This window comes from Lynx rufus, unplaced genomic scaffold (assembly GCF_022079265.1).
Source record: "Lynx rufus isolate CCGP_SWC_20201006 ecotype Redwood Valley unplaced genomic scaffold, mLynRuf1.p SCAF_7, whole genome shotgun sequence".
NCBI classification, from domain to species: domain Eukaryota; kingdom Metazoa; phylum Chordata; class Mammalia; order Carnivora; family Felidae; genus Lynx; species Lynx rufus.
The window spans coordinates 48,747,909-48,877,169 of NW_025814889.1; the positions used below are offsets into that span (position 1 = coordinate 48,747,909).

The 129,261-nt window shown below is 38.2% G+C and overlaps 1 protein-coding gene and 1 pseudogene across 1 annotated transcript; one reads left to right on the forward strand and one right to left on the reverse strand.

Annotated features, from left to right (window-relative positions):
* The first annotated feature begins 18,710 nt into the window (after nucleotides 1-18,710).
* Nucleotides 18,711-22,442, forward strand: PDE6H (phosphodiesterase 6H). Its single transcript, XM_047067352.1, has 3 exons — nucleotides 18,711-18,874; nucleotides 19,908-19,948; nucleotides 22,146-22,442. The coding sequence occupies exons 1-3, from the start codon at nucleotides 18,741-18,743 to the stop codon at nucleotides 22,220-22,222; spliced, it is 252 nt and encodes an 83-aa protein (XP_046923308.1). The 5' UTR covers nucleotides 18,711-18,740; the 3' UTR covers nucleotides 22,223-22,442.
* Nucleotides 22,443-26,041: 3,599 nt separating this feature from the next.
* LOC124501860 (sterol-4-alpha-carboxylate 3-dehydrogenase, decarboxylating-like) lies at nucleotides 26,042-72,879 on the reverse strand (annotated as a pseudogene).
* Nucleotides 72,880-129,261: the final 56,382 nt, after the last annotated feature.

Genomic DNA, 129,261 nt, shown 5'->3' on the forward strand with positions numbered 1-129,261 from the left:
CTGGCTGTGAATACAGAGTGCTAAGGAATTATGAATGTTAACTGCATATACTTGGCCCTAAACTTAAAAAATTGTCCTCAAACAGATTTTGGGGGTTTTGTTGGTATAATTTCAAAATGCAGCTCTGTACTGCAGCACAATCAAATGTTGCTTGTCGTTTTGGCCAAATGTTTTAAGTAAAAAATGTAAAGCACTGCTTTTGATTAAACCTAGGAATGAAGATCACAAAATAGCATCTAACTTCATTAGTTCGTTGTATTCTACCTCAGAATTTGTGATAATTTAACAAGTACTGAAATTGACTTTGTACCATATCTAGGGAATTGGTCTGTGAAGTAATTTAAATGGGAACGAGTTGCAGAGGCCATATTGAAACCATTTAAAGGAACACTTTTTAGGCATTCAAACCACATTTATTCCATACACTTCCATAGCTGCTGCCAATAAACAATGCTTATTTATACTAACATTTCAATATTCACTATTTATATCATTTCAGTACATTTAGAGCTGACTAATCAAGCAAATATATTTGAAGAAATGGACATCTATTTTGCTGTCATTTAAGCGTACTGCATTTTGCTCCCTTTAATTTGTAAACGGATGCCGCCAAACATACGTTACCTTTAGTCACTGGAACTGAAACAATCGAGATGGTGGTCATTTGGTGGGAGAAAAGAGGTTAATCTAGAAAAATAGAAAAAGGACAGCAGTGTATGATTAAAATTGGCAAAAGTGCTGAATACCAAATACAGACTTAGTGTGTAAATTTCAAAATGATGTAGAGAGAAGATAGCCCTTGAAACAAAGCATCTGACTGCATCATAAATCAAAGCAAATATTAGTCTGCAGGGAAGAGATTTTGTAGCTTAGTATTCTCAAGAGGGGACACATTTCTTCTTTCAATAGCATTTGTCGAGCACCTTTTTTCTGCCAGTTATTGTTCTAGGCACCACTGAAACATCAGTAGACAGCAGACAAAAATCTCTGCTCTCTTGTGGAAATTATGTTCCAGGGGAGACAGACAATTAAAAAATAACATAGGTAGAATAAATTATTTAGAACAAGAAAGATTTAAAAATTGGGAATGGTAGATTCATAGTCTCCATGCCATACCCATTTCTCATGCTATTTGGGAAGACGTCACGAGTCAAACAGGGCTTTTTTTTTTTTTTCCTGCCAAGTCCAATGTGACTCCACAATTTTTCTTAATGCACTGCTCTAGGTATGGACATTAGAAGGTATAGACACCACTAGAAATTGTCTGTAAAATCAGTTTGTACGTGTGCAGTGTGTATGTATTTATTGGGGGAGGAGAGAGCATTCATAATTTTCATCAAATTCTCAAAAGAGTCCATGACCTCAAAAGGATTAAGAATTGCCAACTTAAAGCCTCTCTTTCTTTTTAATTTTAGAGAGAGAGAGAATGAGCAGGGGAGACAGGCAGAGGGAGAGAGAGAATCTTAAGCAGGCTCCGTGCTGAGCGTGGAGCCTGAGGAAGGAGCTAGATTCCACGACCCCAGGGTCATGACCTGAGCCAAAATCAAGAGTTGGATGTTCAACGGACTGAGTCACCCAGGCACCCCCAAAGCCTCTTCTTGATGATATAGCAGTGGACTTTCAGTAACTTGGGGGACAACTGTGATGTTCTCCTAAAATATCCTTTGGTATCGCAGTCAGGGCAGGGATCTATCCAAAATTCCCATTTCTCATTTTTCTTCCGTCATAGTTCATTGTTCACCTGTATTTATCGGATGGGAAAACCGATGAAGAGACTTTTCAAAGAAGTCTACGATGGGAGACACTGCTTCTAGCCCATGCTGACGAAGGTGTGTTATGCATCGAAACTTCCTTCCCCATATCTAAGCTTCCTCAGATGTAAGACGAGGCCCGTCGTGGCAGTAAGGATGCTCTCAGTCTAAGGACCTTAGCTCTGTGCTGCCAAACGAAATCAGCAGAACTTGGAAAACCGCCTAAGAATTTCTAGAGAAATGATGGAAACTTTGAGGTATTTTCCAGCTTTCCTTTGTTGTTATAAGCACCGCCTGAAAGGTAAATTCTAGGCAGATTTTCCAAGGGGCGGTGCCTTTGCCACGGGCCTAAAAAAAGCAACAAAGGACTGCAGACTTAAAACTTCCCCTTTTTGCACAGACGTATTTCTCTGAGGCTACAAGTAGAGACAATAGACTCTCAGAGAAGACTTTCTGCCCTGAGAGCTATCCATTTTCAAATGTGCCCAGGAGGCACCAACAGCAGGCTGGGGGTAGAGCTGCAGTTCAGACAGAGGTCCTGGCTCTGTGTCTTCCCATCAGTGGATCCTTGGGCCACGGTTTTCATTTCTCTGAGCCTCAGTTTTCTCATCTGTGAAAGAGGAATGATGTCAACCTTCAGCATTGCTAGAAGGGTTGGAAATAACGTGTGAGAAAGCATCCAGCAAGGTTTCCACCTCAGAAAAGTGCTCAATACTCAACAAATGGTGGAGGCTAGGAAAATCATCACCATCATCATTTCCACATTAATTTTTTATTTTTATTTTTATTTTTAGAAAGAATCCGATGCAGACTCCACGCCCGGCGCGGAGGCTGATGCGGGGCTCGATCCCATGACCCTGGGATCATGACCTGAGCTGAAATCAAGAGTCAGGCGCTTAATGACTGAGCCACCCAGGCGCCCCCCCACTTTACATTTTGATCCTTATTTTTGCATAACACATATTAGAATAAGTAGGAAAGAGGCATTTTCATCTAAGTACTCACAATCAGCATCCATAAATCTCAAATATAAATATCTTATATAGTAACTCCTTCTTCTTTGAAGCTTTCCAGCACCGATCCAGGACAAGTGTGTTGTATTTTTTTTCCCTAGAGTGTGCACTGTTTATACAATTATAATTTAGACCTTTAGTGAGCACTGCTTTGTGTTAAGCGATTCTTTTCTGAGCATTAGACTTATCTCTCCACCCAAATATAAAATGTGTGAGGAAAGGCCGGTGTCGTTCGTATCGTGTAATGCTTGGAGTGGCTCGCATAATGCTTGTCAGACTCATGCAAGACATTGAGTAAAATTCTTTAGTAGATATGTATATGTCTAAATTAGACAGGAATGCCTACACTATGCACCCCACTCCATCTCTTTCCTCTGGTGAGAGCGTTGCCTTGGCGAAGAAAGAATACAAATATAAGCAAGGTCGTGTGTCCACAGGGAATCACTGAAACCAAATTCTCTGTTTCTTCCTTTCTTCTATATATGTGACACAGCGAACTACATTCTGCAGGGGTTCAGAGCCTTGACGTAAAGGCTTATTTCCGAATTCGACAAGCCCTTAAGAATTCCCGACTACATCCCAGGACCTGTGCACAGGAGCAGAGATAAACACAGTCCTGAGGCACAATCCTAGACCTCATGTTACTAACAATGTAATGAGGAAGATAGAAATAAACAAATGAAATTTTTTATGTATGCTTAGGAAAAGAAATGCACATGGGGTAGTATGAGAGAAGTAGTAAGGACATCAAAGAAGGCTTCTTGGAGGAAGTGACTGCAACGCTAAATCTCAAAGGGTAGTACACATTGGTACATTGGGGAGGGTTGGAAGTGGAGGGCAAGGCAATTGAGGAAAGGGAGACCATGAGCAGTGGCATGGCAACCTAAAATGGTGTGGTATGTCCAGGAAATTATAAAGAAGAAGCTCAAGGTTGCTGGACTTCCAAAGTGAACATTATATAAGGATAAGAAATGTGTCTAGAGGAGGGCAGGCACAGGGTTCACATCACAGTAGATCTCTTATGCTACGCAAATAAGGAACGTAGTCTTGATCCTGTCAGTGACTATAGAGCTATTGAGACTAAAAGAGGCGCATGAACAGTTTTGTATTTTATTCTATAGTTTATTCTGGTAGCTGTGTTGATGGATTGGATGGGAACAAAACCAGTTTAGAGACTGTTTAGGTCTGAACTAGAGCGTTCACAGGAGGGATGGACAGAGGCTGTCGGATACAAGAAATACTTAGGTAAAATTGGCACGACCTTGTAATTGGAGGGGTGTCAAGGATGAAGGTGAGGAGGAGTGAGGACTTACGGGTTTCTTGCAACAATGTCCTTGGGGGTACCATCAACTGAGATAGAAAATACAAAAGAAAGAATAAATGTTTTGGGGGAGATTATGGCCTGAATTTGGACATATCGAGTGTTGAGTTTGAAAAACCTGTGCTATTTCTAGGAGGCGATTTTTTGACAGACAGATATATATATCTATGCCAGGATTTCAACTCTAAACTAATGATTTATACTTCATCAGGCTAGGGATAGTAGTTTAAACCAAGTTACCCAAAGTGTGGTCCGTGGATCAGGAAATTGGCATCACCCAGGAATTTGTTAGAAATGCAAATTATTAGGTCAACTGCAGGCCTATGATATCAGAATGTCTAGTGTTGGAGTCAGGAATCTATTTTAAAAAACTCTGCAGGTAAATTGTGAAGTTTGAGAAACAGTGGTTTAAACCATAGACCCTGGATAGACCCTCAGGATGAGATCATCCTGAAAGAGTATAAAAAGAGAAGTTGGCCACGCATAGGAAAATCCTGTTTTATGAAAGCTCTACTTTCAATATATAAGCTGCTGACTACTTCTCATCTCCTCCTCTGCTAGAAGCCTAGTCCTCCTCTCACCGTGCCGGCAGTGCAAGGAAGCAACAGCTTCCTTGTAGGCATTATTGTCTTCAAAGTAGTCAGAGTACGAAGCATTCTTATGACCAGATCATTCCTTCTTTCTGAAACTTCTAGGCACATTTTACCCATTTACACTAACATTGAAGCATTTACCATGGCCAGCAGGTTTTCTCATTGTGGTAACCACCCTCCAGGATGGCCCCGTTGATCCTGATATCAGCCCTGATCACACTGTATCAGGGTTGGTCTGTGTGACCAATGCAGCATGGCGGAAGTGATGCTATATCAGTTCTGAAGCTGTTATAAAAGACACTGTGCCTCTCTATCTCTTAGATCACCTGTTCTGTGGGAAGCTAGGTGACATGTCGTAAGGACACTGAAGCGACGTAGGAAAGACATGGTGAGAAGCTGAGGATTTCTGCTAACAGCCATGCGTGTGAGCTCTGTTGGAAGTGAACCCTCCAGCTCCAGATGACCGCAGCCCCGGCTGAAAGCTTGCCTGCCACCTCATGAAAGACTGAGCAGGAGCCAGCCAGCTCCACTCCTCCCAGATAGACCCTCAGAAACCGTGGGATATTAACAAAGGTTTATTGCTATGAGTTGCCAAATTTTGAGGCAATTTTTATGTTATTAGATAACTAATGCACTCATGATCGGGCCCCTTGCACCACTCCAGACTGCTTTCCCTACTGTTTTATTCTCTCCATTCCAGTCCCTGCTCTCTTGCTAATCCTTACATCAGAAGGAGATTCCTATTTCAGCAATTACTCTCCCTGTAGGAATCCTCTTCTCCCAGATGTCCATACCTGATTCATTTCCTCATTGTGGTTTTTTTTTTTTTAATGTTTATTTATTTTTGCATGACAGAGGGAGAAAGAGAGAGAGAGAGAGACAGAGCACAAGCAAGGGAGGGGCAGAGAGAGAGGGAGACACAGAATCTGAAATGGGTTCCAGGCTCTGAGCTGTCAGCATAGAGCCCGATGTGGGACTTAAACTCACAGACCGTGAGATTATGACCTGAGCTGAAGTCGGACACTGGACGCTTAACCTACTGAGCCACCCAGGTACTCCTCCTCATTGAGGTACTCCTCCTCATTGTGGTTTTAATTTGCATTTCCCGGGGCGCCTGGGTGGCGCAGTCGGTTAAGCGTCCGACTTCAGCCAGGTCACGATCTCACGGTCCGTGAGTTCGAGCCCCGCGTCAGGCTCTGGGCTGATGGCTCGGAGCCTGGAGCGTTTCCGATTCTGTGTCTCCCTCTCTCTCTGCCCCTCCCCCGTTCATGCTCTGTCTCTCTCTGTCCCAAAAATAAATAAACGTTGAAAAAAAAAATTAAAAAAAAAATTTGCATTTCCCTTAGGGGTGATTATGGTGAACATCTTTTTATGTGCTTATTGCCATTTGTATATTCTCTTCAGTGAAATGTTTATTTGTATTCTTTGTCCATTTTCTTTTTTTTTTTTTAATTTTTTTTTCAAAGTTTATTTATTTTTGGGACAGAGAGAGACAGAGCATGAACGGGGGAGCGGCAGAGAGAGAGGGAGACACAGAATCGGAAACAGGCTCCAGGCTTTGAGCCATCAGCCCAGAGCCTGACGCGGGGCTCGAACTCCCGGACCGCGAGATCGTGACCTGGCTGAGGTCGGACGCTTAACCAACTGCGCCACCCAGGCGCCCCTTTGTCCATTTTCTAATGGGAATGTTTGCCTTTTGTTTTTTTTTTTTTTGTTTTGTTTTGTTTTTTTAACGTTTATTTATTTTTGAGACAGAGACAGAGCATGAACAGGGGAGGGTCAGAGAGAGGGAGACACAGAATCTGAAACAGGCTCCAGGCTCTGGGCTCTGGGCTGTCAGCACAGAGCCCGACGCGGGGCTCGAACTCACGGACTGTGAGATCATGACTTGAGCCGAAGTCGGCCGCTTAACCGACTCAACCACCCAGGCGCCCCGAAGTTTGCCTTTTGAATATTGAACTTTGAGAGTTCTTTGTGTATTCTAGATGCAAATCCTTTGTTGGGTATGTAATTTGCAAATATTTTCTCCCAGCATGTAATTTGTCTTTTTATCCTCCTATCAGAGTTTTTCACGGAGCAAAAGTTTTAAATTTTGATGATGTCACATCTATCAGTTTTTCCCGCCAAGTACTTTTGCTGGCAACTCTAAGACCTCTTTGCTTAGTCCAAGGCCCTGAAGATTTTCTTCTATTTTTTTTCCTAAATGTTCATAGATTTACATTGTACATTTAAGTCTGTGATACATTTTGAGATGGTTTTTAGACAAGGTGTGTGGGTTGGGTGTGGAATTTTAGGTGCATAAGGTGTGAGGTTTAGATTAAGATTCACTTTTTTTTTGTTTCTTTATGGATGTCCATGGACAAAATATCCATGCTTAGCACCATTTGCCCAAGCTTTAGCTACTCATTCTCCAGAACCATTTGTTGGGCAGGCTATCCCTTCTCCATTTAATTGCTTTTGCACCTTTGTCAAGAAGTACCTGGGCATATTTGTGTGGGTCTACACCTGGGTTCTTTACTTGGTTTCACTGATGTGTGTGTCTATCACTCTGTCAATAGCATACTATCTTGACTACTGTAGCAATACAGCAAGCCTTAACATCAGGAAGACTGATTCCTTCCCACCCTACTTCCTTCTTTTTCAAACTTGTTTTGGCCATACATTTTGGAATAAACTTATCTATGTCTCCAGAAAACCTTGCTAAAAGTTTGATAAGAACTGCAATAAATATAGATCAATTTAGTGAGGATTGACATCTTTACTACGTTGAGTCTTCTAATCCATAAGCGTGGTATGTTTTTTCAACTATTTAGGTCTGCTTTGGTTTCTTTTTAATTCGATTTCGTAGTTTCTAATTATACAAATCTTGTGCATCCTTTGTTAGATTTACACCTAAGTATTTCATTGTCTTTAGAGCAGTGACAAATGACACTACTGTTTAAGTTTCAGTTTCCATTTGTTCATTGTTAAATATAAATGCAACTGATTTTTTCTGCATTAACCTAGTATGTTTCAACCTTGCTGAACTCACTTATTAATTATAGAATAGCTTTAAAATACAGATTCCTTAAGATTTTCTATGTAGATAGTCATGTCATCTGTAAATAGAAAGTTCTGTTTCTTTATTTCCAAGCTGTATGCTTTCTATTTTTCTGATGCCTAATTGCATTGGCCAGAACTTTCAGTATCATGTTAAATAAGAATCATGAAAGCAGACATTCTTGACTTGTTCTTGATCTTAGAGAAAAAGCATTCAGTCTTTCACAATTAAGTATGAGGTTAACTGTAGGGGTTTTTTGGTAGATGCTCTTTATGAGTTCCTATTTCTAGTTTGCAGAGAGTTGTCATAAATGGGCACAGGGTTTTGCCAAATGCATTTTCTGTGTCAATTGATATGATCATATAATTTTTCTTCTTTAGCCTGTTGATACAGTGCATTATGTTAGTTGGGTTTTAAATAGTCTTGCATACGTGGAATAAATCCACTTGATCATGGGGTGCTATTTTTATGTACTTCTGTATCTGATTTGATAATATTTTGTTAAGGATTTTTACATCTAAATTCATGAGAGAGATTGATCAGTATTTTTCCTTTTTGCTATCTTTGGTTTTTGTGTTAAAAAAGTTTATGAAGATCAAACTGGCTTCATGCAATGAGTTGATAACTGTTCCCTCTTCTCCATTTTCTGAAAGAGAGTATTGTATTTTTATTTAATAAGTTATTTTTTTAAGATTTGCACTGTTGGTCTGGAAAATGCATAATATGATGAGATATTAAGATATTAAGAGAAGGTAACTTCTTCCTTCACATTTAGGGTGTTCCTCTCTGGAGTCCACTATGTATTGACTAGAGATGGAATCTCAGACTAGAAAAATCCAAATGTGGAAGGAATGTGTCTCTGATGTCTGTCTTCCTACTCAAAGGTATTTTAAGCAACACTAAAGAAGGATTAGAGATTAGCACCTGTGTAAGGAGCTTATCAGACAGCTAAAATTTTAATCACTTTCTAATTACTTAGTACCTGCCCTTTGAGTCTTTTCCTGTATATGATTAATAATATTTTCCCATCTGTCAGAAAGTATCAAGAACCAAGGATTACAGAGCTATGAAACATAATTTTTAAAAAGTATTTTATGATATGTAAGTTTTAAATTTGCATATAGCAAAACTCATTTTCTGTGGTATGGACTTCTATGGGTTTAGACAAATGCATAGACTTATAGATCCACCACTATAATCAAGATGCCAAATAACTTCATCACCCTTTAAAATCCCTTGCATCGTCCCTTTACATGCAGTCAGCTTCTCTCAACCCTTGGCAGCCACGGATTTGTTCTTCAACATTATTGTTTTGTCTTTTCTGAATGTCATTAATTAAATCAGACAGTATAGAGCCTTCCAGTTCTGGGTTCTTTCACTTAGTGAAATGTGCTTACTATTTATCTATGTTATTACATCTATCAATAATAATTCCTTTTCTTTTCCCAGCATGGTTCTTGTTGGTTTTATTTCTTATGTCTTGGAAATCTTAGTGTCCAGCACAACCAAAGTTCGTCTAGAGAAATTTCTTGGTCATCAGTCAGCTTGCTTAGTGCCATGTGACTCCATTACCTGAATGATAAGATCTTGAGATAGGCAACCAATTAAAAGTCAGTCATCACTAACCTAGCCAATGACCAAAGAAGTGATCTGGTAGAATTGTTCTGACAGAGGCAGTGTGTATTTACTGCTGATAGGCCAGGCTACTCAAATCCTCTAAGACTCAGTGGCAACAGGAGGAATAGTTAGAAAGAACAGCCCCTTGGAACAGGGAACAATGGATACATTTCCTAAATGTACAAAATGACCAGATCTTTAGAACTTCACAGAGTCTGGAACACTGTTTCATTCTCCACAAGACCTTGCTGAATGTGGTTGAGGGTCCTATCTTCCACACTTCCCTTGTATCCCATACTATCTCTTTTTGTTGTTGTTCTTTTTTTCTAGATGTTCAAAATTCTTTTTCTTTCTTTCTTTCTCTTTCTTCTTTCATATAATGTCCATTCTGTTTTGAGACTTCCTTTATCATTTATTTTAGTATAAGTCTTCTGGGGATAGATTGCCTTAGCCTTTCTTTATTATGATGTCTTTATTTCCTTTCATTCCTGAAGGATAAATTTCTGGACAGAGGTGACAGGTTTTTTGTTTTTGTTTTTTGTGTTTTTTGGGGGTCAGATCTAGGAAAGTGTTGTGCTTCTTTCGTTTTGACCCATGGTTTCTTTTTTTTTTTTTTTATGTATATGAAATTTATTGACAAATTGGTTTCCATACAACACCCAGTGCTCATCCCAAAAGGTGCCCTCCTCAATACCCATCACCCACCCTCCCCTCCCTCCCACCCCCCATCAACCCTCAGTTTGTTCTCAGTTTTTAAATTTTTTTTTTTCAACGTTTATTTATTTTTGGGACAGAGAGAGACAGAGCATGAACGGGGGAGGGGCAGAGAGAGAGGGAGACACAGAATCGGAAACAGGCTCCAGGCTCTGAGCCATCAGCCCAGGGCCTGACGCGGGGCTCGAACTCCCGGACTGCGAGATCGTGACCTGGCTGAAGTCGGACGCTTAACCGACTGCGCCACCCAGGCGCCCCTGTTCTCAGTTTTTAACAGTCTCTTATGCTTTGGCTCTCTCCCACTCTAACCTCTTTTTTTTTTTTTTTCCTTCCCCTCCCCCATGGGTTCCTGTTAAGTTTCTCAGGATCCACATAAGAGTGAAACCATATGGTATCTGTCTTTCTCTGTATGGCTTATTTCACTTAGCATCACACTCTCCAGTTCCATCCACGTTGCTACAAAAGGCCATATTTCATTCTTTCTCATGGCCATGTAGTACTCCATTGTGTATATAAACCACAATTTCTTTATCCATTCATCAGTTGATGGACATTTAGGCTCTTTCCATAATTTGGCTATTGTTGAGAGTGCTGCTATGAACATTGGGGTACAAGTGCCCCTATGCATCAGTACTCCTGTATCCCTTGGATAAATTCCTAGCAGTGAGTGCTATTGCTGGGTCATAGGGTAGGTCTATTTTTAATTTTCTGAGGAACTTCCACACTGCTTTCCAGAGCGGCTGCACCAAGACCCATGGTTTCTGATGAGAAATCCTCTGTCATTCTATTTTTTTTTCACGTCTAGGTAAGGTGGCATATATATACATATATATATTTATATATATATACACACACACACACGTATACATATATACATATGTATACACATATACATACATATATACATATATATATACATATATATATTTAAGTTGCTTTCAAAAGCAAATATATATAAATATATATATTTTTAATTGCTTTCAAAATTTGTTTTGTCTTTAGTTTCTTGAAGTTTGATTATGATGTGCTTTGGCATACATTTCTTTGGGGTTATCTCATTGGGGTTTGCTAGCTTCTTGATTCCATAGACTTATGTCTTTCACCAGATTTGGGAAATTTTTAGTCATTATTTCTTCAAGTACTTTTTTAGCCTTATCCTTTTCTCCTCTCCCAGAACTCTGATGACAAGAATATTAGATCTTTTAGTTTCCCAGGTCCCAGGCTGTCCTCCTCCTCCACCTCCACCTCCCCCTTCCTCCTCTCTTTCTTCTTCTTCTTCTTCTTCTTCTTCTTCTTCTTCTTTTCTGTTGTCAAGCCCATGCCCATCCATTGAGTTTTTTATGCTGGTTGTTTTATTTTTCAGTTGTAAATTTTCATTTTGTTCTTCTTTAGATACCTTGCTATTGCTGAATAGTGATGAAAATTAAGATTCCTCATTTGGCCTCCTCTGATACCATTCTGGTAGAAAGGAAGAGGGTGCCTCGTTATCACTGGTGGGAGATGAAAGTTTAATATCCCCATATGGCCTTCTCTGATACTACCCAGGTAGGGATGGAGTAGGATTACCTAATTATAGCTGGGCCAGGATGGAAGTCTCTTTACTCTGCTTGTGCTGAGGGGGTTGATGTTGGCCTTTTTTTCTTCCCATGATATTGGATTTGTTGATGTTGGATTTGTTTCCACGGCATCGAGATTTTGTTCTACTTATTTTCTGCCTTACTAGATTCTCTTTCCTGGTTATTTGTCTAGAGAGAGTAGGCTTTTTGAGAGGAGATATATATATATATATATATATATATATATATATAATTTTTTTTGTCTGCTCCTGTTTGTGTTTCCCTAGATGCTTCCCTTGCATCTAGGTCAGGATATACAAGGCAAAAAGAGAACTCAAAGAATTTGCTGCCACATTGTTCCTTGAGTCCCAAGTTGCCTATTTGATCTATCTTCTTTTGAACGTTTAAAATATTCTTATGTTTGTTCCATATGTAATATCCAGGAGTTTTAGCTGTACTTAGCAGGAGAAATGGAAAGAAGTATATTTACCCCATTCTTGTCCAGAACTGGATACGATAGAAGCTTTTAAATCTTTAAAGCAATTTAAGATTTTTCTAATCATAAACCATCGAGAGCTATATTAGAATCATTTTAGGAGAGTTTTTTCCAACTATAGACTTTGCCTTGCCCCACACATCCCACTCTTCACTCTCCATTCTCCTGGGTCTCCCTGGGAGGGAGAAGAGTCATGGCACAACAGCCCTCATCCTCCTTCTAACATTGGGAAATCACTGGTTGCAAATCCTGCTACTGATCAGTATGGTTTATCTCTCTCAGATGTTGTTGGGATGGCAGAAACTGAGAACCTTGGCACATTATGGAATATGACATATGAGGAAACTGAGACCTGAAGAGGTGGTGATCTTGTCACATAGCAGAGATGTGGTAAAACGGGTCTGCATATGGGTCTATAATAGTACTTTTCAGACATTAATATGCAAACAAATCATCTTGATACCTTGTAACAATGCGGCTTCTGGTTCAGGCAGTCTGGAGCGGGGCCTGAGGTCCTGCATTTCTAACAAATGCCCAGGTGGTGTGCATGCCATTACACTTTGAGTAGCAACACTCGAGAACATTCCGCTTATTGTTCTATTCACCGCCTGTATGAATTGCAGTCCTTCAACAAAGAAACAGAGAATGGGTGAGGGTTTGACAGATAAGAATCTCAGTTTCCATGTGCCCAGTGTGTAAGAGTAGAGGAAGATCTCAATGGTAATGGAGACACAGAGGTGGGAGTGGAAAGACTCATCCAGACACCAAACACTCTGCCAGCTCTGTGAGGTGTCTGCTGCTTCAGAACTCCTCTAAGTTTGGTAAAGACCAGAGGAAAGCTCATCAAAATACCCTGTGAGCTGTTCAGCTGCCCCTTTAATCTGCTCGGGGCCCCTGGTTGAGAAGCTTTCCCTGCCCGAGAAGGATGAATTGACCTTCTTTCTCTATCATCTTACGGAGTGCAATTCTCTAACAAGTAAGGATTTAGGGAAGGCACGTCACAATCCGCTGGTAAGGTTTTAGAGAGACCAGCAACAGATACATCTTGGTCTATGTCTGCTTCGCTCTACTACAGTAGACAGATGGCTGAAATATGTAAGGTGTGCTCAGATTTTTTCTCCTGGATTTACTACTAACTTCATCGGCAGTTTTGAATCAATCACTTTATTTCTCTATGCTAAGTATGTCAAAAGAGCCTGATGATATTAACATTAGGCTAAGATCTATACAAACTGATGTCCAAACTAACACCAGTGGTTCAATGTAATTGAAAGACTGAAGCCAAGTGTACCAATGAATTGAATTGCAGCCTGGGTCTTGCTCCTGAAGCCTTTGGGTACGAAGATCCAGCAATCATTTCAAATAAATGCCATCAGTTAGCAGTTATTCTGTGTCTTTTTTGATTTGTGGTTCTGTCTTACTGAGGAAATATATACAGTACCTGTTAGGGAGAGATGCTGAATACTTTTCAGTGTCATGGCTCACACAATCAGCATCCCAGTGTCCCCATGGGGCGTAGGGGGACACGATGGTTGACACTCTTCTTTCCAGTTATCTAGAGTCCCAGGAGAATTATGACACGATGTGCATATGGTGGGGATTGATTTATGATTGGGGATGTGTGTGTCAGGGAAAGGGCAGGAATGGGAGGATAACAAGGACTTACAGTGGGAATGGAGGAGGCACAAACTGGAAATATACTCCTGGATATCAACACTTTGTGTGTGTGTTTGTGGATTCAATACCTATTTACTGACAGGAGAGAGCCCAAGTAAGTTTTGTGAGAGTATTCAATTGTCAGAAAACTCCTAAGCCTGTCCCAGTCTCACCCCTTGTTCTTCCAACTTCTTTGCACCTGGGTTGGTTCTCTAAGCTCCTAACAGTGGGATTAAGAAGCATGTGGGTATTATAGGGAGATAAATCGGGGTGCAAAGATCCTTTATTCATCTCCTGTGAAGAAGGCAACTGGACAGTTTATGAGAGCAACATTCAACTCTGTGAGTATTTCTCAACTTGTGGTGTTTAGGCAGATTATAACTGAAGGGCTTTTGGTGGGGGGGGGGGCGGGGGTAGGGGTTGATCTGGCTCTAAAATAAAGAAATGGAAGAAGAGGACACACTGAACCTGTGGGCCTGGACTGGGGCTGGGAATGAAACTAGGAGAAAACATGAAAGAAATACACCCAAATAGCCTTATAATGTCATGTAGCAAGCTTATAAGTAAAACTTGATCGTTACAAGGTCATTGCAAAACTTGATTACTAAATTCATTTGGAAAGAACTCCAAACTGACCCTCCTTTTTTCTGTGGTTCCATGGCAAACAGTTTTCTGGGAAAGGAGGGATTTGGGGCACTAAATGACCACAGAGAAAACAGTTATTTATTCCTAGGATGTGCTTAAAAAGACCAAGGCACAAGACGGGGGACATGAGAGTGTGAGGATAAGGAGGAAGAAAGCCAAGAGCCAGCACAGGCATGACCTCGGTGCAGTGTGGGTGGCTTAGCCTTCTCTTTCTGAGGTCAAAGTGTTTGTTTGTTCCAGTTTGAAGGAAGGCATTTGTTGGATTTTTGTTTTTATCTTTTCGTGACTTTGGTTTGGGTCTTCCTTGGCTCTCCAAATTATTTGATTCTCTCTGCTTCAGCAGAATCCTTATGGGTTCCACCCCATCAGTGCAGAGAGAACACCCCTGCATCTATCTCCTCCCCAACCCTTCTCTTATAGCCCCTCAGCCTATATCTTTGCTGAGGAGAGACCGGAAGTCTGGGGTGATAGCAGCAGCATCAGAGATCCTGACTCAAGAACCTTCTGAAACTGCTCTTCCTTAGCTGGAATTTATAAACGATGATCCTCTGTAGCTTCCTACAGCTGAGCTCCATTGCCTTGGCTCTAAGGCGACACCAACCCTGGTTTCCTACCAAACTGCGCCTTGATGTATTACTCTGTGGCATCCACTTCTTCCTGAAGAACAACGCTTCATAACCTTCAAAAGGAGAAGACCTAGCATCACCTTAAAAATAGAAAGCCATTCTGCCTCACAAAGGAATGGATTGCTTGACACTTTGGGGAGGCAAAAATGTGAAATGTCCTTTTTAGGTAAAATCGAGTCTGACTCTAGATTCAGGATTATTTAGCCCGGGAGATACCCTTTTAATTCCTAGGAAAGCATGGCCAGGATAAGTTTAGCTATGGTGATATCTATGGCAGACAACACTAACTTCCACCCAGGAAAGGGTCATATTTGTCTGCTCCTCCCAAAGGTTGAACAGGGAGAACTACAGGGCATATCTATGACAGAAACACTCTAGGGGTTAGTACTCAACCTATGTACTCCTATGTACTCAAAAATGAAATATCGTACATGAAATGCACACGAAACATAAACTTATTTTCCACAGTGCAAACCCTGAGGGTTATCTTCATGATCCAGGGATTAACCAGGCAACTGTTATGTAACTCTTTCTGAAGAGAATTCTTTTACATAATGCATCACACCTAGCATAGACAGGAAGTCTGTGCAAGCTCAGAGGTGCAACTTCAAAATTATACGTGAAAACATGCAAAAGAAACTTATAAGAAAAAAGGGGAAGTATAATCAGGGAAAGATGGAAATCAAGTGTAATTTTTACGTTCTTTGGGACTGCTGTTAGGGATGTCAAAGGAATCCAAGGAAGGTTTAAGGCAGAATTTCAAGACGAGGCATAAATTAATAGTCAGGGTTTTTGAGGGATGCAGCAAGTGCTGAATGACGGTCACCTCTCTGGTACATGACAGGGGATCTTCATCAGTTGGCCCAGGAGAATGAGTGTAGGAGTGCAGGTGAACCTGTGTCATAATTATAGATTTACTTGCCTGGTTTCCACTACTTATAGAAGGTCTATTGCATAGTTACTCTTTTTCTTATTTCTTATTTACTTTATGCCCTTTAATTTTCCCTGTAACTCTAAAAAAGAAGTTATATTTGATTGACTCTATAGATGGAATGAGGAACAGAGAAGTTACACAACTTATCCAAGGTCACATAGACAGTTTTGTGGAGCAGGGATTTGAAACTATGTCTATTTGATTCTAAAACACATTCTCTGTTTTTTAAATTAATTTATTTAGTTTTGAGAGAGAGAGAGAGAGAGAGAGAGAGAGTACAAGCAGGGGAGGGGCAGAGAGGAGCGACAGAATACCAAGCAGACTCCATACCATCAGGGCAGAGCCTGATGTGGGGCTTGAACCCATGAACTATGAGATCATGACCTGAGCCAAGATCAAGAGTAGGACTCTTAATCGACTGTGCCACCCAGGAACCCCAAGCACATACCTTTTACATTGCACTGCCCTCAAAGTGTAATTTGACTGATTAGTTTACCTTAGGCCCTCATATTGTAGACTCTAGATCTCACATGGTGGGATCCTAATTAGACTTGCTAGATAAAATAAAATATTTCCAGTAAAATTAGAACTTCAGATAAACAATGAATAATTCTCTTAGTATAAGTATATACCATACAATATTTGGGATATACTTATACTAAAAATATTTGTTATTTATCTGAAATTCAAATTTAACTGGGTGCCCTGTATTTTTATTTGCTAAATCTGGTAATCCTAGTCCTAGTAAACTCTCCAGATGAGAGAAAGGAAAGTTTGTGGTATGTTAACATTTTGAAAGAATTGAGAAGTCACAAAAACTTGATCTGGGAGAAATTGTCTAGTTTTCCTCTATGACTTTGTCAGAGTTGGGATGTGTCAGTTAGCGGTGGTAAACTCTGACAATAATGTGTCTCTTGGCTGCCTACTAGCAAGTTACATGGTCCCAACCACATTCGGATGAGGCACAAACTTTGGCTGTTTACTAGGGCAGAAGAGGGACCATAGCACAAGGACTGGATTCAGTGAGCAAAGGAGCTGGCAGCCTATTTCCAAAAGCCACTGAGAGCTTTGTGAGATGAAGGCCAAATGATGCCTTCTCTATGGTTTGACGGCGAAGTCACAGGGTCAGGATCTTGCAACCCAATATCCCAAGTATTAGTTCAATTTTTTCACTTATTTATTCACCCATTGACAAATATATATGGCACACCTGCTATGCTCCAGGCACTGTTGTAGGTTCTAAGGTCACAGAAATGAATGAAAACTGAAAAAAAACCAACAGGCTTATGGAACACATTCCAGTGGGGAACTTAGATAAAATCCATGGCATAAGCAAGTGATCCAGAGCCCTAGCCAGGTGCATCACCCCTGGTACCCACTCACAGATTAGTCAACGTGTTTCTATTGAAGAACTTGAGAATCAGCAGGAGAAAATGAAAATAGTAAGTGGGGAAAAGAAGATAAGGAAAAAATATCTTTTGGCAAAGATAGTAATTTAACCTTATTTGAAAGTAATCGGAAAAAGTTGATGAACTCAAAGTCATACAATATAAGATTTGAGGGATGTTCAGTGTGGCAGAAAAAGAGAAAGATGGTTAGCACGGGCCAAAGAGTGTCAGGGAGAGTTGAAGCTGATAATATTAGCATAGGTCTATAATTTACAGATTATATAAATCTTCCAGGTAGCAGAGTATGAGATGGTTTTGCTCAGAGTAAGTGATTAAGGCTACTGAGAAGTTGTTCAGCACTTTCTAGAATCTTCCTTCTGAGGATAGGTGTTATCAACTTTTGTGATAGAAAAGGAGAAAGAAAAAAAGTCATCCTTTGGCCTAGCATATGTATTTTTTAATTTTATCTTTTTAACACACCTCTGTTTTTACTTGAAGAATGACAATGTACATTTCTGTAGCTAAAATCAAAGTCTGTGAAAGTCACATTGGATAAGTTCCATGATTTGGATAGAAGAAAATATTGGACATTTCAGAGAAATGGGTGACTTAAGAACCTCACGTCTGAATATGGAGCTAAAGCACAAATTTACTACTTAATCACCCTCCATTGATGTGTGTGTGTGTGTGTGTGTGTGTGTGCGCGCACGCGCACACATGTGTACTGGAATGGATCGAATACTATGTGGGTGTTAGTATCCCTGGTGCAGAGCTTCCCCAAGTGCTATCCCCCAGAACTAGAGAAGTAGAGAAGTAGAGAACTAGAGAAGTATCTTGATCACACGAGGATTAGACAAAATAAGGATTATAAAGAAAGAAGCCCATAAAATGTGAGTCAATAAACATTCAGAGTCGGGTTATTTTGCAGTTGGATGGAAAAATATATAAAGTTTAAAGAACATACCAATGCTGTAAAGACTATAGTTAGCATTTAGTCCATTTCCTTGGCTTTACAGATGGTGGAACTGGTGATCATGGAGAAGTACATATCATAATAAATCAGAAAACTAGTGACACATGGAAAGCTAGGGACAATTTATTGAAACAACATATCTATTTAGATTTTGGGGGATTATTTTAGATTAAAATAGACTTTTAATCTATTCATTGTCAGTCTATGTTAAGTGCCTCCATTGATATTTTCTTGAAAATCTCTTTAAAAGATGATAAATTCTTCCCTTTTATGTCAACACAAAATCCTAAGTTTTTCTGGAGTGTCCAATGAGGGTTTAAGAAGCAATGGTTCCTGTACCCTGAAGGGCTTTCTTTTTTTTTCTCTCACTGCCTAAGGAGACTGAAAGAGAACCACCAGACTTCCAAGGACATCAGAATGAGTGACAACACTGCTTTGGCTCCTCCAGCTTCAAACCAGGGTCCCACTACCCCACGCAAAGGGCCCCCCAAGTTCAAGCAGAGGCAGACTCGCCAATTCAAGAGCAAACCTCCTAAGAAAGGGGTGAAAGGGTAAGACCAAATTAAAAAGAAGACTCTATTTTTTCCCCACAACCCTGCTTTGGTTTTGAGAAATTAGTGCTCATAAATGTAAACAGACTTACAAAGACTTTCACCCTCTGCTCTATTTTCCTCTCTACCACAATCTTCGCTGAATTGTGTCCTTAGCCCTGGAATCCTTTCTCCCTCACCAACCAGGTCTGTGGTGACATTTAGCATGGCAAATGGGGCCTATCACAGCAAACTTCGACTTGACCTTCCAGGCTCTTCTTGACCACTCCTCCTCACCAGCACACCCTGTGATTTAATCTGGAATACTAAAACACTGGCCATTGCCAGAACACAGAGTTTATTCAGTTTATTTGTATGGCAACAAATGTTATGCCTTCAGTTCTTTGCTTTTTTCTGGCCAAATTCTATTTATTCTTTAACATATGCTCATTTGTTAATTTCCTTTTGGACGCCATTACTGACTCTCTTATTAGACAAGTGTGATCATTACTTCTATGTTTGCATTTCATACATTCAGCTATCACAACTCGTATTATTTTACACTACATTTGTTTACTTACATCTGTTCTCAGGGATTGAAGTCCCTCAAAGAAAATTTATTATTTTTTCCCTAATTCCCTATGCTCAATACGATGCCTGACATATAGTAAATGCTTTGATAAATGCTTTTGGATAACTGATCAAATGGATAAATTGATCACTTTAATGCCTTTCATACTGTGTTTTCATTCCAATTTCTATTTTTAAAAGTGGAACTTGACTAAATTGCCCCCATGATGGTGCTATTTGGTTCTCAGTTGTCATAGGCTATATTCTTACAAGGGAAAAAAAAATCTCTCTCCAAGGGGACACGCTGTCTGAAAACAGCCTGAGTGACATCGCCTTTGCCCTGGGTCAATGCAAATTAAAGGTGTTTCACAAAGACAAAAACCTAAACCTCTTCTTCCCCTTTCATCAGGAAACTCTCTATATGAGTAATTCCAAGATCTTTTCACTCTTTCAGCTAATTTTTAATTTTTCTTTTTCCCCCCAGGTTTGGAGATGACATTCCAGGCATGGAGGGGCTAGGAACAGGTGAGCCACCAAAAGATGTGGACTTTCACTCGGAATTTCACTACTATACACACTTTAGGCCTCAAAGGGCTGTGAAAAGTTAAAAGAAATACCTGAGGCAGCAGATCCTTGAAGGCATAGAAATGTGGGGTTTAATTTTACCTCCTAAGTGCACGTGTGCCCAGAGGAAACACACCAGAGGAATCAAGCTAAGGCCCAGAGTTACTAAACCCTCTTCTGTTAAGCAACTCTTGAGGACATATAATGGTTGAGTCGTAGACTTTCAATGTAGAAAGATTCTCAGGGTTAGTCCATCCCAACTTCATTATTTCTTCAGAAGAGAAACCTGAAGCAGAGAGAAATTAAGGGACAATCTGAGGCCCCCGAGTGAGATATTGGAAAAAAGGGTGGGGCCTGGCAAACCACTCTGTAACCAACTTCCTCTTTTTACACATCCTCCAGCACCCAGAGCAGGGCCTGCACCCTGAATGTATCCAATACAAAATTTTGGTTGACTAGAATAACTTGATTTGTTGGCTAATGAACACAAATTACCAGATATTCCTTTTAATAATATTAAACTTTATTTTTTAGAGCAGTTTTAGGCTGACAGAAAATTTAAGCAGAAAGTATGGAGCTCCTACATGCCCCCTCTGCCACCTTCCTCCTGCACATAGTTTCCCCTACTATTAGCATCCTGCATGAGTGTGGCACATTTGTTACGATTGGTGAACCAGTATTGGTAACATTATTATCAACTAACACTCATAGTTTACATTAGGATTCATTCTTTGTGTTGTCCAGTTCTATGGGTTTTGACAAATGCGCAACTTTTTGTATCCATAATTACAGGTATATACAGAATATATGCTCTAAAAATCCCCTGTGTTCCATCTGTTCATCCCTCCTCCCACCTCCACAAACTCTTAACAACCACAAATCTTTTTACTCTCAAGGGTTTTGCCTTTTCCAGATTGTCATATGGTTGGAATCACACAATATACAGATTTTCCAGACTGATTTCTTTCACTTAGCAATGTTTATTCATTTAAGGTTCCTCCATGTCCTATGTGACTTGACAGCTCATTTCTTTTTACCACTGAATAATATTTCATTGAATGGCTGTATCAGAGTTTGCTTATTTGATTGAAAGACATTTTGTTGCCTCCAAGTTTTCACAATTATGAATAATACTGCTATGAACACAATTGTGCATGTTTTTGTGTGAAAATGCCTTAAACTCATCCAATATTCTTTTGACAAATGATGTAATTGGCAATCAGTGTCCTTACCAGGCAATTCTCAGTGTACTTGCTTTTTGCAGTCAAGTGCCACCCCTGGGATCTCAAATTCATTTTCTAGCTCCTTTATAGAGCTCATTTCGCTGTTCTCCTAAATCAACTGCTTCTGTATTTTGGCCAGGTGTATAGAAGACCAGTAGGTTGGCTTTGGGCTTATGTTTAACTCTGCCAACATATTTGGAATACTAGAAAGAGCTTTACACTGAAGGGAAATCTGAGATCTTTGGCTTGGTTCTAGTCCCATCCTTGTAACTCCGATTTTTTTTTTATAGGTTTTTAATCTCTTTAGGTTCCAGTCAGCTTCTGTGTAATCCAGGGATAATAATATTTTATTGCCTGAAGCGAAAAATTGGATTAGTAGATGTCTTGAGATTATTTCTCAGTACGTGATTGGGCATTGTAGGCATTTCAAAATGTAAAGGAACAAAAGAGTGCATCAGAGAAGCCCAAGGAATGCATCTGAATTGGTAGGGGGCAAGAAGGCAGTGGATTTCCGGATTGTGGGGATTTAAAGTGCTTCTATTTCCCATTTTAACCCTTGGCCTGACTAGAATTCCACTTGTGTTCCTTCCATAGTGGTTGTGCTGTGGGGAGACCCCGTTTGATCAGTGATATGCACCCCCTCAGGCTAGCTCCAGTCAAAAGCCTTGGGCAATCTCTTCAAAGAGGTACAGAATGAAACCAGTGAAGATGCCTACTAAGTGGAGTCTGTTCTGGGGGCATCAGAACCCAATTGGTCTGATCCTTTCTGGGCTGCAGGGCCATTCTAGATAACTTCCTGGTTGCTGAGACAACAAGTAGGAGAGAGGAGTGCGGTGTCTCTGCCCAAAGGATGTCTTTCTGAGCAGAAGAGGCTCTGAAGGGTTGGGGTGGTGGTGGTGAGGCAGACTTACAAGTTCTTCTTCCCTCTTCTGCAGATATCACGGTGATTTGCCCCTGGGAGGCGTTCAGCCACCTGGAATTGCATGAGCTTGCTCAGTTTGGGATCATCTGATGCACCTGAGGTTCTGCCACTTTCAACAGCATCTGCTCTAATTTTGCTTACTTTTGCCCTATTGATCTGCCAGAGTCTTGAAATTCAGCTGTTCGGAAGTGGTTTCTTCAGCTTACACAGTCATTTCCCCCTAAATTGCTATGAAGAGTTCTCTTGGTGTGAGATTCTCTCTTGCCCTATATAGTTCAGCTCAGAACAGTGGATACAAATAGACTTTTGTTAGGACATTTCAAATTTCCTATCAGCTGGTTAGAATTCAGTGATAGTTCTTGAAATTTTGTTTATCTGTTAAGTCCTTCAAATTTAGTTTTTACCAGGCAGTCCCTACAATTAATAGTAGCTTTTAAGATAACATTTTTGTCACCCCCCTTCCCCTTCTCATTTAATAAAGGAGATACTTACCTTGAATCTTATGATGAAGTTGTATTAAATGCTATATGCAAGTATCTGATGCCCTCTTCTGAAAGTCAGTTCAGCAAAGAGGGCACAGTCGTACAGGAAATAAACACAATGCATGCAAAAGAGCATAGGAATAAAGTCAAGTTCTGATTCCACTTTGTAACTTGTAAATCGTACATTTTCTGTGTCTAAATTTGGAGACGGAAACTCAGGAATCTGTTAGCGTGAACCTTCCTTTTAGTGTCCTGGCTCAGTTGATTGAAAATATTTATATGCTACGGAATTTAGACTCAGATGGGACAGGTAGTTGAACCCTCTGAATAAATGATGGTTTGCTTCATCTCTGAGGTTGTGTCAAATGTAATGTGCACATAGCCATCTTTCCCCAATACTTTCACGACAATTGTGCAATTCAATTGCTGCCCCTACGTGACCTGGATGCCTTGGGTACTAGCAGTATTGATTTCTTCATTTCAGTTTCGTAATCTGTGGTAAAAGAATGGGGAAAATTAACTGAAAAGAAAGACAGGGTCACAGAGACAAAAGAGATCTGGGTTCTAATCCTGGCTTGACCAGTACATTACTCTGCAATTTTGGACAAAAATCTTTCGCCTTGGATCTTCTGGTTTGCCTGAATTAGGCCATCTAGGTTCACGGTATTGATAATTCCACAACTTTGAGGTCTGCAGAGTGTGAGTGTGAAAATCAAAGAAGCTCAGCACTCAAGAAAATGTCTTGTGCTACAGGCTCTGCACTGTTTTGCACAAATGACCTAGTTACCTCTGGCCAAAACATTTGAAGCCCAGGGGAGGAATCTGGATTGGTTGGGGGTAAGGAGATGTCCAGACCATGGGAATTTAAAGCACTCCTATGTTTCATTTTAATTCTTGGCCAGGCTAGAAGTCCATTGCTGTTCTTCCTTAGTAGAAAAGAGGGGAACCTGGGTGGCTCAGTTGGTTGGACATCCATCTTAGGTCATGATCTCATGGTTCATGAGTTTGAGCCCCATGTTGGGGTCTATGCTGACAGCTAGGAGTCTGGAGCCTGCTTCGGATTCTGTGTCTCCCTCTCTCCCTGCTACTCTCCAGCTCATGCTCTGTCTCTCTCTGTCTCTCAGAAATAAACATTAAAAATTTAAAAAAAAAGAAAAGAAAAAGTATAGAAGAAAAAGTAAAGCATAAAATCTAAGAGTTGGAACTGTGACATGCAGGAAGTATAGTGATGATGTGTAGGCACTTCCCCTCCAGCAGGAAGTCCTGCTTCCACTCATGCTCCTATTTTCAAGTCAGACACTCCACTTGATGGCCAGAGCCTCTGGGTGTGCTTGTTCATTCCCGTGCCTTTCAGGTAGGGAGGTCTGGGTTCTTCTCCAGTTCAGTGAGATTTCTCCATTGGATTACTTTGCAAATGTTTCTCTAAACATTTTAAGAATGCACCCAGAGGAACATATTCAATGGTCAGGCTAGAGAAAGATCTAGAAACCATGCTGCATGAAAAATTGTTGAAGGAACTGATAATATTTAGACTAGATGAGAAAACCATAATTGCCAGCAAATATTTGAAAAGTTGTAATGAGTGGGATGAAGCAGGTCTATTTTATGAAGTATAGCATTTAGTGGTAAGCTAGATCAGATATAATTGAAAGCCATTCAAATTCTAGAATTCTGTCCTTTCCATTTCTAATTCTATGTCTACCATTTCTATTATTCCTAATAAGAAACAAGAAAACCTTTCTCATATAAATAGCACACATATGAAAGAGAATAAAGGTAAATCAATGTCTCTGTCAAAATCCTGGCAGCAGAAATGCCATACTCAGAGTAACTGAGGAAATTTTAACAAAGGAACTATTTAAAGCTTGGGGGTGGGGAGAGTGCCTGGGTGGCTCAGTGGTCGGACTTCAGCTCATTCATGATCTCGTAGTTCATGAGTTCAAGTCCAGTGTTGGGCTCTGTGCCGACAGCTTGGAGCCTGGAGCCTGCTTTGGATTCTGTGTCTCCCCCTCTCTCTACCCCTTCCCTGATCACGCTCTGTTGTCTCTCTCTCTCAAAAATAAATAAACATTAAAAAAAATTTTTTAAACACTTGGAAAAGGCCTGGCTGGCTCAGTGGGTAGAACATGTGACTCTTGAGCTTGAGTTCATTAGTTCAAATCCCACATTGGGTGTAGAGCTACCTTAAAAAAAAAAAAAAAAAGAAAAAAGGAGAGAGTAAGGTAAGAAGGCTTGGGAAGGGTTAAGGAATATCCAAAAAAGGTAGGACAGTAACTTGGGGCTGGCTACAGTGTTGAAACTACGATATTTCAAACCCTAGGCCTGAAGGAATCCCAGTAGGTCTTCTCTCTAAGAAAGGCCACTGAGGGGGCTGTAGAAGGACACAGCCACCTCACAGGGATCCTGTGAGTAATCGGGAGGGAGTGGGGATGAGGCTGATAAATAACCCAATGTTATTCTTCTCTCATTCTCTACTCTTCTGCGGATGCCTCCCATTAGATAAACCCAATTGGAAGTCAAAGGACAAAGGAGCCCATTGACATTGTCTAAAGTTGATTCCAACAACAGGGATCAGGTGGACAAGGGTAGAGAGTGGAGGGGCAAATGGGAATTTTCCAGCTGGGCACAGTATCAAAGAACAGAAACCATTCGTCCACCAGAGCTTGTTGGAGTTGGGAAATAAGCCTGTGTATGCGCAAAACCTAAGGTATGTGTAAACCAAAGGTGAAGGAAGGATAATGTCAGGCAGAACACAACAGAAAAAAGAGAACAATCCCAGAAGGAAGTTATCATAGCATTCCATGATTTGGAGGATTTTTTGAAATGTTCTAACACTTTCTTGATAATAAAAACCATTGAGGATTTCTTGTTAAAAACACAAAATTTGGGCCACATTTTGGATTTTCTGAAGAAAAGCCTCCAAGGGTGAGATCTAAACATCTTTTGTTTTCAAGAAGGACTCCAGGTGATTCTCACATTTGTACCACCTTGAAAACACTGATGCCGTCCAAGCCTACGTTAGGAAATGTTAGGAATTAGAGAATTCTAATAACATCCAGGTGACTGATTTCACTGGGCCTACTTGCCATAAAAACATATGTAATATATGTGAGAACAGGGGCTACCATTCATGTGTTCTGACTCTTTTAGACTTATAAAATAGACATGCCTCATGACTTCAGACCTAACCCAGTTAAATGCTTCTCAAATTGTACAGAATGTCAGACGGTTAGACTGAGGCAGTTCCAAGAAATATCGGGCCAAATAGGCACCATTACTCCTGGGGTGGACCTCTTACCATTGTCTCACATGGCCGCCCTCTGTCTGTAGTCAATGTCACTTTCTATCCTCATTTGTCCCCTCTGACTGGAGTAGTGGGGACCAGGGAGGGAGAGAGCTTTGTCTCAGCAGGTGGAGGCCGTGACCTTCACTTATCCGTCACCCCTTTTGTATTTGTTCCCATCAATGGGTGGAAGTTGGGGTTGATGGTGCTGGTGATGTAGGCAGCAACTCCCATGCTAGAGCTCAGGAGCGTTAGAGCAGAAAAAAAGTGTGTAAGGAGGAAATGCTCTTCTGGAGGGCCCCACTGTGGGCAAATATACACAGTTGTTACTAAACAATTGAGACTGTGCAGTTGACCTCTAATATTTTTCTTTGCACCATGAGAAAAACAAGAATCGCTATAAACTGAGAAAAGGAGGGAGAGTATTTTCTCAACAACTAAAGAAGTGAAGGGAAAACACACATAGATAAGACTAATCAATAAGACTAATATCTTGCACAAGAGGAAAACCAATAACATAAGACTGGCAACACAACAACTAATATTATGAGAACAGAGATAATATGACACTGAATTTTTTTTTAAAAGACGTATTTTATAAAAGGCTAGAGGGAAAGGCTTATTTACACAAGCCACAAAAATTATGTACGTGTATAAACTAGCACAGTGCTTTCTGCAACTCAAAATGAAGTATTTGACTTTCTTCTTTTTCAAGGGCAGAGCCAGACTGATGAAAACTGAAATTTAAAACCAGATTCATAAACCGATTGTGCGCATCAGTCACACCATGTCCTTATGATAAAATAATTATGAGGCTCGGGTTCTGCCTGGCTGAGCTGCACAGGATCCGCTAGACATCTTCTTGGTCTCAGTGTTTGAGAATAAAGCAAAGATATTGGATTAAATAATTGCTAAGGTCCCTTGCAGCTCAAAATTCTAAAAATCAAGTAATAAATCTAAGCATATTTCAAACATGAAGAAACCGTTCTCTTTCTGGCCAGAAGTCCTAAGGCGCTGTTTCCAGCTCTTTTCATGTATAACACTGCCACCTGCTGTGATGAATGAACACTTCATGAACTTGAAGACCATTTGCAATGGAAAACTTTTAAGTCCATTGAGCTAGTTCTGAATTTGTTCCCACTCATTGGCCAATTTAAAATGGACCACTTGGTTATTCATGTGTATCAAGTGCATGTTTATTCAGGCATAAGATAAACATTAAAGGAGTATACATGCGAATGAGGTAAGTTTCATTTACCCCATGCTTTCTGTCTCCCTCCTGTTCTTAGTCAATCCTTGTTATTAGTTTGTTGTACATCCAGAGACAATGTTATGTGTATACATTGTTTTCTTTGCATGATGATAGCATACTATATTCACTATTCTATACCTTGCTTTTCTACCTATCTTATCTTGGGGGTTGCTTCATGTTCGTTCATTTTTATACACCTCATAGGTTCAATTTATATGATTGAATTCTAATTCACTTATTTAGTCTCATACTGATGGTCGTTTAGGATATGTTTAGACTCTTACGTCTTTCATTAATTGTCTGCACATGTATGACACTTTTGCACAGATTTATCTCCAGGGTAAATTCTTAGTAGTAGAATGGATAGATTCTGAAGGAAAGAGATTGCCAAATTAGCCTCCAAATAATTTGTAATTGCTAACACAAAATGCACAATTATATACACTTTCCCTAACACTCTTGTCTACACCGATTATTAAATTTTATTTTGCCTGAGAGTGAGCAAGTTTTTATGTTTAAAAATCACTTTTGGGGTGTCTGGGTGGTTCAGTTGGTTAAGCATCAGACTTCGGCTCAGATAATGATCTAACCGTTCATGAGTTCGAGCCTCATGTCGGGCTTTGTGCTGACAGCTTGTAGCCTGGAGCCTTCTTTGGATTCTGTGCCTCCCTCTCTCTCTGCCCCTCCCCTGCTCATGCTCTCTCTGTCTCTCTCTCTCTCTCTCTATCAAAAATAAATAAACATTAAAAAATGTTTTTAAACAAATAAAAAAATCACTTTATAATTGCATCTTTATAAATTGTCTTCTTAAGTGTTTTGCCTGTTTTCCAATAAAATGATTGATCTTTATACTGAATTATAAGATACTGATCTCTATTTTCCTATCAATCTATCTGAATGGAAATATTTGTCTTTATCTGTAGTAAAAACATTTTTCCTATTTGGTTTCTTAGTTTTTTATTTTCCTTTATATTATTTTTTATCAGGTAGACCTTTATTTATTTATTTATTTGTCTGTTTGTTTATTATCTATTTATATTTTGAGAGAGAGAGAGGGAGAGAGTGCCCACATGCATGCAAAAGAGGGAGGGGCAGAGAGAAAGGAAGAGAGAGAATTCCAAGCAGGCTTCACTCTGTCAGCACAGAGCCTAACATGAGGCTCGATCTCATGAACCCTGAGATCATGACCTGAGCAGAAATCAAGACTTGGTCACTTAACTGACTGAGTCACCAAGGCGCCCCTGATTTTAATGACCTCTGTATAGTTTTGTTTTACTTAGGTTTTCCCATTCCAAATTTGCAAAAAAAAATTCGTGTTTTCTCCCAAGTTTTTTCTTTCATGTTTTACTTTAAATCTTGGATTCATCTGAAAGTTATTGTAGAATGTATTTTTTCCCAGGTAAACAGCCATATATCCTAATGGGATTTATTTATTTAACAATCCATGTTCCCATTAATTTACTGAATTGCTGTATTTATCACAGTGGCTCTATTTCTGTCATTTTATGTTGATCTATTTCTAAATAGCTACCCACTTCAGAGTATGCTATAAGACCTGAGAAAACTTCCATTGCCTCATTATGATTCTTTTTCATATATTTTCTGGGTATTATTGCATATTTATTTTTTCATGTATAATTTAGAATCAGCTTGTCTAGCTCCTTCCACTCTCATCCTGTGTGTGAACCCTCCTAAAAATTACCTTGGAATTCTTTTTATTGTGGTAAAAAACACATATAAAATTTACCCTCTTACATTTTTGTGTACAATATTGTTAACTATAAGTACAATGTTGTATAGCAGATCCCTAGAAATGGCTCACCTTGTATGACTAAAACTCCATACCTATTAAATAGCAGCTTCCCAATACCCACCCCCAACCTGACCCTGGTAACCACCATTCTATTTTGTCTTTCTGTGACTAACTTATTTCACTTAGCATAATATCCTCACATTTCATCCATGTTGTAGCATATGACAATATTTCCTCATTTTTCATGGCTGAATAATATTTCATTGTATGTGTATTCAACATTTTCTTTATTCATTCTTCTATCAATAGACATTTAGCTTGTTTCCACCTTCTAGCTATTGTGCATAATGCTTCAATAAACATGGAGGGGTGTGCAAATGTCTCTTTGAGATGCTAATTCAAATATTTTGGATCATATGATAGGTCTGTTTATTTTTTGGGGGGCTTCCACACTTTTCCATAGGAGCTTCACCATTTTACCTTCCCACCAAAAGTGCACAAAGCTTCCAACTTCTCCACATCCTTGCAAACACTGATTTTCTGGGACATTTTTTTGTTTGTTTATTTTTTATAATGGTTATACTAACAGGTATGAAATAATATCTTATTTGTGGTTCTGATTTGCATTTCACTCATGTTTTGTGATGTTGAGTATGGTTTAGTGAGGTTTTCACATACCTGTTGGCCATTTGTTATGTTTTCTTTGGAGAAATGTCTATTCAAGTCCTTTGTCCATTTATTAATCAAGTTATTTGGGATTTCTTTTTCTTTCTTTTTTTTTCTTCTTTTTTTTTGGTATTGAATTGTAAGAGTTCATTATGGGCATTAATCTCTTACCAGATATATGGTTTTTAAATATTTTCTCCTATTCAGTAGGTTTCCTTTTCATTTTATTGACTGTTTCCTTTGCTGTACATAAGCATTTTAGTCTGATGTAGTCCCGCTTTTCTATTTTTGTTTTTGTTGCCTGTGCTTTAGGTGTTATATCAATGAAATCATTACCAATGATTTGAAACATGTTATGGTACATGTCGTCTAGGTTTTCTTCTGGGAATATTATGGTTTTAGGTCTTTAAGTCTTGATACTCATTTTGAGTTGATTTTTATGAATGGTGAAATATACGGTTCAATTTCATACTTTTGCATGTGGATATACAGTTTCCCCATCACCATTTGTTGAAGAGACTATCTTTCCTCATTGGGTACTATGGCACCCTTGTTGACCATTTGACTGTATTGGTTTACTTTTGGGCATTCTATTCTGTTCCATTGATCTATATGTCTGTGGTTATGCCAATACCACACTGTTTTGATTACTGGGGTCTTGTAATATGTTTTCAAATGAGGAAGTCTTGGGTCTCCATGTTTGCCCTTTTTCAAGATCATTTTGGCTATTGGGGGACCTTTGTGATTCTAGATGCAATTAGGGATTATTTTTTATATTTATGTCAAAACACTATTGAGATTTTGGTAAAGATTGCATTTAACTTATAGATTGCTTTGGGTAGTATGTACATTTTGACAATACTAAGTCTTCCAATCCATGAACATGGGATATTTAAAAATTTTTTTTTATCCATTCAATCACTCTATGTCTTTTCACTGGAGAATGTAATCTATTTTCATTTCTGATAAGGAAGGACTTACTATTGCTCTTTTGTTAAATGTTTTTTGTCTGTCTTGTAGCTTTTTTGCCCTGTCTTCCTCTCTTGCTAATTTCTTTTTTATTTCATTGATTTTATATAGTGATATGCTTTGATTCTTTTCTTTTTTTTTTTTTTTGTATCTTATATAAGTAATTTTTTTCTGGTTATCATACTTATAATAATCTATTTTAAGCTGATATCTTAAACTTCAATGGCATACAAATACTTTGCACTTTTACTCCCCTTTTCTATGTTATTGATGTCACAAATTACATCTTTTCATATTGTGTATCCCTGAACATATTTTTATAGTTATAGTTCTATTTTTGTATTTTAACTTCTATACCAGAATAAAGGTGATTAACATATGACCATTACAGTATTACAATATTCTTTATTTTTCTCTATATTTACTGTTATCAGTAAGGTTTATATTTTCATATGCTTTTGTGTTGCTGTCTAGTGTCTTTTTGTTTTCATTTGAAGAACTTCCCTTCTATTTCTTGAAAGGTATTGTGTCTGTTTACAAAATGTTGGACCAAATAAAGTGCTGACCTTGAGTGGAACAAATTAGTTTTTGAAAATAAGCTGACATTTGCCAAAAGAAAAAAAAATACGTATACATCTTGGTATTTTCCAAATCCTCTCAACTTGAAATTATTTTATTTATTTATTTAGTTAGTTATTTTGGCCTGAATAATGTCATGGTGGAGGATTGTGAGATGCAGACAAGGAAGATAATGATCAGAACAGGAAAAAGAAGCATTTGGTTATAGCAATTCAATAGACCCTCTGATAGACATTTTTGGAGGCTTATTAGGATGAGACCCAACCAAGACAAACTCTGGAGTCACAGAGATAAACAACTTGCTTCTCCAAATGTATTTTCTCATCTGTAAAGTGGAGAAAGTAGCATCTGTTTCATGGGGGTATTTTTTGAAGATTATATGAGATAAGAATGTAATACCAAGCTCATAGTAAATACTCAATGATCACAATATAATTGCTATTGTCATTGTTATTATTATCATGAATCTCTTGCTCTCAAGATGCTTATAGCCTAGCACAGGGCACGGTTTGATATGAAATCACACTGAAGGGAGCCATCAACTACATGACAGTACTGGTAGATGCGTCTGTGGGGGATGAGTTTTGAAGTTAAGAAGAGTAATAATTTAGGTGAATCTGTCCATTGCTCTCTGTTTCTATAGTCTTCTGGATCAATTATTACAATCAACTTCAAATAATCCTTCTGTTCTCACCCCTGTCCCCCAATTCATCCTTCAGATTGCAGCCATAATGTCTGTTTTCCCAGAACTTAGAATGTAAACTCCACGAAAAAAGTGACCTTAAAGTATTATTCTTGGCTGTTTTCTCAGTGTCTGTCATGGAGTCAGGCAGACAGTAGGCACTCAATAGATATTTGTTGAATTAATGAATAAGTAATGAAGTAAAAGACTCTGGCCCTAACATTGCTATCCTAGCTTAAAGGAACCCTCTTTCATGTTGATTTTGTATTCATGAGAGCTCACTTGGCAAAACTGGCAAAATATTATGCTGATCTAGATGAGCATTGTACTCTCAGCTGAAACTTCTACATATACTCTCTCTCTTCTTAAAAATCAAGAAACATCATGAACAATGTCAATTAAAGACATATCAACAGCACCTTGCTTGCATATCCTTCACTGGCTTAGCAGAATTCTATTGATTTATGTTTTTAGGAATCGCCATAGAGTAAATGAATGTTTTGTTTTCAATTAGAGACCACAAAATTTTAAAGCATATTAGCTTTTGTTTTTAGCTCTATTATGTAACATTCTGTCTAGAGGTAGAGAGAAGGGCATTAGGATAATTGAAGAGTTAATTCACAAAGCCTCTGTTTTTGTCCTTTATACATCCATTACTCAAATATTTAAAAAATTTTTTTTAGGGAGAGAGAGAGAGAGAGAGAGAGAGATTGTGAGTGGAGCAGAGGGATAGAGGAAGAGAGAGAGAGAATCCCAAGCAGGCTCCATGCCCAGTGTGGAGCTCAATGTGGGGCTCAATTCCACAACACTTCGGCCATGACTTGAACCAAAAGTAAGAGTCAGATGCTCAACTGACTGAACAACCCAGATGCCCCTCAACATTTTTATTAATATTTTTGAACACTTAGGAAAATATTGTGGTAGCCAATTTTGTCTCACACTTAAATATCTGATACGGCCAATTACCTTAGTGCTGAGTTATTCTCATTTTTTAAAAAAAAATTTTTTTAACGTTTATTCATTTTTGAGACAAAAAGAGACAGAGCATGAATGGGGGAAGGTCAGAGAGAGAGGGAGACACAGAATCTGAAACAGGCTCCAGGCTCTGAGCTGTCAGCACAGAGCCCGACGCAGGGCTCGAACTCACGGACCACGAGGTCATGACCTGAGCCGACATCAGATGCCCAACCGACTGAGTCACCCAAGTGCCCCTCTCATTTTTAATTATGTGGTCCTATAGATCTTCCCTTTGAAGTGGGACAGTCTCATTTTACACATAATGTCCGGAGACCCAGGAGATAACTAATTCCTGGTTTAACACTTTAGCTCCCATTATGAGCTCCAATATTTTCCCATGTTCTTCATAGCAAACATGGACAGATGAAATATATATTTTTATATACACAGATTTATATACAGATGCTATATATGTACATGTATATGTAGTGTACCTATAGTACACATATGTATGTGTGTGTGGTCTCAGATGAGGTAGTAGAAAAATTGACATAGAGGTGAAAGAAGAAATGGATATTCATTCAACATGTTCTAAGTGTCTGATGACTTATTACCCCCTTTTAGTTGTGAGAATAACAATGCAATATGTGCATTGTTAATAGCATTTTACACCACAGGAGAGTATGTCTTAGCAAGGTTAAAATAACAGAACTATGATGAAAATTCTGGTCTTTGAACACAAATTGGAAAGTTCTTTTCATTACACCTACTACTTGCACAGGATGAAAAAGGACTTGAACTACATTGAACATTCAAGTATAAATTATTGTTCCATGGAAATGCAAAGAGTAGTTTGAAGGGGATGCTTGGGTGGCTCGGTTGGTTAAGCATCCTATTCTTGATTTTGGCTCAGGTCAGGATCTCATGGTTTGTGGGTTCAAGCCCAGCATCAGGCTCTGTGATGAATGTGGAGCCTGTTTAGGATTCTCTCTCTCCTTCTCACTCTGCCCCTCCTCCACTCACACACTCTCTCTCCCTCTCTTTTCCTCTGTCTCAAAACAAATAGTAAATAAACTTAAAATAGTTTGGAGGTGTTCTAGGAATAAGATATATATGGCCTCAAGTAAAACATATTGTATTATGTGATGACATTTCTGCTTGAAGTTTGGAAAAATTTACATAAATTTAATAAACATTTTCAGTATCAACTTTTCAAAAGACTCTGTGTGTTATAGAACGAACTGTACTCCCCTCAAAAGATATGTGAAAGTCCTGATTCCCAGTGCCTATGAGTGTGACCTTACCCGGAATTAGGGTCTTTGTAGATGTAATCAATATGAGATAATATTGGAGTAGCTTGGGACTATAATTCAATATGACCATTGTCCTAAGAAAAGGGAATTTGGGACACAGACACTGACACACAGGGAAGATGGCCTTGTGATGATGAAGGCAGAGATTGAAGGTAGGCTTCCAGAAGCCAAGAAACAGCTGATACTGTCAGAAGCCAGATGAGGCAAGGAAGGACCCTTCCCTAGTGGCTTTGGAGGGAGCATGGACCAGCTGATACCTTCATTTCAGACACTAGGCTTCAGAACTGTAAGAGAATAAATTTCTGTTGCTTTAGTCACCCAGTTTCTGGTACTTTGCTATGGCAGCACTAATTGCCTTTGCTATGGCTGTATGGAAATTAATACACTGTTAGTTCTGGAAAGGAATACAGAAGCTAATTATTTATTCATTTACCAAATTTTTGAGTGCCAGCTTATGCCAGGTTCTCTTGCACGGGAAGAATACGCACTGCAGACATAATGAACAAAAACAGACATGATCCTTGCTTTTGTGGCACTTACACTCTAGTTGGGGAGAAATAAAATAAATAAAGATGACATACAGAAAATAAAATTTCAACCGTGGTTAGGTTTGTAATTATCTCTAGTACTTAAAACTATAAGTATACATAATGGGGAAGTAATCAGATAAGGTTGTTGGGACAGACATTCTTGAAGAAATGACAACTGAAGTGAGATCTAAAGGAAAAATCTCATTATCCAGATGATGGGTTAATGAGGATGTGGTGAAATATACCAGGCAGAGGGTAGAGCACATACAAAGGCCCAAGGAGGAGTGAGCTTGGCAAAGTTCAAGGACTGAAGCAGAGACCGTTGAAGCAGGAGTGTAGGGAGGCAGAAGGAACACATTGTAGGGCGAGACTGGAGAGACAGAGGGAATCAGACAATGTGTCTGGAAGGTCACGCCAAGAGTTAGTTAGACCTTTATTTATCCCTCCTAAGAGCATGTTAGAGAAAGCCAAGGTATACACGTTTAGTCCAAAGAAAAGAGCTAGTGGCTGATGGTGTGTTTGTGCCAGATTATGTCCTCGGTTTTCCTACTCAGATTTTCCAGTGTCCTGAGACCCAGGAAGAGATGCTGTAATCAGAGACTGTGTCACTGAAATCCGGGAGGAGCACTGAGAGGACAAGGGGGCATGAGCATATTTAAAGCCTAGGCGGTTACAGCTTCAGTGGTTCAGAGAGAGTGTTCCAGGGACGCTGCACAAGAGCAACACCACAACATCTGCATCTTTGGGAGTCAGCCTTGCCCCAGAGTGCAAGAGAGAAAGAAAAAGGAAAGAAATTGTGAAGGTCGGTTTTAAGTATCAGCTTGACAAGGCCATAGCACCTAGTTACTCAATCAAACACTAACGAATAGGCCAGGAAGAAATTTTGTAGTTGTGATTAACATCTACAATCAATTAATTTAAATAAAGGAGATTATCCTTGCTAATCTGGGTGAGCCTGATCCAATCAATTATCAAGCCTTGAAAGGAGAACTGACATTGCCCTTAAAAAAAAGTTTGGCCGGGGCGCCTGGGTGGCGCAGTCGGTTAAGCGTCCGACTTCAGCCAGGTCACAATCTCGCGGTCCGTGAGTTCGAGCCCCGCGTCAGGCTCTGGGCTGATGGCTCGGAGCCTGGAGCCTGTTTCCGATTCTGTGTCTCCCTCTCTCTCTGCCCCTCCCCCGTTCATGCTCTGTCTCTCTCTGTCCCAAAAATAAATAAACGTTGAAAAAAAAAAAATTAAAAAAAAAAAAAAAGTTTGGCCTGTGGACTGCTGCATCAGTTTCTACCTGAGAGTTTCCAGCCTTCACTAAAGATTTCAGGCTTGCCTAGCCAGCCCCCACAACCACATACACCAATTTCTCACAACTTCTGTGTAAAAATGTATTAATGCTTAAGTCTACTCATTGTTTCTCCACTAGGACATTGACTGATATGGACATGAAGGTGCTGAGAGGTATGGTTGATGAAGCACCTGTTGGGGATCTCAAAATTAAGTGGAGGGGTTAGGTTAGTGAGCAGCAGACCGAATTTCCCACAGGAGGAGTGGAGGTCCAAACCAGAGAAATATGGTTTTGTGATCGTTATTTTGAAAATATGTTAACATTCAGGCTGTTATGATCCGTGGCAATGTCGTTCCGTGTTATTGGACAGGTTTAATGATGGTGAAAGTGGGGGGCAGTAAGCCTGTCTCTGAATGTTATTTATGGCCTTATTGAGCTTTCCTCAAAACATTTCTCTTAGTTCATTATGCTTTGTAATTTCTACCAGCAAGATTAGGAGACTGCCAGCTTGTGGACATTTAGCTTCATAGTCTAGTGCTAACAAAAACAAATACATAAACAAACACATGTACACAAATGTTCTTGAGACCTGTTAAAATGGGAACAGACTTTAAATTATTCACTGCATGACCTCATTTTACAGAAGGAAAACTTGAGGCACAGAGGATGAAGTGGTGGGTCACTCATGATATTTTCATTTGACCAATTTGATCAGCCATTTTGAAACTTTAGCTACGTGCTCCTCCAGGGCTCAAAATGGATTAAGACAGGCTAAAGGCGCAGGTTGGACAGATACGAGATTTGGGGTGAGAATAAGGATAGGATGACGTTCAGAAGAGGATGAGCCTGAGGATGGTTCTTAACACATTGTTTTATTGTAAAATTAGTGTTAAAAATCAGTGTAAAATACATATTTGATAAAATGGAAGAGCTTGTTCTAAATAGTAAAATGCCCCTCATACCCTTTATGTTCTCCACTTCCTAGAGGCAACTCTTTATCTGCTTCTATCTTTTATCATCTCATAGTTACCAGGGTAACTTAAAATTATAGGCTTCTGTCTTTATTTAAACAATATTTAGAGACTCCTTGTGATAAAAGATGACATATTAACTCTTATCATTGGCTACTTCCCTTAGCCAATCTCATTTCCTATATTCAATACTTATTATTTTTAGATTTTCTATTCATTACCACTATTATTTCAATGATACAGTTCAGTGACGTTCCGTCTTCTACCAGCTTTAGTCATTATCTTGAATCTTTGCTTATTTAGGATGACACTCTTAGGGTTTCACCCCTCTTGCCAAATTTCTTTCTTCTTTTGCCCATTATGTCAGCCACAACTTTTCTTTTATATTCTCAGGATTTTCAATATTAACATTCTGTTCACTAGCCCTACCTGAATCTTCTATATTTTCCCTATAAATTGATTCTAAAAACAAAACTAATCAACAACAGTTACATTATTGTGACTATATAATTTCCCCCCGCCCCTCAAAGTGGCGCCAACTAGTATGCTTAGTAAACATCTCTTCTCTACTCGTTCAGTGTCTACATTTCTGGACTGCTCAGGGAAACATCTTTCCTGTATAAAGGTCAGAAAGAATTTCTTCCTCTACACATCATTAGTTATTTAAGGTCCTGTAAAGTTTTTTGTTTTATTTATTTGTTTACTTGTTAATTATCTTGTTTGTTTTTTTGTTTTGGCAAAAAAACAATATACTACATCATACTCTCATAGTTTATCTAGCTTCATGATTATTTTGTTTATTGTGTCAAGTCCTCCAACTCTGGGTGACACTTCCCTACCAGAGCCTCTATCCTACTGGGCCTATCTGGACTGGCTGGTTTCCAAGCTCAGAGCATAGCTATGTTGTTCCAGACATACTCTTTTCTAGATCAAATTCGTGTTTTCCTTCCTGGAAATATTTACTATTATTTTTTGTTGGTGGTGCTCTAAAATTTACAAGGATTTTTCACTCATGCTACTCAGCAATTAGGAAATCCTTCTCTGCTGAAAATGTCTTTCCCAATTTTGGAGATTTTTTTCTGCCTGCTGTGTCTTTGGTAATATTCTTTCCCCCATTTTCTCTGTTCTCTCTCTCTGAGATTCTAAGTCAAAAGATGGTTTCTCTAGTTCTCTTATGTTTTCTGTCATATTATATTTCTCCTTTTTGTTTTGCTTATGTTTCTTGATATTTTTGTCCTTTATTTTTCCTATAGTTTTGTGGGGGTTTTTTTCTATCCTATTTTCAAACTCTTTACCAGTCTCTGCTTTGTCCTTTTTCTGCACATCCTGTTCGTGGATGTCAAATCTTTTTCTATACCTGAGTTCTCTTTTATTCCCTGTGGTTATTTTGTTGTTGTTGATGATGATCTTTTTTTTTTTTCTTTATGCTGCTGTACTTTTTCACATATCTAGTTACCTTTGGTTTGTTTCTCCATATTTAAGAATGAAGGATGGGATCTGGTAAAAGCACCTCCCCTGTTATACTGGTTTCTAATATTGGCTTTCAGATATTAGAGTATTCCACTGAGTGGAAATTTCTGAGAGGGACTTCTGTTTATAAAGGCAGAGCTTGCGCAATGGCAAGCTTAGCTTTACGATGAGAAGATGTGAGGGTGGCTGTCAGGTGTGGTTTCCCCAAAAGTCAGAGTGAGGAGACTTGACTGTGAGTGTCAACATCATACTAGAAGTCTTAGCTCCCCAGACTTGCAAATGTCAGCAATGAGAGAGAAGAAGAGAGCAAAATTTCACTGGTAACCTCTTCTCTGTTTACATTTCCAGTAAATCTGTCCATTTCCAGGCTCCTAATCAGTCCCTCCCCCTGAGCTCAGAGCCCCTCTGATATTCTAGTTGGCAGATGGTGGCATCCCTCACCCCCTTCATCTTCCAACACAGCTCCCTCATGGAACATTCCAGGCCATGACTTCTTTTGCTATAGTCCATCAATAAACTCCCACCTGCGTTCTATCTTCCAAAGATTTACTAAAATCTCTTATGTATTGGTTGTTCTTGCCCTCTATCTGTACTCTTTTCTTGAGTCTGTGTGTGTATATATCTGAAATATTTCAATCTATTCTGGGAGATATGGGACATAAAGGCATGCACCTTTGAACAGTTTGATTCCTTTTGATGTTAAAATGTTGTATTTTATTAGTGCTAGTGTGTGCTTTTCTGATTCTTAAAAAAATAATCTTCCCACAATTTGTTTTTTATGATGTCAGTTTCAGGACACAGAAATTATTTCACACATATTTTGTTGAGTAAGGATCTACAAAGGAACTTGGAGATAGTTTCTGTTCCTTCCAAATAATAAATCAAGGACAGTCTGAGGACCTCTATGCATTCTGGAACATGATATGCACTTTGGTACATAAAAATACAACGTATTGTTGCTGCCTTCTGGAACTATAGATGATAGTGGCAGGGACAAAGCTATTCAGAAAAACAAGAATCAATAAAAGACATTATATAATTAAATCCCAAATTGTATAAAATAGCTGATTGTCTTTTAACCTCTTTCATCGAGACTGAGAGCCATGAAGACTTGAGACAGTGTGGATGCCTCCCTAGAGGAGATAGAAGCTGAGTTAGCATAAATAGGACCATAGTTAGAGAGAGGGTGGGCAGATGGGAATGATCAAGGCACAGAGGACCCAGTGAGGGCCAGCTTATTATGGTCTAATGAATCAGACAAAACCCAATCGAATGTGTGGAATCACTTTTTTGGTCAATAAACACTAACTGAGCATCTCCTATGTGCAAGCAAGGTATTGTGTTAGGCACCAGATGGGTAAAACAGTGAAAGAATCCTTGTCTCTTTCTGTTTATAGAAATAGATACAGCTGATGGGAGCATGAGAACATATGTTAAGACAGCTCCCAATTTAGGTCTTTCAGTCTCCTCATTTGTAAAACAAAGATGTTAGATGGGTGATAGAATCTCTAAGCCTCCTTTCAATGATTATAACTTATGCAACAATCACATTTAGAGGTACTTCAAGTTGTTGGCTTATTCTGTTTCAGATCTAGGGGTTTTCAAACTGCTGCAGATGCATGGCAAGAACATGCAGGTCATCAATATTCATTAGTTTTTCAAAGATAAATATTAGTGGATAGCAATATAATGATTAATCTTTTCATCACTGTAATTGGTTTGATAACATTGTAACAAGGTATTAAAGCACTTACCACTAAGACAGTCTGATTGTGAAAATACAGAGGGACTGTGGATTTGGACAGGGCTAAATTTACTGTTCTTTGCTGATCAAACAGATGCAAAGGCCATTGGGGAACTAGGAAAAGGAGGGAAATCATACACAGTTTAGCAACATTGTCTACAGTGACAAGGAGCTTAATTAGGGACTTCAATATCTATTCCAGAGAAATGGAGAAGTAAATTTCTAAATTTTTTTTTTTCATTTTCCAGCAGGGTTGGTTAATTCTTAGCGTTTGTCCTGGAGGGAAATCATCTGAAGACTGTAGAGAACACTGAGAAAATACACCTTGGTTTCTGACATCACACTCTTTCAGACCCAAAGTGCTCTGAATACATTTACATTCCCCATCCCCACAGTGTCTTTAGCAGAGAAACTATATTCCAGAATTGTGTAACTTTAACATTTGATACCACTCATTAGTGGCAAGTAACAGGAAATCTGTTGGTTTAAACCTTTTTCGAAAACCTTCACTTTTCTTCAATCATCAGACCGAAGCTGTGTAGATGCTAGTGACAGGTCCATTGCTGAAAGATGTCAGGGTTGCTAAAACATGCTAAAAGATTTTCAGGTCTTTTTTTCCCATAACTGCAAGGTGGCTGTTTCAGCACCAGCCATCACATCCATGTTCAAGATAGGACGAAGGAGACAGAAAAGCCAAAACAGCCAGAAAATGCAACACTGATTCCTATCCCCACTCCAGCAGACTTTTCCTTACAGATCAGAACTATCACACGGCTACCTCTAAGAAAAGGAGGCCATAAAGATTTCCAGCTGCTATACAAAGAGACCATGAAGATGAAGGGGTTGGGAATGCCTTTTGCGTAGCCAATCACCAATGTCTGCCCCATTATTTCATACGTCAGCAGCATACTTTGAACAAATAAATGCTTAATATTACAGATTCCCCCCCACAACTGTGTGCCAAGATAGCTTACTGATTGATATTCATCTACTTATCCATTCAACAAATACATTACTCTGAGTCAGGCAGTAAAAAAAACTTCCCTCAAGGAGTTTCCAGATGAGACAGATAAACTAAAACAAAGGGAGAACACCTAAATCAGTTTGAAGTTGGAAGAGGCTGGGAGGAGGCATTTTGAACCAGGCACTGTCTTAAATTTGGGAAATACAAAGACAAAAGAAATTCAGTTCAGTGGAAGAAGACAGGAGAGTGGGATAAGGGATGAGATAGAGGTTCCTGTCACATTAGTTCTTCCATTATTCAGGCTTTTAGGACCAAGGAATCATTGCTTTTCTTAATCATTTTTTAAAAATGTTTATTTATTTATTTTTGAGAAAGAGAGAGCATGCACAAGAAGGGGAGATGCAGAAAGAGAGAGAGAGAGAGAGAGAGAGAGAGAGAAAGATAGAATCCCCAAACCAACTGAGTCACCCAGGTGACCCTTCTTAACCATTTCAAAACAGAAATGTCTTAGATATTTCGTAGGTCTAGCAACTTCTACACCCCATGCTCAGGCCCTTAGAAACTGTATTCTTTCTGAGCTCTACAGGCTTTCTGTAGGTTGTTTGGTAGAAACACACACACACACACACACACACACACACACACACACACACACTTTCTTCTACCCTCAAGTTCTATGACCTGAAGGCCTCTTACCCTCTTTTTTCCCCTCCACATCTTCCTTCCCTTCTATATCTTTCCTTCCCTCACTGGTCACCTTAAACTCATGAAGGAGTCTCATGAATCCTTCACCTGAAGAATGCACACTTACATCTGGTATTCAGGCAATGTGACCCTATGGGCTGTTCAGATATTGATATTTCCATAACTTAGGTACATAATTACTGTCTTGAGCCCCCTACATGCCCCCTCCCACTCCTGCACCTTAGACTCTTTTCTACACAATCCGAAGCCAATGGGTTAATACCTAGCACTGCATGAGACCTGGAGGACGTCACTTTATTGCCCGTGACTTTTGGTTCTTAAATATGTTTAATATCTTTTCTGAGCTATTCAACAGCACATAGAGTCTGTAAAACTCAAATGCCTCCAGAGGCCAGGAGATAGTGGAAACCTGGTGCAGCAAGCTGAGTGGGACCAGAGGTTGTGCAGCACTGAGGACAACATGCTCGTGTCAGAAGACATCTTCAAGCAGTGGACCCTGGAAAGTGAGGCCTAGTATTACCAGATTCTCAGAAAAGAAGTCAGAATATGGATTTTAATGTTAGCTATGAGAAGCAATATGGTGAGAAGAGTGTTTTTAATCCCTCGGGAAATAAAGATTGTATTTATAGCATTTTAAGTAGTATGTATAACCTGATGTTTTATATTAAACAGAGTTTAAATTAATTAAGGATCAGTAAACGTATGCTGGAGTCTCAGTTACTCTTTCTAACACATGTTACTGTAACGACACACATGCACACTCATAGAGATTTGATTAATATCCTCCATAATTTAATAGTCATAGTGCCTTGAAGAAGCAAAACAAATTAGAGTCCAGGCATCTGTGGTATTTATTTTGCCCAAAGTAAAAATATAGCAGAGCTGGAGCAACCATTTTACCATATTTTTATCTAGGCAACTAACTATACATTAAGCTACAAACAGGTGATTTGCCACTGAAGCTTTAAAAAAAGGACAAGTTGAAGGGCACCTGGGTGGCTTAGTCGGTTGGGCAGCAGACTTCGGCTCAGGTCATGACCTCACGGTCCGTGAGTCCATAAGTTCGAGCCCCGCATCGGGCTGTGTGCTGACAGCTCAGAGCCCGGAGCCTGGAGTTCTGTGTCTCCCTCTCTCTCTGCACCTCCCTCGCTTGTGCTCTGTCTCTCTCTCTCTCTCAAAAATAATAAACATTAAAAAAAAGTTAAAAAGAAAAAAGGACAAGTTGCTAACTCATCTTCTCTGGGATTTCATTCTCCTGTATAATCTGTGCCCGTAGCTCTTTACCAACTTTGAGGAGATCATTTCAGACACCAGAGTAGGTCTGGGATGCAAAAACATCCTCCAAGAGAGTGTCCTGCCGCCCACCCACCTCAGTGTGCTGGGCTTGAGCTGATGTGTCTGTCTTTGGTTCTTCCCAGGACGCCACAAATCTTAGGTCTTGTTGTTTTATCAGGGAGATGATGTTAGCCAGAATGCTTAATACGAGCCACTGACAGTTGGAATGATGGCTTATGAAACACAGAAAGTTAATGTAAAATGTCAATCCAGGTGAACTGGAGCCATTAGTTGTTTTTCTAGAATTTTCTGTGTGTTCATCACATTAAAAAGAAGAAGTGGATTGAATACCCTTTTCCCCCATGGACCTAGCACTACCGGCCATTGGTATGTATTTGTTTCTGTCTGTCTTCCCCATTAGAATGTCAGCTCCAGAAGGACAGGGGATTTGTCTGTCTTATTCACTGTTATAACCACCCCGACACCTAGAGAAATGCCTGGAAATGGAAGGATGTCAATAAATATTTCTTGGTTAATAAATACACGAATGAATAAATGAAGGAGATGATTATTTGTGTGCATGGATGGCTGCAAAGATCAATGGGGCATAGACAGGGGCTTTCCTACTCTAGACTCAGCAGTGCTGTTCCCCGTTTGCAAACCTCAGGTGCCAGTTGAACCATCAGCTGTGATTTGTGAATGCCTCCGTTTACTCGAAGTCGTTGCTAAGAAGATGCTGTGCTGATTTATGAAGTTAGTCTCGATTCCAAACCCAGCTTTCTATCTTCAGCTTTGTGACACAGGTCTAGGAAATATAGTTCGGGCTGCCTGGAGGAGGAAGCCCTGGGGGCATGCTGTGAGGTTGGAAGGGGACTGCCTGGAAGTTCCTGTTCTGGTTTCTGTCAACAGCATACCCAGCAGCAGCTGCTCTCTTTTGGCAGCCGTGACTGTTCCAGTCTGTTCTCCAGTTCCTTCTAAGCCCTCCCTAATTCTGCAGAGCTGTCTGCACCAGCCAGGCAGTGCCGTCTCCGCAGGGGTCTGCTGGGCTTTGAGGACCCGTTCTCCACCGCCAAGTTCCCCCCTCCACTGCACCTTCCCCGTGGTGCTTCCTGCTTCTGGAAGTTCTCTCTGTGTTAATCCCTTCAATGTCCCCTTTTCGCATTTTCCACCCTCTAACACTTACTTAGGCAATTGTTTAGTTGATGATAATTACTTTATACTACGTCTATCTGTTAAATGATTAGTATGCTTTCTAGTTTCCTGAACTGGACTCCAGTGGACAAAGATTCTTGTCATGTTCTTTGTCCTAAAGCTATATGTGTTTCTCCAAATTTTATATTTTAAGGCTCTAATAATTCACAGACTTTCAGAGCTGCTACAATTTAATTTAATTGTAATTGCAGGATTTCTTTTAGTTTAAAAGATCTTTCTGATGATGGGTATTTAACTACATAACACACATGGAAACATGTACAGAATACAAATACCATAATTCCTTTCATCAACTTTAATATATTTCAGTTGGATCAATTTTTCTTTTTTTCTTTTCTTTTTTTTTTTTTTTTACTCTTCAGAGCATCTCTTTTTAAAAATGCAACAACAACAACAAAAAAAAACAAAACCTGAATGGTCCATGAATTCTGAGATCATCATCTCTTTACATGATACTGGAGGAGAGAAGAACTTCCTATAGATTTATAATCCTGTCCCAGACAGGTAAAAAAAAAAACAATTCAGATTGAATAATTTGAGTAGTTTTCAGGAGGGCCTCATCTTGACAGACCACTTGCTTATTCCTGCCAGAGTCTGTTCATAGCAAGAAGGATGCAAGTACACAGAATTTGAAAACCATGTTTTAGGAAGCTATCCTTTCCTGCTGGGTCAGAGTAAGGGGTTCCAAACAGCTCATTAGGAAATCCTGGGCTGCGACCAGATGAGAGACAGAAATGGCCATCTACGATGGCTGAAGTTCTGTGTAATCTCACAATTATGCCCACAGTAGGCTTTCTGTCTCTGAATTGTGACCTAAGGTCCAGCAATCCATTTGATTTTGCTGATCACAGCATTTCCTTGTATTCAGCAAAAGATGAAAATGTGACATAATGGGAAGGTTCCAGCCATTAGTAGAGAGTGTTGCTTGACCTATGGAGAGGACATAAAAGTGTTCTTCTCTCTCTCACCAATTTCTGGGGCTCCTATCTGCCAAGTGCCTCTTAGGTGCAAAGCATTATTGTAGACACTTTACATGCATTTTTTTTATTGGTTCCCCACAAACCTGTGTTTGTAGATGTTATGGTGACATAATTTATCACAAGTCTTGAGCCCAGAATTTAATCACCCACAATTAGAAAGTGGTGGAGCTAGTACTTTGTCAAGACTAAGTTTAAAACCTAAAGTTTTGTCTTTTTATTTTCCTTCCTTTCACTATAACAGCTGATGTGCTCTTGTGCATAATCTTGTGGGGCATTTTTCCTATTTTCCATTAATGAAGACCACAGAGGACTTATTGTCTCTTGCAACTTCTTTTTGATTTGCATTATTTTTCCATTTCAAAAACAGATATCATGCCATCTCTTGTAATTTTCAATAGATTTTATGGCATCAGTATTGATTCCTAAAGATGCCCCTTAGAGTCTCAGATCTGAAACTATTGATTACTCAGAAATTCCTCCTTTATTTAATTTTAATGTCAACTGGGTCATTAGAACTTCAGGTTTCACATTTCCTCTGTAAGTAGTTTTCCGGCAGAAGATGGGCACTTCCTTTACTGTTTTACTAAAATTGTATAATTTTGGGGTGTTTTCTTTAGCAAACATTGAAAGAACACTTATATACATTGGGTGCTGGAGTGCAATTCTTACTGCAATCTTACCTAAGATACGTAATATTGAAAGCCCGATTTATAAATAAGATACACTGAGGCTTAGATGGTAATTGCTCAAGGTCACTAACTAGACTAGAAAGTAGTGGGGCTGTGCCTCAAACCCAAGTTTGTCCACTGCGCATAGCCTGTCCCTTGACACACTAAAACCTATCCATGTCCACTGCATCATACCATCACCCCAAACTTGACTCAGAGTGATGGTTTACAGAGCACATGCCTGGTGCCCCGGTGGCCCTGTGTGTTCACTCCAGAGCCAAGGGTCCTGTGCAATGCCTGTAGAGCAAGGATCTCACTCTCTTGTAACTGACTTAATTTCTGTTGCCCCAACTTAAGGAATAACAGGCATCTTTGAAAGAGGTCTTTCCACTGTTTCATTCCAGCACTTGGCCTAATGAGGAGCCCATAGTTGTGATTTAACAAATATTTATTAAATAAATGGATGAATGATTCTAGACTTGCCAAAGACATGCTCAACTTTGCCTTGTGTGCCTATATCTACCTGGGGGAATTTCCATCTGTTTCAGCTACCATCAGATCTCCATAAACAAACACGTAGTTGTTGTTAAGTTGGTAACAGATATTTGTTGTTGACAAAGCAGATTAAGGGATGTGGAGAAATTACATCTTTGATTACCTACAGGAGCAATGGGAGGTGTTCTTGAGTGGACATTTTTATAATAGTACATCAAACTGAGATTATATTGGCAGTATCATTTTTTGTTGCAAGTGGCATAAACCCAACTCACACTGGTGTAACAAAAAGTATATTTATAAAAAAAGTATATTTATAACTTTTAATCTATAGCTGGGAAATGGAGTGTTGGAGCTGGCTGCAGACCCTGACGGACCCCAGAGCTGAGCAGTTGTGTTTAGGTTTCTCCCCATGTTCTCCTTCCTTTTTCTTTATTTTGTTTCTCTGACCCTGACTTCGTTCTACAGAAAGGCTCTCCCCATTTGACCAAAGAGGAAAACCTGGATAGGAGGACCGTAAGTCAAAGGGTCTTAGAGTGCTCCCAGCAGAATCAGCATCACCCGTAGCTGGTTGGAAATGCAACGTCTTGGGACCTATCCCAGACATTGACTAAGAAGCTCTGAAAGCAGGGACCAGTAATCTGTGTTTTAACAAGCTCTCAAGCTCTTGTGATACACACTGAAATTTGAGAACCACTGGAATAAAGGATGGAAACTGAGTCATGAAATACATGGGCATCACCCAGTGCTACCTTCCATGTACAGAAGTAGAGGAACATGGAGATGGCCCCGAAGGACAGATGTATGCCTGGAATTCATCTGATATACACATCACTCACTTGAGAAAAGCCTAATCAACCCACCTTAATTAGGTCTTTAGCTCTATTTGGAAGAGTTTTCAAAAAGAAAAGGATTTGGCGAAAGTGTAGTAACGGATGCTGTTTGGTAAATCTCACCTTTAAGACTTATGGCAGCACTGGAGGAGAGTGGGGTCCATGCCTCATCCAAGAAAGGCATTCAGAGTCAAAACCCCAGAGTTCCAGGAGAACTCTGGGAACCCTGTAGCTTCCAATTTTATTTTCTGTTAACAAAAATTTTGGCACCATTCTTTTACTGTATGGTAATTAGTAATAAAATCATTGGATGAGAGTGGGTTGTTTGCTAATTTGGGGAGATAGCACAAAGAGGAAAAGGTCAGAGAGAATTGTGATCCTCTCTGAAACAGGTCTAGGGGAAAGGACATCCCGGGCGATGAAAACAGAAGCCACAGCTCAGAGAAGGAGAGGAAAACTGCTTGAGTTCATTGTGCTTCTAAGAATAGAGGAGCCCCCAGGGACTACAGAGGATTCCCAGGGACCTCAGTTCCCTTAGAAGTAGTAACAAGTCACTTTGGAAGGCTGTATTCTGTGCAGCTCCCCCCTGCACCCCCGTTATCTGCAGGGGATTGGTTCTAAGACCCCCTGTACATGCCTGAAACTGGATAGTACTGAACCTTCTATATATGATGGTTTTTTCCTAGACATGCACAACCACGATAAAGTCTCGTTTATAAATCAAGCACAGTAAGAAATGAACAACAATAACGAATAAGTAGAAAGTATAACAATACATTAATAAAAATTATACGAATGTGGGCCTTCTCGCTCACAAAATAGCTTACTGTACTGTACTTACCTTTCTTCTTCTTGTGATGACAGGAAATAATACAGTGCCTACATGATGACATGAAGTGAGGTGAGTGATACAGGTCTTGTGAGTAGCTTTAGGCTACTCTTGACCATCAGAACGAGGATCATGTGCTTCCCAACTGTGATAGACTGCAGGTAATTGAAACCTTGGAGAGGAAAATCACGGGTAAGGGTTTCTTTTCAGACTATAATTGCTTTTATTCTTGTTTGGTCCTTTAATTTTTTTTTTCTTTTTTTTCTTTTTTTTTTTCAATATATGAAATTTATTGTCAAATTGGTTTCCATACAACACCCAGTGCTCATCCCAAAATAATTTTTTTTTTCAAAGAGATTTTCCCTCCTTTCCGGGCTAATTAGAATTTTCCTGGCCAGGGTCGTTGTAGACAGAAGGTTGTCAGAATGCCTCTTCAGGACAGTAAAACCGATGGTAGTTTGGAGTTCCTGAGCTAAAATTAAGGTAGCAAGAGTCAAGAAAGAGCTAATTAATAAATCGAAATAATACAATGATTCAAAATGGAATAATCCTAATAATTATTCTAAATAAAACAATTCTAAATAATAAGAGTAATATATAATGGCAAACGCCATTGATCTTTTATGGTGTGCTAGATCCTTCAGTTGTATTAACTCAGTTAATGTTCCTAGCTACTGTCCATTTCAAAAATGCAAAAAAAAAAAAAAACAAAAAACAAAAAAACAACCAACTGATACAACTTGTGCGACTCAGTTTTTTTTATATAAACCCATCAAGTTCTGTCCTCAGAGCTTATGCAGCTTATCATGACATAATGCTACCTCTCGAGAGAAAGTGTATATTTCACCAAGTGCGCAGAAATCTGCAAATATTTAATACTCCTTAGCATTGAGAAGGCCATTGCACATAGTTTCCTTAAGAGGCCCTCTGTATGAAGATAGGATCCAACTTGCCATCCTATCCTCACCGTGACATGTTATTACAGCTAAGACATCAGAGTGTACATTAACCTCTTCTTAAGAAGCATTTCCCTCAACTGACCCTATAGAGAGGTTAGTAGTGCTACCCGTAATTTATATTCTTCTTTACAATTATTTGAACTCTTTGCTATGAAGGTTAAAGACTCTTTCCCATCTCAGCTATTTTTATGGGAAAATTAACTTGAAGTTAACTTAGGAAGAAACACATGAACCAGTGACTGAATAGGAGGCTGAGTAACTTACAACCTGACTTCTTGACAAAGTGACTAACATTCATGTGTTGGGTTTTATTGTAATTTGCCATAGTTCTCAAAGACTGCTCAGAATATTCAACTGTATTTTAATTTCACTGCTGGCTTAGCTGATGAATTCAGTTATTCTTATCTGAGCAGTAGTAGAGTCTAGCAAGATCTTACATCGTTCTAAAGGAATCAATTTATAAATTTTGTTTACTTCAAGATTCTAGCTGACACATAAATTTAGCAACTACAGAATTACAGATAGCATTACAAAAAAGCTATTAGCTCTTCTCTTAGAAATAATATTTATACACGAAATATAATTACTGCCTGAAAGCGCACTGTCTCCAGAGCTAAAAGCAATAAAGCCAAAGCAATAAAGAATTTACTATTAGTTCTCCTGGGAGAAAGAGGCCACCAGCAGGATGGGAAAGAAGCTGTCGAAAGAGCTAAAGTCTTCTGCCCTCACTAGGAGATTCGTTAAAGTATTTTTCTCATTGGAATCCTTTGTTCACAGATGTTTTCCCAAATGATGCTCTCTCTTCTTTCCCCAGATAACTGGATTAAAAAAAATTAATGAATACAACCCCAACAAGCTAGATAATATATAGACTTTGTCCTTGAAGTTTAAATTCAGTTCAGCAAATACTTATTGAGCAACTAGTTTATGCAAGATACATTTCTAGGTGTTTTGAGAGAAACCAAGGTGCATAAGGTATGATTCCTATCCTTAAGAGGCTTAAGGTTTAGAAGGGAGAGAAGCCATGCAATATTGCAGCTACTAATACTAGCTACTTCATGCCAGGCATCGTTCTCGGGGCTTTAGACATATGAACTCATTTTATCCTCACAGTAATTCGGAAGAGTATGTCATCCTTAGCTGATAGGTGGAGAAACAAAGGTAGAGTATTGTTATAACTTGTCCAGTATTACACAGAAAAAAGTGAGTGGAAACTTGGGATATCAGGAGACGACATGTGTGCCTTAAAGTCATACAGTAAATCAATGTCAGAGCCTGGGCTATAATTCACATGGAGTCCCCTGACTCTTGGCACAAGGCTCTTTTTATTAAACTATGAAGTCTTTTTGTTTTTTCCTTAATAATGAATGGGGCTAGAAGGGATTTCCACACTCCATCCAAGACTCCTGCTTGCTTATTCTGAGAAAGCAATCAACTTTAACTCCAACTTTGTTTTTCCAAAGAGCCTCGACAAGTATTCACTAAGGGCTTTATGAAACCTTAAGCAAAGCACTCTTTGTATAAATACCATTTTGAAAGAGTTTTCTGGCTAGAATTAATATAAACGCACATTGTTGACTTTAGGAAGACTTTCACGTGAATATCAATTTTTGAAGCTTATTTATTTTGAAAATTCACTCATTTATCTAAAAATGTATGTTTTGGTTTAGCAAATTATAATCAAAGTTTGTTAGATATTTTTTTTTATTGGGGAAACTGGTTTTATTTACATAAAATAAGCATGCTAATTTTCCTAAATGATTTTCAGGACATAGGCGAGGCTGACTATCATCAACCTGGACCTTTAGACAAAAGTGAATGGCAGGTAGTCTCACTTTAATATCATATTTTTAAAAAATGTTTATTTATTTTTTTAGAGAGAGAGAAAGAGAGAGAGTGAATGGGGGAGGGGCAGAAAGATGAGGTCAGAGGATCCGAAATGCGTTCTGTGCTGACAGCAGCAAACATGATGTGGGGCTCAAACTCATGAACCGTGAGATCATGACCTGAACCAACATTGGATCCTCAACCGACTGAGCCACCCAGGTGCCCCAATAATATCATATTTTTTTTAAAATTTTTTTTTCAACGTTTTTTTATTTATTTTTGGGACAGAGAGAGACAGAGCATGAACAGGGGAGGGGCAGAGAGAGAGGGAGACACAGAATCGGAAATAGGCTCCAGGCTCCGAGCCATCAGCCCAGAGCCTGACGCGGGGCTCGAACTCACGGACCGCGAGATCGTGACCTGGCTGAAGTCGGACGCTTAACCGACTGCGCCACCCAGGCGCCCAATATCATATTTTTGATCTGCTTTCTCTTCAGTTCAGTTCCTGGATTGTCATATTTGTCCACCAACCACATGGGATGGCTCACTCCTATGCTTTTGGCAGCCACTGAAGCTTCATTATTTTCTATTTCATTCTTTCAGATTCTATGCTTTTTCAAGTGGTTAGGAGATAACTGCATGGATAAATCAATTAGTGACACGGGCATATTAGTTTCCCAAGGCTTCTATAACAAAGTGCTACAAAATGAGTGGCTTAAAACAGCAGAAATTTATTCTCTCACCATTTCAGAGGCTAGACGTCCAAAGTCAAGGTGTTGGCAGGGTTGTGCTCCCTCTGAAGGCTCTAGGGGAAGACAACTTCCTTCTTTCTTTCGAGCTGCTGATGGCTTCTGCCAACCCTCAGTTTTCCTTGGCTTGTACCTGTATTAGTCTAGTCTCTGTCCCTTTTGTCTCCTCTATGTCTCTGTGTCTGAAGCTCCACCTTTCTCTTATAAAGACACCAGTCACTGGATGGCTCACTCTAATCCAGTATGACCTCATCTTAACTAATTACTTCTCCTTACTGCCCTATTGCAAATAAGGGCACATTGTGAAATTCCAGATGGATGTGAATTGTGGCAGACACTATTTACCCTGAACAAAGGGGTTTAATAAGAGGAGGAAGGGGGAAAGGTCTACTCATCCAAACAAATACAGTAAAACTTTGGTTTGTGAGCATAATTCGTTTCAGAAACATGCATGTAATCCAAAGCACTTGTATATCAAAGCAGATTTCCCCATTAGAAATAATGGAAACTCATGATTTGTTCCACAACCAAAAATTTTCATGTAAAAATGATTGCAGTACTATAATACAAAATAATAAATAAAATACAAAATATAAAGAAAAATAAACAAATTAACCTGCACTTACCTTTGAAAATCTTCATGGTTAGTGTGAGGGAGGTAAGAGAGGAGAGGATTATTGTGTAGGATGATTTCCACTATCACTAATGGAATCACTGCTGTCTATTGGTTCAATGGAATCTTTTTCTTTTTGTACAACTTTAACCAGGAAGCTATCCAATGACCGAGCATGAAGCAAAGCATTCCTAAGCTGACCCTTGTATGGAAAAGCAAAGGAGTAGCCAAAGGTCCTTTGAAGTGACCAAAAAAAAAAAAAAATACACTAGTGCCAGTTGTGGGCACTTTCCAACGTTCTGAAAAATCACTGATTTCTACCAAACATCACGGCCTGAGACCAAGTATCTGAGCACCCACAATCCCACAGCGAGAGAGAGAGAAGACCCATTGGCTCAGTTGTGCTCATGTGACATTTGACATCAGGTGCTATTCATATTGCAAGACATAACTCACTTATCAATTTAAAATTTATTAGAAATGTTTGTTCATCTTTCAGAACACTCACAGAATAAGTTACTTGCAACCCAAGGTTTTACTGTATAGGTTTATTTTGAGAGGAATTGTAAGGTTTCATCTGTCCTGAAATTACTTTGCCTACAATTTTGTCACGATTTTAGTTTCCCTTTACGGCTGATTAGAAATGTCCATTGACCCCCTTGGGTCAGACATCATCTCAAAAAGTCATGGTGACAAGTGCCCATGTTACTCAGGAGAAGAGGGAGGGTCATATTTGGTCATATTAATTCATCCACTTCACTAATTATCTTCCAAAGAGCAACAGAATTAGGTATGTCTTGAAAAGAAATGATTCTTAAAAAGAAAGAAAGCAAGAAAGCCACTTGAGCATAGTGTCTTTAGTGTTAGGCAAAACATTTAATTCTCAGTACTGCCATGTACTAGGTTCCTAATCATGGGCAACTCTCTTGGACAATTAAAATTACATCCAGGGTTTGTTATTATTAGGATTAAAGAAACACATGGTAGGGGCCCCTGGCTGGCTCAGTCAGAAGAGCACACAACCCCTGGGGTGCCTGGGTAGCTCAGTTGGTTAAGCATCTGACCGACATGTTCTCATGGTTTATAAGTTCGAGCCCCACATTGGACTTCGTGCTGACAGCTCAGAGCCTGGAGCCTGTTTTGGATTCTGTGTCTCCCTCTGTCTCTGTTCCTCTCCTGCTTGCACTCTGTCTCTCTCTCGCTCTCAAAAATAAACATTTAAAAAAAAAAAAAAGAAGAGCACACGACCTTTGATCTTGGGGTCGTGAGTTTGAGCCTACACATTGGGTATTGGGGATTACTGAAAAACAAAACAAAAACAAATCCAAAACAAACAAACAAACAAACAAACCCCAAAACTTACAAAAGAAAGAGACAGAGGCGCCTGGGTGGCTCAGTTGTTTAAACGTCCTACTTCGGTTCAGGTCATGATCTCGTGGTTCATGGTTTGAGCCCCATGTCGGACATGTCAGCTGTGCTGACAGCTCAGAGCCTGGATTCTGCTTCAGATTCCGTGTCTCCCTCTCTCTTTGCACCTCCCCTGTTCACACTTTGTTTCTCTCTCTAAAAAATGAATAAACATCAAAATTTTTTTTAAATAGACAGTAGGTATTAAAAATAATAGCCAATATGTTTCCTACAATTAAAAAAATAATAAAAATGTCAAAAGGGAATGGGGTTGCTATGTAAGACGATGACATCTAAAATGTATTTTACCTTTTTATTTTATTTTTTGATGAAGTTAGTCTCCTATATTCCACACCGAAGTAGGGGACAGTAGGCTACCTTAGAATGCTGAAACAACTTACTGGGGTAAGTTCACTACTTACTGGGGTAGTGAAACCACCAAACTCCTCATCCTTTGTAAGCTGTGGTTCAGTTTACCCACAACTCACATTTGACAGAGTGCCCGTGTTGGGCCTGCTAACTGCAGGAGCCCAAACACAACCCTTCCCCAACACGGCACAAATTCCATCTTTCCTGCAATAATTTTTTGTGTGTGCGTAGGGTAACTCTAAAGACTAAAAGGAAGTGAGAAGGGGCACCTGAGTGGCTCGGTTGAACCATTTTGGCTCAGGTCAGGATATCACAGTTGCCATATTGAGCTTGTGTTGGGTTCAGCACTGAGGCGGAGCCTGCTTAAAATTCTCTCCCTCCCTCTCCCTCTGCTTCTCCTCCCCTGCTCATCTGCATGCACTCTCTCTCAAAAAAACTTTTTTTTTTTTAAATAATAAAAGGAAGTGAGAAGACACCACTTACAACGAGCAGGTAATGTGGATAGTTGGTGTATTTCTAAGAATGCAGGCAGCTCTTCGAGACAGGATTCTGACTGCGTATATGAACCTCGGGGGTTTTTTTGTTTATTTTACACCAACTGGTAGACCAATCTGTTGCTCATTGCTTCTCGGTTACTCCCATCAGTCCCTAGTTTGCAAAAGACAGTTTGCACGTGATCACTGGGCTTGCCATGGCTTAGGCCTGGGGTTGGCTTAGTCTGCAAAATCTATTAATGTGGTGATACTTCTCATAAGTAGTCATTGAACACCCAGGTTTGGTCTCTGTATTTCGGTCTCAGGGTCTTTGGTGGATTTCTTGCCCTTCCTGATCCCCTCTGCCCGTTCCCACCAACACCACTACCTATCTGGCCCCACAGACCCCAGTGTTGTTGCCTGTGGTACAGTTCTGGAAGAGTTAGCTGTCTTTTTAACAAACGCTCACTAGGGAGCAGCACACTGAAAGGTTTAAAGCCATATATACTTTTCACTGGGTGGATTCAACTTTCTAAACAGTAATTTCTTATAAAGGTACAATGTATATTTTCACATGAAATTCTTATTTGAGTATTTTTCTTGGACTTTTGGGACAAAAACAGTCAGATAATGATACTTTCCTGACACTCACTGGTTATAGAAATTTAACTAGGCTCTGTGGGAAGGCAAAATAATATGGTGCTTGCTTCAGGGAGGTCAAAACACATCCTATTTTTCTCATCCTAAATGACCCCCCATTCTTCTACTGTGAGGGGAAAAAATCAAGGAAAATGTTCTATCACACAGTTCATTCCATTTCCTTCATTCTGTCCTTCTTTGAAATGTCTACCACAGCCAACAGCAAAAGATTTTCTAAGCAAAACAAAAATTTATCCTTGCCAAAGGAAAAATAAGGGTCAACCACTGGAAGAGGCTCCAATAGTGAACTGAAACTAATGCAGCCCCAAATCCCTCTTTTCTTAGCATGATCCTTGTACTTTGAATCTTGAAATGGAAGAACAAGGGGAAATTGTGCTATGTTGTATGTACTACATAGGCCAATGTCACAGATAGGGTCTTATTTAAGAACAAGAACTTCTATCACCCTTAAATACACCAAAATAATTTCCTACTTTCTCTCTCTTTCTTATAATCACAAACACTCCTCCCTACTACCCACCCCCACACCCTTATGTAGTTGTTTCTCAAAATTGATTGTGGAAAGGAGAAACGTTAGTAGCTAGTTCAAGCCCATTTATCTCAGTAGATAAACTAACCTGTAACTAGTGGGTTACCATCAATTGGGATGCAAGTTCAAAATAAATGCAATTTTCCATGCTTGGTGGCAGCTAGAATTTACATCCTCATATAGTTCCAGTCCTATAGTACACACGGAAGGAAAGGAAGCAATGTAAGTGCATATAGTGTTCTGGTAACATAAAGAAGCAGTAAGATAAAAATTGAGTGTGTCTGCAGCTGAAGCTGGAAAGTGGTTAAGCACATAGCATAGAAAAATGTCAAGTATAAAACTGGGATCCAGAAAGTAGATAATAAAGAGTGGCCCCTGGATTTAGCTAAATGGGAAGGGAGAAATTCTTGGGATTGAGATAATTAGACTTGGAAAGTAAAATGTTTAAGGAAAATGCTCTTTCCTGAAAACTGTGTTAGAATTAAGTGATGATCACTCATTCAAATATTGTAAATACGTGTCATGAACATGAAAGTGGAGGCATAGTGGGGTCAAAAGACATCTTTGTCTTTGAGCTAGTTCCACATGGGGCTCAAGAGGAGGTACCACGAACAGAATTGATGTCAGAGAAGGAAGAAAGGAAGGTGTAGCTGAGAGCAAATTGTTCTTTGTCCACGAGATGGAATGGAATTTTGTACTGTTGGTTAGACATGTACATGGCATAGGTCCCAGAATGAATTTTTTAAAGATGTCTTATTGTACAGAATGAATGGAAATTACATGACCACCTGCTCTGACAGATCCAGTAAGGCAGACTGAAGACCTCACACTCAAGTTCTCATGTTTGCAATGTGTTCCTCAACATGGGATACTACATTTAATGTATCTTTTGTCTTTTGATCCTCAAGGCTGTTGCCCATCACATATCCATCTTATGTGGTTACTGGCGACTCATTTGCCAAGAGGTCACCTTCGGAAGCTGGAGACCCACTGGGGGGCAGCCTCATAACAAACCTTCGGTGTCTCTGAAAGAGAGAATTTTGGAGTCATTGGTTTTTCTACTTTCCCCTTGTGGCAAGTTTCTGCTGTGTTGCCATGGAGCAACGCTGCAAACTGAATGTGGCTTTATGGTGTCCAGAGTTATCAGTTAACCCAATCCAAGTAGGTTATTCATCCCATGACATGACTGAAAACACCACCATACCCTTCCACTACCCCATCTCCTCTGCTGAAACCTATTATTTTCTCCAACCACGTGGTGATCAAAAGACCTGACATTGGCTCCTCCTTTGGGTAAATGCTTGTAATAGATATTGTTGTATGGGATGGGTTATTGCTCTAAGCCAAGACTTTTCAACCTTGACATTTGGGGGCACTATTAGCATTTGGCTAGGTAATTCTTTGTCTTGGGGGCTGCCCTGTGTATTGTAGGATATTTAGCAGCACTTGATCTCTACCTGTTAGATGCCAGGCGCACAAAAATAGCTCCAGACACTTCTAAAGTTCTCCCGTGGGGCAAAATCACCTGGTTGAGAACCAATGCACTGAACTATTTTTTTTTTAATGTTTATTTATTTCTGAGGGGGGGAGGGGCAGAGAGAGGGAGGGAGGCAGAGGGTGTCTGTTCCCCACTGACAGCAGGTTCCCCACTGACAGCACAGAACTGATGCTGGGCTTGAACTCATGAACTGTGAGATCTTGACCTGAGCCAAAGTTGGACACTTAACCGACTGAGCCACCCAGGCACCCCATCTGTACTGAACTGTTTATGTCCCGTCAGTTCCATGTGACTTGGCTCCAAGAATCTAAGAGAGCACTGACAGAATGAGAGGTTTCTGGAGCTGAGGAAAACCAGAAGTTCAGGAAGCTGTAGGAAGTGGCTACAAAGGGTAAATGTGAGCTGGTTATTGTGACACAGAGGTAACTTCCAGAGAACCGCAGAAGACCGGATGAGGGGGAGGCAGGGATGAGGGGGAGAAAGAAAGCTGAAAGGAAGATGAAATATTGAGAACAATGTGGCTTTCCCTTTAGTGCCTACACAGATAACCAGCAGATGAAAACCACAATGGAGAGTCAGAAAACCTAGGATCCCACTTTGCTCCCCTCTTGGTCTTTAAATCATGACTTTATGCTTAGTTTCCTTATCTATGAAATGGGGCTCTGTTTCCAGACCCGATTATCTCAGGTTGTTGTGTTAAGGTAATACATGAGACCATATCTTGTGATTGTGTTCTCCATAAAAGCGTCACGAATTACTATTTTTGTATGGCCGTGCCTCACATGTAAGTCAGAGGCTGAGGGCATGTAACTCAAAACTACGGAGGACCTGGAGGCAGAGAGAGTCAAATCCATCCTCGGGGAGAATCATGTAGTTTAATTAAAATGCAGGCCATCCTTCATCACCTAACCCCGGGGCTCAACAGCAGTTATAAGGCATCCAAGAGTGAACAGTTATATCTGGGTAGACGGGAGAGTAAAATTCAACTCTTAGCATCTTCCATCTAAAGGAATTTCTGAGAATCTCAATGTGCAGGTATAGGTCTTCCCAAAAAGGAAATCTTATTAAATCTCAGTAATAAGATCACGATATGTCTATAAGCTGCTTGTGTTCCATGGTGGAAAGAATACTTGCCTGGCAAAAACTTTTAGATATTTTCAGTAACTCCCTACACAGAACAATCATGGATTTCCCCTCCCCCTCCTCCCCTTCCCCCTTATATCCTGTATGGAGGGCCGATAAATCTTTCTTAAAGCATATATATTTTTTCAGGACTGGAATTGGCTGGTAGACAACAGGGGAACAAGTGAAACACCAGTCTGAAAACCTAAGGCAACAAGACCTTTTGGAACTTCCTAAAAGGTTATGATGAGGATCAGCTCAAGTTTGGAGGCAAGATTTAGTGCTTATTTGCTCAACCCTAGTCAAAATAACTAAACATGTTTGCTTCAGCAGTCTAGACTTTAGCACCAGGCCGAGAGGAAAAACGACATCGACTAAGATGCACCCAGTTCTTCCGGGGATATACCACATGTGGCAGAATTCAGAAGCGGAGATATACGTACAGTGACTGGATTAGCCCCACCTCCTCTTTATGTAGAAACTTAGACATCATTTCAGAGTTTCATTTTCATTTGCAAATTTTCTGTAGACCAAGCTACACATAAAGACATGTGGAAATGTGTTTCAGGCTTTCTATAAGTGAAATGCTGCTGGAGATCACAGTCGTACTAAGTTGGAAGCTGAGAGCTTAATTATAGTAAAATCTAGTAGCGTAGGAGGTAGCAGCTGAGACGCCAGACTGCCTTTCCTTTGTCTTTGGCTTTTAGGGATGGTTTCTAACCCTCTTCTTTTATATGACTCCCCCTTTTCATTTTCCCAAACCAGACAGCTTACCCTACGGGCACATCGTTACTGCAGCCATCTTCTAGGGGGTGATTAATAAGTAACTACGGTTTAATGATACAAGGAATAGAAGGGCTAGTAGCCAGAAAGACAAAGGTGACTTGAAGAATGTTAGGAGGTTTTAAGAAAAACAAGTGCTCTAAACTGGCATTCTATACTTCCTCTACGTCTGTCAAATTCTAGGATTCAATAAATGCATCCTCAGAACAGTACAGAGAGTAGAGCGTTGTAGCTTTTAATGATGAGGTTTTTTGAAAAAACGCAGTAGTTTTTTTTTTAAATTTTTTTTTTCAACGTTTATTTATTTTTGGGACAGAGAGAGACAGAGCATGAACGGGGGAGGGGCAGAGAGAGAGGGAGACACAGAATCGGAAGCAGGCTCCAGGCTCTGAGCCATCAGCCCAGAGCCTGACGCGGGGCTCGAACTCACAGACTGCGAGATCGTGACCTGGCTGAAGTCGGACGCTTAACCGACTGCGCCACCCAGGCGCCCCGTAAAAACGCAGTAGTTTTTTTAAAAAATGCAGTAGTTTTTTGAAAAAATGCAGTAGTGCTCTCAAAATTAGTGGTTCCCTGTCATGGAATGATTTCTAATAAGAAGAATGATCTCTTCCATGTTAAGGATAGCCACAAAATGGATGGAAAAATTCTCATGATTCCTACCTAACTGGAAATTGTGTGACTTGCATGTGTTGTTGGACTCTTAGAACATTTACAAGAAAAACACTGAAACCATGTTTGTTTGTTTGTTTTAATGTAATTTATTGTCAAGTGAGCTAACATACAGCGTATACAGTGTGCTCTTGGCTTCGGGAGTAGATTCCCGACTCATCACTTACATACAACACCCAGTGCTCATCCCAACAAGTGCCCTCCTCAATGCCCATCACCCATTTTCCTCTCTCCCCTCCTCCCCCGCATCAACCCTCAGTTTGTTCTCTGTATTTAAGAGTCTCTTATGTGTTTGCCTCTCTCTCTGTTTGAAACTATTTTTCCCCCTACCCTTCCCCCATGGTCTTCTGTTAAGTTTCTCAAGTTCCACATATGAGTGAAAACATATGATAGCTATGTTTTAAAAATAGGTCCATTTTATGTGGTACAACATGGATGAATCTTGAGGACAATAAGGCAGTCACAGAAAGACAAATATTGTATGATTCCACTTATAAGAGGTATCTAAGATAGCCAAATTCATAGAAACAGAGTGTATAATGGTGGTTGCCAGCAGCTGGAGGGAGGGAGAAATAGTTTCTCTTCAGTGGGTAAAGTTTCAGTTTTGCAAGGTGAGAAAGTTCCAAAGATCTAATGCACAACAATGTAAGTATACTTAATAGTATAATAGGGAATAGTACAATACAATAGGGAACTATATAGTTAAAAAATGGCTATGATGGTAAGTTTTATGTTACATTTTTTACAATTAAGCATTTTAAAGTATTTAAATTTTATTTTAAGCTACTTTGCAAACAGCGAGTCTTTGCTCTAAAATATTGGCAAGAATTATTGAGTAGGAACACAGAATGTAGAGAGTGTAGCTGAGTGTGGTTGTGTTAGTCTGTCAGATAAGCTTTCAGATCAGAGTGAGGATCACTAAATGTTAAGTACAGTTGACAAGAAAGAACAACAATTCTTTGCTCATTGCCTGTTACATGACCTAGGAATAGATATATTGTGTAATCACTCAATAAGTACTGAACAATGAGAAGAACAAATCTTTTTGCTAGGTGGTAGGGATTCAGCAATGCATAAGACTGACTTACATTTCACACCTCAATCTATTGCAAATTCCTCCTTGTTGAAGTTATCAATGACCTTCTGGTAACCAAATACATTAGAAGCATGTTTCATAGAGCCTCATTGATTAGTTCCTCCTTCTTAAAACATTTTCTCTATTGGCTTCCATGACATCACCCTTACCTGGCTCTTTTTCCACTAGAGCTGCTTCCTCTGGCTGGTCCTATGAATATTAGTATTCTTCAGGGTTTGATCTTAGCCCCCCCCCTTTCTTCTCTATGCATACTCCCTAGGAAATCTCATCAACTAACTTATGACCCGAAATCTTATCTCCAGCTCAAATATCTTTTTCTGGACTCCAAAGTATGACATCTTACATGGTACTAGATAGTTCTACTTGAACGTCCCAATGACATTCATTTGAACAATCTCCTTTTAATTATTCAACAGATTCATTAGTTCCCACCCACCTAGCCTTGACTTTCCTTAATTCATCCAACATATTGTTTTCAGAAGGACCTTAGTACATGTTGAGGAGGAAGAACTTCCTTTGTCCTTCAAGGTCCTTCTATTGGACTTCTGCCCTTCGTGGTCCTTCTAGCAGGATTAAGAATCAAACTGACAAGAGACAGATTGACAGGAGAAAAGTATATTTAATTTCATATGTGTGGGGAATCCACACAGACATGAACTTCCAGAGACAGTCAGGCAACATGAGGTACACGTGTCATCCTGAACTAAGGAGAAGGATGTAGAAGTCTGGGACTTCAGAGGGAAAGAATGCGACTCACAGGAAAATGAAAAAGAGTAAATGTTTGGTACACAAATGTTTGTTGGGCCATTCAGAAACAGTGGAACATAGATGACTTTGACCAAAGAGCCTTTGCTACGTTCCTCCCTGTCTACCACACCTAGTACATATTATAATGTAGTTATCTACTGCGATTGCTCTCTTCCTGGAGCAAGTCCTCTATCTAAATTCTTTTTAGGCAGTTGAGACCTGATTATCTCATTTCACTGGTTTGGGAAAATGAAAAGGAGAAGTATAAAAAAGCAAAGAGCTTTTCCTGAATCTGCTGGATTTTGATAACTTAAAAAAATTTTTTTAATGTTTATTTATTTTTGAGAGAGAGAGAGACAGAGTGTGAGCAGAGGAGGGGCAAAAAGAGAGGGAGATACAGATTTTGAAGCAGGCTCTAGGCTCTGAGCTGTCAGCACAGAGCCTGATACAGGGCTTGAATTCACAAACATGAGCCGAGGTCTGATGCTTAACCGACTGAGCCACCCTGACGCCCCTGGGTTTTGATTACTTTTAACTCAAAAATGATCTTCATGCTCAAGTGGGTCGTCTCGGGGCAGCCTGCCTTTGGCCGTTACACACACCGTCTGATTATGTTGTTTTTCTTTGCAAAATTCTTGAGTGGATCCTTATTACCTGTAAGGTAAAATCTTTACATTTTTTCAATATCTTTTGGGTTCTCTCTTTGCCTCTTCTCAAGCACCACCTCTTATTTATATAATCTCTGCATCCTATTCTCAAGCACATTGCTCTTTTTTTTTTTTAATTTTTTTTTCAACGTTTATTTATTTTTGGGACAGAGAGAGACAGAGCATGAACGGCGGAGGGGCAGAGAGAGAGGGAGACACAGAATCTGAAACAGGCTCCAGGCTCTGAGCCATCAGCCCAGAGCCTGACGCGGGGCTCGAACTCACGGACCGCGAGATCGTGACCTGGCTGAAGTCGGACGCTTAACTGACTGCGCCACCCAGGCGCCCAAGCACATTGCTCTTTAATTTGAGACTCTCTCATGCTTGCTTTCACTTTGGTGCCATTGTATATTATTTCCTTTGGCTAGAATACCCTGCTAAAAACTTGCCCAGGGAATTCTTTTATAAGAGAACGTACTTTTTGTACCCATATGGAGTCTTATTTGTAGGTGGTTCATAACTATCGTTTTATTATTTCTTTGATTTTAAATGTACACAAGTACATGGGAACTCTATACTCTTTGCTCAATTTTCCCATAAACCTAAAACTACCTCTAAAAAAAGAAACAAAGTCAGTTATATATTTTAAAAGTACACCTTAATTCCTGAAAATAGGCAGGTAATTAGTTTACTTAACCATCTATATCTGCTTTATGATGCACCTTTAAGAAACTAAAGACGATATGAATGAAACACAGGTGGATACCTTTTCTTGTCATTGATTGTTCATGCCAAGCATTACAGGGGAAGAACTGGTGATTCTCAGGATATTTATGAAAATTTTGTTTTCTGTGGAGTAGGATAGATTCTCAAATCAGCCAGTTCTTCTATGCCATTGGAAGCAAGTGAATAATCTGCTGTGTTGAAAAAAATGTTTATTTATTTTTTAAAGAGAGAGAGAGAGGGGAGAGCCAGAGAGGGAGGGAGTGAAAGAGGATCCCAAGCAGGCTTGACACTTACAGCAGAGAGAACCCACTTGAACTCACAAACCATAATAAGATCATGACTTGAGCCAAAATCCAATGTTTAACCGACTGAGCCACCCGGGGGCCCCATTATATCTGCCATTCAAAGAAAGAAAAAGTTAGTCAACTATAGATCTTCTAAGAAGAAAATCCTAAATGACCATAACAATACTTTTGAAGAAATAGCATTAATGCTGTTGATGATGTTGATAATGATAAAAGCAGTGAACATTTGCCAAAAGCCCACTACGTGCTAGGAACTAACCATTTTGCCCACAAGGAAGGTATCATCATTCTTAGCCCCATTTTTCAGAGGAAGGCTCACAAGGTTAAATCTCTTGTTGGAGGCCACACAGCTATAAAATAAGAGTATAATGTAAAAGTCTCTTTGATATTATAGATACTACTGCCTCTAAAAAATGTAGAAACAGAGAATTTGGAATCGGGAGAAGGCTTTGGAGGGCTGACTTCTTAGAACCTGAGCCCCCACACATTTCTCGTTTCTTTACTCTTAAGTTTTCTCTCATTTCAAGGGATCTGCACCACATTAGCCAGGAAGTGTGAGAGAGACCTTTGTCACAGTTATTTAAAACCCAGATTATATGAGAGCTATGCCTTCATCATCTCTACATTAAGCCACAGCAGGGGGAGAGCTACATGGAAAATGAATATCTGTTAAGTATTCTCTGCCTTGGGCCACATCTTCCCTTTGAATCTGAAAGAGAGGAAAAATGGCATAGCTCTGTTATGACTGTGGGGAGGGAGAAAATCCTAAAAATCAAATGGCTTTGTTAGAGATTCATGCAAGACAACAAAATGAACAGACAAGTCCTTTTTGCCGCACTGAAGCTCCTTCGCTGGCTTAGGCTGAACGTGAAATGACATTGGAGCAGGATTTGTGAAAAGGGAATTGGATATCTTGATGTTCCTAATAAGATAGAACATAACCAGACCTCCACTGCTTACAAAAGCCATTCGGGGCTGGCGGAATGAGGAGAAAGCCCTGAAGGGGAAGGTGAAATGGGCAACGCAGAGACTCCTCCATCCCCCTAGCCAGTCCCAGCAGGGCAGTGGGATTTCAGAAAGAATTTTCCCTGTGAAAATGAAGGCACAAGTGTTCTGACTTCACATTCATCACGCTTTATTCTTTCCCACTTACTTTCACATTTTATCTTCATGACAAATCTGTGATGGCAGCAGGAAAGTACTGTTATCCCTATTTATCTAAGAAAGAAATAAAAGACCCAGTGAGGTCCTGTGTCTTGGCTGAGTTCAGGGAGTTAATAAGGAATGACAATTGTACTAGAACCATGAATGTTTGGATAGGTACTGGACTCATTGCTCATAGCTGAAAGCAGATAGAATGGGAAAAGAATAGGACCTCAGATCTCATATATTTTCAAGCTTTCAAGGTCCAGGTAAGTGCAGAAATGTGAAGTGCAGGAAGCGGAGGAAAAATGAGACCATACCAGGCCCACCAAAATTCACTGCCAGAATTTTGAAGTTAGGTGTCTTGTTTAGGGTTTTTCAGAAACAGACCCAAATGCAAGGACCCAATACAAACAGACCCAATGCAAGAAGTTTGACTGGGAGGTGGTGTTTCCAAGAAAAAACCAGCTAGAGGGTGGGAAATTGAGAAAGGGAGAGAAGCCATGCAAAAATGGGCGATGCATGACAAGCCAATTACAACTGTTTGCTACTGGATCTTGATTCTACTGGGGAACTCCCTGGGAGCTGATGTAGAAAATGCACTTCATAGTTTGCTCATCCAAGGGCTGTGGGTTAGGGGATGCTGCAGAGATTAGTGTAAAAGGGAAACTGTTCCCTCAGCACTTGTTGCCAGGTTTGTGCAGGTTCCGGCCTGCAAAGAAAGCCTTCAGTCAGTTTAAAATTGGTTGGGTTTCCACTCCAGTGATAAAATCATAAGGAGTGTGGGTGAGTGCTGACAGTCTACAGCACAGTGTCTCCAGCAAAGGTCAAGAGTGGGAGAGAAGTACTCAGAGTAGGCATAGAAAATTCTTATTTTGGGATAGAAAAGCATAGTATGGTAATTGATTGAGTTTTCTCAGCATCAGAGGTAATATCAGATAACCTCTTTTTAAAATTTTTAATTAACCTTTGTTGAAAGGTTTGTTGAAATTAACCTCCCTCCTCCCTCTTTCTTAACCCCTGGCAGGCACTGATCTGTTCTCCATTTCTATAATCTTGTCATTTTAAGAATGTTATACAAATGTAATCAAATAGTATGAACCTTTTGGAATTGGATATTTTTAAAGCAGCATAATTCTCTGGAAATCTATTCAAATTGCATGTTTCAATAGTTCATTCTTTTTCATTTCTAAGTAGAATGAAAATGTGGTATGGAGGTAACAGTTTGTTTAACCATTCAGCTGTTGAAAGACATCTAGAATTTTGCTAATTTCTTGCTATTATGAATACAGCTGCTATGGCCATTTGTGCATAGGTTTATCTGTGAACATAAGTTTTAATTACTCTTAAGTAAGTCGGCCCAGGAGCCAACTGTTGGATTACGTGGTGGTTTTGTGTTTGGTTTCCCCGCCTTGATTGCCAGTCTTTCAGAGTGGCTTTATCCCTTTATATCCACACCAGCAACATATAGGTGATCCAGTTTCTTGGCATCCTCACTAGCATTTGGTGTCATCACTATTTTTCATTTTAGCCATTCTGATAGGTATGTAGTTATCGCTCATTGTGATTTTAATTCCTATTTCACTGATTGCTGATGATGTTGAACATATTTTCATATGCTTCTGAATATAAGGCCTATGTGGTTTAACAAATATATGGAGTCCACAATTTGTCTTTTCTGTATTTTAACAGGATATTTTGCTAAACAAAGTTCTCAATTTTGATTAAATCCAATTTATCATTTTTTCCTCTTATAAATTGTGCTTTTGGTGTGTTAAGTGTTAAGGACCCTTTGGCTGGTCCTAAATCCCCAGTATTTTATCCTATGTTCTTTTCTAAGAATTTTATAATGTTACATGAAATCCGCAACCTATCTTTGTATAAGTTACATTTTGTGTAAGTTAATGTTTGTATAATGTGTGAGATATAGGTCAAGTTTCATTTTCTTTCTTTCTTTCTTTCTTTCTTTCTTTCTTTCTTTCTTTCTTTCTTTCTTTCTCTCTTTCGTCAATAAATACTCAATTGCTCCAGCGCCACTTATTGAAAAAGAAACGCTTCCTCCACTGAATTGCTTTTGTTCATTTGTCAAAAATTAATTGGACATATTTGTGTAGGTCAATTTCTGGGTTCTCAATTTTATTCCAGTGATCTTCATTTGTATCCTTCTGGTACTACTATACTCTCTTGATTCTTTCAGCTATGTAGGAAGCCTAGGAACATTAGGAAAAGTGATTCCTCTACTTTATTTTTAATTTTCAAAATTGTTTTGAAAAATAAAGGTCTAGAACGTTTACCCTTTCCATATAAATTTTAGAATAAGTTTGACTATGTCTACATGAAACTGTCTGAAATTTTGATAGGCATTTTGATAAGCAGGCAGATAAATTTGGGGAGAATTGATGTATGTGCTATGTGGAATTTTCCAATCCATAATCATGGTATGGTCTCTCCAAGTGTTTAAGTCTGATTCTTTTTCTGAGCATTTTATAATTTTTGCAAACTGATTCACTATGTTTTGTTACCTTTATACCTAACTCTTCCACTTTCTTTTGAGCAACTGTAAATGGTATTGCATGCTTTATTCCAGTTTCTACTTGTTCCCGGTCAATATATAGAAAAACAGTTGATTTTTGTGTGCTGATCATGGATCCTGTCACCCTACTAAACTGTCCTGGAAGGTTTTGTTTTGTTGATTCTTTGGAATTTTCTGTATATATATGGTATCATTTGCAAATAGTAGTAGTTTTCTTTCTTTCCAATTTGTAAACCTTTTGTTTCTCTTTTATGCCTTATTACTACAATGGCAAAATTTTCCAGGTCTGTGTAGGATAAAAGTGTGAGAATGGGTAGCCTAGCCTTATTTCTGGTCTTACAGGGAAAGCATTCTTTCACTATTAAATACGATGTTAGCTGTAAGTTATTTGTAGATGCTCTTTCTGAGGTTAGAAAAGCCCTCCTTTATTCCTGGTGTACTAGGAGTTTTATTACGGATGAAAGTTGAATTATATCAAATATTTTTTCAGTGTTAATTTATATCATGTGATTTTTCTTCTTTAGTGGTTGTTATGTGAATTACATCGGTTAAATGTTGAATATTGAACCAGCACGTATACATGGAATAAATGGTACTTGGTTGTGATATATTATATCTTTTCCACGTTTGGTTAGATTGCTAAAATTTTGTTGAGTTCCAAGAACTCTGCTTCTCACTAGGATCAAAGAGTTTCAGATACTTCGAATCTATGACAAACAGATTTTTTTTTTCTACCAGGCCTGCACTGTCTTACTTCTGTGAAGGAGATGTGATTTTAGGGATACTGGAAAGACTCTTACCGTACCTTTTCTCAGGCTTGCTGATAATAAAAAAAATTTTTCAGAGGAAACAGATTATTTCATTCTACAGTTAGAAATAAACAGCTTAAAATGCAAAACACCTATGGGAAAAATACATGTGCAGGTTTTGGCTTTGGGAAAAGCAGTGGTACCGACAACCTCTAATGTTGGCTATCATGAATGGCAACATGTAGAAATGTCGCATTTGCCACTCCTCCCAGCCACCCGTGATCCCTGCACTTCTTATCTCCTACTCTTTCCTACACACACTACATCAAAACCCCATTGCCAAACCACTCCCCAAGATGTTTAAAATCACAGACACCTGTTTTTTTAAATTTTAACATAGACGTGCAACATAAATAAAACATATAGATCTGAATTGTTCTGGATTAAGTGGGATAGCTGGAGAGGAAACTCAAGCCCAACCCATTTTTCTCTGCCAACAGTTCCAAAACCACTCTCCTAACTCACTTTCCCCCGAAAAATATGTAGGATGGTTGCCTGAAGAGTGGGGAAATATTGAAGCAAGACGATTTCTTTTTGGTTAAAACTACATAGTTTTTAAAATCCAAACATGGAAGGCTAATCAAAATCACTGCTAATGTCACTCTTTCTAATTACCTTAAAAATCAAAATAAAACAGAATGTTGTGCAGGACTGAAGAAGGAGAATGTCTCTGCAGAGATTATGTTGATGTCACTGGGATGAAAGACATGCTCTATGTCCAAGTTTTGACTGCAAACAGGGAGTTCTGTCTGTGAGCCTCCAAACTCCCCCTTCCGGGCCTCTGCTGCTATCTTCCTGCACCAATGTGAATTCAGTGACTCTCAGGTCACCACAGTCTGTTTTTGGATGGGGGGGGGAGGATTTTGAGGAAGTCTTGGAGCTCAAGCTTTAGCACTTGTCGCTATGTCAATACATGTAATACAAAACCTAGAAACGATGATATAACAATAGAGGTTGTGGTAGGATGGTGAGGTTACAAGATTTTATTTCCCCATAAATTTTGAAAATAATGTTCAAATTTAGAATTTGGAGCTAAGTAAATTGTGTACTTTATAGCTTTAACAGGAAACAAAGAAGATGTAACTGGGATTTCCATTAGCCCAATGTACTGTCTTCCAGTGAGAAGGGAACACAAGACTTGTGGAGGTGGGGTCTTCTGCTCACCTCCTCATACTCTTGCCCAGCTTTCAGAGAGCAAGCACAATTAGGGCTCCACTAAATGTAAAATGAAAATTTTAATCTAGGCTCCATGGTTGTAAAAGATGTAGGAAAGAAGAGTTCTTGCATCGTGGAAGGATTCCTGTACTTTGAGGCAGGATGTTTATGTTCAATTCCTGCTCTGAGAATAACTAACCATGTGATTTTGAATAAATCACTTCATATCTCCAGCTGTTTTCTATAGGACAAAATATTTATCTCACAAGGATACATTGTTAGGTGCTTCAGAGTTGCACTGGCATCTCTCACATTAGGGGAGAGCAATTTCCTGTATGCAACCAAACAGCTATTTACACTTGGAATTAATCTCTGGGCACTACTGATGAAAACATTTTCTACAGTGGTTCTTGAATTTGACCAAGTTTTGGGAGTTTTAAAAACAGATTTCGACCCACCCCAAACTAAGAGAATCAGCATTTCCATGGGCAAGATCCAAGACTAAATGTTTTCAAAAGTGATCTACTGTGATTTTGATGATTGCCCAGACTTGGGGAAACCTACGCTTTTCAAACTTTAAAATGCATGTGATTCACTCAGGGTTTTGTTAAAATGGGGATTCTAATTCAGGAGACCTGGGTTGGGGGCTGAGGCTCTACTCTCTAGGTAGCAAGGGTTTAGATGTCCTTTGGGTCTCCCTCTCTTTGAGAGGGCAAGTCACACATTGTCTAGGAGGTTCTCTCTAGGAAAAGGGGAAGATGATTTGAGCTCAGAGACTTCTTAGTTTGTGAGTAACTCAAATGGTTAAAAACCACATAAATTATTCCTGCCTGGACTAAAAAATAAATGGTTGAATGTATAATTAAAATGTCAACTCTGAGAAGGCATTAAAAGAAAGGAGGCAGTGGATCAAATATCATTCCTTGTTTTTATAAGATATTTTGGGAACCATGCTTTGTTTTGCATGCTCATGCATTGGGCAACTTGATTGTTATCTTATAACAATTTAGAATCACTTCAGACAATAACCCAGGTAATAAAGGTCCTTTGCTATTGAAAGACTCCCTCAAAATGAAAATTTATTGGGAAATTCCATTTTTAATCGTTCAAATTCAGACTTCTCATAAATATTGATATGGGACCAGGAAACATTTTAAAAAATCCAAACAAATATCTAATTTTCAAAAATAAGTGAACATAGAAAGCAATCCCATTTTGACGAGTTTGTTAGGGTCTGGGTTCTCATCCTCAACTTTGTATGTTCAGACACTGTATTATAAAAAGTTAACTATAATATCAATGTTCTTAATATACACCAAACAGCAGGCAGGTATAGCAGTTATTTCCTTGTTCTGATCAGGGTATATTTTCCTATAGGCAAACTAATGATGATGTTGCCAGGAGGCATGGTTTCAGAAGAGAGGGATCACTTATATAATCTAAATGCTTACTATTATCAAATTCTGGTAATTTGATTATTCAGTCTCCACAGAGGAATTGCATCTATGGTGGGTAAAGTGCAGGGCCCCAACCCAGATAAATGGATACTGTTACCAATGCGGTCTCTGGCCATAATCTACCAAAATGGTGCATACTTGCTGAATACCAGTCTGTAAGGTGGATGGGACATTTGAGTCAGTCTGCCAGAATATTCTCATCTCTGGAAAGTGAATAATAAGTCAGTGTTTCTTATTTTATGCTTTTATTGCTGACAACCACAACCTCTCTTCCTAAAATGCACTAAATAATACTTTTTTTCTTCCTTTAGGAAAATAGAACTGACTATACTCCTCGCGAGGTTTCAGGCTCGTTATAGTAAGCATTCCAAGATTTAATGTTTATTTTGTGATATTTATTATTTTTTCCTTTACCAGCTCCCAAACACAATTCCATTTCCTTATCCCCTCAGGAGGCACCCACTCTAGTATTTATAATATATGTTCTTCCAATCCACTTTCCATACATGTTTTAATCTTTGAAGAATGCAAGGTGGTATTTTGTCAGTTAAATATGCATATACATTTAACGCTATAAAATAAAAGTTGTAATTGCATTTTTCTTATGTTTTTCACACAACATTATGCTCTTGATGACCAACAAAGTTAAGAATTCTAGTTATGGCTTCTGACTACTACAATAGTAATTCTATTCTATGTATATATCAGATGTTCCTTGGTCATTCCACTAGTGATAATCATGTTAGATATTTCCAACTCTGCTACCATAAGCAATACTATGTGGATACTCTGGCGCACTCAATCTTTTGATTGAGGTTTTTCATATATAGTTAGTGAGTTTTAAAAATTAAAAATACCTTCCCCACTCAATCTTCTATTCATTTGCCTTGTCTAAAGTGTCCTTAATTGAAGAGAAATCTCAGTTTTGATGTAGTCAGATGTATACATTTATTTGTTAATGTCCTAAAAGTACAAACTAAAGGGGCGCCTGGGTGGCGCAGTCGGTTGAGCGTCCGACTTCAGCCAGGTCACAATCTCGCAGTCCGTGAGTTCGAGCCCCGCGTCAGGCTCTGGGCTGATGGCTCAGAGCCTGGAGCCTGTTTCCGATTCTGTGTCTCCCTCTCTCTCTGCCCCTCCCCCGTTCATGCTCTGTCTCTCTCTGTCACAAAAATAAATAAACGTTGAAAAAAAATTTTAAAATAAAAGTACAAACTAAAGAGGAAAAAGCAATTTGTACATTTGATTACCTCATTATTAGTTATCTCCCAGATATATATAATAAGTTACATGTATAGAGAAATTCCTTTATGCATTCTTTACTTGTTTTACTGGTCTATTTATTTGTTCTTGTTCTAGAACTGCACAATTTTAAATATTTGGCCTTTTTTTTTTTTTTTCACTTGAAGGAGGCTTGTTTATTGGACCGCAGGGGATAGTTAGTGGCCAGGGAATGCACTGAGAGGACCCAATCTCCGGGGTGCCTCCCTCGATCTTCCATAGGTGGTGACGGTTTTGCACAGTCCTTTCTATGGTGTCATCTATGGTGACTTGGGGCCGGTAGCCCATGACCTGTTTGGCTCTCTCACAGCTTAATAGTGGAATGTGCCAACCAGCGTGACCCACATTGGTGTGAAAGGGGGCTGGAGATGGATGACAGGACTGATCACCGTCACCAGGAGGGACAGCAGAAGGGCCAGGTGGTAGGGCACCCAGCACAGGATGTGGTACTTGGGGGCCTCGTAGTTGAGGCCTGTCAGGATATGGGGCATGAATGTCCAGAAAGGGATGGGTTCATTGTTGGTGATGTGAAATGCCTTCCCAATGACGGCTGCATCTTGGGAGAGGTGTTTTGCAGCCAAGATGTGTCCGTGCACCACGTTCTCCACATTCTCCACAAAGGTGAAGCCCACCAGGTCCTCCCCGTTTCCAATCACAAACTTCATGTTGCCTTTCTTGGCTGCCTTGATGAGGATGGGGACCAACTGGGGGTCTTTGGGGCCAAAAGTGACATAAGGGCGAGTGGCTATGGTTACGAATTTCCTCTCAGGATCACTGGGGTCCAGGACTGTTCTCTCCTTTAAGATTTTTGTCTCCGTGTAACAGTCAATGGGTTTCATGGCATAAGGGAGGTCTTCAATTCCATTCTTGATGTTGACACCCTCAAAGATGAACTGACACTGCTGGTTAAAATTAGTTTCTAAACCCCAGCCTCTTTGCAAGTTTTAATGACATTCTTGGTTGCAATGTAATTCACTCTGTAAGAGTTCCTTGTCGTTACTGGATGGTGGGGGTGATGCACAGCGGAAAACTCTGATTATACCTTTCAGAGCTGGGTACGGATCCTGTTGGTTGCAGAGGTCACCCGGAAAGAATTCCCCCACCCCGGGGGTTGTCAAACCCTTGCCGCATATCAAATCCATTGACAGTGTAGCCTCTTGCCAGCAACTGCTCCACCATGTGCTGCCCCAGGAATCCAGCGCCTCCAATCACTGTGCACTTGGTGGCATTTGGAACGTCTTCTGTCAAATGTGTCCGTGTGACTTGGTCTCTCATTGGCTCACCAAATGCTTGTTCCATTTCAGCTCCAAATATCGTTACGTTTGCGATGAAGTTTTCTCAGTGCTCACTCAATCCTCAGCAAACCAGCCTCCATCTGTAGGCGATCCCCGGGGCCAGCCTCAGCGCTCCCTCAGCTTGCACCCAAACACCTGCAGGCGCCAGCGGCCATCCGTTTCTCCACGCCCCAGTGAGCCCAGTACGATGTTGCTGGAGTACAAACACCTTTGTTCTTCTTTTTTTCAAAATGTGTTAGTTCTGCAGGAATTTTTATTCAGTCACATTAATTTTTGAGTTAATTGATCAAGGATCTTCCTTTCAAAACTTTCTGAGGTTTTGATTGGAATTTCATGGAGTGTATAATTTATAAATTATTTTAGAGGCAGACTGCTATTAACCCATATACACATACAGACATATATAATCTTTTGTATCCTCTAACAGAATATTCAGATTTTCTCTATAAAGGTCTTATGCCATCTTTTTTAATTCCTAGGAATGGAGCAAATTTTGTAAAATATAATTTTTTATAGTTGAGTATTATTGGACTAGAGGAAGAATATTAATTCTTATACGTGGCTCTTTTATTAAGTAAATTTATTGTACTTCTTATAGTTATAATATATATAGTAATTTTCTTGGCATTTCATTGTAAATGAAATCATTCATAAATAATATCTACTTGTTATTATAGTTTTTCTTTTTTGCCTTTTTTTACTAGGAAGACCTACAATACTTGGTTGAGGCACCATTTATAATGACAAAAATTCTTGTCAGTCTCCTAAACTTATGTAAAGTTTGTCTAAAACTTTTATATTAAAAATGATTGGAAAACAGCCTTAAGATTAAAGAAGCTCTGTTCCATCCATAATTTTCTGATAATTTTATTATTAGTGTATTTTGAAAATTATAGCATACGTTTTTCTTTTTTTCTTTTTTATTCTGTGATGTGGCAAATTTGAGAGTTTTTTTTTTTTTATGTTTGACCTCCTCATATTCCTGAGTGATACCTACATTACCACCATGCATTAAAAAGGGAAAACGTTGAGGTAAAGGGGATTGATCCTAGTATTACTCCTATTTTTCTGTGAGTTTGAAAATGTTCACAACCAAATTTTAAAATTTAAACTTTAAAAATTTAAATAAGAACCTGTTCAATAATCGGGAGTTAATATTTTATGTAGAACTGTTACATCTATGTGGTTTTTCTTAAATGTGTCAATATCATTAGTTATTTCTCTTTTTTAGCAGGGCCTTTCATTCTCTACAGGGTAATTTTATTTATTTAATTTTTAATATATTATAAGTTTGCTTTATTTTTTAAGGCTCAGAGGGCAATCTTATTTCCCTGAGTGCAAGCCATTATCATTTCACAGGAGTTCTCAAAATCCTATGAAAATCACACAACATGAAGAATGCCTCCCTCTGGTGCTTCTGCTTAAGGCAGAGGCTGTGAGATTTAGGGAAATACGATAAGGAAAGTGGGGTCGTTTTTTGTTTTCTTTTTTAACCTTCCCAACCTGTTTTCTAGAAACCAGATGGACATTCTAGCTGCTGGTAATTGGTCAATAGCTTGGTCAAATGAACTCTTCTAAGATGACAGTTGTGAAATCTGGACACTACATAAAGCACAATTATTGGAAGGCACCGGAAAGTGATCAAATGCAGGCTGAAGGGAATAAACCATTCAAATATGGAAAATACAACAGGTAAGTTTTGCAAATTTACAGGTTTGTGCCTGAGCACATATCTTGCACAACTTGGGGTAGCAGACAGTCATAGTTCATTAAAAATTATGTGAACCGGACCTCCAATTCAAAAAGTTAGAGAAAGAACATCAATATTAACTTTATAAAGGCAGAAGTAATTACTAAAAGTAAAAACCCAATGAGTTAGAAAACAAAAATTACCAAATAAAAGAATATCATATTTGGGAAGTTATCAACAAAATAGAAAGCATTTTTGTAGTCTAGTTAAAAGAATTAGGCATAGATGCACAGATACAATAGTAAGTTGACAAAAGGGAATAAATAGCAAAGTGAAATAATTTTAAATTATCATGTAACTACTCTATAAATCTTTTGTAAATAAATGTGCAAACCTAAATGAAATGAATAAGTCTCTAGGAAACTATAGTTTATTAAAAATGCAGTTAATATAGCAGATCCTTGCAGACCAATTTCACTGACCCAGACGATTTCATAGGGAAATGCTCCTTAACCTTTGAAGATGTAGATAGCCCCAATGCTACTTAGGCTATTCCAGTACATAGGGGAAAAAAAATTCCAAATTCTTATATAATGTAAATATAGCACTAGCGTCAATATCAGATGAAAACTTCACAAAAGAATAACTAATTTTGTTTATAAATACTGATGCGAAATAGTCAATTATAAAAATCACAAAGCACACATAATTCAGTATATGTTATCTTTGGATTCAGTGAGATTTATTTCAACAATGCAAGGATGGTTTTTAATATTATGGGTTCCACTAATCTAAACTGTATATTGAAATTTCTAGAAGAATTATATGGTAATCTCCATAGATTCTGAAGATGCATTTGGCAAAAATCAATGTCTGTTCCTGATTAAAATAAAATCAGTGGTATAAGAATAAAACAATACAACATGCATACTCTGATGCCAGCATCCTATTTAACAGGAGAGCATTAAATAACCAACATATTCCTCCTAAAGTCAGAAACAAAACAGAATTTCCTATATCATTGCTATTATTTAACATTACAAAGTATTACTAACAAAATTAGACTGTTAAAAGTTATTGAGGACTTAAGATTTGTAAAAGGAAAGGTAAAATAATCTGCATCTATAGATGATATAATAATATATCTAAAATCCCCCACATCAGTAGAAAAACTACTACAAAATAAGAGCCCTTAATAAGGTAGAAAAATATAAAAAATAATAATCTATCAATCTATCTATCCATCCATCCTTTGTATATACAGACAATATCTAGTTAGACAATATAGTTGGATAGAAGAATCCATTTACAATCATAATAAGAAAGATAAAATTAACAATCTCTTTATGAAGAAAGTTTTAAAACACTCGTGAAAAACCTAAAAGTTGACTTAAACAAATATACCCCGTTCCTATTAAAAATTTAATATCACTTAGTTGCCAGCTCTAATTTATTTAATGTAGTTCAAATAACTATGCCAACAAGTTTTTATTTTCCGTAACCACACAAATAGATTCAAAAGTTCATTTGGAAGAGTAAATAAACAAGAATAGCTAAAAAATACTTTGAAGGAGACTAGTTCCATGTTCCATGTTCCATGTTAAAACCTAATATAAAGCCTCTATAATTAAGGGAGTGTGATATTATTGAATAAATAGGAAAACTAATGGAATAGGGTAAAGAAATTTAAAAAATAGACTATGAACATAGTAATTCTGCAAATGATATGATAAATTTGGAAATTCAAATTCATGGATGAAAAGACAGATTTTTAATAAAAGGTTTTGGAACAACTAGTTAGTCATTTGGAAGAAGGCAAAATTCTATCCAGATCTTATATTATAAACTAAGAAATATTCCAGAAAGATTAGCACCATACGAATGGAATTGTACTATGTCTAGAGGAAATCCTTTTTCTCAACAAGGTATAGGGAAAAACTTCTTAATTATGACTCAGAATTCAAAAGCAATAAATGTAGATACATTTGGTCATATTAAAACAAAACCAAACTTCTTCATGGCAAATACCAAAAGGACAAATGACACACTGGAAAAAACCTGTTGTAAAACCCTAATATGTGATAACCTCCAAACATTGATAAATGTTTGATTTTTAAAACTGGACAAAAATACAGACAGTTCTCAAAAACGAATGACAATGACCCTGACGAACAATGAATATGAAAAAGCTTTGCTCAGTCTTTCTCATAATAAGAGAAATGCAAATGAAAACCCCAGTGACATACTGTTTCTTGCCATCAGTTTCAAGCCCCACTTTGTTGGTGTGACTGTTAGAAGACAGGCACTCTCACACTTTGCTAGTGAAAGTGCAAAGTAGAGCAGCTCTTACAGGAGAGAATTTGACCACAGTGAGTAAAATTCCCACTAAAATTGCTCCTTTGACTTAGGAATCTCACTTTTGGAATCTATCATAAACACAAATTCGCAAAAATAAAAAGTGACATATGTACAAGATTATTCATTGAGGCATTATTCGTAATAGTGAAAGACTCAAAACAACTCGCATGGTTAGCCATAGACAACTGGTTGCATAACTATAGCACAATCCCACCATGAAAACTATGCAGTGGTAGAAAGGAATAAAGGTATTAGAAGGATCTTTATACATTAAAGTATAGTTATCTCCAAAATATATTGTTAAGTGAAAAAAAAAAAAACCAAAATATAGAAGAGGGTATATAGCATGCTAGCTTTTGTATTAGAAAGAGAAAAAGGGGAAATTATTTGGAATCTTTCCTTGCAAAAGGAAACAATGAAGGGAGTGTAGAGTTAATGCAGGAATTCTTTGAGATACCTCACTGACTTTTGAACTTGGAATTATGTAAATATTTTACATCATAAAATAACTAAGTAATGAAGAAAAATAATCCTTTGATATTGATGAGAATTGAAAACAACAGAAACAAATGAACATTACCACATACTAATTTGGCGGAAAAACCTTACAAAGGAAATATTTATTCTGCTTGACCTTGGAACACAGTACTATAACTGTAAATCCTCAGCTATGTATAACTTCAGGACTAAAAACTGAAAGAAATCTTAAACTTCATTGAATACTTTTATTGCAGATTAAAAAAACTCAATTATTCATTTGAAAGTATTATATGCATACCATATGTATACACGAATAAAGTACAGAATTATATTGATATTGTTAGGAGATGTTCAGATAGCTAGCATTTTGTATTCACAGGGAGAGTGTGAAGGGGACCAGCTACCAAGAGGCAGTGCAATACAGAGAAATACCAGCACTCTAGGCAGAAGTTAACCCTAGAAACCAGGCCAAAGCTGGTCTCAACAGGCCAGATAATTGTAGGCAGGAAGATAATGTTGGCAAACTTAATATGAGGCTTGGTCCTTATTTGAGTATTCCAGGATAAGATGAAATCATCAAATAGTTGCATATTCAATTTATTTATTTATTTATTAAAAAAAAATTTTTACATTTACTTATTTTTGAGAGAGAGAGAGAGACAAAGCACAAGTGGGGGAGGGGCAGAGATAGAAGGAGACAGAATCCGAAGCAGGTTCCAGGCTCCGAGCTGTCAGCGCAGAGCTGGATGCCGGGCTCAAATTCACGAACCGTGAGATCATGACTTTAGCCAAAGTTGGACACTTAACCAACTGAGCCACCCAGGAGCCCCGTATATTCAATTTATAATTGAAGCAAGTTACAATTGTTTCTTATAGTTATTCAATGAAACAAAAACATTTATGACTGCTATCCATTACGATAATTTATTATATATTGAAATACATGACACATTTATTTCTCAACTCTCCACTCAGATTCAAAAAGTAGAATTCTGTTAGCTTTTTCTTATGTTTTATTTTTCTAATCCTGTTATTTTTCTTCGTTTTAAGTCTCCTGATCTAGATTTTAATTACAGAGCACATGGAAACACTGTATCAATATCAGTAAATCTTAAAGGGTACATACAAGAATTCAACAAAGAGCAAGAATTCTACACATTAAATAGAAGTCATAGGAGTCACATGGACTGATGGGGCCCGGAAGAGGCCGGTAACTAAAGTCAGTGACTCAAATAACATTGGCATTTTCCACAAGGCAAAATTGTCTATGAAGCAGGTGTAATGCTATGTCCTGTATCCAGAGGTGGAAATTGTCTTTTTTTTTTTCCCTCTCTCTCTTTTAAGTTGGAATACAGTTAGAAGTCTGATAAAAGTTTTTTTGCTTGTGTGAAGTCCTCGTCAGGCTCAGCAGGGTTTGCAGTTGGATGTGCATATGGGAACTACTCCTTCCAAATGTGGAGCGTCTGCCTCTACCTCAAACATGATGTTTTATATTTCCATTTGCTCAGATCCAAAAATATCTTTCCCAATGGAGTGTTCACCTACCCATCTTGATCTCTTTTTCTCACCCCACCAACACTTTTTAACTTCAAGTCACTATGAAGCCCAAACAAATAAAGCTTCCTGAAGTGTGTAGAGTTTTCCAGATGGTTCTTACTTCTTTGTTTCATGGAAATGGAAAAGTGCATATACCTTTCCTCTGCTTAAGAATTAGAAATCACAGGAGCGCCTGGGTGGCTCAGTCGGTTAAGCCTCCGACTTCAGCTGAGGTCATGATCTCACAGTCCATGAGTTCAAGCCCCGCATTGGGCTCTGTGCTGAGCTTGCTTTGGATTCTGTGTCTCCCTCCCTCTCTGCCCCTCCCTTGCTCATGCTCTGTCTCTCTCTCCTCAAAAATAAATAAACACTTAAAAAAATTTTTTTTAAAGAATTAGAAACTATAGGGGCACTTGGGTGACTCGGGTCATGATCTTGTGGTTTGTGAGCTCGAGGCCCGCATTGGGCTCTGGGCTAACAGCTCAGAGCCTAGAGCCTGCTTTGGATTCTCTGCCTCCCTTTCTCTCTTCTCCTCTCCTGGGCATGCTCTGTCTCTTTCTCAGGCACTTGGTGTATTACGATTACATTTTTTCTTGTAAAAAGTTTAATTTCTCCTGGAGCTAATAATTGCCTCTTTTTTCATTTGTTTAGTTTTTTTTTTGTTTGTTTTTGTTTTGTTTTGTTTTTATGTATCTAGAAACTTCAGAAGGTGAGGGTGCCTGGCTGGCTCAGTCAGTTGACTGTTCAACTTTGGCTCAGGTCATGATCTCACAGTTCGTGTGTTCAAGCCCCACGTTGGGCTCACTGCTGTCAACACAGAGCCCACTTTGGATCTTCTGTCCCCCTTTCTCTTTGCCTCTCCTCTGCTCATGCTCTCTCTCTCTCTCAAAAATAAAATAAACATTAAAAAAAAAAGCTTCAGGGACACCTGGGTGGCTTAGTCTAAGTGTCCCACTTTGGCTCAGGTCATGATCTCACAGTTTGTGGGTTTGAGCCCCACGTCGGGCTCTGTGCTGACAGCTCAGAGCCTGGAGCCTGCTTCAGATTCTGTGTCTCCCCCTCTGTCTGCCCCTCCCCAGCTTGCGCTCTGTCTCTGTCTCTCAAAAATGAATAAATGTAAAAAACAAAAGAAAGAAAGAAAGAAAGAAAGAAAGAAAGAAAGAAAGAAAGAAAGAAACTTCTGAAGGTGAAGGAAAGCATTGAACCTCACTGCATCTCTGAGGGCATGGGTGTTGGAAGCATCACCAATGACTTCATTTCAAGAATTGACAGAGGCTAGTTCACCAACTGGTGTGTATGTGGGGTCAATGGGGAAACTGTGCCTAGCAGGATTCATAGGTAGCACATGGCAGAAGACTGGAATGCTTTGGAATCTTCCTGGGAGGTAAAAATAGATAAAAAGTGCAAAGAAAGGACAGTAAATGTTGCTTTGAGAAGTTGCATGTTGAAAATGAGAGGAGCTTTACTTATAAGAAGCACCAGTAGTTACGTGAGAAATAATTTACACAAATTCCATGCCTAGAGCGCTAAGTACATAAAGCTCAAAGGGAAAATGGAAATTAAGACTTTTTTAAATATGTGGGATCAAGGAGCAAAAAGAAGGCTCACGGAAACTGGAATATCTCAAATGCTCTGACTGAGCGATAAAGCATTGTATATGATAGATATTTTTCCCCCAAGATGGGGAAACATATTATGAAACTTTATGGCTCAGTGGGAGATTTCTTGGAAATGAGTTTCATCTCACAGATAGCGAGCTTCAGACTACTGTTCAGAAAATGAGTGGCATCCTAATCACTGAAGGCAAGATATATTTTTCTCCTTTACCTCTTATACTTCCTGTCTACCCTTCTTTCCAATATAATACCAAGATTTTACCTTGGTACACTTTTGTAGGTATAGGTAGTCTTGAGTTATGGAATAATTTTGTTCCTAGGAATTTGGCCACGGGGCCAAAAATTTGTTGTATAAGTTTTATGGACATGAGGCCAGTGGTGTGATAGCCTATATCTTTTATGGTAGGACTGCAAAGAGGTACACACACGTTTTAGAGTCGAAATAACAACAATTTAGGAGGCACCCGGGGGAGACAGTGCAGCATGCAGCAGGTGCTACAGAAACCCAGATTAAATGAGTATCCTCTGGGTTGAGCTGAAAACTGATTTTGAACTTAAAATTTTTAGTGCCTAAGAAGGATATTCCATCCAAAACTGTAATTCTCTCTGGCAGCTTCATATTTGAAAGATCTATATCTTATTAATTTTCAGCACATTGTATCATTTGGAGATGGTATTTGCGCTGTCATTTGGGTATCACATATAATCTTGAGTAAGTTACAATGGATAAAATTACTGAGCATAATTTGAAATGAGAAATAGAATAAAACTGGCTTTTGGTATAGACAGCATAACTTTGAGTTAATGTTCTGTTCTGACCCATATCAAAGCACTTGGGGGCAACCACTGAGTGGCCACATCATGAATTTCAGGAGAATATTTCAGGGCATTGAGCGTGGTGTGGCATGGCACTGTGAAGGACAGCCATGAGGGCCATTCACACTGCTGGTTGACCAGACGCTTGGCTATACGGTCTGCGGGCTATGATAGAACAAAATTTGTGGAATCTTGATGACACTGCATAACCCTATACTGCTGTTTTGGCCAAGAAAGGAGGAGATTTTAATTTTCTATTATCGATAGATCTATATATGTATAGATAATAGATCTATCTATTATCTATATCTATCTCCTACCTCTATAGGAGAGAGTGTTAAGCCTACTTCACATCCTTACTTGCTGTCCTTTTCAGATGGAGGGTGAATAATGAGAGTCTGTGCATTTATTGGGTCGTGGCTTTTTACTAGTTTCTAGAGGACTCTCCTTTAAATCTAGGAAAATGGCACCACTCAGCCAAAAGGCTTATCTTGTTCTTCTGGTGCCTTCAAGGGAAAGGAAAGATAGGGGTTTTATCTGGAAGGCCCAACTAAGTTTCTGCTTTCTCTATTTCAGCTTCTTAGCCTGCCATGGGGTGAGTAAATCAAACCAGTTCTGCGTATTTTTGATGTCTTCAATTTGGGGTTAGGGAACAAATGGCCTTTCACGTTGTTGAAGTCACTCTTGCCAAAGGACACTGCACTTTAGTAGAGAAATGAGCACCCGACTGACCATAAATAAAACTGACATTTTGAGTCCTATTAGCTATAATATCATTGTACCTATTCTTTCTCACAGGAAGGTGAGTCTTATCATTCCTTTCTCTGCAAAGCCTCCCTATCTGTTAAATGACCCTGAATTGAGCTGTTGCACCTGTAGTGGCCACCAATATAAACCACAGCCACAGGCACTTCGCTGGGCCCAACTGAAGAGCCTATGGGGAAGTGGGGTTTGATCCTGAATTACAATCACCTGGGGCATTTCAAATAATCATGATGCTCAGCTCTGCTCTCCGGAGACATGATTTAATCCGACTGATTGGGGGGCACTTGGGGGGCTCAGTCGGTTGAACGTCTGACTTTGGCTCAGGTCATGATCTTAGGGTTCATGAGTTCGAGCCCCAGATCAGGCTCTGTGCTGACAGCTCAGAGCCTGGAGCCTGCTTTGGATTCCGTGTCTCCCTCGCTTTCTGTGTCCCTTCCCTGCTCGTGCTCTGCCTCTGTCTCTCTCTCTCAAAAATGAATAAATATTAAAAAAAAATTTAATTGGACTGACTTGGGGATCCTAGCATCAGTGTTTCTGCAAAGTTCTTGGAGTTTCTAACATGCAGCGAGAGTCAAGACCCAAATAAAATTGGAAGCTGAACAACAAGTATTCTTATTTCACTTGAAACAGGCAAGGAACCCGGCTCCTCGGTAATCAGAATGCTCTTTTCATTAAGGCCAGCTTCATGACCCCGAAGGCTGCCTGCAAAATAAGTAAAGAAATGGCTAACAGGTTGGGGTGCCTGGGTGGCTCAGCTGGTTAAGCGTCCGACTTTGGCTCAGGTCATGATCTCACAGTTTATGAGTTCAAGCCCCGTGTTGGGCTCTGTGCTGACAGCTCAGAGCCTGGATCCTGCTTCGGATTCTGTGTCTCCCTCTCTCTCTGCCCCTCCCCTGCTCACACTCTGTCTCTCTCAAAAATAAATAAACATTAAAAATTAAAAAAAAAAAAGTGGCTAATAGGTTGTGTTAGTTACACACACTATAGCTTCCTTGTGCTGGTTTAAAAAGTAAACATGTGAGTTCAGAAATTGTGACCCAGAGTGATGTGAATTCCCTTTGAGTCTGGACTATTGTGAGAGAGAATACTCTAAATGTATCTTGGCAAGAATATCAATGTGTCTCTGTGATTGGTAAAATTATACTTCTAATCTACTTTGATGCAACAAACATCATTATTTGGGCTTCTAGCTATTTGTTAATTTATAATCAATCTTTACATTTTCTTTCACCTTTTAAAATATTCCATAGTAATTTTAGAAATATAAAATGATTCAAGCATGCTGAATATCTCTTATTTATAAACTTATAATTTCAGTGTTTGAGTAAGTAAAAATATTGGACCATTATAAATTTCCTCTTTAGATATCAAGATGACACATCAAATACAGAGAATCTACAGGGCACAGGGCAGTATAAGTAGTCAGTGTCACAATTTTCAAAGATAAGGCTTCAAGAGAAAGGAATGGCTTGAAGGAAAATCCCTTGAAGAAAACTTTATGGGTTTGGCAAGATTATTGTCATATGGGAATGACAGGAGCAAAGGTATTGACACAGGAATGTCAGGTATGGTCACAAACAATAAGTAGATTGTCAGTTGGAGGAAAGGTTTGTATTCAATTTCAGATCCCTTTTAGGAAAAACACATTGATAAATGTACTTGCCCTTTTGATGTAATCTTATTTACTAATATAAAAGTCATTTTGAAGATGCTTCTTTAGTGTAGTTTAAGAGCGTATCTCCTCTCATTTTTGTTGCCCAATGTTTATATACTAGTTAATACTTATTTCTGGGCTTGCCCTTTTCTTTTTTCCTTTTAAAAAGCTTTTTTTTAATGTTTATTTATTTTTGAAGGAGAGAGAGAGAGCATGAGCAGGGCAGGGGCAGAGAGAGAGGGAGACACAGAACCTGAAGCAGGTTCCAGGCTCTGAGATGTCCCCAGTGCAGAGCCCGACATGGGGCTTGAACTCACAAGCCGTGAGATCATTACCTGAGCTGAAGTCAGACGCCCAACTGACTGAGCCACCCAGGTGCCCCATGGGCTTGCCCTTTTCCGTTAATGGTAGAAGACGGAGGACCACATTTTCACTAGTCACTGTTTGCTTACCATCGATCTACTACTGTGTGTTTGTCTAATGGTGCTGGAGAGCTCATTCTGTATTTCACATGAGACTACCTCCTTCCCTTTGCTGATAAACTATAGTTCTTTTATAGTACATCACGTGTAGCATCTTGTCTTTTAGATATTTTTACCTGTAATAACTGAGTGGAGGTAGATGGACAGATGGATATAAAAAACATTTCAAATAATCCTTAGAGGCACCTGGGTGGCTCAGTTGGTCAAGCGCCAGACTTCAGCTCAGGTCATGATCTCACGGTTTGTGAGTTCAAGCCCCGCGTGGGGCTCTGTGCTGACAGCTCGGAGCCTGGAGCCTGCTTCCAATTCTGTGTCTCCCTCTCTCTCTGCCCCTGCCCTGCTCATGCTCTGTCTCTCTCTCTCCAAAAATAAATAAACATTAAAAAAAATTAAAATAATCCTTATATTTCTAAGGATGGAACTTGCTTCCTGCCCTCTCAAAGAAACAGTAGCAGAGTTGATCAGTTCAACCTTCTTTAGCCCAAGGCATCAACATGATATTATGACTAAGGGTGAGAATTCTGGAGCCAAGTTGCCTTCGTTTGAATCCTGGCTCCACCATTTTCTAACACTGCTGACTTGGCCAAAATATCTAGCTTCTCAGTGCATCTGCGTCTTTACTTCTCAGATGGAGATGATCATCAAAATCCACCTTCTTGGATCATTCTGAGAGCTTTAAATAAGGAATACATGCCTTTTTAAAAAGTGTTAGGCACAAGTAAGAAACTGTAATGTAATTAAGGTGACATATTTTCATTTTCTAATATTTTTTTCTACTACTGAAAAGTTGCTACTACACAGGCAAAATATAATTGTAAAACTTTAAGTGAACCTTGACACGCCTCTACATATTTGCTTTTTTTTTTTAATCCACCCTATTATATTCTCCCATTCAGAAAATTGTGGTAGTTTTACATTTCTCTGGATAAACTGTGTCCTTCTCTCCAACGATCATGCAAAACGTGTATTCTGCTGGTCACAAAGTCTTGCTTTGCCGCAAGACTTTCAGTGCTCTGCCTCACTTCCCCATTTGCTGAGGAAGGAGGGAAAACAAAGAAGGATTGTCTCCCCTCCCTGTAAGTTTCCTTCATGTTTCCCCCCCCCGCCCGCCACACACACAGACATGCTGGCACTGAGTTACCTTCAGGAGAATATAATAAGAAAACATGAATAAGGACTTTTAGTCTTCCACATTTGAACTTTTGGACACAACTTTAAACAAATTTGGCATATGTTAGCCATATGTTTAAATGTCAGCCAAGTTGTTAGATGTCTAATATGCAAACATAAGCTGCAAAGTTTAGGGTTGCAAGTAGAAATTTTCCTTTTTGTTCAGAACTGGGCTCACACTGTTATGTTTTAATGTTTTTTGATTTGAAGGGCATCAACAACCTTTTCCCTCTGTCCAAAAAATATCCCCTTTTGCCCTCCTGTTCCAAATGCCTCTTCCCTACTAATTATTTTTGGAAAAAATGACAAAGACTTGCATGCCAAAGCAAGTTAGATTGTTTTCTGTGCGGGGAGGATTAGGAAGCATGTAAACAGCCAGTATGTTGGAACATTTCAGTTGAGTAAGAGGAAAGATGGGGGGGGGGGTGGAAGGGACAGAGCCCTGAATTAATTTTTGCCCATATGTTTGTCTTCCTTAAAGAGTTTCTGCTTTCACTTACTTCTAAAGTTCTTTAAAGGGAGATTGGTTCAGTATAGACCTCCCTATGTTATTGGGCAAATAATAGTTGGTTGCCTTTTAGAAAATGGAACCACAAAGACAGCTGAGGACCAAAGAATATGAGCTAGAACCAAAAACTATCCTAATATAAACAAGGACAGGGATATTTGCCTCTGAGAAATGATCTAACACTTAGTGTCCATGACGTTGAACTGAAAAGAATATCCACTTAATGGAAAACAAGAGTAGAGTAACTACTCACTGTTTACGCTTATATGATCTTTGTTTCTTTAAATGTAATGCCATGTGCTTCTATGTCTTGATATTGCCAAATAAAAGCAATATAGAAGAAATTAACAAAGTATCTGCAAACCCCTTGAGGCCGTATTTCATATGCAGTGATGAGATACTGACCCAGATAAATCTCATTATTCAAAACATTTAATTTCCATTTATTCTCACTTGTGCTGATCATTAAGAATGGCAACAGACTAGGGAGCCTGGTTGGCTCAGTTGGTTAAGCCTCTGACTTCAGCTCAGGTCATGATCTCACCGTCTGTGAGTTTGAGCCCCATGTCTGGCTCTGCTGACAGCTAAGAGCCTGGGGCCTGCTTCGGATTCTGTGTCCCTAGCTCTCTCTCTGCCCCTCCCCCACTCACATTCTGTCTCCGTGTCTCTCTCTCTCTCTCTCTCTCTCCTTCTCAAAAATAAACATTAAAAAAATTTTTTAAAAAAAGAGTGGCAATAGTCTAAAATCTTTCTTGTTTCAACTTAGCATTTGGAAAGCATCTTTATTTTGGTTTGGTATACCTATTAGTATACAATGTATTCACTCATCTTATCTCTGTAGTAACCAGCTTTTGGGGCAGGGCAGTTTAGGACTCTTTTTTTAACCTTAAACTGAGGCTGTCCTGATTAGAAAGATAAGGCAACATACATTTGAATCAATATGTTTACATGCAATAAAAGAGATTTTTAGTCATCTGGCCACATGCAAAAATTCCCACATTGTATATGATGTGGAAAAGGGTAAACTATAAACACTATAGGTAAAAAAAAAAAAATTGAATTCAGTTGTGGTTGTGGTAAAAAGCACAACAAACCACGAGTCAAAGTTTGGATGACTTAAGGTCAAATCTTGTCTCTACCTTCAGTAGTTACATCATTCTGGGTAAGTTACTTAAAGTTTGAATGCCTATTTCTTTTCTTTAAATGAAGATATAAAAATATTCCTTGATGACTAGTGTGAGGAGGGAAGAAAATAAAGCATGTGAAATGTAGGTGGGTTGTAGACATTAATATTAAGGTTATAGATGTCTAAACTTTCTTTACTCTACTTACTATCACCATCATGATGATCCCATACACTCCCTACTTTTACGCACCCAGTGAACTAGATCTGAAAAATCTGTAACAAACAGATTTTTTTTTGTTGTTTGGTTGATCCCTATTTGAATGGATCTTAATTAGCCTGTAAGGCAAGACAGTATCTCTCAAGAATTTCCATGGATGTCAGGAAGCTCTTCGTGCCATTAGTATGTTTGCAGCTTTGTTTTGTTTTGTCTTAGAAAAAGAACCTACACTTGCATTTCTTTGTTGACTGAATCCGTAGCTATGCCTTATCATTATTCTGAAAATGTGTAAAGATAGACTAAAATTATTTGTCAGCCTTTTTTGTTTGCAAACTGTGCTACATTGCCAATATAAATTCTCCAAACACCTTGCTCTGTAAGACATTCATTGGAGATATTGTCCCAGTGACTTTGGGTACCCTCTAATAATTTATCTTATTTTAACTTCATAAGTTGGCTGAACTTTTTGTTGGGATCTTTATTCAATGATTCTCGGTTTCCCAAATTCAAAGGCTATCTCATGACTGGAACTGCCACTCTTCTGGAAAACAAGATTTAAACATAAGTTAAATGTATATAAATATAAATAATGTACCTTTTTGTAGGGTTTATCACCTGTATTAATTTAGAAATATTTACTGTATGAAGAAGACAAACAGGGAGGGGAACGTTATCTCCGTAATTCCACTCTCCATTTTGAAATAGATTCTGTCCACCACTGCCTTTTGTGATATCAAAAGTATTCAATTTATTCCTCAACATTGGAATTAAAAAGGAAAAGACTCTTCATTAAAATAAAATTTACTAACTTAACTTCAGTGATGAAAGTATTTTACAAACTTAGTTTAGATCCCACAAAGCCAAGTTTGGAAGAATTTATCAAGACATCTTAAGCATGGTGTCCGGCTTATTTCTGGCATTTTAGGTTCCCAACTTGATATTCCAATTAAGGTTCAGAACTAAATGGAAATAGCTACTTCTACTTCAAAGCAATGGACTGTTTATCTTCTATGAGCTATATAGATTTAAACCATTTATTTTCTAACTTTGAACAACTTTTTTTAAATCAATGATTATTCCTGTTTAAAGAATATCATATTTTAATTTATTGTACATATGGAAGTTAAAATGAGTAAGAATAGAAGTGATCTATTATCATCCTCATTTTACCTCCATTTTTTGTTTAGAACATTTCCTTCTGATTCATTCTGGGTCCACTGTTCTACTTCGGGGATTTAAATTCTTGATCTTTAAGCTTTTGATTTTAGGTTTGCTATTTCCCTTGGGAATCAACTTTAATTGCACAAATAAGAGTTCTTTCTGTGATGATGAAGCAAAAGGGCTGTGTGTGTAGTTTTCCTTTTAAAATATGCTCTCTCATCTAAGGTCTCTCATGTTCTCTCTCATGTTAAAAAAGAAATTAGTTTCTGCTATATACAGGATGTGTCTCCAATTTGAAGCCCTAAATATGTCTTTTTTTTTTTTTCTTTCCTGTTAGGTGGTTTCTGTTACTTGCGCAGTAAAAAACATAACGTTTGCATACTTTCTTATGTATAAATTGCTTTCGTGTTCTCATTTGAACTTCATAATAAGCCTATGAAGTAATAGAATCACTTATGAAACTCCTGGCATGTAGTAGCTTCTTAAATATTGACTGAATAAAGCATGGATATTGATGTCTTCTTTTTTAAAATAGGTGCCTGAAGCACTGAGAAGTTAAAATAATTTTCTAAGGTTTCTAGTTAGAGTTTGGACTCATTATTTTCAGCTTTTCTAGATCACGGGGCAAGGTTCTTGCTACCTACCATATGATACCACACTGATGACAGTGTGCCTTTAGTTGTTGTAAAGGCAAATTTTACATTGAGTGAAAGGTTCAGATATTAAGTGTACTATTCAAGTTTTGAAAATTGCATTCCTCTGTACAACCAACACACCAATGAAGATACTGAGTATTTTCATTTTCCCAATATTCTCTGAGGACCTTTCCCATACAGCCGCTACCTCAGGCAATCACTGTTCTGATTTGTTTCCCACCATAGATAAGTTTTCCTTAGGCTAACTTTCTTACAAATAGAATCAGATAGTCAATACTTTCTTGTGTCCCAATTCTTACACACAGCACAATGTCTGAGACTTACTCATTGTGTTACATTGTAAGTAGTTTATTCCTTTTTATTGCCGGGTAATATTCCATTGTATGAACATACCACAATTTGTTAATCTGTTTTCTTCTTGGTGAGCACTTGGATTATTTCTAATATTTAGCTATAAGTCAAACTGATATAAGCATTTATGTATAAGTTTGTGGATATCCACTTTCTTTCTTCCCTTGCCTTCCCTCCCACGCCCTATCCTCTCCCCTCCCTTCTCCTCTTTCTTTTCTTTCTTTCTTTCTTTCTTTCTTTCTTTCTTTCTTTCTTTCTTTCTTCTCCCATCCTCTTTCCCTCCCTCGTTCCTCCCTCCCTCTCTGTCTTTCTCTCTCTCTTCCTTTCTCTTTTCCTTTCTTGAGAATTGTTAGGTTACAGGGTAAATGATGGGAAATGAAAGAAACTGCCAAGACCTTCCCAAAACGTACCATTTTGTCCAATTTTATGATAATTCCATTTGTTTCATATCATTATGTTGTCAGTTTTTTAAATTTTGGCCACCGTACTGGGTATAAGGGGATCTCTTTGAGGTTTATTTTGCATTTCCTTGGTTAATATGTTGAGTTTTTTTTTTTCTTGTGCTTATATGTCATTCTTGTATCTTTGTTAGTGACATGTCCCACTTTGCCCCCCATTTTCGAATAGGATTGTCTTTTTGTCATTGAGTTGTAGTCATTCTTTATATATTCTGGATATCGTTCACATGTACTGTGAATATGTTCTCTGAGTTGGTGGCTTGCCAATTTATGTTCCAAGCCTGTCTTGATGAACATAAATCTAATGCTTCTTTTGTTGTTTTTGCTTTCGGCATTCTGTCCAAGCAGTATTTGCCTTATCCTAGGTTGCAAATATATATTTCCTCCTAATTTTTTTTATAGATTTAGATTTTATATTTTAGTTTGCAAGTTTAGCATTTCCATATGTCCATTTTGTGTTAATTTTTCAGATAAATGTTGAGATGAATTCTTTTCCATGTGGATAGTCCGTTGTTTCTGCATTTTCATTGAAAAAATGTTTATTTGCTTACTGAATAGTTATATCATCTTTCAAGTCAATTGACTGTGTAAGTTTATTTCTGAGCCCTCTCTTCTGTTTGATCAATCTACTTGCCAATCCTAATGCCAGCATGATACATGTTAATTACTGTAGCTTAATAGTAGGTTTTGAAATATGTTAGTGTCTTATGATTTGGTCAAAATCCTTTTGACTAATGTAGGCTCTTTGCATTTCCATTTAATTTTTAGAAATATCTTGTTGTTTTTAGTGAAATCCTGCTGGAATTATAATTAGACTGTTTTCTAATGTATATGTCAATTTAGGGAGAATTATTAACATGTGAACAATACTGAGTGTTTCAATCCATGAATTTAATATGACCTTTATTTACCTGGGTCTTCGTAGTTTTCAGTATACAGGTCTTTAGATATTTTGCTAAATTTATTTCTAAGTATTTTAATTTGATATTACTGTGGATATAAGTTTTACATTTTAGTTTTTAATTGTAAGGTGTAAGTGTATAGAAATAAATTGATTTTGCATATTGACTGTATGGAGAACTTACTAAATTCTCTTAGTAGTTGTTTCATGAATGATCTCAAATATTTTCACATAGACAATCATGTTATCTTCAAATACTTTTCTTTCCTAATTTTTATGTAGTTTGTATTTTTCTTGTTTTGTTGCACTGTGTAAGACCTTCTGTATTCTATTAAATAGCAATGATGAAAACTGATATCCTTGCCTTGTTCCTGATCTTAAGGAAAAAGTATTCAGTGTTGCACCATTAAGTAAGCTGTAGGGTTTTCTCTTTCTTTCTTTCTTTCTTTCTTTCTTTCTTTCTTTCTTTCTTTCTTTCTTTCTTTCTTTTAAATAAATACCCTTATCAGAGTAAGGAAATTCCATTCTATTCCTATTTGCTGTGAACTTTTATCATGACTGGCATGTAATTTTGTCAAATGCTTTCTGTATCAGATGAGATAAGCATATGACTTTTCCTTAAACCTGTCATTGTGCCGACTTAAGTGATTTTCAAATGTTAAGCCAACTTGCATTCCTAGAATAAATACCATTTGGCCATTACATTTTATTCTTTTTATCTGTCGCCAAATTCAATATGCTAAATTCGTTAAGGATTTTTGCGTGTATGTAATGACGCATATTGGTCTACAGTTTTCTCTTCTTTGTAAAATCTTTGTTTAATTTTTGGTATCAGAATTATGCTGGCCCCAACAGTCTGGGCAGTGTTCCATTCTCTTTCCTTCTGCTGAAGGGCATATGTAAAACTGCTATTATTTCTTTGTTAAATATTTAATAGAACTCACTAGGGAAATCATCTAGGTGTGGCATTTTCTTCATGGCCTTTTTTTGTTTGTTATTATGGTTACCTTAGTAGGAATAAGTCTACTCAGATTTTCTATTTCATATTTTCTTAATTTTGATTCAGTTTTGTCTTTCAAGGAATCTAAGCATTTGATCTGAGCTGTTGAATTTATTGGCATAAAGTTATCCATGGTGTGCCCTTATTATTCTTTTTTTTTCTTAGAGAGAGAGAGAGAGAGAGAGAGAGAGCAGGGGAGGGGCAGAGAGAAAGAGAGAGAGGGAAAGTCCCAGGCAGGTGCCACGCTTAGTGTGGGCCCTGATGCTGGACTGTATCTCACAAGATCACTGCCTGAGCCGATATAAAGAGTCTGAGGCTTAACTTACTGAGCCACCCGGACACCCCTTATTATCCTTGTAATATCTGTGGAATCTGCGGCTGTTTTGTCTCTCACTTATAGTTTTGGAAAATTGTGGTCTCTCTGTCCCTCCTCTGTCTGCTGCTCCTCCTCTCCTCTCTCTCTCTCAATCTCTCCTCCCCCCCCCCTTTCCTTGTCTTCTCCCCTCCCCCCACCATGATACTCCCTTGGTAGGAGTTTTCCAATTCTATTGTTCTTTCCAAAGAAACAATTTGGCTTTAATTTTTGTATCGTATGTTATATTTTTATTGTATTGATTTCAGCTTTTTATGTCTTTTCTTCTACCTCTCAGATGAATAATTTAAGCTCAAAGAAAATTGAAAGATCTTATTTTTATGGAATTCAAATTTAATTCTGCTGTTTGTTTTATTAAAAATTTTGTTTTATTAAAAATTTTTTTAACGTTTATTTATTTTTGACAGAGAGAGAGAGAGCATGAGCAGGGGAGGGGCAGAGAGAGAGACACAAAATCCAAAGCAGGCTCCAGGCTCTGAGATGTCAACGCAGAGCCCGACGTGGGGCTCAAACTCACAAGCCGTGAGATCATGACCGGAACTGAAGTCAGATGCCCAACTGACCGAGCCACCCAGGCACCCCAAATCCTGTATGTTTAAAGAATGTTCTTCATGAGATATCAGTCTTTAAAATGAATTTAAATTTATTCTATGGTAAAACATATGGTTCATCTTTGTAAATATTTCATATCCACTTAAAGAGTATATATATATATAAAGTTCAGTTGGATATTGTGAGAAGTGTAAATTAGGTCAAGTTGGTTATGGTGTTTAAATCTTTTTTGTCTTCACTACTTGGTTTTATATAATTAATTGTTTTATCCATTGCCGAAAGAGAAGTGTTGGCATCAAACTATCTTTGGGGATTTCTCTTTCTTTAATTCTGTCCGTGTATTGTGTTTCATGTATTTCAAAGCGCTATTATATTAGGCATACATACATTTATAATTTACACTTTATTATGATTTCTATTGAACTGGCCTTTTATCATTATTAAATAACTTTGTCTTTAAAAACATTTTTTTTAATTTGTTTTTGAGGGAGAGAGAGGGCACATGTGAGTAGGGGAGAGGCAGAGAGAGGGGCAGGATCTGAAATAGGCCCTGCACTGACAGCAGAGAGCCTGATGTGGGGCTTGAACCCACAGACTGTGAGAGCATGACCTAAGCTGAAATCAAAAGTCAGATGCTTAACCAACTGAGCCACCCAGATGCCTCAATAACTTTGTGTTGGGTGGTATTCTTTGTCTTGAAGTCAGTCTACATCATCTGCTATTAATATAGTTACTCCAGACTTCTTATGCCAACTCTTTTCAGTGTGCCAATATTGTTTCCATCTATTTGTTTTCATCCTGTCAGTGTCCTTATATTTAAAGTGTGTCTGTTAGAGGTAGCGTTTACTTGAGGCTTGCTTTTGATTCAGTCTGACAACCTCTCTTTTTTTATTTGGAGGGTTTAGATCATTACCTATGACATAATTATTGATGTGGTTGGATTTAATACTATTTTGTATTTATAAAAATTTTGTCATTTATTTGTGTTTTTTTATCCTCAGTTCTTCCTGTCTGGTCTTATTTTAGATTAATCATTTTTTATTTCATCTTAGTTCCTCCATTGGCCATTTAGGTATATCTTTTTGTTTACATCTATATATTTTTATATTTGTAGGATTATATTTTAGTGTTTGATTCAAAGTATTCAGAATGTAGCCCTTTGAAATGATATCTAAACCCTTTACAAACAATTTAAGAACTTTTTAATAGTGGAATTCCCACTTTCCTATTGTATGTTATATATAAATACACTTTAAACCCCACAATAGACGTTTATCGTTGTTTTAAATGGTTGTAAAAAAAAATTAAAAGAAGAAGAATATAGTCTTTTATATTTACACTCATTTTTACCTCTTTTGGTACTCTTCATTTTTCCTCCATATTCAAGTTTGCATTCAATGTTAATACAATGCATTGAGAAAATTTTCCTTTAGATTTTATTGTTCTGCTATCAACAAATTCTCTTAATTCTTCTCTATTAATACTACCTTATTTCGTAGATGAAACATTTTCACTGGGTTTACAATACAGGATTGCCTCCTGCTACCATTTTCCTCATCTTTTAATACTTCAAACAATGGGGGTGCCTGGGTGGCTCAGTCGGTTGAGCGTCCGACTTCGGCTTGACTTCGGCTCAGGTCATGATCTCACACTCCGTGAGTTCGAGCCCCACGTGGGGCTCAGAGCCTGGAGCCTGCTTCAGATTCTGTATCTCCCCCTGTCTCTGCCCCTCCCCTGCTCATGCTCTGTCTTTCTCGGTCTGAAAAATAAATAAAAACATTAAAAAAAAACTTTTTAATACTTCAAAAAATGTCACTCTGTTGTCTTTTGGTCTTCAATTTTTTGGATAAGAAGTCTTCTATGATTCATATAATTGGTTTCCTGTATCTGATATTTTTCTCTGGTTGTTTTATTTATTTTCTCTTTATTCTTTATTCTCAACAACTTGTCAGTAATGTGCCTAGCTGGGGTTTTCTTAGTCTTTATTCTGCTCAGAGTTTATTGAGATTTTTGGATCCCTCTGTCACTTTTCTCCACCAAATTTGGGAAATTTTCAGCCTCTGTGCTTTCAAATATGTTTTCCTCCCCCACACTCTCTTCTCTTTCTGGGATTTGAATTATATGTCTAGTAGACTATTTGCTGATGTTCCCCAGGTCACCTAGGCTCTAGTTTTTAATTCTTTTTGTATCTGTTGTTTCAGATTTCTGTTGTTCTCTCCTCAGATTCACCAATCTTTGGTTTTCCCCAGTCTGTTTTTTATGTTCATTGAGGGAGTATTTATTTTAAATGTTTTCAATTTCAGTTCTAGAATTTCTTCTGTTTCTCCCCTTTTTCTTCTTTTTAATAGTTTCCATTATTTTTTCTGCTGAAAGCTCAGTTTGGGCCACTATGGATTAATATTTTTTTTTTCTTTAAGTCCTAGACCATTTTTATGATGGATTTTTTAAAGCCACTGTCTGCTATTTGCAGTGTCTTACCTCATTTGTTACATGTGCCTTCATTCCTCCTGGTGTTTAGTCACATTGTTTCGCTCATTTGCTTGTCTAGTAATTTTTTATTGTATATTGCACATTCTGAGTGCTGTGTAGTTGTATCTGGATTTATCACCCTTCATATTGTTCTGGCAGACAATTAATTTCCAAGTAGATAAGCTTGATCTTTTTGAGGTTTGTTTTTAAACATTTTAAGGTTGCTTCTAGAGGAGCCATTATTTTAGCCTTATGTGTATAAGACTGGTCAGAATTTCTCTGTCTCCCTGTATAGCTCTAGGATCCACTCATCTTCTAAGTTCCTAGCATCTCTTTTCTGGAGGACCTTGCTTACCATTGTCGTATGCATGTGCATATTAATATTTGGCAAAAATCTTAAAAGGAGTCACATGAAGATTTCTTTCTTTCTTTTCATTTGTCTCTCTCTTCTCCCTGGTAGACTGACTGCTCTACAAATTTCAGCCAGTGTGGTAACATCGAAGTCTGATTTAGGACTTTCCAGCTTATTGAGACCCATGTGGTCTTCATGAAGTCTCCCTTCCATGTAGATCAATCAGGAAAGTACCCCCAGCCAAAAAGTCATGGCCATTCCTAGGTTCATCTCACTGACTTTCTTCTCTGAGGGATCACAGCCCTATGCCTGTTGTCCATTATCTGAAAATAGATTCCTCAGATATTTTATCCTATTTTACAATTGCTTACCTTGGAAACATCAGTTGGGTACTAGTTACCTTCTCATGAGCAGAAGTGGAAATCTTTCATGAGCCGAACAGAAGTTTTGATCACTGATTTTTTCGGAGAAACTTTGTTCCTATTAGCTTTAAATACATGTATAATCATGCTTTCTACTTATCTTTCCCACAGTTCATTAACTTAAATAAGCTTAAACTTCTTCGTTTCCTTTTTCTCATTACCCTCCTCCTCTTCTTAATTCTTCTCCTCCTCCTCTGCCACCTCCTCCTTCTTTTTCTTCTTCAGAATTAATGCTTAGCCATGACATTTATCAGTTTTGACCTTTATTACCGGTACATATATATGTGTGTTTGTTTATTTATGTATTTATTTATTTAATTTATATATATTTTTATATATTATATAAATTATTTTATATAATTTATATAATTTATATTTATAATATATATATCATATATATTATAAATTTATATAATTTATATTATATAATATTATATAAATATATTTTATATATTATATAAATATTATATTTATATATTATAAATTTATATAATTTATATTTTATATAATATATAAATATATTTTATATATTACATAAATATATATTTTATATAAATTTATTTATATAATTTATATGTCATATAGAATTAATTTATAATTAAACTACATTTATAAATAATTTATGTAATTATATAAAAATTATATTTATACTTTATATATATTTAAGGAGCTATATTTTTAACTATTATGTATTTTAATGTATAATTAAATAGTGTAAGATATAATATATGTTTAGATACCATTAAAATTTGGGAAGATTACTGCTTTTTCTATGCAGCCTGACTGCCTGTCCAAATCTACCTCTCATCTTTTGTTTTTTGTACATCTAATCAGAATATTTTGTTTTATAGATAGATGCATTGTCATAAAAATTTGCTTCTCATATCAGCCGATTCAGAAACATAGCTTGGGATCTTTGTTTAAAAATGTTATGCTGTGTAATTGAATACATGCCTATTTGCCACTTTGATAAAAATAACCAGAGTATATGGTATTTAACCAAATATTCACCTTTGCTAGACATCATAGGTATCATTTTCTTTATAGCAAATATTGAAAATGTTAGCAGCAAAACTTGTTTATGCTTCAATTTTTTCTTGTATGAGATCCCGGCTGTATGAATAAAATGAGAGCTTTTCCTTCCTCAGATGGATCTGTTTTCAGTACAGTCACAGAGAAATCAGTTTCCATGACTGCGAGATTAGTTGCCCATTCATTCCCTTATTAAATTACTGTCTAACAATAGTCTTTCCTACTTGCTGGCCCAGGGACATGATTTGACCTTTCATTTTGAATTGCTAAGTAAAATTATAAATTCATGTATTCATTTCCTATTTGAAAAGACTGGTTTTTATGTTTCCTTGGTTATCAAAGTTAATTTTTTTTTGGATTGATTAAACTCAATCTTGTTATGTGAACTCTCAGGGGTGGAGTCATAGGGTTTATTGGTTTCACAAGGACTCATAAAAGATAATTGACTGCCTACAATGGAACTGACATTTCTTTTCTATAAAAATTGTAACAAGCTGATGAGTGTCTGATAGTCACATTTCTACCACTCACATACAGGAGTTTGTATATGTCTTAAAATGAGTTCAATCAAATCAGCTAGCAATAACCAGATATATTAGACTTATTGCTAAAAGAACTCTACTCCCAAATGAAGTTTGAGATAGGATTATAGTAGCTATTCGTTTTTGCTCTGATGGTAAAAAATATTTATATTAAAAATAATGCTTTTTTAAAAAGAAAAAATGTATCTATATCTATATATCTATATATCTACATATGATATTTTCTCAGTATTTTGATTACTTAATACCTCTACTTTCCTGTATGGAATTCTGTGAGATACTGAAAGAAAGGTATTGGAATCTTGTCAGCCTCTGGGGGAAGATACGAAATTAATTCACTAAGATGAAACCTACTACAAAGCAATATAACTCTTATAAACACTGAAAGAATGACTGGAATAGAATTGATTTAGGTGATATTGGTTCCAAAAGAACATTTGGTATGATTGCCTTCATATAATTTAAGGCTTATTTTCTGTGTCTGTTAATCTTTGTAAAATGCCTGTGTATGTCTTTGGACCCTTCTGAAGAATTGAAAAGGAAATGATGAAGGAGTAAATTCAGGATTAGATGTTACTTCTAACAACCACTGTTAGCAAACCAGTGCTGGTCTATTGTGTGTATATCAGAGCACGCTAGCTCAAAGATTTGGTTATTGAATCATCTAACGTTTTGACACCTTTAGGAATGTCACATACCCTTTCTGGTCTTAGTTACCTCACTTATAAACAAAGGATACTGATTAAATACTTTCTGGTATTTAGTCTTATATTTTGAGTTTCCCTGATCAACTGTCTATTACCCTTCTGGCCACAGCCGTGACCCTTTGAATGTACATAGGTCTCCATGACACCTAGCTTCAGAAATTTCAAGAACATTTGAATAAAAATGCTATGTTAGACTTCAAATCAATCCCCTTCCTTTCCCAATTTTGCTTAAAACAACGACTTTTCAAGCCAGAAAGGAGACATAAACCAATTCTGAAAGTGTAACTGTCATTTTTCTGTTAGATGCAGTTAATTATAGATGTAAAATGTAACTAAGAACTGGTTCTACTTGAAGCGCATGATTATGGTAGAGGAACTTCCAGAGAAAGGAAACAAACTATCCTAACCCCCAGCAGTGATGACTAGCTTTAAATAGTTGAGCTTGATCATCCTAAAGTATAAAGTGTCTCTCATTCCTGCTCTTATCCGGTGCCCTTCTGTTACTTATTTATTCTGGCTCTTTTTTTTTTTTTTTTTTTTTTAACTTGACCAATGAGTAAATTGGGATTGAAATAGGGATGGAAGGGATATGAATAAAAAATGGCTGATAGGTTGTAGCGTTCACTATTTCAAGAAAGCACTGTTGGGGCGCCTGGGTGGCGCAGTCGGTTAAACGTCCGACTTCAGCCAGGTCACGATCTCGCGGTCCGTGAGTTCGAGCCCCGCGTCAGGCTCTAGGCTGATGGCTCAGAGCCTGGAGCCTGTTTCCGATTCTGTGTCTCCCTCTCTCTCTGCCCCTCCCCCGTTCATGCTCCGTCTCTCTCTGTCCCAAAAATAAATAAACGTTTAAAAAAAAAAAAAAAAGAAAGCACTGTTGATCTGTACAACGTTTAGTAATAAAACAGCTTTCCCTCAAATTCAAACATACATATGTGCCCCTAAAATAAGCTGTTTGGGGACATAGGGAGACTCTGTGGGAGTTGTGTAGTCTTCTGTTATTAGCCAAACCCAAATGGAGCTGAGCTATATCTTGATCACTCAGGAAAATTGCAGAGGAAATTGATGTCTCCTTGGCTCGCAAGAGATATAATCCTAATGACTGTAGAGAAATACTAATGCCAAATACTTCCTTCTATACACTTATGATCATTAATATCTGTATCTCAATTTACTGGAGTGAGTAGGATACTTGCAATCCTCTTCCTTTGGGAAGGGATGTCGTTATAAGGTATAACTAGATGAAAGGGAGTTGTAGCATGATTTGAGGACAAAAACTCTATCACAGGTTTTTTCAAGAAGATAGATTAGAAAAAACTTCCAATGCATCTGAAAATTTTGTTAATCCTAACAATATTGCACTATAATCATATTATACTAGACTTTTAGTTTTGTTGGCCAGTGCAGACTTACGTGTCTGTATCACTTTAGGAATAACTGTTTATATCTAATAATGATGAAATTCTATGCCAAACCACCTTTGCCTATATGCACCATAATTTGCTCCCAACCCATACAATGCGATGGATGACGTGCCATTCACATTCTGCATTTTTTTTTTTTGCCTACTTCTTCTTGAAACAGTTACTTTTTTTTTCATCCTCCAAGCATCCACACTGAGCTGACTTTTGCTCAGCCTTCAAGATGAACTCCCAGTGTGCATTCTCTGCCACAAAGCTCTGGGTCACCCTCACGCCCATCCTGCTGTGTGGATCAGGTACTTTATCTATAATTGTCTCTATCAGAGCATGACATTACATCAATACCAAGAAAACATTATAATTTATCTTCTCCTCAGGTAGACTTTGAACACTGACGGCAGAAATTTGGCTCATTTATCTTGGTGCCATGTATGGCATTGTGGACACCATAACACATAGTAAGAGATTTATAAACAAAATAAATCAAAATACCAGAAATAATACGTTTGCCCAGAGGGAACAGCAAAGTGGTGAAATTGTGAGAAAGTCAGGCTTTCATACCACTCATTTCCTGTGTGTATGGCTCTGCTACTTAAGGTACACAGAGGTACCTTAAGTGTCTTCAAAAAGAAATATATGGTTTAAAATAAATGATCAGAGAAGTGATATGATTAAAAGCTAACAGTCTGTTAGTGTAACAGGTTTTCAACTTTTTAAAAAAACTGATGGACTACATACACAGTTTGTTAGGGGGAGGAATGCCATCTTAGCTTTAACGTTTTATTTATTTTTGAGACAGAGAGAGACAGAGCATGAACGGGGGAGGGGCAGAGAGAGAGGGAGACACAGAATCGGAAGCAGGCTCCAGGCTCTGAGCCATCAGCCCAGAGCCCGACGCGGGGCTCGAACTCACGGACCGCGAACTCACGGACCGCGAGATCGTGACCTGAGCTGAAGTCGGACACTTAACCGACTGAGCCACCTAGGCGCCCCCCATCTTAGCTTTAAATAAAAGGGAATCTTGGGCTGATTCTAAAAGATTACACAATGGCTTCACATTCAGAAATTTGGGACAATGTGTTCTCCGTAGTAGTTCCAAATTTAGTGCATATAATAGGGATTACTCTAAAAGAGACTCCTGATTACTATTTATACTACTGCTACCAGATATTATTAGCATGAGATGGTGAAATATCTTCTTTTCTCTGATATTAATGCCATTTGTGTTCAACTCTGTTCCATCTAAGATTAAGCTTCCACATTATGTTTTCTAATGATGTTTTCTCAACCTCTATTTTTTGAGGGCAAGATCAAAGAATATTATAACACCATGAGTAGAACTTCAATTTAAAATTATTTTGCCATTTCACCTCCCTCCTCCCCATTTTTTAACTTTAAAGAATATGCCTTGCCAAGTGATTTGGCTTAAGATAAAAGAATATTTTAAAGCAATTTCAAGTGTATGACAAGATATCTAGAAAATAACTTGCCTTGCTTGAAATTTGATTGTCTAGAAGGATAAATTTAAAAAACCTGATTTTTTAAAAACTGATTTTTATAATATCTGCAAGTAACTAAAGCAATAATTGTCATATCAGGTGCAATCTTATTAGGAATCTTGATTTCTTTCTCAAGCCTTTCTGAATTGATTTATAATATTTATAAATATTGCTTGGTAGTGTTTATATAATGTTTAAACAATGCTTTTATTAAAATAAAGTTTAATAACATATACCTGAGTTATATACTAAAGTTTGCTTCCATATTTTTGACCCATAGTCTATTAAATTTAGATTTCAATATTTTATCATTCATTCATAATTCAAAGTTTGAGTGAATCATTTCCATATGGCACACGCTGTCCCAGGCACTAGATAAATTGCCATGGACAAAGTAGATATGATACTAGCTTTTGTGGGACCTGCATTAATCTGGATTGAAACTGTCTGGCCCAGAAATAGTTCTTTGCTCTTGTCATCTTTCTGTCTGTGTTTGACAAAATCTTTTGAATTGGGGGCCTATCAGGACAAATAATGTCACAGAATTATTTGCTCATGAAAGAAGAGGGACGTGTTGGTCTGTCTGGCACATGAGGAGGCAGGAAGGAAATCTTACAGTCTTACAGGGCCTTTGAACGTGCTATGCATCTATTTCTGGTTGCTTTCAAGATTTTCTTTTTGTCTTTGATTTTCAGCACCTGATTATAGAGTGCTGAGGTGTGATTCTGTTTGTGTTTGTCCTGTATTAGAGTTCAGTGAGCTAGAATTTGTAGGTTGATATCTCTCATCGGATGTGACAAATGCTCTACCAATATTTCTCAGATATTCCTTCTATCTCATTCTCTTGTATCTCCTCTTGGAACTTCAATTACAGGTGTTAGACTTTTAGAGAAGATCTGCGGGTTCTATCGTTTCCATCCTTTTTCTCTCTGCGCTTCAGTTTTGATATGTCCAATTGAAGTCTTTGCATTCACTAATCCTGTTTTCTGGGCTGGTCTATTGTTAAACCTATCCAATGAGTTCTTCATTTCAGATGTATTTCAAACATTGCAAGTTGCAGTTCCAGAATGCCCACTAAATTTTTAAAAAATTCTAATTCTGCACTTAAGTATTCCATTTTAAAATCTAATTTGTCCATTTCCCCTATTTTCTTCACTATTAATTATGTTATGTACTAACTTCTGCATGTGAATCATCTCTGGATCTCATTAATTTTTAAATCTCCTTTATTAGCTTTTTCCTGCCTTAATCACATTTGGATGATATATTGTCAGACTACACTATGACGTTTTCCTCTAAAGAGTCTTGAATTTTGTTCTGACAGTCAGCTAAATTATTGGCCGTTAACTCTGATCATAGGGAAACTTGATTTTAGGCTTTGTTACAGCAGGTATGTTTTGTTTTGCACCTACTTCTAGGGTGCGACATTTTCGTGGCTTGGAACCCAAAGACTAGATTGTTCACCAAGGCCTTTGCACACTTGTTTGGCCCAAACTTCAACTTCTGTTTCCTCGGTGTTCTCTGCTGAGCCTCTTAGAATTTTGGTCTACTTTTGTAGGTATCACCTTAGGCATCAGCCAAAGATCAGAAGGGAATTTTGAACACAGATTTTTAGAGTTTTTACTGTTTTTATCTCCAGTACCTTCCCCTCAAATGTCATCTGCCTTGGCAACCCCAAACAGTGACCTGTATCTTCGTGCTAGCAAGAATCACTGCTCTATCACTCTACTTCCTTGAACTGAGGTTTGGAAGATGCTCTCAGTGAGAGCCAGGGAAAACATAGGGTTCACCTTGTGTTCTCTCTTCCTCTCAAGGTTTGAGCTCTGCTGTAGCTGCTGTCCAGTGCCCAGAAAGAGCTGTTAATATGTTTTAACTCTTAACTATTTATAATAACAGGATAAGCTCAATACCATCTAATCCCTCTTACCTTTCGATAATATAAGTTCTTTCAAATATTTTTTATCAAGAAAGTTCTTTCATGTGAAATTCATTATCTTTGTGTTACTAGGCAATCACTGTATCACCTTCTTTCTCAAGAATATTGAAATGGGAAGTGGACGAAATACTGTAAACTTGGTCTTTGAGTTTTTATTTCCAGCCCATTGGCCCTGCCAATCTGGTTTTTGACCTCTGCACTCTATGGTATCTTCTGTACACATTCAAGGACTCAGTTTATTTGAGACAATAGGTATATCTGGAATTTCAACTTCCTTAACCTCTGCAGCAACAATGGTTGTTATTAGTAACAACCATACCATTCTTAATATTCTCCTCCTTGTATTAGTCTGATAATATTTTATTGACTCCTCTATGCCATGTACCCTGTAGATGTTTACAGTTTCTCTTCTCAGATTATATTCTTTCTCTGTTCTTCCTAGTCATTCTAATGAACTCCTGTGGCTTCAACCACTGAGCACATGATTTCTTTGGTCTAGAGTTGTAACTCTAAACTTCCAGGGTTGTGCCTCAAATGTCAACTTCTTTGAAGTTCCTGAATTGTTGAAACAGCACTGGGATGAGCATTTCTGCTGTCATTTCATAGAAAATTGAGAGCATTTTACCCAACTACTGTGCAAATCTCTCTCTTCCTCCCACATCCTTCCCCGTCAAGAACTTACTAGCTCATAAGCTCTGTAAAGACAAAGACAGATTCATTCATCTGTGTAGACTTTATAGTGCTCTGGATGCAGCTAATAAAGATCTCCTTGAGTAAATGCTTATTATTCATGTGCTACTGAAAGTCTTATTAATATCTCAAATATAATTGTTCTGCTAGTCACTAAGAAGATTTTGAGTTATTTTTATGGTTATAAGAGGGGAATATTTTATTACAAACATCTAACACAAAGATATTTCTTAGAGGATATTTATTTCTTTACAGAAAAAAGAAAATGTTGCACAGGGTCAGGAAATGGAACTGAACATCGTGGCAAGCAGGAAGATAAACAACAGAGACTTTTTGCTCTACAAAAAAAGGGGTGAGAGTGAGCTGAGGAGTCAGGAGACTGGAGGGCTGAGAGCCGTGAAGGATAAAGTCAGGGGGAAACCAAAGGACCTTTTAGGCACACAAAAATCCTATTTATGGCTGGAATCTGTTTGCCTTGCTTTAGTAAAGAATCCTCTTTCATCACCTCAGAGCTCCAGCTGAAACAGACTACATTCATTAATAATTTGGGTGAGTGTTTCGTATTTTGTTTTACTTTGAGCTTTAGAATTTGAAGAAGACTGTGTTTCACATCAAGAACAAAAGTTTAAGGCACCAGAAGACAGATGTGGCCACAAGAACAATTTGCCTTAATCTTGGGAAAGAGCTTTCTTTAGACCTCCAAAGGCTATAGTAGTTCCAAAGCATTTTACCTGGATCTGATGGCAGAAAGGATCTCAGTTACTTACTAGATAACGGTAGCATTTACCAAGCAACACTTCCAAAGTATTGCTAAGTGCAGTTTCTTATTTTCTTGGTATATTTGAGCTCCTGAAGGATAGAATCATCCCTGAAACATTCTTTGTTTCTTCTGCCATCTCTAAAATAGACAAGAGGCTTATAGGATGAAGTTTACAGTTGGTCAGTTCGAATGAAAGAAATGAATAAATTAAACAACTTACGCTATTTCCTCACCTTTTTTGGGTGCATGAATGATCAGGTTTACCTTGATTTCATAGTATTTTTTTAGAAATTAGGGACAGGGAGGAAATCTTCTAAACGTGTTGCCAATCATATAGACTCTGGTAAACAACTAGATCAGTAGTTCTCAGATTTTAGCAGGCGTCAGAATGAGCTGGAGGGTTTGTGAAAACATTTTGGGAGCTCCACCCAGTTTCTGACTCAGGAGATCTGGGGTGGGGCCCAAGACATTTGCAAATCTAACAAGTTCCCAGGAGATGCTAACGAGGCTGATCTGGAGACCTTACTTTGTGAACCACTGATGGAGGTGATATATTAAAATAGAGGACTCTTCACAGATGACATTACAGGAACACTTTGTTCTTGAAATGCCTAAAATATCTTTCACTGCCCTGTAACATAACAAAGTAGAAGGTTCTAGGATTGTACATCCTCAGCTCTGCCACCCGCTCAAGGTGACCTTAGGTAAACCATTTCTATTTGTACCTAAACTTCTTCTTATGAAGGGGTGAGTGGTAAATTTCCTATTTTTCAAGCTCTTTCCAGTTTTTCTAGAATGAAAACTCTCTACAGAATTGAAAGTACATAAGCCTTCTATCAAGAGCATTAACTAAGTCCTAGTGATTCAGTGACAGTTTTTCCCCAGGAGCTTTTGTTACAATATTCTATCATCAGCCAGACTCTGGAGAAGTGACACACTAAAAATAAGAATAAAACCAGAACTTGACCTTGATCGATCTGTTATACTTTTCACAGTACAAAGATATTAAATGTGCCTGATTGAGATTGGGATCTAGGCTCTCTCCTTCCACATCACACGAGGACAGGCTACACAGGAAAATGGATCAGTTGTCTCTCTGTCTGAAACAAGGAGCACCTTAGCTCTTGGTGTCTGTGCACATCGATTTGGATGGGACAGTCATCCCAAATGAATGAAATAACTACCTCCTTCTCCAAGTTCTCAAAGCAAAAGCATTGCAAATTCAGTTATCTTTTTTTCTGTTATAAAACGAGATTCATGTTTGAAAGTCAGCCATATGAGAGAAAGATATTTTTATTTTATTCCTTTTCCAAAAAGATTCACATTTTGTACAATCAGAATGCCTTTCTGGGGCTCTTCATATGGAGAAGTTGGTTTAAGGATGTATATAACAGACACATAATTTGAAGGCATAAAGAAGGCCTAAACCATTAGCTTTGAGCTTCTCCATATGATGACACGTATGCAGTTTAGTTAACCGAGAGCACTGCAAGTTTATTTTCTTGCTATTAATCGCCGTGCTTCTTCTTTTTCAATGGTTGACATTGATTGATATTGTCTAGACAGAATTGATTATATTTCTCACTCGGTTGTTTGGTATAGGATAGATAGAGCTTTGAAAGGAATGGAGTTGCAAGCTTGGCAGCCTTTATCTGTGAACTACCACGCGCCTTGCAGAAGGGACTCGTGCAGCGTCCAGGAGTCACATCTGATCTTAGCTCTAATTTTGAGTTTTCTTCTCTGCATCCCTGTAAGTTCTATAGATCGAACTGATATTTGGATTCCGGCAGGAAGAAGAAAATGATGCAGACAGCAACAGACTGCAAAATTTTAATGAAAATCATGATATTCGTAGAGCAATAATATACTTTTAGGTACAAAGTACCTTTCCTTGATATTATGGCAAAAGCGTATTTACGAGTAGGATGATCATAGATGACATTTTTGCCTGGACAGTCTTGGTTTACACCTATTTCCTTGGCACACTTACTCATCATGCTTTTTTGATCTAAAGTGCTTCAGTTTGGATGGTAAATGTGGTCATCTTATTTACTGGCAAGTGTAAATCATACTCAAAAAATGACTTTTTTGTGTGTCTATTAAAGAAATAAGTTGTAAACATTTTTTGATTCCTTGTGTGCTTATTATTTCTACAACATTGGGCCCACAACAGGCATTACTTCAGCAAATACTTAGCCTCTGATTCAAAGAGAGTCCCCAGGGGGCACACCGCAGGTATAATGGACATGAAACACAAGATGTGGCAACTTGGTTACACCAGTCCTTTCATCGGTGATGACTGGAAATTATATTGCTTATGTATCTGGAAAAACATGACTTAACATCATACCAAATATATTTTGAATTATTATTATTGCTGTCTATGGTGCATAGAAATCCTAGCAAATGTTTTTGAATTATTCAGGAAAAAGGAAGGAATTGTAATGGGTGATCTTTATAGGTAAGAGGGTCCATTATGTATGGAAGAGCAGAAAGTTTCCTCATAAGAGGAGTCTTGCTGTTCATTATCTATTTATGTTTATTATTATCTACTTATGTTCATTACCTACTTACATCATAGATACTACCTCCCAGTATCAATGAACATCATAAATTTGTCATAAAATTGTATTCTGACAAACGTGTTTCTAGTTTCAAGCAAATGAAATATTTAGCACCAACTTTGTTCTTAGCACTGCCTTAGCCCCTAGAATATATAAAAGAATGATTTAAAATTCAGTAAAGACGCACAAAGCAATTATATAAATGTAGGTCTACAATAAATAGGAAATATGGTTATGCTGTGGAATGCATGACATATAAAATTTTAAAGGCGTTTAAGAGGCAGCAACTGGAATTTGCCTGCCATTCGGGCCTTCGAATGATGCTCGAAAGGCCTGTGCTCGGTGCTTATGTGCCAGATGTCAACCCTTTAGCAGCACTTATGCCAAGAGCTTGAACAGACTGCTGCCAAATCTGCAGTGCAATTAAACAAATGGCACAATAAAGAACCTCCTTTTTATTTACCAAGCTGTTGTACAGGCTTAGGGGCCATTTCACTCCACATGAAATAAAGGTACTCTCTTTAGAGAAATTCTGGACACAGCAACAAAGGGAAGAAGAGACCGAAATAACGAATTCTCTGAGAACATTAGAAGAAGTTGTGATTGATATGACTGGCTTCATTCATTTATTTTAATGTTTATTTTTTGAGAGAGAGAGAGAGTGTGCATGTGAGTGGGGGAGGGGTGTAGAGTGAGGGAGAGAGAGAATTCCAAATGCAGGGCTTGATCTCACAACCATGAGATCATGACCTGAGCTGAAATCAAGAGTCTCACGTTTAACCAACTGAGACACCCAGGCGCCCCAAATGTGACTGGCTTTAAATAACGCCATTCTGGAAAATCCAAATAGCTATCAATTTTAGAATGTTTTTCTTAAGGTTAAATATTCAGTTGAAGAGCAAGTAAATACACGTTGGGAATTTTTATTTTTATTTATTTTATTTTATGTATTTTTAAGAGAGAGAGAGACAGAGAGAGAGCAGGGGGAGAAGGGCAGCGGGAGAGAGAGAGAGAATCTTAAGCAATCTCCGAGCTCAGTGCAGAGCCCAGAGCCTGACACGGTGCTTGATTCTATGACCCTGGGATCATCACCCAAGCCGAAATCAAGAGTCTGTCCCTCAGTCGACTGAGCCACCCAGGCACCCCCTTGCAGGGAACTTTGTAAATCCCCTTTCCCCTCAGGAAGATATTAAAACAGAGAGGGAGTGGACCTGTTGGAATCTTTGCCCTCCGTTTTCCTGGCAGGCTAAGGCAGCTAGCTAGCTAACTTTAACCATGTGAATAACTTGGCATCATCAGGATAGCAGCTTCTAGTTTTCTTATCCTCTCTCCCTAGACGGAGTAGTTTTTCTATTTCCATTTACCCAGGCCAGAACAGAAAGTAGCACTTTTCATATGTGCAACTGTCATTAAATTTACTAAAATAATGAGTTTTCTTAATGCATTTGGGATATACTGAAAAAGGGCATCCTACATGTAGAATTTTAGGCAAGAAAGAGAAATACAACGTTTCCTTATTGAAGGAAGCAATGTTTCTTGATTTCACAAAATAGAAAATTTAGAGGTTGTGTCCAGTGATTTAGGATAGTTGTAGAAGTCTATCACTAAAGTCCTTTTCATCAGAACTTTTAAGAAAAGGTGAAGGGTATAACATTGAAGGGAATGGAGAGCCAGAAAAGTTAGGTGGACTGAAAGCTCACGCAGATGGGAGCAGAGTCAGAACGCAAACTGTTCTCTTAACATCTCAACTAACAAAACTTCCTTATGTAAGTGCCTTCTATAATTCAGATACAATAAAAATGCCCAGTAGAAACACTAGCATGGAAAGTAGGTAAAGCAATTTTCTGACTATTAAAAAAGCTAATTCAAATGAACATTTTATGAATACAACTGAATGATTGGAAATTTTTCTCTGTCTGCTAAAATCGTATTTATCTGTAAAAGACCAGCTGTGTATTCTCCACAAACAGAAATGATCTTAATTAAAACAAACAAATAGAGAAAAACCTGGTGCATAAGCCTCACCCAGGCCAACTAAATCCATGTCTGGAGGATGGGGATGAGGCTTTGTTACTGGGAGAGCATGTATATGGGCTTGTTAGGGCTGTCATAACAAAATACCACAGACTGGAAGCCTTAAGCAACAGAAATTTATTCTCTCACAGTTCTGGAGGTTAGAAGTCCAAAGTCAAGGTGTGTTCAGGTTCGATTTCCTCTGAGGCTTCTGTCCTTGGCTTGCAGATGATCACTTCTTGCTGTGTCCTCAGATGGTCGTCTTTCCGTCTTGTTGTCCGTGTCCTAATCTCCTCTTCTTCTAGGGACACTAGTTCAATTTGAGTAGAGCCCACTCTAACGACCTCATTTTACCTTAATTACCTCTTTAAAGGGTGCACTTTAAAGGTCACATTCCAAGGTACTGAGGTTAAGACTTTAACACATGAATTTTGGAGTGGACACAATTCATCCCATAACGGCATCCGTGGGTTAGAAGTCCTACTTCAGAGGATCTCTGAGCTGCTTAAGGGCACTGCACACCTGGGGATGTTTGGAACAAACTTAATATAGCTCATATTAGCTTAATACAGCTAATAACAGGCTGAGTCTTGAAGTCAGCTTGTGTTAAAGGTGAAGAGCCCTGAGCTGCAAAGGCAGTATGGGATGCTAGAAACATACAGGAATTGTCAATGGCGAAGGCAGCTCTGTTGACTGGTAATTACATAGGTGCGTAATTTAGCCATTCCAAGTCTTACTTATCTGAAAAATAGGAATGATACCTCAGAGATTATTTTATAGAATAACTGTAATAGTATTCGAAGTGATAACATAGTGACTAAAGGGCAGTAGTACTCAAATACTAGCAAAAATAGGATTCTAGTCCTCACTCTGCCACTTATTATCTGCATTTATTTTTTACCTCTGTTATAACAAATTCCTACAAGCTTAGTGGTTTGAAACATTAATTTATTATCTTACAGTTCTGGAGGTCAGAAGTCTGACATGGGTCTCATTGGGCTAAAATCAAGGAGTCAGCAAGGCTGTGTTCCTTTCTGGAGGCTCGAGGGGAGAATACATTTCTTTGTCCTTTCCAGTTTCTACAGGCTGCCTGTACTTCTTGGCTCATGATTTCCTTCCTCACCCTGAAAGCCAAAATCTCTCTGATCCTGTTTCTGGTCATTGTCACATCTCTTTCTCTGACTCTAGCCAGGGAAGATTCTCTGCTCTTAAGGACACATGTGATTAGACTGGGCTCATCCAGGATGATTTTCCCATCTCAAACTCCTCTACTTAATCACATCTTCCGAGTCCCCTTGGCCAAATAAGGTGACATATTCACTGGTTCACAATAATGGAGGCCATTATTCTACCTACTACAGTATCCCTGGACACATTTTCTCTAAGTCAGTTCTTTCACAATAAAATGAAGGTGTTATTGTCACTGACATTAACTCGAGAGGTTTGTTATAAAAACTTGATACATGATTTCTTATTTGAGAGTAACAGTACTACAATGAATAAGCTTAATCTTTATTCTGTAGCCATATGAGAAACAAAGACTGATTATCAAAATCATAAACAGAAATTCTATCAATTTTCCTTACATTGTGGTAAATTCTTACATTTTCTTTTCTTTTCTTTTCTTTTCTTTTCTTTTCTTTTCTTTTCTTTTCTTTCCTCCCTCCTCTATCTGACCCTTATCTCAGTGATTCCTTTTTACTTTAGTGATAGCTCTCTCTTACCGTCCAAGTCCAAAGTTCTGTCCTTACTTTGGAAGTGTACCACAATTGCTACCACATCTGTTAACTAATCAAGATACCACTTTCTCTGAGAGTTCTAGACCAAAAACAAAAAAACAAAACAAAAAAAAATTGAAACTTGGACATGGTCCTTATCTATTAGATACTAAACTTGATACCGAGATCAATGCCATATTCTAAGATTCCTGAAAGTCAGAATTTATTGCGCTAGTCCTAAAATAAACTAATGATATAATTTGGGAGTACGCATGACTAATTGTTTCATTTGTTACTCTTCTCCAATAAGCTTGTAGAAGCTGGGCCTGCTTGACACAGGTGGAATAAAGGGGTAACCAATACATATCATCCTTTGATCTGTTATAGTCACACAATAAAAAACAGTGCTTCGGAATTGGGTCTCATGGTCAAAGATATCAGCTGATAGCTGATAGCTGATAGTTTAACCCTTGGTCTGCTATTATTCACTAGCTGAGTGACCTTGGGAAAGTTTTCCCTTATATAAAACTTCCTCATCTGTTAAATGGTGATGATATCTAACTTATAGGTTTGATTTGGATAACAAATACTGCATGGAATACATTTATCACAACATCTACAATAAAGGAAACGCTCATTGTTTGACTTTTGTTATTATATTTTGTCTTCAGCTTTCCAAATGGCTGATATGAAGAAAATGGGCAAGAGGAATAATTTAGATTGATAATAATTCATAAAAATTAGTTTCTTTCCTATGTGAAGACCCACAGACACAGGAAGCAAACATGTTGAGCAAATTCAGAAATGTAAGTATTTTCCCGGTGTCTTCCTTTTCCTCCCTACCAAAGATGGTCAGCTTTCCTCTATCAGTTTCTTCTTGATTGCCCACCAAAAGAAAGGTCTTTCACTTTGAGATTTGTCCTTTGAATTTCTGTAATGCAGAATCTGAAGAAATGGGTGAATAGGAGGAGGAAGGGGGGTAGCTTTTTTTTTTCCTTTTGAAATGTGCCAGAGGAGCTATTGTAGGAGTAAAAAGAAGAAAAGAGATTAAAAAAAATTTTTTTTTAATATTTGTTTATTTTTGAGACAGAGAGAGACAGAGCATGAGCAGGGCAGGGGCAGAGAGCGAGGGAGACAGAATCTGAAGCAGGCTCCAGGGTCCGAGCTGTCAGCACAGAGCCCCATGCGGGGCTCAAACTCCCCAACTACAAGATCATGGCCTGAGCAGAAGTCAGAGGCTCAACTGACTCAGCCACCCAGGTGCCCCAAAGAAAAGGGATTTAAAAACGTATTACTGTTTCACTTTTGAATTATTTTGGATTATGTATTTACTTTAAGATGTTAAGAAATACATTAAGAAGTTAGTTTTTTGAAATTAGGTTTTAGTGATGAAGCTATTCATTTGCTATACAGCAAATTGTGATAAGCTAGGATCGGAAAACAGCAAATATTGAGAGAGAAAGAGAGGAAGAGGGAGAGCCTGGAAGGAGTGGCCTGTGAAGAGGGAAGGAGGAGACCAGACAAACTGCTCATTTCAGAATGAGGTCTGGCTGGGGTCAGACCTGCGATAGGAGTTGGATGTATCCATATTCAGCTACTTGGAGTTCACATTTCAGGTCATATTTTAGGCAAGGCAAGCCCACAGATCAATTTGCTAACCTCAGATTTTGAAAAGCCTTAACAACTGGTTTACTTTGGGTCTCATGGAAACAAATAACTGGCTTTGCTAACGGGACATTTTTCAGCTGGTGGTTTTGGCTCCATCATCACAGACAGAATCAGGGATCAAAATCAAGCCTTGACTGTGACTGAGCGGATGCAGACATGTCAAATAAAAAGTGACATTTTCTTCTTGGACAAAGATCACAGATTATATGCTCCGGCGTTTTAAATTTTGGCTTTGTCTTTGGGCTATATTTTAATTCTGGTATATCGTCCTTTATTTCCCCAACTCTTTCCTGGAAACAATGGCAGTTTTCATCCAGAGACTGATCTTGTGTCCAGGTAGCTGATAGCTGATGTCTTTTATTTGTGGACCAGATGCTGGTTTAATTTTTTTTTAAGTCCCTAGCCACAACCTTAGAAGCTCATTAATATAGAAGGTAGAAGCTGTAGTAAAATCAGGAAAACTGCAGTATTTATGCTTTTGGTTTAATCCAACATGCTGCAAACAAGCACCCAGGTTTTCAAAGACTTGTTCTCAGAGCTATGGAAGCCCACATCAAAACAAGGTGTGACTCCTACAATTAAATGAATGATGATCTGGTTCATGAAACTTACAAAAACATACATCACCACAATGAAAGTTAAAAAAGGATCATTATGAGGCACCTAATCTGTGAATACAAGAAGGAAAAGGAGAAAGGTCAGTGAAAAGTTCACTGGAAAGATATTTAAGCCGATGATATTTAAGATTAATCTTTAAGATTAAGCAGCATTTATTTTTAATACTGCCTATAACTTCTCTTTCTTATCCTAAAAGTTATACATGTGCAGGTTATTTGACAGACACCAAAACATCATAATCCAGTACAAGACAAGCACATTAGCAATTTATTTTAGTCTTTCTTTTTAGGCAATTTATTTTAGTCTTTCTTTTTAGGCATAGTTTTTACATAAAGTTTATCTGCATAATTTAAATCCCATTTATCTTTTTTTTTTTTTTTTTTCCAACGTTTATTTATTTTTGGGACAGAGAGAGACAGAGCATGAACGGGGGAGGGGCAGAGAGAGAGGGAGACACAGAATGGGAAACAGGCTCCAGGCTCCGAGCCATCAGCCCAGAGCCCGACGCGGGGCTCGAACTCACGGACCGCGAGATCGTGACCTGGCTGAAGTCGGACGCTTAACCGACTGCGCCACCCAGGCGCCCCAATCCCATTTATCTTTTTAAAAAAATGTCAGGAGCACTTCCTCATGTTTTTTACTTTGTCAATAATTGCACTGTCCGCATAAAATGTATTTGCCCATACTGTAATTTTAATTTTTTTACTTTTGTTTTTTTAACATTTATTTATTATTGAGAGACAGAGAGTGAGCAGGGGAGGGGCAGAGAGAGAGGGAGACATAGAATCTGAAGCAGGTTCCAGGCTTCTAGCCACCAGCACAGAGCCCAACTTGGGGCTCGAACCCACAAACCGGGAGATTGTGACCTGAGCCAAGTCAACCGACTTGACCAACTCAACCGACTGAGCCACCCAGGCTCTCCTTCCCGCACTGTAATTTTAAACAAACCTTTTATTGGATATGTAAGTGGCTTCCTTTTAAAACATTTCTTTGCTTGCTTGTTTGTTTTTTGTCATTATGAGGCTCAACAATGTGACTTGTACTTTTGGTATTAAGTGTTTGCTGCTTTTTAAAATTTCCTTAAAATATTTTTCTGGAAATTGCCTCTTGAGTGTGAACACTTGAAGGTATAAAGGGGCTGATACAGGAATAGTGTTTCAGATACAACATTATCATAGCAAGGCTATTTCACCAGTTGTGAAAGTAACTGTGAAAAAATAAACTTGATCTGGAAGGATGACTGTGGCTGTGGAGATGATTTTCCACATAGGTCTTATGTTAATATGTGAAAATAGAACCCTATATATACAAAAACAAAAATAAAGCAGAAGTCTGTGAGCATGTTTTATTGTGAATCCTCGAATATAGCATTTTATAGAGATAAGATGTTTCTGAATGGGAGACAGAAGAAATTTACATTTTGCCTGGGTGGGCAGAGTGTGGTGAATTACAAGTAAAACGTAACTTTAAGATAGAATGAGGGAAGCTGCTAATTGTGTAACTGTGCTTATAGAATCCAGATAGCTAAACACAGAATACTTGAGGCTCTGATTCAAAAATTATATAATGGAAGAGCTAATGATGAAGCACCAGGCAAATAAAGTTCACACAGAGAATCTAAAAAATATCTTATTTTTCTAGGGATGAAATAGTGGCTAAAGAAGAGGCAATATGGACTGGACCAATCCAGGAATGGGACCTTAAGGCAGTTTCTTTTGGTTAGGGGGATCACAGAAGAATCTTAGGAAGATTTTCTGGACTAAACAGGGAGTTGATCTTGGCTGTTGAGTAGCATGAAACCACCTCAAAACTAACAAGGGTATCTCTTCTCAGGTAAGGAAATACCAGTGTGCCCCAACTCATCCACAGAGAATGGAGAGCTGACCGTTCTCACCTACCACCCGGTAATGGCCACAATAAGAGGAAAACACCAAGCCAGCCTATGTGCTTTAGCCAGAAATGATCCCGTTTTACCTCTGACTGATAGAGGCAAAGAGAAATACATCCACCAGCTCTCTAGCAGTTTCACATGGAGCTCTATTTTGTTTGCTTTAATGTTTTAGAAATAAAACAAAAACAAAAACCCAGTGCTAGATCCCCATTCTCCTAGAACTAGAACTCTTTCTTACAGGGAAATCACTGCATGTTATCTAAGCAGAGTTGATCTTTTCTCCTGCTAGAGGAGTCAGAAACAAACATGGTCTTGAGCAATTAGCGTACCCAACCTACTGACCACCATGAATGGTTTAAGGGTGGGTTTAATATATACCTCAGGACAATCAAGGTCTGTGCAGTTTTTTTTTTTTAATGTTTTTTTTTTTCAACGTTTATTTATTTTTGCGACAGAGAGAGACAGAGCATGAACGGACGGGGGAGGGGCAGAGAGAGAGGGAGACACAGAATCGGAAACAGGCTCCAGGCTCTGAGCCATCAGCCCAGAGCCTGACGCGGGGCTCGAACTCACGGACCGCGAGATCGTGACCTGGCTGAAGTCGGACGCTTAACCGACTGCGCCACCCAGGCGCCCCAAGGTCTGTGCAGTTTTTACCAGCCCTCTTTCCTCTGGGCTGACCAATACTTGGTTTTGTTTTTCTTGACAGAGAATGAAGGGAGACAGTATCTTATTGTGTTTTAATTCCCTGGACCCATCCATGCCTAAAGCCCTTATCCATGACCTTCTTTATCATGCCTAAGCCAGATTGCAAAATTTCTGTCAGCTATGACAAAAAATGCACTGACTAATACAGGTCATGTATTCCTTACATGCCACTGAAATGACTTTGTTAAAGAAAAGGCAGTATTTATTTGGAAAACTCTGAAGTGAAGGAAGAAAGAAAATATATTGTATTTCCTTCTTGAGCCATTAGGCTCAAGTTCCTGAGGATCCTCATGACCTAACTCACCCTGGAAAAGTTCAGAGACTTTGTATAACAACAACAAGACTAGATGGTCAAATGCACTTACAAGTATTTATTAAGTTCACAGGAATAAAACAAATTTAACATTGAATAAATATAATGGAATTGATTATTATTTTTTTAAGTTTATTCATTTTGAGACAGAGAAAGAGCTTGCACATGTGCACACACATAAGCAAGTGAGGGAGGGGAAGAGAGAGGGGGGTAGAGAGAATCCCAGGAAGGTTCCATGCTATCAGTGCAGAGCCTGACTCAGGGCTTGAACCATGAGATCATGACCTGGGCCAAAATCAAGGATCAGATGCTTAACCAACTGAGCCACCCAGTTGCCCCATGTTACTTATTTTTAAAGTAAGCTTTAGTATCATAGATATCAATTAATTTCTATATACTATTCTTTGCTAAAATTTTTTTTGAGTATTTTAAAGAAATTTCTCTTCCACATTCCTAATAAAGTCATTGTAAATTTCTTTTGCTTTATTTCATACTAAGAAGTATTAAGTATAAGCCTCCTTCCAAATGGTCAATACTTTCTAGATTTTATGACTTTGAGTCACTTGTGCCTAAATATTCAATCTTTACAATGATGCAGAATAATCTGAATGCTTGAGATAGAAAAAGCTTCATGTATCATTTGCAAATTATTTCCCTATGTCTTTCCCAGCACCTGGACTAAATAATTTTCACTCTTCCCTTGACAAGTTTAGACTATGGTACAAAACACCATCCTGTCTAGGCAGGATTCAGCCTGAACACCTCCTCACAAGCTCTGGAGTGCTTCTTTTCTCTCTCCACAGAGTAAATTACAGAAGCCTTTATCCTTGTTCTGACGTCACTAAGGTTGTTTAGCAGTTTAATTATTCACAGGGCTCCTGGGAGGAGCTGACCTCCTGGGATGCTCCCTTGCAGACATCAGAAATTAATATATTTATCTTCTTATCCCCATTATTTTGATATATTCCTGCTCAATTTAAGTGAGGACTGCCCATTACAGAAAACTGATAAATTGATTTCAAGGCTATTTCAAGACAATGTCTATTCTTGGATACAAAATAAGATGATTATAGAGACTTTGGTACTCAGGTACATGATGTTGGCCTGAATTCTCTTTACCATTTTAATTAAACATTTAATTACCATTTATTATGATAAAGTTGGAGGTGAGAAGCTTCATTAGAAACTCAGCATCATTCCATCTCCAGGAACTATACAAATTACCCACGTACTTTTGTTAAAGCTGTTATAATTCTAAGAACATGGGAAAACCTTGGCTCCTGCGCAGTAATAAGAAAATCTGACATATCCCTTTATGAGGTAGGAGAAAACTGTAACAATTTAAATACTCCCTTACCCCACAATATTCACAGATTCTTCCTTTACTATATTTGATGTTGGTTTGTTGTACCTTGGCCCAGCAGAAGAGGTTGCCACATTTTGATGTATACAATCATTATTTAGGAAGCTTGCTAAAATGCAGATTTCTGGGCTCTACTCCCATATATTCTGGTTCAGTAGACCTAGAGAGGGTCTAAGGTATAAATTTTCAACAGGCTTCCCAGATGCCTCGATTGAAAGTGTTCCATGGGCTATATTTTGAGGAACATTGCCATAGGGGATAGAGTATTCAGCTGTTTTAAGGATACCCCAGGGATTCCTACAGCCTCTCCAAGCTGTGTAGAAATGGGATCAAGATGCTTTACTATTAACGCTCCCAATAAGTTTTGACCAAGATGGAGAAAGATAGAGAAGAAATGGCTATTTACTTATGGGTTCAGATTTTTTTCACCATGATATTACCCTTGATTCTGACAAGGACATGATTTGCAACCCGGAAGAACATCCGGCGGGTCGGCAGTCCAGAGTGTAGCTTAGTGTTAGGCCAAGCAGAGTTCAGATAGAGCAGCATGTTTGTGGGCTGGTGCCCAGTAATTACAGTTGGTGAGAAGAGTTCCAATATGCTTTAACTGCTCGTGATGTTTTATGGTCATGGCCAGATCATTTATCAGCATCCTACATTTGTCCAGCATAATTTCTGTTCCCCACTCTGAGCTGTGATTTTAACAGATTGTTTCTAGCCAAGGTCATAGCTGGAGGTAGAATGTCAGTTCACGTTAACTAATTTCAGCTGGGAACAGAACCACAGCAGTGTGTCTTGTTTGTTTTTTTGTCATTGTTCCTAAGAAACTTGGATGGATACTGCTTTGCCCACTTTGTTCTCACCTATCCTTTGCACTCCTTTTCTCCCAGAAAGGGTTTCCTTTAGTACTCGGGTTGACCTGAGTGCATAACATTTACTATTAACTAGAATTCCAGTAGTAAAGTGAAGCAAGCAAGCAACCTGGAGACCCGCTTTTTGTGAGTCAATGTGGATGTGAAATGTCTCAATTTTCCATAGAAGAATAGTTTTGTAAATGTTGTGTAGATAATTAAATCTCAAGTGAAATGTGTTAGTTTTTGCATATTTCTATTTTTTCCCAAGTTCCAATAGAATGAATTGGCTAGCAAAACTAGCAAAATGACTTTTAAGATTCAAATTGTATGTGATATGATTTGGTTTAGAGACAAAAGCTGAGCAAATAAATGAGAGCTGCATGCCCCTTTTCGTCAGAGAAATGGAAAGCTAGCATATTACTAATTTGGCTATAGAAGCTGAGTTTATTATATGTTTGTACTGACTTAAGTGCTTCATACAATGAAAATGTAGCAACAGACAAGAAGAGTTGCTCTATAATCCACAAAATATGCTCTGTTTTTGGCTTGGCACTAAAAATGAGCAGGTGGCATCACTTTATGCAGTAGATAAAGTCTGGAAAATGTGTTTGCAAATTGAATTTTTATTTTAAGAAATCACATATTAAATTTTCTGGAGATGGACAACTTTATAAGGGAATTCTACAGTGATTGTTTTTTAAGGTAGGGCTAGCAATTCTTTTTATAAATTCACTCCTAATATTTCCATTTTAAAATGCTATAGCATATGAAGGGCCAGAAGAATGGCACCTAGCCATCCAGAGACCCATGGTCCAATCTCACCACTATTCACTACTTTACTATAGACTTGAGAGGACTGTATCAGATGATTTCTAAGAACACATTCATGTCTAAAATGTCAGGATTCAAAGTGCAATTTTTTAGTGAGCCAATCTGTTCAAAATAAAGGAGGATTAAGACTTGACAGTTGTTAAAATATTTTAAAGCTGCACTATCCAGTACAGTAGCCACTAACCACATGTGGGTATTGAGCTCTTGAAATATGGTTGGTCCAAATTGAGATGCACTATAAATGTAAAGTACATATTGGACTTCAAAGACGTAGTGAAATATTTCATGAATTAATAATGTTGATTATTTTATGTTGATTATATGTTGCAGTGATAATATCTTAGAAGACTGTATTAAATCCAACATACTAGAATGAATTCCACGTATTTCTTTTTTAATTTTAAACACGAACTTTCTTAAATTTTAATAGGTTAAATTTAGGCAATTAATAATGATCTAACACATTTAAAATAAAAATTTTAACTGCTATATATGGCTCACGTTATATTTTCATTGGGCAGCACCACTCTAAAGGGATAGCATATCCTACTAAAGAACCCTCCTGAAGATCAGAGGACTTCCCCCATTCCTGATGGAAAGCCTTGGTGATATAGAAGAGATTGTTTGAAGATAAGATGAAAACATTATTTTCTAGAAGTGTAGTTCACAGAACACTAGTCCTGTGAGGTGTATCACCGTAGCTGAGTGAGTTTAGGCAACACTGTGTCCCTGTTACTGAGCCACTGGCATAATGAAAGCTTAACTAAAGTCACGGGCAGTTAATGAAACTTGCTTCTCTCATGTTAATGCACAAATTCATTTGAAACTGGATCCTTTCATTTTTAAGTGGTAACTGGTAGCAGTCTATAGACTCAAGAAAGTTACTTTGGGACATGCTGTTGGAGTAGATAATCACCACGTCCCTTTTGGCTGCTGTTGGTTTATAGGCAGCTTATAGAAGCTCAGCTCTTAGAAAATTGTACTTGCTTCTTTGTATGCATGCCTCTTTTCTAAAAAAAAATCCTCCCTCTATAAGATTCTTTCTTTCACTTTTCTACGTGGTTTGAAATATCACCAGTTAACTGTGTTTGTGTTATCAATCCTATTTTTTTAATCCTAATTTGCCCATCCCTCAAAGAAGGTATATACAGTTAAGGGTTCAAGGAGGTTGGGAGTGAGGGAGAACCACAATGTGTAAGAGAGAGGCAGGAGAGTTGGGAGATTCTGAAAAGGTATTTGTCCTTCTGGAAATATTATGTTGAATGTATTTCTCACTGAGAATCGTGATGCTATGGATTAAACAGGCTGCTGTGGACTAGCCGGGGAACCTAAGTATGATTTATAACTTGACTTTCCAGGGAAATTGCATTCAGCATTCCAAAAAGCCAATTTATAAGCAAATGTTAGGAATGTAAATTGCAAGTTGGACACTACCAGGGTATAGATTGACTCAAAAGCTCAGGGGATAAAAGCAATCAATATCCTGTATTTGTTTCAATGCCGTACCTTGCTTTTCATAGTAAGCCCCCGCTTTCCCAAACAGCGGGGAGATGGAGAGAATGACAGAACAAACATGTTTATGACAATGTTTATAGGCTCTCATAAATCATAAAGGAATGTCGAGAAGTAATGTCAAGCACTTACTTCCCTGGGTTACTAAATAGTGAGGTTTTTATTCTTAAAACTACTCCTTCATAGAATAAACCAAGCAATTTTCTTCTCTCATAAAACATGTAAAGAGTAGACAGACACATGCGCATACACACACTCCCAGACTCAGGAAATCCAGACACTCCTTCAGAGTTCCTAAGGAAAAATAAAATGCAGTGTTTGGATTCAGTAGAGTAGAATGGAACATTCCCTGGTGATGAGTCTCTATTGACTGGAGGTACTCCAACCGGGGAGCCTGAAATGGTATAGGAGCATGGGGAATTTAAATGAAAGTATTATTTTAAAATAAAATACTGACAGTTTATCAAGAGTGAAAAAGATGCATATCAAAAACCTATTCTCAGATGTTGTACACTTGTTTTAAATAGATTTCAGGAAGACTTTCTTTGGCTTGACCTCCTTGTTGAATTCCCAAATGAAAGATATGTTTCTTTTTCTAATCTGCATTTTTTAGATACCATTTACATTTAATAAATAAACCAATTTCACATTTATGTATTGATGCATTTTAGAAAGTATATACAATCCTATAACTACTGCTACACTTATAATATAGCATATTTCCATCACCCTAGAAAGTTCCCTTGAGTCCCTCAGTATGCTCTATTCCAGGTTGTTACCTTCAGATTCTGGTGACCACAGATCTGCTTTTACCGTCATTTTCCTTTTCTCGATTTTGTATCGTATAGGTGGAACCTTAATCATATGTGGTATCTTGTGTCTGGCTTCTTTTACGTAGCATAATGCTTTGAGAATCACGTAGCCGTTTGCCACTTTCAGCGTGTAGTGGTTTTTCACAGCACAGGTACACCATAATTTGTTTATTCATTGACTCATTGATAGAAAGTTGAGTTGTTGCCAAGTCTGTGGGGGGATTTTTTGGGCAATTATGAATAGAGCTGCTGTAAATGTTGGCAGACAGGTCTTTATGTGGACATAGATTTCCATTTGCCTTAGGGCATAAGAAAGGATTGCTGAATCATATGTTAAGTATATGTTGAACTTTATAATAACTGCCATCCTGTTTTCCAGGTTGGCTGTACCATCTTGCATCCCCACTGGTGACATTCCAGGAGGTAGTCACCTTCACCCATATATGTATCGTCAATCTTTCTTTGAATTTTAGCCATTCTAGCAGGTGTGTATAAGTAATGCATTATACTTTTCATCTGTATTTCCCTAATGTCTGAGGGTGTTCAGCATCTTTTCATGCAATAGTTTTCCATTTGTATATCTTCTTTGGTGAATTATCTATTCAAAACATTTGCAGAATATTTGCCTTATTATTGAGTTCTAAGAGTTTGTATGTTCTGGATATACTTTCTTGGTGAGATATGTATTTTCTGCACATTTTTCTATCTGGCTTGCTGTTGCATTTTCTGAAAGCCTTTTATAGGGGCGCCTGGGTGGCGCAGTCAGTTAAGCGTCCGACTTCAGCCAGGTCACGATCTCGCGGTCCGTGAGTTCGAGCCCCGCGTCGGGCTCTGGGCTGATGGCTCAGAGCCTGGAGCCTGTTTCCGATTCTGTGTCTCCCTCTCTCTCTGCCCCTCCCCCGTTCATGCTCTGTCTCTCTCTGTCCCAAAAATAAATAAAACGTTAAAAAAAAAAAGAAAGCCTTTTATAAAATAATAACCTTTTAATTTTCATTTTATTTGTGCTTTTCGTGTTCTAAGAGATCCTTGCCTAACTCAAGGTCACAGAAATTTTCTTCTGTTTTCTACTGAAAGTTTTATAGTGTTAGCTCTTTTATATAGCTCAAGATACATTTAGAATTTAAATTTTGTATATAATATGAAGTATGAGTTGATATTTATTTATTTATTTTGCTGACAGATATGCAATTGTTGTAGTGTTGTTTGTTGAAAACAGTATTTTTTTTAACTGAATTATCTTGCTACCTTTGTCAAAAATCAATCAGTCTTACAGGGTGGTTCTACTTTTGCTTGATCTATTATTTGCTTGATAAGTTATTTTGACTATTCTAGGTCCTTTGCAGTTCAATATCAGTTTTACAATCAGCTTGTCCTCCTTAGAAAATAGTCTTAAAATTTTGATTGGCATTTTGTTGAATCTATAAATCAAGTTAGAAAAAAGTTAACATCTTAACAATATTGAGTCTACCAACCCATGGACATGCATATGTCTGCAATTATTTGTAGATTCCTTAGGATTTTCTATACAAATGATCATTTCATCTGCAAATAAAAACCATTCACTTCTCCATTCCCTTATCTTATTGCACTGTCTAGAACCTACAGTATAATGTTGAATATATGTGATGAGAGCATGCTTACTTGTCTTGTTCCCTCTCTTGGGGAAAAGCTTTCAGTCTTTCAACATTGAGCATGATGTTAGCTTTGAAAATTTTGAAGATAGGCTTTTTCAGAGTGAGGAAGTTTTCTTCTGGTCCTAGTTTCCTGGGAAATATCTTGGTTTTTGTTTTTTTACATCATGATTTGGTACTGGAGTTTATAAAAATACTTTTGAGATTGTGACTCCTTTGAGATTATTATAAAATTGTATCTTAATTTGTTAAAATTGTGAATTACATTAATTGACTTTTGAATATTAAGCCAACTTCACAATTACTAAATTTTGGTAAGGATTTTTGTTTCTATGTTCCTGAGGACTATAGGTCTGTAGTTTAACAAGTTGTTCCAACATTTACAATATACTCATTCAACTCATCACTGCCTACCTTGGAATAATATAGTTACATTTTATCACTCTTCTCTCTTACCCACTGTACACATGTGTTTCCATCTTCCCACCCCACCCTTGGCTACTTGAAAATTTTTCTGTTCGTCATTGCTTTTAAGAAATTTGATTTTGATGTTCCTTAGTGCTGCTTCCTCCAGTTTTTATTCCTGAGGGCCCCTTATCCCTCTCCTTTGTTTCCAGGAATTCAATTATATGGGTGTGAGATTGATTTTGGCTCACAGACCATTGGTCTTTTCTTCATTATTGACTTTTTGTCTTTTTGCCTTCTTTGCTTCATTTTGGGTTGTTTCTAGTGTCATCAAGTTCACTGGTCATTTCTTTAGGGTCTAATCTAATGTTAATCCAACTCGGTATTTCATTATTTTAGATATTATATTTTCCACTCCAAAAATTATATTTAGGCCTTGTTTATATCTTTCATTTCTGTCCTTATTATGCTCATGTCTTTCCATACCCTGAACACATAAAGCATATTTATAATACCTGTCATGAATTCTCTGTCATTTCTTGTTCTGTTCCTATTTATGGGTCATATTTTCCTGTTTCTTAGCATTCCTGGTACTTTTCAACTGGGTGCCAACATTGTAACTTTTGTCAGTTGGGTGCAGGACTTTATTTTAACATATCTTTTTATAGTGTATTGGGTATTTTTCTATCACAAATCAAGTTACTTTGACTCAGTTTGAAAATTTTCAGACTTACTTTTGAGCTTTGTTGGGCAAATACTTAGCAGCCTGGTCTATGACTAGTTTAGATTCATAACTAATGTGATATCTTTTTAAGGTCTTGTGTATTATCTGATGCCCTAAGTATTACAAGGTCTTTCCACTCTGGTCAGTGGAAATACAAACTATTCTCAACTTTACGTATGCCCCCCAAGATTTGACCTATTGCTTTTTGGTATTTTTTCTCTCCACCCTTGAATAAGTTTTTCTCACCATACAAAGATCTATACTCAGCTAAAGACTAAAGAGAACCCTTCTAAAGATCTCTAGAGGTTTTGCTCTATAGCTCCTTTCCTTCCAAAAATTCTATCCTGCAGATCCTTATCAGCTTGGCCTCCTCAAACTGATTTTTGTCTCCTCAACTCAGTAAGACTGCCAGGGTGTGTTTGGGTACGTGCTACTTCCTGCAACCTGCCGTTTGGCAGTAAGCTGGCACGATTATAGTTACCTCATTTTTTCCCCTTCTGTCAGGGATCACTGTAATGCTTTTTCAAATCTGAAAGCCATTGCTTCATATATTTCGTCTGATTGTTTCTAGTTGTTAATACGTAAGGGTAAATCTGGTAGCTGTTATGCCATCATGGCCAGATGAATTATATACTTTTAACACTGAAAATAAAAATCCAGCCCTACTGAAGCTAAGTAAATCTTTCTTCATTCACATTCATGAAAATGAAGCTCGGCTTCCAAGTAACTAGTAGTCTCAACTTGTTTAGGATTGGCCAATCAAGATGGCTGCATTAGACCTCCCTCACACGTATCCTCCCCTCAACAACAATAATTTGGCATTTATCCATGGACAAAAGTACTTGTGGGAAATTTGAGACCTAGGTAGGAGATTCTGAAACCATAGGCAATCCAAGGCTGAGAAGAGCCATTTTGAGAAGGCAGGCTCACAACCAGGTGGCTGAATTGCCAACTGTGGTCCCAGCTACAGATAAAGCAACAGGCTTCATACCTGTGAGAACTCAGCTACAGCCCCATTTGCATTTGGGTTTTTCACCAGCACCATGCACTAAGGGACCCAGGAGGAGTCCCACTAACTCATGTTTTGGGTATGTCTATACAGACCTCAGTTTTAGCTGTGGACACTGACAAGCCTGTGAACTAGCCCTAGCCCCTGGCAGCTGTGGTCCAGGAGTCCCTGGAGGTAAAGCCCACCACATCTGGTTAGACTAGATTCTGAAAAGGCCCTGTAACTGGTCTCCAGCCCATCCAGTTTTGCTGCCACGGGGACCCTGCAAGAGACACTCCCATCTGTACTCCTGGAGTCCTGAAAGGGCCCTATACTAGGCATCAACTCCCTCCTACTTGTATCACAAGGAGCTGTGAACAAGGCAGGATGAATTCTAATCTGGGCCCCCGGAGATCCTAAAAGGGCCCTAAATGCAGTAGTCTTTTTAATAAATAGTGTTGAAAGAAGCAGATATTCACATGTAAAAGAATGAAATTGGGGGGTGCCTGGATGGTGCAGTTGGTTAAGCATCTGACTCTTGATTTCAGCTCAGGTCATGATCTTGCGGTTTGTGATAGAGCCCTGCATTGGGCTCTAGGCCAGATGCAGTGGACAGTGCAGAGCCTGGTTGGAATTCTCTCTCTCCTTCCCTCTCATACCCTCCCGTTCTCTCTCTCTCTCTCTCTCTCTCTCAAAATAAATAAACAAAGTTAAAAAAAAAAAGAATGAAATTGGACCCCTGTTTTACACCACTTATAAAAATAGCTTCAAATGCATTAAAAACTTAAGGGCAAGACATGAAACCATTCAAGTCCTAGATGAAAACACAGAGAAAACTCCTTGACAATGATCTTGGCAATGAAATTTTGGATATGACACAAAAAGCACAAGCAACAAAAACAAAAATAAAGTGGGTGTACATGAAACTAAAGTCTCCATACAGCAAAAGAAACAATCAACAAAAAGAAGAAGCAACCTATGGAATAGGAAAAATATTTGCAAACCATATATCAGATAAAGGGTTAACATCCAACATATATAAGAAACTCATACAGCTCAATAGCAAAAATAATTCAAATCAAAAATGGGTAAAGGGCCTGAATAGACATTTTTCCAAAAAACCTGCAGATGGCCAACAGGCATATGAAAAGATGCTCATCATCACTCATCATCAGGGAAATGGAAATGAAAGCCACAATGAGGTATCACTTCACACTTGTTAGAATGGTATTATCCAAAAGACAAGAGACACCAAGTATTGATGAAGATGTGGAGAAGAATCCCCTAGTACACTGTGGGTGAGAATGCAAATTTGTACAATCAATATGGAAAACAGTATGGAATTTCCTTAGTAAATTTCAAATAGAGCTATCATATGATCTAGTAATCCCACTTCTGCGTATATATCAAAAGGCAATGAAATCACCATCTCAAGAAGATAGCTACACCCCCATGTTCATTGCAGCATTATTTACAATAACCAAGATGTGGCAACAACTTAAGTGTTCATCAGTGGATAAATAGATTTTTAAAAAAGTGAGATAGATACATACACACACACACTTGAATATTATTCAGTCAGGGAAAAAGAAAGAAATCCAGTCCTTTCTGACAACATGGGAAGACTTTGAGAGCATCAGGGTAAATGAAATAAATCAGTTAGAGAAAGGTATATTCCATATGATCTCACTTGTCTGTAGAAACTAAAAGAAAGTCATAGAAACAGATTATAGAATGATGGTTCCCAGGTATGGGGTGGGGGAAATGGGGAGATGTTGGTCAAAGTCTCCAACTTCCAGTTATAAGATGAGTAAGATCTGATATTCAGCATGGTGACTATAGTTAACAATACTGTATTATATACTTGAAAGTTGTTAAGAGTAAATCTTGAATACTCTCACAATGGAAAAAAAAAAGGCAATTTTGTGAGGTGATCAATATGTTAATGAACCTTATTGTGGTAATCATTTCACAACATGCACATGGATCAAATCGCCGTGTTGTATACCTTAAACTTACACAATGTTATATGTCAATTATATCTCAATAAAGCTGAAAAAAATGGGCATTGGGTTCCAAGCTTAAACAGCAAAATTTCCTTCAAATTCCATTTTAGAACAAACAGTTGTATAGTAATATCCAAACCAAAAAATTCATTCTTAATTTTGATCACCCAATCAGAGCTACTTTAACATATTATCAGGCTCAATTTTAAAATATCATGGCTCTAGAGCATGAATAGACAGACCAGTGAAACAGAATGGACAGGCCAAAAATAGACAGGTATGTATGCTAAACATAGCATTTCAAATCTATGGGTAAAATTAATTTTTGACATTTTTTTTTTTTTTTGCCCTCAGAATCTCCCAATAAGTTGTTAGCTCAGGACAACTTTACTCTGATTAAATTTGGCCCAATGAACTGACCGCTTTCTTACCATCTTCAAGGTGGGCACAGGACGGCTTTAATAAGAATTCTTGGTTGGTGCTATATTTGGAACCCAAAATGTTGTGTTTGTCTATGTATGTGTAAGTATTACACATGTTATTTAAAAGGAAGATCCTGAATTATTGGTTCCTTCCCTTAGTGCTGTAAGGCATGTGAATACAAACACAGTATTTAGAAATAAAGTTTTTTGAATTTTGAAAGAAAAGAAAAACAACTACAAACAGCAAATGTTGGTAGTGGTAGCGTGGTGATAACAACCCATTATTATTCAAGAACACACAGGTTTCCATCATTAAAATATCCTGTTAAAAAAAACCCAACTTATAACCTTCATTTGTGAAGAAGCCTGAGGCAGGAAAGGAATAACTAATTTATATTTGTGCAATCTCATGTTCTTCTATAATTACCAGTTGGGATGTATGCCAGTGGTTCTTTGAATTTTCAACAGGTCCGGATTTGTATGTGTATGTCTAGGGAAGTTGCTGGTGTTGTTGACTATGAATTTCACTTCCTCAGCGTCTGACCCAAAATGGCACCCAGGTATTTCACTACATCTCCTTAGGAGCTTGCTCCTTATAAGAACTGACTGAGGTCCATCTGCAAGCATAGGTATGAGAGAGTGAAAGAGTTGTGATCCTAGAAGATGACAACATTTAGAAAATAATTTTACTCTCCTTTCCTTTTCCATATCCTGTCTAGATGGACATTACCACAAACGAATCACAGCTAGTCTACCTACTTGGTCCTTTCACGTGTAGTTACCTAATCTTGCAGTTTTATGAATTTTTGACATTTTTTCTTACTTCCAAATGCCTTATTTTTTTCTTTCTTTTAATTCCTTCCCTCTGCTCTCCCTTCCCTTTTGTTCCTGAAGAATGATATATGTGGATCTCTCAACTGTTTTTAATGACTACACTCACTATCACCTTTCATATCTTCGTATTTTTGGTTCCATTCTATTCCTTCTGGCTAGAATATTTTCACCATCTCTTTCCTGGATTGCTTGTATGTATTCTTCAGTGTTCAGCTAAGACACTATCAAATGGACTAAATTGTGTCAAGTTATATGCCCAGCTTCTATATAAATGTTTCCTAATGAATGAATGAAATCATAAATGAAGCAAGTCTTCCCTACATTTTCTACTTCCTGTGTCTTAATTCCCACAGCTCCAGAATGAGAGCTATATGTCATTTTACTAATATTCCATAGTGGATAATAGTATGGGCTCTACAGTGTCACTGCCTCTCTGGGTTCAAATCCTGACTCTACCCACTAAATAGCTGTGCCATCATTTTTTCTCAGGGCTCAATATCTTCATCCCTGCAATTGTGATCATCGTAATATCTCTTGCATAAGGTATTTGAGGATTTGATAATACACAAAGTGTGCAAAATAACACCTAAGCATTCTAAGACAATAGCTGCTATTATGAACAGGAGCTTGTTTTGTATATCACATTCATTGCTGCATTGACCCTGCAATTCGATTGTCTTTTCAAGCCTTTCCTAAAATTACAAACTTTTCATGTTATCACAAGAAAGACTGCTTGGATGTGACAGAATGTGAAAATTATGCTTTTTATTATATCACATAAAATAGTTACACCAAATTGTCCAAATACATTGGT

Coding starts and splice junctions, on each gene's coding strand:
- PDE6H (XM_047067352.1), top strand. CDS start 18,741: ATGAGTGACAACACTGCTTTGGCTCCTCCAGCTTCAAACCAGGGTCCC. Junction 18,875..19,907: donor CCTAAGAAAGGGGTGAAAGG/GTAAGACCAAAT, acceptor TTTTCCCCCCAG/GTTTGGAGATGACATTCCAG. Junction 19,949..22,145: donor CATGGAGGGGCTAGGAACAG/GTGAGCCACCAA, acceptor CCTCTTCTGCAG/ATATCACGGTGATTTGCCCC.